Source organism: Entelurus aequoreus, linkage group LG25 (genome assembly GCF_033978785.1).
Source record: "Entelurus aequoreus isolate RoL-2023_Sb linkage group LG25, RoL_Eaeq_v1.1, whole genome shotgun sequence".
Taxonomy (NCBI): Eukaryota; Metazoa; Chordata; class Actinopteri; order Syngnathiformes; family Syngnathidae; genus Entelurus; species Entelurus aequoreus.
The window spans coordinates 32,287,003-32,404,366 of NC_084755.1; the positions used below are offsets into that span (position 1 = coordinate 32,287,003).

Below are 117,364 nucleotides of genomic sequence, written 5' to 3' on the forward strand. Positions count from 1 at the left end.
CGTGGTCTGCGGTTGTGAGGCCGGTTGGATGTCCTGCCAAATTCTCTGAAACGCCTTTGGAGACGGCTTATGGCAGAGAAATAAACATTCAATTCATGGGCAACAGCTCTGGTGGACATTCCAACTCAGTGTTTCCCACACATTCATTTATTTGTGGCGGCCCGCCACGAAATAATTACGTCCGCCACAAATAAAAAAAATAAAAATAAAAATAAAAATATATATATATATTTTTTTGTCCTGTCCAGCTTCTCAGGCAAATCATATAGTTGATGTAGATGCCCATATAGGCTGTTCAGATTTACTTTACAAAAGAGAAGTGTAGGATACTTCTCTTGTTGCCTTATTTGTATTTGACCACTACTGTTTTCTGTTTATTTGTTACTGACTGTGGCAGGACACCTCTGCCTCTGTTTCACTTTATGTTGCTGGTAAATAATATGGTTGTAGTAGTAGGCTAAAGTTAAATTATTTAGTATGCACTAATTAAAGGGGCAGAGCTTTAAGAGACATTTTAGCTTTTATATTTTATAAGATATATTTTTTGTAAGAACCACAATTAATAAATATATTTCAGTGAATAACTTATTGTTCAAATCTGTATATAAATATGTACATAAAGTGTTGTAATTATATTGTAAAATGGATGGATGGATGGATGGATGGATGGACGTTTAAAACAAAACTGTTATTATTAATCAGTAAGTATACATTTTTGGAGCCTTTTTAGAGAAAATCATATCATTGTAGTAAATTATGCAAATTACTCGATGATGTCGTGGTGACCACGCCCCCACCGCCACAGGTATCTTGGCAGTTTATGGGAAACACTGCAACTACACGCTCCCTCAAAACTTGCGACATCGGTGGCATTGTGCTCACTAACACAGATTTAGACAGATTTGTGAGCAATATTTGAGAGGAATATGTCTTTTGTGTATATCAGGGGTGTCCAAAATGCGGCCCGGGGGCCATTTGCAGCCCACAGGTAATTTTTTAACGGCCCCACGGCACATTCTAAAAATACGAAGAAAAAAAAATAAAAAACATAAAAAGTGGTATAAAAGAGCAAACAGGTGAAATGTAACAAGAAAATGTTGCATTATTTACTCAAATTTATAATAACACAAAGCTGCCATGCAGGCTGTTTCTTTCTTTAAAAAATAATAATGAATCAAAATCAATGTCATTATGAATTATTGACCTATTCAAGGCTCCATTTACTTTACATTAAATATTCCACTTTGAGATATTTTGGGGGGAAAATGTTGCATATTTTTTGGTTGCCATTTAAAAAACAAAGTTTTTTAAAGACGGGCCTAAAACGAACTAAAAAAAAACATAAACAACAATAAAACTTATAATTGTCGGATGTATCTGAAGTTGATCTTGAGACTATTGTGGTAAAAGTAAAAAAAAATGTTGGATTTATTTTTTTAAGCTTTATTGAGCAGTACCCTTTTGGATCCCCAATACTTTTAGTGGGACTTTTTTTTTTTTAAGTGTCATTGCTCAAAAAAATATGAATTAAAATCAATGTTGTTATGAGTTATTGGCCTTTTTAAGACTCCAATTATTATATAATCTCAAATATTCCACTTTAAAATTTTATTGGGGGAAAATATTGCATATTTTGTGTATATTTTCCATAAAAGAAACACGGTTTTCCTTGACAAAAATGGCACACAACTTAAATCTTTAAAAGCGTTATATTGACAGATAGACCTAATGTTGATCTAGAGATTTAAACCTTGAATAATAATAATAATAATAATAATAATAATAAATAATGACACATTTGTAATATTTTTTTGGACCAAAACCTTTTGGGCTCCCTGGGATCAAGTCTGAGTGGAGGCCTAAATGTATCTTTTTTATACATATATTGTGTTGGATTTTAAAATAAAAAATATCAAAATGGCCCCCGCTTGCTTTGATTTTTCAGTGTGCGGCCCTCAGTGGAAAAAGTTTGGACACCCCTGGTGTATATAGTAAAAGTGTTAGATCTTTGAGTTCAACTCATGAAAAATGGAAGAAAAAACAAAAGTGTTACATTTATATTTGTGTTCAGTGTACATACATACATAAATATATACCAAAATATCTTATTTGAAGTTAGTTTCTCAATTGAAAAAACTAGAATAGACAAAATGTTATTATTCATGCTAAAATTATGACTATGAAGTAAATTCAAGGACCACAACAAAAGTAAATAGTTCTTGAAACTAGGACATTTCTAGAAATAACATGTTTAATCTTGGCAATTGGCAAATAGTTTGCAGTGTATCCTCATCACCTATATGCCACAGTGCTTCTCCATTATTTTCTGTCTGGGATATTTGTTTGTTTACCTTTACAATACGTGCATTACATTATTGAGATGATCCAATAAATGACCAAAGTCGATGGATAGAATGAGCCGAGATGACATCTGCAACAACTTTTACTATTTATTATTATTTATTAAGTGAATTTGTAACATTTAAACAACAATGATAAGTCAGTGTGGTTGTAAATACACAAACATTTTTTGCATTTTTATGAATAGTAACATTGAAAACTGTAAACAGTTACTTGTTAAATGTGTGTTGTAGATATATATATATATATATATATATATATATATATATATATATATATATATATATATATATATATATATATATATATATATATATATATATATATATATATATATATATATGTACATACTTATATGTGTATATGTATTTATATGACATAACATTTTTATATACTATTATTATTATTAAACATACAGTAAGTAATAAGAGGGGTGGGAGTACATAAGTTTTTACTTCTTCTCACTCCTTTTCGGATATGTTTACATTAATGTTTATTTTCATTTCTTGTTTCTTTTGCTTTTTATTATTACTATTATTATTGTTTTTGTTATTCATTCTTGAATGGCTTTTTTGTTGTTGTTTTTTCAAAATTTGTTGTTTTTGTTTTGTCTACATATTCGAAATAAACATGAAAATGAAATGAAATGAATGAAAAATGAAAAGTGTAAACATTGGTCACTTGTTAGCTTTATTGATTTTTTTGTTGTTGTTTTGGACAAAATCTGTCACAATAAGGCCTGTATTGTAGCTTATCAGAAAGGATGAAAGTGCTTATTTGTATGTTCTTTCCCTGAATGTATAATATATCCAGAGGACAATATGAAAAATTAGAATAACTGAAAATAACTGTCAATTACTTTAATTTTGTTTTACTCTTATTTCACAGCATTTGTCTTGTTTTATATCAACATATAAACAAAAGATGATTCTGCCTGTATTTAGTGGCTGCAGTGAGCGTCTTGGACTCCATGCCACTGGACCCTGACCCGGATTTGCCAAGGATGGTGTGGTGACTGTCTGTGCACCAGTCTCCCCACGTTAAACAAAGTCACGCACAGGCATCCTCCATAAAGGGATACACTCCTACCAGGAGGATCGTCATACTCGTTCCGAGTGACCGCCGATAAAATGTTTATTAGTTCATTTTACCCATGGTAACCTACCTTTCTGGTTGAGTTCTCAGCCTTTTGCGGACCCCAAGTTGCTGCTCCGTGTTTGGCACGTATTTGCTCCCTCTATCCATGGTGATTTTAGCGTGTTTTCTGGAACATTAATGAATTCACACTGCTTCTATTCATGTGTCGAGCCAGAAAAAGCAACTACAGATGACTGGCATAAAACACCCTACGCATTTGTTTAGGGCCGCAACCACGAGGGGGGTCACATGATCATGGTCAGGGGGGCTTTTGTCAAGATTTGAAGATTTTATTTCTTTCAAGTTAAAGGCCTACTGAAATGATTTTTTTTTATTTAAACGGGGATAGCAGATCCATTCTATGTGTCATACTTGATCATTTCGCGATATTGCCATATTTTTGCTGAAATGATTTAGTAGAGAACAACGACGATAAACTTCGCAACTTTTGGTCGCTGATAAAAAAAAGCCTTGGTTGAAGGGCTCCTCACATTTCCCCATTGTTTACACCAGCAGCGAGAGCGATTCGGACCGAGAAAGCGACGATTACCCCATTAATTTGAGCGAGGATGAAAGATTCGTGGATGAGGTACGTGAGAGTGAAGGACTAGAGTGCAGTGCAGGACGTATCTTTTTTCGCTCTGACCGTAGCTTAGGTACAAGGGCTCATTGGATTCCACACTTTCTCCTTTTTCTATTGTGGATCACGGATTTGTATTTTAAACCACCTCGGATACTATATCCTCTTGAAAATGAGAGTCGAGAACGCGAAATGGACATTCACAGTGACTTTTATCTCCACGACAATACATCGGTGAAGCACTTTAGCTACGGAGCTAACGTGATAGCATCATGCTTAAATGCAGATAGAAACAAAAGAAATAAGCCCCTGACTGGAAGGATAGACAGCAGATCAACAATACTACTATCAGGAGACACCGAACCAAACACTGGACCTGTAACTACACGGTTAATGCTGTGCCGCCTGTCGAAGCCTAGCAATGCTGTTGCTAACGACGCCATTGAAGCTAACTTAGCTACGGGACCTCGTCAGAGCTATGATAAAAACATTAGCGCTCCACCTACGCCAGCCCTCATCTGCTCATCAACACCCGTGCTCACCTCCGTTCCAGCGATCGACGGCGCGACGAAGGACTTCACCCGATCATCGATGCGGTCGGCGGCTAGCGTCGGATAGCGCGTCTGCTATCCAACTCAAAGTCCTCCTGGTTGTGTTGCTGCAGCCAGCCGCTAATACACCTATCCCACCTACAGCTTTCTTCTTTGCAGTCTCCATTGTTCATTAAACAAATTGCAAAAGATTAACCAACACAGATGTCCAGAATACTGTGGAATTTTGCGATAAAAACAGAGCTTTTTTGTATTGGATTCAATGTGTCCGAATACTTCCACTTCAACCATTGACGTCACGCGCAAACGTCATCATACATAGACGTTTTCAACCGGAAGTTTCCCGGGAAATTTAAAATTGCACTTTATAAGTTAACCCGGCCGTATTGGCATGTGTTGCAATGTTAAGATTTCATCATTGATATATAAACTATCAGACTGCGTGGTCGGTAGTAGTGGCTTTCAGTAGGCCTTTAAGATGAAAGACAATTTCGCTGTTCAGGCACATTTATAATAACATTTAATATTTACGTATTTTGATCATTTCAAGCATACGCGGCACATTCATTTCAAAACCGGATCACAACGCTTACTACAGATCTTATGAGAGACAACAAACATAATAAAAACATCACTTACTGTACAAGATATGCTGTCAATAGGATGCCGACTGCTGGGATGTTCATATATTCCCATTTAGGTGAAGAATGACTCATAATTTTCATGACCAAGCGTCTTTTTGTGTCGTTCTGGTCATTTTCGGGTCCTAAATGGCTGTCAAAGTGTACCAACTTGTCGGAATACCTACTCAGACTTCTTCCGTCCAGATGAGAGGCATGATTTATGATCTGTAATAAACTTGCAGGGAAGCAAGGAAACAGCAGATGATGTCAAAATAGGGACACACGGCGCCGCTATAAATAGTTTGTCTGTGTTGGCTCTGATAATAACAATATCACTAATACTTGGGTAATAATCAACTCACAAAATGTGAACGGAGTATTGCTGGCACTTTTTCAATGGTTATTTATCAGATTTTATGGGCGGAATAGTGGAGCTCCCATCGGCTCTGCCGTAAGAGGACTTTTATTTACATTTATTCAATATCTAGAACGCATTTAAAAAATATAATTTGTCGTACTGTCTCTCATAATGATTGTGAACGTGTCCGTTTTTGTGATAGTATACGACAGGGGTCACCAACGCGGTGCCCGCGGGCACCAGGTAGCCCGTAAGGACCAGATGAGTAGCCCGCTGGCCTGTTCTAAAAATAGCTCAAATAGCAGCACTTACCAGTGAGCTGCCTCTATTTTTTAAATTGTATTTATTTACTAGCAAGCTAGTCTCGCTTTGCCCGACATTTTTAATTCTAAGAGAGACAAAACTCAAATAGAATTTGAAAATCCAAGAAAATATTTTAAAGACTTGGTCTTCACTTGTTTAAATAAATTCATTAATTTTTTTACTTTGCTTCTTATAACTTTCAGAAAGACAATTTTAGAGAAAAAATACAACCTTAAAATGATTTTAGGATTTTTAAACACATATACCTTTTTACCTTTTAAATTCCTTCCTCTTCTTTCCTGACAATTTAAATCAATGTTCAGGTAAATTTATTTTTGTTATTGTAAAGAATAATAAATACATTTTAATTTAATTCTTCATTTTAGCTTCTGTTTTTTCGACGAAGAATATTTGTGAAATATTTCTTCAAACTTATTATGATTAAAATTCAAAAAAATTATTCTGGCAAATCTAGAAAATCTGTAGAATCAAATTTAAATCTTATTTCAAAGTCTTTTGAATTTCTTTTAAAAATTTTGTTCTGGAAAATGTAGAAGAAATAATGATTTGTCTTTGTTAGAAATATAGCTTTGTCCAATTTATTATATATTCTAACAAAGTGCAGATTGGATTTTAACCTATTTAAAACATGTCATCAAAATTCTAAAATTAATCTTAGTCAGGAAAAATTACAAATGATGTTCCATAAATCCTTTTTTAAATTTTTTTCAAAAAGATTCAAATTAGCTAGTTTTTCTCTTCTTTTTTTCGGTTGAATTTTGAATTTTAAAGAGTCGAAATTGAAGATAAACTATGTTTCAAAATTTAATTGTAATTTTTTTCGTGTTTACTCCTCTTTTAAACCGTTCAATTAAGTGTAAATATCATTAATTATTAATAATAACATAGAGTTCAAGGTAAATTGAGCAAATTGGCTATTTCTGGCAATTTATTGAAGTGTTTTTAAACTGGTAGCCCTTCGCATTAATCAGTACCCAAGAAATAGCTCTTGGTTTCAAAAAGGTTGGTGACCCCTGGTATACGAAATGTGGATTGTTACTTTCTTGCCTTGATTGAAAAGATGTTGTTGGTGTCACATTTCTACCCAAATCAATGCTTTTGATCATCTGTACATTTCATGTTGTACTTATGACTGGGGACACATTTTCTGGGCGTGCATAAATATGCTGATACAATACGTATCCCTGTCTAACTTCATGTGCAATTCATGAAATGAGTCCAAAATCACAAGTTTTGTTGTAAATGATGCTGCATATGTACAGAATAAACCCCATGATGTGAGTACATACATTGAGGAAAATGAGTAAACTACATTATTAACATCCTGTAATTTGATTTTTACATTATTATTCATTTCATCTTCTGATAGATTAAAAATGAACACCAACGGGAGCATTTTAAAACTCTGCTAGACTCAAATCCACCGATGTGACTGATAAACATGATCACATCATTTATTCAGAAAGTATAAATAACCACAAACGGAGATAGAATACTTTTAACCGCAACATGTAAGTTTAAAATAAAACATTATGTTTGGCCCTAGTGTGTGAATGTTGTCTGTTTATGTGTGTTGGCCCTGAATGCAGCTGGGATAGGCTCCAACACCCCCGCGACCCCAAGAGGGACAAGTGGTAAAAAATGGATGGATGGATGGATTTGTACCTTAGTCTATTTTAAACAAAGAAAATCTGAAGTTGTTTTCTGTTTAAGTTATCATGCCATGATTTTACCAGTCCAGGCCACTTGGGAAAATATTTTCCTCCATGTGGACCCTGAGCTAAAATTAGTTTGACGCCCCTAAACGTGTATTTAGGGCACTGACATTAGGTTTAGGGTGAAAGGCCGAAATTGGGCCTCAAACAACATCTTGTTTAGGGCCACAAAAACCTTTATGTGGAGGGAAGTGAGTCAGCGCGTCTGCAGGAGCAAAGGTCACCGCCTCTGGCAATGATGCAGAGGGTGGAGCACCATCAGCTAGGGGCGGGGCATGTGTGGGACGGCGAGACACAGCTGGCAGGTGATTATAGAATTGCGCTCAGGTGGGCGATCCACGCACCTGACGTCCATCTCGGAGCCGGTCCCGGCGTGCACCGCCTCGCTGCTGGTCTGCCGGCCACGCCTCCTCGCCGCCATCTCGGAGTCGGCCCCTGCACGCCCCGCCTCGCTGCAGGTCTGCCGGCCCCGCCTCCTCACACCTTATTACAACCATTATCTTTTAAATCAGTGCACACTTAGTTCAGGAAACATTATGAATGTTTTTTTTAATCGCTGTGTGTGTTACTCAGCTCACGCTTTGAGTTTTGGGGCCCCGTGCGATTGAGTGTGACACCCCTTTAATAGAATCTATCTCGTACCCTGCCGAGGCTGACCCTACTGCGAAGTGTATTTGTGTAGCGGTTACTTCCTGGTTCATAGGGGATGACAAAGAGACTCGATAAGATTCTGGAGTAACCACAGTATGCCTCAGTAACTCAAACTGTAATTCCTGTACCAGCATCTTTTTCCAGAGCCTCACTTGGTTCATGCTTGGTCCATATGCTATCCCCGTGGAATTGTTTGCTTCTTGTGTCAAAATGTTTGCTTTGTTAAAGTATAATATCCTGAGGCCTAAGAATTCTGATCATACACATTTGGGAAGAACTAGAACAGAGTGTGACCCAGGGCTCTCTAGTCCAACATTAGTGTTATCTGATCTCAGAATGAGCCAAAGAGGCTCGGCCGGTTGGTCGAGGTAAGAGGCTTAAGGAGAGACACATCGAACACAGGTGAACAACCACACCCTCTAACGGGCTGGTAGTCGGGGACAGGTGATAGTTAGCTAGTCGCAAGCTGCCGTGTGGAAGAGGGTAGTATGGGACTTGAGCCAGGAAAGAGAAGCCTGATCTAGAGAGCAAACATCTCCTGGAACGGGAACACATGGGGTTGGAAGCCATGAATGAGGGCTGTGGCCTCGATCCAGGAGAGATGTGACAACTACAAAGCGGGATGGTGGTACCAGAGGCATCAGGTGCTGCCTGCTCTGACTAGCCGTTGGATTGGGGATAGATAGGCTTGAGATTGAGGCCTTGAGATGCTCCCAGAGCTTTAAAAAACTTTCCAGAGAAGAGAATAAAGGACCTGTATCGGACACCACATTGCAGAGCTCGCAGAACCAGGGGATCAGTGGTCTTCCGAGTGGTAGGGAGCTTGACCAATGAAGTGCGCCAGCTTCGAGAAACAAGGCACACTGGTCAGAATAATGGTATTCACCACAGAAAGAAGCAAGCCAATCAGTCTATGGATGTTCTCATTAACCCAGGTCATTTTATTCTCAGGGCATCTAACCAATGACAATTAGACTGTTCAGTTTGTCTTAGAAAAGTAATTATATTCTGACGCCTTCCTTCCTAGATTACAAATAGTTGGGAATTTGACACCAGTCTCTAGACTATATCTGACCAATCCAAGTCTATGAGCATTAACTGATTAGACTGCTCACAAGAGAGGCGAAACGTCTTCTAAGACAAACTGAACAGTCCAATTGCGATCGATTAAATGCCCCGAGAAGCCAGTAAGATCATAGGTGCGATGGGATGAGAAGTTGACAGACAAAAACAGCGACAAAAAGTCTTCGGTGCCGGCCGTATGAGGGGCCAGAAAAATGGCTGCAGATGGAAGGAAGTTGACGGGTTGACCGCAGGATGAAAAGCAATCCTTAAAACATGGACACAACCCAACATCTCTGGAACATATAGATAGTTTGAGCTCCCTCACAGTTGGGGACAGCCGAGACAAAGCATCCGGCATCTTGTTCCGGGATCCAGGGCAGTAGGTAAATTGAAAGTCTGTGGTCGCACTCCGCAAAGGTGGACTCGTTCAATGGGATGCATATTCTTCACAGTGTTGTTTTTATGACCACTGAAATCAATGCAACAACAAAAACCACCAGCACCAAAAGGGAAGGACAACAGATAAACATGTCCGACATCAAGTGGAGGATTAAATTGGTTTGGAAACATTGTTTAGTTTGTAAGAAGGGGATTTGACATTGGGGATCAAATCGAAGCAGCAATCATAGGGACGATAAAGAGGCAACGATTGCGCTCTATCCCTGCTAAACACCGGATAATTCTTGGGGACAAGAGTTAGTGCTTTAATTGGCAGGCGACAGGTCTTTAAGGGATTGGAGGCAAAAAAAATAACCGTCCATCCGGCTATTAAGGGTGTAACCCAATCAATATGGGGGATTATGTTGCTGCTACCAAGTTAAGCCTCGTGTGACAGGTGCGATCAAAGACGAAATGAACGGCTTTGCGATGATTACCAGACCAAAGAAGTAGGATGTCAGTTTGGTGAGTAATGTTTTATAAGAACTGGACATTTTTGCAGGTGTTTTTCGACCAATGGCATGGTCTCGCCAATCATTTCGATGGCCATTGTTGGGCCAGAAAACTTGGAATTTAGGGAAAACTAAATTCTTGGAATGGGACATTTTGTATGGGGTGAATCAGTTTAAAAATGTGGAAAAAGACATTTAGGGACAAAAAAGGATAGAATAATTATAATCACGACAAGTCTTAGTGCATTATAATTAGGGATTAGCTGCTTTTATAGGTACCCACCAAATTATGTCGGTTTTACAGAGTATCGATTCATGTAAAATCTTTCGATACCTTTGTTGCTTGTGACGTCAGGTCACGTCCGGTTGCGGACTAAACAATCAAACACAATCCCTCAAGCAGCACTCAGTGCGGACTCAGCCAAACTGCCTCTAGGTAATGTTACAATTTTCCATGCCAACAAAGAAACCCTGATAGAAAGCGCTCAAAAGTCAAGTAAGACTCCACTTTCCCAAAAGGCGCTAGCTTGATGCTAATTGGCTTTGCATATACATGGTACTGATTAGCATCAGCAATTTTACATAGTGATTTCGACACCTCCCAATATGGTAATGAAAACTACAACTAGGATACACCTTACTATTAGCAAATAAGTACAATGCTTACAGTACAACCACTTTTAGGGCACAACATTGTCATGATCTGTGGTCTGGATCATGTTTTTTGTTATTTTCTGTTAGTTTAAGACTCCATTAGTTCCTTTGTTTGTGCACCCTTGTTTGTTTTAGTTTCCATGGCGACCTATTATTTTCACCTGCCTCTGGTGTTCGGGACACACACCTGCTCTAATCAAGAGACCAGTATTTAAGCCTGTCTTTGCCTGTCAGTCGGCCTGGCGTCATTGCTTGTTTCATGCTTAGTTCATGCTGCTCGTTTTCATGTCCAATCCCAGGTTTTTGCTAGTTGTTCGATTCATGCCGCGTCCACGTAAGTGTTAGTTGTTTCATGCCACAGTAAGTCTTGTTTGTTCCATGCCATAGTCCAGGGGTCACCAATCTTTTTGAAACCAAGAGCTACTTCTTGGGTACTGATTAATACACACTTAAATAAATTGCCAGAAATAGCCAATTTGCTCAATTTACCTTTAACTCTATGTTATTATTATATTATATATATATTGTCATTTGTAAGTTACATGTAAGTGTGATTTAAACAAGAATAGCTAAATAAATAAATATATGTATATAAAAAAATGGGTATTTCTGTCTGTCATTCCGTCGTACATTTTTTTTCCTTTTACGGAAAGTTTTTTGTAGAGAATAAATGATGAAAAAAACACTTAATTGAACGGTTTAAAAGAGGAGAAAACACGAAAAAAATGAACATTTAATTTTGAAACATAGTTTATCTTCAATTTCGACTCTTTAAAATTCAAAATTCAACCGAAAAAAAGGAGAGAAAAACTAGCTAATTCGAATCTTTTTGAAAAAATTTAAAAAAGCATTTATGGAACATCATTAGTAATTTTTCCTGATTAAGATTAATTTTAGAATTTTGATGACATGTTTTAAATAGGTTAAAATCCAATCTGCACTTTGTTAGAATATATAACAAATTGGACCAAGGTGTATTTCTAACAAAGACAAATCATTATTTCTTCTACATTTTCCAGAACAAAAATTTTAAAATAAATTCAAAAGACTTTGAAATAAGATTTAAATTTCATTCTGCAGATTTTCTAGATTTGCCAGAAAAATTTCTTTGAATTTTAATCATAATAAGTTTGAAGAAATATTTCACAAATTTTCTTCGTCGAAAAAACAGAAGCTAAAATGAAGAATTAAATTAAAATGTATTTATTATTCTTTACAATAAAAAACATAAATTTACTTGAACATTGATTTAAATTGTCAGGAAAGAAGAGGAAGGAATTTAAAAGGTAAAAAGGTATATGTGTTTAAAAATCCTCAAATCCTTTTTAAGGTTGTATTTTTTCTTTAAAATTGTCTTTCTGAAAGTTATAAGCAGCAAAGTAAAACAATAAATGAATGTATTTAAACAAGTGAAGACCAAGTCTTTAAAAGTCTTTTCTTGGATTTTCAAATTCTATTTGAGTTTTGTCTCTCTTAGAATTAAAAATGTCGAGCAAAGCGAGACCAGCTTGCTAGTAAATAAATAAAATTAAAAAAATAGAGGCAGCTCACTGGTAAGTGCTGCTATTTGAGCTATTTTTAAAACAGGCCAGCGGGCTACTCATCTGGTCCTTACGGGCGACTTGGTGCCCGTGGGCACCGCGTTGGTGACCCCTGCCATAGTCCATGTTAAGTGTTTAGCTTCTATGTTTCCTGCTTTAAGTTGTTTTTGTTCGTTAGCTTCTCGTGTGAACGGCCCCCTTTCTTTTGTTTGGTTCCGGTCTTTGTCCTGTGTAGGATTCATTGAGAAAATAAATATGTTCCTACCTTCACACCTTGTCCGGAATAGTCCGATTGCTTCCCGGGAGAACAAACCTCGCAGTAAGCTGCGACCCCCCCAGTTATGACAAACATAAGGCTGTGTTTACACACACAAAAATACCAAAAGTTGTTACCGTTAAGTACCGGTATCGATTCCCAGATACTGGAAAATTGTTATTGTAACGGTTCAAATGTGAAAGGTAAACATAAACAATAAAAAACATGAATAATGCTCTTTAACATAGAATTGCAACATTACATTACGGCAGTTGACTGTTTGTTTGCAGCACTGAGAAGCCGAGTCTTTAGTGTGGCTTCACAATGCAAAACATTCAATGTAACGTAATGCCTTGTTGTTCTCGGAGCGCACGCTGCTGATTGCAGAAACTGATGGGTCGCTTCTTTGCGGTGGAGCAATCGCAATTTTGTATCGGACCTTATACTAGTATGTACAACAACCTTTTTTTTTTATACCAATTGTCCACTTGGACGGATCGCTCAATCAGGAAGTAAACAGCAGAATGTTTGTTTGTTTCTGTGCATCACTGCATTTAATTGCAATAATACATCTGGAAATAGACATAGTACTGTTTATATATATATATTTACACACGCACACACACTTATTGTCACTGGCTTGAACACAAAAACCTTGGACATCAAGCACTAAACACTCGTATTGCACAAAAGCGAGCAACCATTTTTATTACTTCTCAAGAGACAATACTACACACACTTTAGAGTAGTCCCTGTACAGCTTGGAAAGCTGCATAGATTTACTGTCTACTAAAAACGACTTCACGCACAGCTGCCAACACAATACACAGGACTACTGCAAATACCGCCTTCCAAGCTGTACACGGACTACTCTGAAGTATACTCATGATTATCTCTGCATTATTGTCTCTTACAAAGATAATTGAAATGTGGGTACTCACTTTTCAGTAACATCAGAAGAAAACAATTAAACAACACCAAATAGATCACACACACACACACACACACATGCACGCACACACACACACGCACACAACTATACACACTCATATGCATACATCCATTGGACACATGCAGCGTTTAGGCTCCCACACATGCACAAGCAGACACAAGCTCAACTTTCTAAAAGAACCATTAAGAATAAGTACTCATATTTTTTTGTTTAGCTCTTGTTGCATCTCCAACCCTAAAAGTGCTGATTTGTACTTCATTAAAACACTGACGATGCCAGAGCTGCACCAGCTTGACTAAACTGTACCGAACTGCACGAAAACAATCCAACACTCACTTCCACTATAACAGCAACCTGGGACAAATCATACTTAAATATATATGTATATATATATATATTTATATATACATATATATGTATATATATATTTATATATATGTATATGTATATATATAAATATATATATATAAATATATACATGTATATATATATACATGTATATATATATATATACACATGTATATATATATGTATATATACATATGTGTATATATGTACATATATACATATGTATGTATATACATATATATGTACACATATATAAATATATATGTACATATTTTTACACACATATACACACACACACACATATATATATATATATATATATATATATATATATATATATATATATATATATATATATATATATATATATATATATATATATATATATATATATATATATATATATATATATATATATATATATATATGTATATGCATATGTATAGGAAGGATCACTGATATCGTTCTCAATATACTGATTTTTAGTTATATATACTTTGTACGTTAGGCTTACTTTAAGCCGTGAAGAAATTACATACATTTAAAGGGTTTCCACATCCCGCATTATATGTACTGCCTTGTTGGAGTCATACTTAGTATAATTTTAATACAAATACAACACGTACTATACAAAAAGCTACAAACATATATAGCTGATTTTTTTCTCCGCACGATGCACATATACAGCACATTTTAATTTTTTTGTTTTTTTACAATCTTCTATTGCGATATCTTTACAGATATTTGAAAACAGTAGGTTCCAGAGATCTGTGAACACATATACCTTGGTGATGGAGAGGGTGACACATGAGCGCTGATATTGCCTACAGGAACATGCTGAGATAAGGGAGGGATTGTGCGGCGTTTCGAGACTTCTTCATTTCCTTTCGTCTTCGGCATTGCATCACTTTGGTGGCGCCTTGGCGATGAGATGGCTCAACTCTACTCGTAGAAGTTGCGGCCACTGCGTAACGCAAAAGGCACACAAAGGAAGACTTTGAGTTTCGTACAAAAAAAAAAAAAAAAACCTCAGCAGAGCACAGACAAAAAAGGGCAATTGTGGACGAATGAATAAGCGAGGCGATTGATTTGTTTGGCAAGGCGGCAAATACAAAGTGCTGCTTTTAGTCAATTGCAATTGCAATAAACCCAAATTAGTGCCATGTGTCTCCCTAGGACATAAAATGTGTGGGTAAAAGTCAGACCCGGCTGCCAAAACATATTTAAGGGGAGGCATCATATTTTTTTCAATTGATGCTCGTCGCGGTAGCACGCTTGTTAAATCTTTAATGCTGGCCCTTGTCCGTCCACAAATGATTACTACATGTAAGACAAACACTTATATTTGTGGTTATCATCATGTGTTTAAAATTATTTAGGCCTTTTATGATGTCTTAAAAAATTTAAAGAGTTGGCCATTTCTATGGTACCGTATTTTCCGCACTATAAGGCGCACCTAAAAACCTCCAATTTTCTCAAAAGCTGACAGTGCGCCTTATACACTACCGTTCAAAGGTTTGGGGTCACCCAAACAATTTTGTGGAATAGCCTTCATTTCTAAGAACAAGAATGGACTGTCGAGTTTCAGATGAAAGTTCTCTTTTTCTGGCCATTTTGAGCGTTTAATTGACCCCACAAATGTGATGCTCCAGAAACTCAATCTGCTCAAAGGAAGGTCAGTTTTGTAGCTTCTGTAACGAGCTAAACTGTTTTCAGATGTGTGAACATGATTGCACAAGGGTTTTCTAATCATCAATTAGCCTTCTGAGCCAATGAGCAAACACATTGTACCATTAGAACACTGGAGTGATAGTTGCTGGAAATGGGCCTCTATACACCTATGTAGATATTGCACCAAAAACCAGACATTTGCAGCTAGAATAGTCATTTACCACATTAGCAATGTATAGAGCAGGGGTCACCAACCTTTTTGAAACCAACAGCTACTTCTTGGGTACTGATTAATGCGAAGAGCTACCAGTTTGATACACACTTAAATAAATTGTCAGAAATAGCCAATTTGCTCAATTTACCTTTAACTCTATGTTATTATTAATAATTAACTATATTTACACTTAATTGAACGGTTTAAAAGAGGAGAAAACACGAAAAAAATTACAATTCAATTTTGAAACATAGTTTATCTTCAATTTCGACTCTTTATAATTCAAAATTCAACCGAAAAAAAGAAGAGAAAAACTTAAAAAAAGAATTTATGGAACATCATTAGTAATTTTTCCTGATTAAGATTAATTTTAGAATTTTGATGACATGTTTTAAATAGGATAAAATCCAATCTGCACTTTGTTAAAATATATAACAAATTGGACCAAGCTATATTTCTAACAAAGACAAATCATTATTTCTTCTAGATTTTCCAGAACAAAAATTTTAAAATAAATTCAAAAGACTTTGAAATAAGATTTAAATTTGATTCTACAGATTTTCTAGATTTGCCAGAATAATTCTTTTGAATTTTAATCATAATAAGTTTGAAGAAATATTTCACAAATATTCTTCGTCGAAAAAACAGAAGCTAAAATTAAGAATTAAATTAAAATGTATTTATTATTCTTTACAATAAAAAAAAAAAATACTTGAACATTGATTTAAATTGTCAGGAAAGAAGAGGAAGGAATTTAAAAGGTAAAAAGGTATATGTGTTTAAAAATCCTAAAATCATTTTTAAGGTCGTATTTTTTCTCTAAAATTATCTTTCTGAAAGTTATAAGAAGCAAAGTAAAAAAAATAATGAATTTATTTAAACAAGTGAAGACCAAGTCTTTAAAATATTTTCTTGGATTTTCAAATTCTATTTGAGTTTTGTCTCTCTTAGAATTAAAAATGTCGGGCAAAGCGAGACCAGCTTGCTAGTAAATAAAATTTAAAAAATAGAGGCAGCTCACTGGTAAGTGCTGCTATTTGAGCTATTTTTAGAACAGGCCAGTGGGCTACTCATCTGGTCCTTACGGGCTACCTGGTGCCCGCGGGCACCGCGTTGGTGACCCCTGGTATAGAGTGTATTTCTTTAAAGTTAAGACTAGTTTAAAGTTATCTTCATTGAAAAGTACAGTGCTTTTCCTTCAAAAATAAAGACATTTCAATATGACCCCAAACTTTTGAACGGTAGTGTATATGGATCAATATTGAGCCGCGACAGGTCTCGCAACTACGGGATGCATAACGTAACCCCAGCCTCTACTGTAGCGTCTATTCTATGCGCCTTATAATGCGGTGTGCCTTATACTGCCTTATACAGTATATGAACAAAGTTTTAGAATAGGCCATTCATTGAAGGTGCGCCTTATAATCCGGTGCGCCTTATAGTGCGGAAAATACGGTATTTGTCATGATCCGTGGTCCGCATCATGTTTTGTTATGTTCTGTTAGTTTTGGACTCCAAAAGTTCCTGTTTTTGTGCACCCTTGTTTGTTTTGGTTACCATGGTTATGTGTTATTTCCACCTGTCTCTGATTAGTGTTCGCCCGCTCACCTGCTGCCCGAGCACTAATCAGAGGCATTATTTAAGCCTGCCTTTGCCGGTCAGTCGGGCTGACGTCATTCCGTCACGGCGGGGTTTGTTCTCCCGAAATGCAGACGGACGACTCCGGACGAAAGCGTGAGATAGGAACATGATTTAACTATCCAAAACTCAAAGAGGTACAAACAAAAAGGAACACAAGGCGAAGGCACAACGCGCTGATCGCACTTGGAGCTAAAGCACTAAAACTTAGCGCAGGAAACAGAAGCTAACACTTAGCATGGACTATGGACAAGCAATACTCGGAAAACTGTGGCATGAAACTAACAAATTTACGTGGACCAGGCATGAAGCGAACAATGACGCCAGCCCGACTGACCGGCAAAGGCAGGCTTAAATAATGCCTCTGATTAGTGCTCGGGCAGCAGGTGAGCGGGCGAACACTAATCAGAGACAGGTGGAAATAATACATAACCATGGTAACTGAAACAAACAAGGGTGCACAAAAACAGGAACTATGGAGTCCAAAAGTAACAGAACATAACAAAACATGATCCGGACCACAGATCATGACAGTATTAATTGTAAAGGACTGCCTATTTCTAAAGAGCCATACATCTCATCCCTACAGGCAGAGCAAACTCACCAGTTTGTTTTATGAGAGTACCAAACTGTTGCTTTGGTGGTTTCTGCTCAATAGATTTATGTTGTTTATTGTTGTTTTTAAAGCTATTGTGGTGGTACAAATAGTTTTTGGAGTTGTTTACACAGTAACTAAATGCCTTTGCATTTATTATGGATTTTATGTACCGTATTTTTCGGAGTATAAGTCGCTCCGGAGTATAAGTCGCACCGGCCGAAAATGCATAATAAAGAAGGAAAAAAACATATATAAGTCGCATTTTTTGGGGAAATGTATTTGATAAAACCCAACACCAAGAATAGAAATTTGAAAGGCAATTTAAAATAAATAAAGAATAGTGAACAACAGGCTGAATAAGTGTACGTTATATGAGGCATAAATAACCAACTGAGAACGTGCCTGGTATGTTAACGTAACATGTTATGGTAAGAGTCATTCAAATAACTATAACATATAGAACATGCTATACGTTTACCAAACAATCTGTCACTCCTGATTGCTAAATCCCATGAAATCTTATACGTCTAGTCTCTTACGTGAATGAGCTAAATAATATGATTTGATATTTTACGGTAATGTGTTAATAATTTCACACATAAGTCGCTCCTGAGTATAAGTCGCACCCCCGGCCAAACTATGAAAAAAACTGTGACTTATAGTCCGAAAAATACGGTATGTTGTTTATGGTTGTTTTTAAAGCTATTGTGGTGGTACAAATAGTTTTTGGAGTTGTTTATACAATAATTAAATGCCGTTGCATTTATTATGGATTTTATGTAAGTTAATTTGTGTCTTATTTCCAAAAAACATTTTTTTGATACTGAATGTACGGGACTGATTTTTTTTTTAAATGATGCTGAAAATTTAATTTCATCAAAATTTGTGAGCAAAATTTGTATTAAAAAATGTAGTGCGTAAAAATTTAGTGTAAAAAAAAAAAATTCAGTGCGTTAAAATTTAGTGCAGAAATATTTGTTGCTTCAAAACTCAAGACCCGTTTCCGGTAAATTAAGACTGAAACAATCGATTTTGTCTCAGAACCAACCGATGAGGTGTAAAGTTCAACCGGTAGTAAGTATTAAGTTTTGAAGCAACAAATATTATATATTATAATTAGAGATGTCTGGATACCAATATTTTGGTACCGGTACCAAAATGTATTTCGATACTTTTCTAAATAAAGGGGACCACAAAAAATGGCATTATTGGCTTTATTTTAACAAAACATCTTAGGGTACATTAAACATATGTTTCTTATTGCAAGTGTGTCCTTAAATAAAATAGTGAACACACTAGACAACTTGTCTTTTAGTAGTAAGTAAGCAAACAAAGGCTCCTAATTAGTCTGCTGACGTATGCAGTAACATATTGTGTCATTTATCTACCTATTATTTTGTCAACATTATAAAGGACAAGTGGTAGAAAATAAATTGTTAATCCACGAGTTAATTTACTGTTAATATCTGCTTACTTTCTATTTCAACATGTTCTATCTACACTTCTGTTAAAATGTAATAATCACTTATTCTTCTGTTGTTTGGATACTTTACATTAGTTTTGGATGAGACCACAAATTTGGGTATCGATCCGATACCAAGTAGTTACAGGATCATACATTGGTCATAATTTAAGTCCTCATGTGTCCAGGGACATAGTTCCTGAGTTTATAAACATTAATATAAATTTAAAAAAAAAAAGAAAAAAGATTTTGTGATGCTAAAGAATATCGATGTAATCATAGTACCGTATTTTTCGGACTATAAGTCGCAGTTTTTTTCATAGTTTGGCCGGGGGTGCGATTTATACTCAGGAGCGACTTATGTGTGAAATTATTAACACATTACCGTAAAATATCAAATAATATTATTTAGCTCATTCACGTAAGAGACTAGACGTATAAGATTTCATGGGATTTAGCGATTAGGAGTGACAGATTGTTTGGTAAACGTATAGCATGTTCTATATGTTATAGTTATTTGAATGACTCTTACCATAATATGTTACGTTAACATACCAGGCACGTTCTCAGTTGGTTATTTATGCCTCATATAACGTACACTTATTAGCCTGTTGTTCACTATTCTTTATTTATTTTAAATTGCCTTTCAAATGTCTATTCTTGGTGTTGGCTTTTATCAAATACATTTCCCCAAAAAAATGTGACTTATACTCCAGTGCGACTTATATATGTTTTTTCCTTCTTTATTATGCATTTTCGGCCGGTGCGATTTATACTCCGGAGCGATTTATACTCCGGAGCGATTTATAATCCAAAAAATACGGTAATACCGGTATACCGTACAACCCTAATTATAATATATATTGCACTGAATTATTTTACAGTAAATTATTAGAAACTGAATTTTAAAACTGTATTTTAACAAACATACATTTTAGACACACAAATATTGCTCACATATTCTAATTCAATTAAATTGTCAGCATAATTTTAAATCAGGTCAGAATATTCAACTGCAAAAAATTCAGTTACATAAATTCAGTGTCCAAAAAAAAGCTTTTACATAATAAAGACACAAATTAACCTCTTTATGATTTTTGTTCACACTGAGAGTGAATTAATTATCAAATTTTTCACTGTGTATCAAATAGGTGAGACAAGGATAAACACACATATATTTTTGCTAGTACATACAGTATTTTCCTGAGAGCCAGCATCCTCTGCATTTGACTACTTATAAGAACAAAAAAAAAATAAAAGATGTCCCCTGCACAGGACGCTGGTTGTAAAAATGAACAGCACACAACACTACTCTACGGATAGAAACTACTCATTAACAACTCAAGGAATATTTTCTGAGCATTTGCTCATTTATGTGGACCTTACCCATGCACACAGCGAGCCGCTGACTGACAGCCTAAATTCGGATTTGATTGCCTTCATTCAACCTGGTGCAAAATAAATCGTACAGGTCAGTCATTGGTGAGGAGAGCCTACAAGACTTTGTGGGATTACTTTGTAGAAGTCTGCTAAACAATTAGTAGCAACACCCATATTAGTTGTTTGGGGTGGTTTTTATATATTGGACACAATGGCTGGTGGCCAGGAATGGAACCCAGAGCATCAGTACAAAGGTCTGCAACATGTACACAGAAAGTTGTCTGCCAACAATATGAATGTCGAGACAAACACATATGATGGCGGAAGGTATGGCGGGGAAGCAGTTAGATAAATTGATGGTGCTGAAGCATGATGATTAATTATTTTTTTTAGCATAAGTATACTTACGCCCCCTCATCCCGCAGCAGGGACAGGAACTTTGTCACTCTGTAATCTTGGTCCATCTGGAGGAGATAAAGTGAGGTATCATTAATACACTGTAAAAAGCAACTTTAGCAGGAATTGCATGTGAATGCTGAAAAGCCAAAGCCAAACTGAAATACTACCAGTTTGCACCATACTTGCCAACCCTCCCGATTTTCCCGGGAGACTCCCGAATTTCAGTGCCCCTCCCAAAAATCTCCCGGGGCAACCATTCTCCCGAATTTCTCCCGATTTCCACCCAGACAACAATATTGGGGGCGTGCCTTAAAGGTACTGCCTTTGCGTGCCGGCCCAGTCACATCATATCTACGGCTTTACACACACACACACACACACAAGTGAATGCAAGGCATACTTGATCAACAGCCATACAGGTCACACTGAGGGTTGCCGTATAAACAACTTTAACACTGTTACAAATATGCGCCACACTGTGAACCCACACCAAACAAGAATGAAACACATTTCGGGAGAACATCCGCACCGTAACACAACAGAACAAATACCCAGAACCCCTTGCAGCACTAACTCTTCCAGGACACTACAATATACATCCCCCTCCCCACCTCAAACACCCCCCCCCCCGCCCCCCACCTCAACATCCCCACTCCCCCCCAACCCCGCCCACCTCAACCTCTCCACCCCCATCTCCCGAATTCGGACGTCTCAAGGTTGGCAAGTATGGTTTGCACGCTATATTACTCTTGCGAAATGAGCTATAAAAGCTAGCATGAAACGACAGCATGGTAGCATGATAAAGTTAGCATGCCAACAGTATCAAAATATATGACTCTGAGGTGTTCACCTGCTATAATGGCCAAAAAAGCTCGCATAATAACGTTAGAATGCAAACAGTAAGCATGCGTCAAGTACCACGCGACACCTCCGCTCCGGACAGGCTAACCTCCTCCAACCTCCGAGGACAAAGCTACGGACCGGGCTTTCTGCTCCGCCACTCCCAGTCTGTGGAACGCTCTCCCTGACCACCTGAGGGCACCACAGACTGTGGATGCTTTTAAAAAAGGCTTAAAAACACTTATTTTTTTTTAAAAAAGCCTTTTTTTACATATATGCATACTGGTTCTAGCTATTAGGCTGTTCTAGTTTTTATTTTTATTATCTTTTTATTTATTTATTTTTTTAATACACTGTAGCACTTTGAGGTTGCTTACTCAATGTAAAGTGCTTTTTACAAATAAAATCTATTATTATTATTATTACCATAATAAATAACTCTGTGGTGTAACCCTGCAAAATCAGGCAAAAGAGCTAGCATGCTAATGTTTTTTTTTTTTTTTTTTACCATAAAAACAGCAGTACTGTTTTTACATTTACAGTAATATACACTACATTTTGAGGTGAAATTATTGCAACTTACCATATTTTTTTGGCATTTTAGTTTAAAAAAAAATCTACTAATAAAATGCATAAACAATTGTGTAATAATAGTATTCACTGTTAGAAGCGAACCTCTGGGCCAAACATAACTGCGATGTGTTCCTCAGTGAAAACAACTTTGACACCTCTGCCATACAGGAAACGAAAGCTAAATTCAGCTTCCTAACACAGCTCATAAGCAACTGGTCTGGCCAGAGAATATGAAGACATACCAAAAGGGATCAGTGCTGCCAACTTATAATATTTAGCGAGGATTTACAGTAGAACACTATAGATTATTATTTAAATGACCCGTCCTTAGTGATGACCACTTTTAGCCGATGCGTTTCCTTCAATTTTTCACAAAACCATTTACTATCTGGATGCCACATTTACCTGCAGTGACATCTCGATCAGCACCAGGAGCTTCTTGATGCCGATCCAAACTCGCTTGCCTTTGAGCTGCTGCGCAATGCTGGCCCGCTCTTTATCTGTGAAGCTCCCCAACAGCTGAAAAAAAAAAAGCATAATGTGCAGATTCAGTACAGAAGTGCCCATGAGAACCTGCAAGGTGAATACATCAATGTCTTTCAGTTCTTTATTATTTAAAAGGCAAGTTTGTTGTTGCTTGTGCTTGTATTGACTCTGCAGCTCTCACCCAGTTAGGAAGGGTCACGCATCGCCTGGTTTTGAGTGTTATACCTCTAAAGCGTCAACCAGCTGCTCCCCAGTGGAGATGTTAGGGACGTGGATGGTGGTGCTGAAGGCGTCCAACATCTCCATCTCCTGCAAGACGTCCTTCCTGCTGGTGGTGCCGATGATGAGCAGCTTCCGACCCTGCAGGAGGAATCAGTTACAGCGGAAGCCGTTTAGGTCGACAGCCTTACGCCATTGCTCGCACCTTTACTTTACTTGAGTACCTTGAAGGTAGAAAAGCGCTATACAAGTATAACCCATTTATTTGATGTTCAAACTCGTAAACTTAATTTTTTTTTTGCAAATAATAATTAACTTAGAATTTCATGGCTGCAACATGTGCAAAAGTAGTTGGGAAAGGGCTTGTTCACCACTGTGTTACATGGCCTTTCCTTTTAACAACACTCAGTAAACATTTGGGAACTGATGAGACACATTTTTGAAGCTTCTCAGGTGGAATTCTTTCCCATTCTTGCTTGATGTACAGCTTAAGTTGTTCAACAGTCCGGGGGTCTCCGTTGTGGTATTTTAGGCGCCACACATTTTCAATGGGAGACAGGTCTGGACTACAGGCAGGCCAGTCTAGTACCCGCACTCTTTTACTATGAAGCCACGTTGATGTAACTTGTGGCTTGGCATTGTCTTGCTGAAATAAGCAGGGGCGTCCATGGTAACGTTGCTTGGATGGCAACATATGTTGCTCCAAAACCTGTATGTACCTTTCAGCATTAATGGCGCCTTCTCAGATGTGTAAGTTACCCATGTCTTGGGCACTAATACACCCCCATACCATCACAGATGCTGGCTTTTCAACTTTGCGCCTATAACAATTCGGATGGTTCTTTTCCTCTTTGGTCCGGAGGACACGACGTCCACAGTTTCCAAAAACAATTTGAAATGTGGACTCGTCAGACCACAGAACACTTTTCCACTTTGTATCAGTCCATTTTAGATGAGCTCAGGGCCCAGCGAAGCCGACGGCGTTTCTGGGTGTTGTTGATAAACGGTTTTCGCCTTGCATAGGAGAGTTTTAACTTGCACTTACAGATGTAGCGACCAACTGTAGTTACTGACAGTGGGTTTCTGAAGTGTTCCTGAGCCCATGTGGTGATATCCTTTACACACTGTTGTCGCTTGTTGATGCAGTACAGCCTGAGGGATCGAAGGTCACAGACTTAGCTGCTTACGTGCAGTGATTTCTCCAGATTCTCTGAACCCTTTGATGATATTACGAACCGTAGATGGTGAAATCCCTAAATTCCTTGCAATAGCTGGTTGAGAAAGGTTTTTCTTAAACTGTTCAACAATTTGCTCACGCATTTGTTGACAAAGTGGTGACCCTCGCCCCATCCTTGTTTGTGAATGACTGAGCATTTCATGGAATCTACTTTTATACCCAATCATGGCACCCACCTGTTCTCAATTTGCCTGTTCACCTGTGGGATGTTCCAAATAAGTGTTTGATGAGCATTCCTCAACTATATCAGTATTTATTGCCACCTTTCCAACTTCTTTGTCACGTGTTGCTGGCATCAAATTCTAAAGTTAAAGGCCTACTGAAACCCACTACTACCGACCACGCAGTCTGATAGTTTATATATCATTGATGAAATCTTAACATTGCAACACATGCCAATACGGCCGGGTTAACTTATAAAGTGACATTTTAAATTTGCCGCTAAACTTCCGGTTCGAAACGCCTCTGAGGATGACGTATGCGCGTGACGTAGCCCGGGGAACAAGGGTATGCCTTCCACATTGAAGCCAATACGAAATAGCTGTTTTCATCTCATTCTGGGTGTATTCTGGACATCTGTGTTGGTGAATCTGTTGCAATTATGTTCATTGCATTATGGAGAAAGAAGCTGAGCAAGCAAAGAAGAAAGTTGTCGGTGCGAAGCGTCTATTTTGCGAGGGAAGTCAACAGCAACACGTACACAGCCGGCGCTTCTTTGTTTACATTCCCGGAAGATGCAGTCAAGATGGAAGAACTCGGATAACAGAGACTCTAACCAGGAGGACTTTTGACTTCGATACACAGACGCCTGTAGAGAACTGGGACAACACAGACTCTTACCAGGATTACTTTGATTTGGATGACAAAGACGCAGACGTGCTACCGTGAGTATGCAGCTTTGGCTTCTAAACATTTGATCGCTTGACCGTACGTGCGCGTCACGTACCGTAACTTTTTTTAAATATATAAGCTTTATGAACCTTGGGTTAGGTGAACGGTCTTTTGGGCTGAGTGATTGTGTGTGTTGATCAGGTGTTTGAATTGTATTGGCGTGTTCTATGGAGCTAGGAGCTAGCAGAGGAGCTAGGAGCTAGCATAACAAACACGTAGGTGTTTTTATGCAGGATTAATTTGTGGCATATTAAATATAAGCCTGGTTGTGTTGTGGCTAATAGAGTATATATATGTCTTGTGTTTATTTACTGTTTTAGTCATTCCCAGCTGAATACCAGGTACTGTGAGTATGCAGCTTTGGCTTCTAAACATTTGATCGCTTGACCGTACGTGCGCGTCACGTACGTAACTTTTTTTTAAATATATAAGCTTTATGAACCTTGGGTTAGGTGAACGGTCTTTTGGGCTGAGTGATTGTGTGTGTTGATCAGGTGTTTGAATTGTATTGGCGTGTTCTATGAAACTAGGAGCTAGCAGAGGAGCTAGGAGCTAGCATAACAAACACGTAGGTGTTTTTATGCAGGATTAATTTGTGGCATATTAAATATAAGCCTGGTTGTGTTGTGGCTAATAGAGTATGTATATGTCTTGTGTTTATTTACTGTTGTAGTCATTCCCAGCTGAATATCAGGTCACCCCCGGCTCTCACAGCATCTTCCCTATCTGAATAGCTTCAACTCCCCACTAGTCCTTCACTTGCACTTTACTCATCCACAAATCTTTCGTCCTCGCTCAAATTAATGGGGAAATTGTCGCTTTCTCGGTCCAAATCTCTCTCACTCCATGCGGCCATCATTGTAAACAATAGGGAACTTTGCGTATATGTTCAATTGACTACGTCACGCTACTTCCGGTAGGTGCAAGCCTTTTTTTTATCAGATACCAAAAGTTGCGATCTTTATCGTCGTTGTTCTATACTAAATCCTTTCAGCAAAAATATGGCAATATCGCGAAATGATCAAGTATGACACATAGAATAGATCTGCTATCCCCGTTTAAATAAAAAAAATTCATTTCAGTAGGCCTTTAACGATTATATGCAAAAAAAAAAATGTTTATCAGTTTGAACATCAAATATGTTGTCTTTGTAGCATATTCAACTGAATATGGGTTGAAAATGATTTGCAAATCATTGTATTCCATTTATATTTACATCTAACACAATTTCCCAACTCATATGGAAACAGGGTTTGTACTTTGTTGGCATGTTTTCCTCAGTGTGTGCAAAATTTAAATGGAGCATTTTGTTGGTAGCAGAACGGGGGACGAAAAAACGGCTGAAATGTCTAACCTCAAAGAAAGGAGGACCTTGTTGAGATTGGTGTCGACTAGCGATACTTTGGTGCAGGTTCCTAATTAGGAAGAATCTGGACTAACGATACAGCAACCATTTTTTTTGTGTTCCAGCTAACCGACATAATTATGACATTCAATTTAGCTGCCACTGCTACACAGTAAAATCAGCTTTGAGTGATGACAAATAAGGAAGCAACACCACACAAAGTTTGTAACACAACAATAGTTTCTCCTCAAAAGTTCCTCAAAGTCACGCACTCTCTGTGAGTTCGAATTGAACGCGCTTTACTCACGACCAGTCACGATCGTGTTTTATCAACCGTCGTCCTACCGATCCATTAATCCACAGGCCAATATTAATCCACTCAGCAGCCATTGTTATCTCACGAGATCCTTCGTGCCGTGAATGTCAATCAAGTGAAGAAAGTGACGTCATAGTGAAGATTGATGATCGCTTATTTTTTATGCCTGGCTGGCTATCGACTGACACACCTGCCGCGATCGACCGGTAGCTCGCGATTGACCTAGTGGGAACCCCTGCTGTAAACTATGCTTTTCTGCACCTTTGGCAGTGAATCTTTGATTCCATTCGATTCTTGGGGGTAACGATTCGATTCAGAATCCATTCTCGATTCAAAACGATTCTCGATTAAAAATCAATACTTTTTTTAATAACATTGGGTGCCAGTGCTATGATTTACTACATTCCTCTTTAAACTAGTTAAACAGCTCTGATATATTTCTATATTACTTAAAAGAAAACAAGTTTTGTTTAATAAAATTCTACCCAAACATTTAATAAAGTCATATATAAATAACGCAACAAGAAAAGTACCATCACGTCTCTTTTCTAAAGTAAATCTGTACAGCAGATATGATCATCTCCATTAACAATAGGATTTGCCTGAGTGGTTGGACAGGACATATTTTTTTAAAAAATAAATAAATAAATAAATAAAAAATAAAATAAAAAAATATATATATATATATAAAAATACATTTTAGATTTTAAAAAATGTATCAAGAATCTTTACAAATAACAATCAAGATTAATATGAAAATAAAAAAATGTTGACACCTCTACTGTGTAGTGTGCTTCATGTAAGTTGGTGACATCATTATTTCTGCTGGTCAGACAATAAACTGCAGGGAAAAGTCATGAGCTGAAGCTGAAGTACATTTAAATTTGATTGCAAAGGATTCACATATTAGTCATGAATTTCAGCGCACTTGACTGGCGTAGGCAATAGATGACTCACCTTGGGAGGTGCTTTCTTCAGGAGCACCAACAAGGCCTGCAGGACCAAGTTGGAGAAACGAGGGCCGATGGGGACGTAGTCGAGCAGACGTTCAATGTCATCAACAACCACGCAGCTCAACTGGGACTTGTAAGCATCATCGAAGACCTAAAATAGAAGAAAATACCTTTGGATTTCGACATTCCTGACCCATACTTTTTACTGCTTGATGATATTATATCTATTTAATGAGTGGATTTATTGACAGCGGGTGGTGTATAGATTTTCAAGTATTTATTTTATATATGTATATATATATATATATATATATGTAAATAATCCGTTCATGAATGAGTATATCTGTTCGGCCACCGTGTTCAATGGAGAAGTCTGATCTATAAAATGTGCAGGCAACATACCCCTTCCCCTTCGAGCTGTCCTGGATGAACTGAAATTATTTTTTCCAATCATTTTGGAACTTGCAAGCGTACTTCTTCTTCTTACTCGTCGTCGCCATGTCTCTTCTTCGTTCTTCTGCTTCGTCTCTGTTATGTTTTTGGACATTACTACTTGCCGTAGTTTTGAAGCAATGCATGATGGGAATCCGGATGTTGTGTGTCAGTGTATTAACGTGCCGGCTGGAATAAACACACGCTGAGAAATAGCTCCGCGCCTGCCTACTTTATGGGTTATAGATAAACCTATGGATAACGGAGACATATATAATAGTCTCCTTTTCAGGTGAGAGGGTACGCTAAAGGCAGTGCCTTAGAGGCATGCCCCCAATATGGCTGTCTGGGTGGAAATTGGGAGAAATTCAGGAGAATGGTTGCCCTGGGAGATTTTCGGGAGGGGCACTGAAATTTGAGAGTCTCCCGGGAAAATCGGGAGGGTTGGCAAGTATGTCAACAATGGAGGAGCGAGCTAGAACTGCATACGCATAATCCAGGCTTCAGAGACGGAACCCAAAACTGAAACTGGTTAAATGCAATGAAGATTAAAATCGAAAAATGCATACATGTTGGCATGTTTTTTGACACTGTAAACAGTTGCTATATATCCTGACAAGTTAGCTTTCATGCAGCACTAACCTTCTTGATGGCCTGGCACTTTGAGATCTCTGAGTGTCCGATCATCTTGTCCGGAGAACAGATCTTAATGAAGGGGAACTCTGAGTCCTCTGCAATCTGGGCTGCAAGAGCTGTCTTTCCACTGTGAGGCGGACCTAAAGACGTGTTTGTCAATTTCAATGATTGTAGCTAAGAAGTCCCATTTTAAACACAAATTTTGCTCGATGCAAATGCAATTGTATTTATTTTGTTGTATTGTCTTCTTTTGCCGCTACTGTTCCTTTAAATCCGAGACTCGTCTTTTAGTAAGCAGCAAGCTTAACGTGTTCACCATTAAAAGGATTTTGTTAAACCTGTGCCTACCCTCCAGTAAGACAGCCACCAGTGGTGTGCGATCGCTGTTCTTGGTCTGCTGAACCAGCAACTCTCCATCATCCAGGACGTGCGTAACTGGGTCACCCCATTTGATGATGCCGTTCATGATGTAGTTGGAGTAATCCTCCTGGTTTGTACCGAATGCCTGGCGGAAAACAAGGGGCATCATCCAGTCGCCGTTATAGAATTATATACGATAATATAAGTATACTTATACGCACAGGTTTAATGTCATTGTTGAGGGATCCCTTGAAGTCATCTCTTGTGACCTGCAGCTTCTCTGCCCTCTCCATGTCCACCTCGACTGTGGATGTAGCCTGGTCAAGGAGGACACGTTACTATTTAATATGCACACTTACTAGAAGAGACAGAAGAGACCACTGTAGACTACAACTCCAATAACAAATATACTTATTAATCAAAACAGGTTCTTCTGTATGAACTGATGTGTGTTTTGGGTGAACAGAATGAATCAAAAACAGGAGACTTTAAGGGTCTCTGGGGTCGAGAATCCCTTTGACATTTGCGAGCCGCTAGTTTTAGTATGTGATGCGAGCCAACAAAAAACAAGCTGTAACCAGAAATGGCCCCGGTCCCCACTTTGGACAACCGTTAAGTACTTTGTACACACTTTGTAAGGTGTAAGCAAGCCCTGTGGAGGTGGGAATCTTTGGACACCTCACGTTTCGATTCCGATTCTTGGGGTGACGATTCGATTCAGAATCGATTTTCGATTGAACATGATTCTTGTAATATATTATTTGGTATAAAAATTATGATAAAAACGTATTTGAAACAGGTTACAGCTTACAAAACTCCTCTTGGCTGCTCACGTACGACTTAAACGCTCAGTGTTGGCCTAAAAAAATTATTTTTAAAAATGTATTCTAAAATTGTATTTACAAAAATAATAGAATGTTAATCAATCTGATAAAATACAATAGAGGAACCCCAACTCCAACCCAATCCCAATTTTTTGAGCACCCATGAAGCCCATTATAGTCTTGTTTTCACTTTGTGTAATAGTTCGATCAAGAACCTTCAGTAAATTTGATTATTATTAAATGTAATTATTATTAATTATTGCAGCAATAAAACCTGAATTGAAATGGAATTAGGGCTGGGCGATATGGCCTTTTTTTAATATCTCAATATTTTTAGGCCATATCGCGATACACGATATATATCTCGATATTTTGCCTTAGCCTTGAATGAACACTTGATGCATATAATCACAGCAGTATGATGATTCTATGTGTCTACATTAAAACATTCTTCTTCATACTGCATTAATATATGCTACTTTTAAACTTTCATACAGAGAGGGAAATCACAACTAAATCAATTTAGCAAAAGTGTATTTATTAAACAGTTATTAAGCAGTGGCACAAACATTCATGTCATTTCCAAAACAGAAAGTGCAAGATTGTCAGAGATATTTTAAAACAAGCTATAAGTGCACTTTTGTGCATGATGTCACACAATATATTTCAATAAGTGTCACATAAAAATGAGCTGCATATCAAATAGTATATGTCCTACGGCAGGGGTCACCAACCTTTATGAAACCACGAGCTACTTCTTGGGTACTGATTAATGCGAAGAGCTACCAGTTTGATACACACTTAATTAAATTGCCAGAAATAGACAATTTGCTCAATTTACCTTTAACTCTATGTTATTATTAGTAATTCATGATATTTATCTTTGTGGAAACACTGATCATCTTAATGATTTCTCACAATAAATATATATGGAAACAGATAAATATCAAAATGCAACACTTTATTTTTATATTTTCTCTAAGTGCACATTTTTCAAATTGAACATTTTCAAATGATCACTTCTAAGACAGTCTTGTGAAATCACAATATCCCATTTTAACTAGCTAGCCACTAACATTTTTGAACAAATCATGAATTACTTTGCACCATGTTTGTACAAATAATAACTCATGTAAAATACAAAAGTCAACTCTCAAATTTTTAAATAAATCATGTCACACTTTGAACTGGACACCAAATCTGTTATCTGTTTCTTTGTCAGTTAGTGAAGACCAAGTCTTTAAAATATTTTCTTGGATTTTCAAATTCTATTTGAGTTTTGTCTCTCTTACAGTTAAAAATGTCGAGCAAAGCGAGACCAGCTTGCTAGTAAATAAATAACATTTAAAAAATAGAGGCAGCTCACTGGTAAGTGCTGCTATTTGAGCTATTTTTAGAACAGGCCAGCGGGCTACTCATGGTCCTTACGGGCTACCTGGTGCCCGCGGGCACCGCGTTGGTGACCCCTGTCCTATGGTGTTGATGTGGAAATAGTTGCTTCGGCATTTAATTGGTGTGGCACCGAACGGAGATGTTGACATGTAACGACATATTCCCGCTTGAAGCCAAACCACCGTCAGACGATGGAACCCGTGCTGTTTTTCTTGGGAATTAATTATTCCTCCATTTGTTACCAGATTCACACCTTCTTTCTCTCGTATTACCACTCAAACCACACCGTTAGCTGTTAGCATCACAGCTAACATTACTCACATGAGTTTGTGAGCTTGTTTTAAAGTCTCTGTGAGAAGGAGTGACAGGAAAGAGTGAGAAACGCATGCAGTTTAATGCCCCGCAGCTAAAAACAACTGTGTGAGAATGTATACTCAAATATCACGATTCACGATATCGTCATTTTCTATATCGCACAGAGACAAACCCGCGATATAGCGAGTATATCGATATATCGCCCAGCCCTAAATGGAATCATTAAAATTGTGCACCAAGAAATAAATACAAATGTGATTACTGCCAGACTGACCTTGATGTGTCGGTTCATGGCAGTGGACTGTGCGGCCCTGACCAGCCCCTCCAGCTCCGCACCACTGTAGTTCTTGGTTTCAGCTGCCAGCTCTGGTATGTTGACATCGCTAGCCAGCAGGTTGAAGTTTCTCATTTTGTTGGTGTGAATAGTAAGAATCTGCACGCGGCCTTTCTCGTCAGGGAGACCTGGGAGGAAGACGATGATGACAGAGGTGATTGGTAAGCGTGGGAGCGCCCATGGGTGAAATCACAGCTGACACTTGCCGCACACCGAAGCTACGTGATTAGCTACCATCACCCGCGGAAAAGATGAAGCCAGCAAAGCTAAACGTTGATTTCGGAGGTATTGACATTATGAAAAGTTCAAATGTGAGTGAGCTTTTCTGAGAAACCAGTGTTTCCCACACATTCATTTATTTGTGGCGGCCCGCCACGAAAGAATTACGTCCGCCACAAATTTAAAAAAAATAAAATAAAAAAAACTACCAAAAAAAAATAAAAAAAAATTTTAAATTTTTTTTTGGGTCCTCTCCAGCTTCTCAGGCAAATCATATAGTTGATGTAGATACCCATATCGGCTGTTCAGATTTACTTTACAAAAGAGAAGTGTAGGATGCTCCTCTTGTTGCCTTATTTGTATTTGACTTTATTAAATGTATTTATATTAGAAACACAACATGTGTATATAACAAAGGGTGCAGTCTGCAGGCAGTAGGAAACACATGGTTAAGTGTAGGGAGTAAAACTGATGGCAGTCTAAAGTTCAAGATTTTTGGAGCACTTTGTTCAGTGTATCAGATGTTTGATGAAGCTCTGTGTCTATCTACCACCACTACTGTTTTCTGTTTATTTGTTACTGACTGTGGCAGGACACCTCTGCCTCTGTTTCACTTTATGTTGCTGGTAAATAATATGGTTGTAGTAGTAGGCTAAAGTTAAATTATTTAGTATGCACTAATTAAAGGGGCAGAGCTTTATGAGACATTTTAGCTTTTATATTTTTTGTAAGAACCACAATTAATAAATATATTTCAGTGAATAACTTATTGTTCAAATCTGTGTATAAATATGTACATAAAGTGTTGTAATTATATTGTAAAATGGATGGATGGATGGATGGACGTTTAAAACAAAACTGTTATTATTAATAAGTAAGTATAATTTTTTTTAATCCTTTTTAGAGAAAATCATATCATTGTTGTAAATTATGCAAATTACTCGATGATGTCATGGTGACCACGCCCATGGCAACGCCCCCACCGCCACAGGTATCTTGGCAGTTTATGGGAAACACTGGAAACTCCATTTTACAAACTGAGATCAAAAAATGTCCACTGTAGAGGACACTGCTTCTCAAGAAGTAAAAGTTGAGAGAGACAGTGGATATTCCCACACAATTTTTTGCACTTAAAAAACAAAATGCATTTGTAGTAATAAATATGATTGCAACATTTTAGCATTATGTTTGTGTTCAATTACAGTAAGAGTGTTTATCCCCAACATTCCTGCCACTTCATTTTACACACTATGGCATTTTGGACATATATCACAATAATATTGTACCGTGGTCTTAATGCTGGGATAATATCGTACCGTGAGATTTTCATACTGTGACATCCCTAGTGTCCATTATTCTTTGCTATGATTTGCTTTACAAAAGGTGAGTTCTAATTAGCATGCATTCAGCAAACACATAATGTTAATTGTATCGCAGATATCGTGCTATTTCGAAAAGAAAAAAACACAGATTATGAGGTCAATATAAAAGGTCCTGCAACACTCACCAATTTCCATCTTGACTTCAAACCTGCCAGGCCTCATGAGGGCATCATCAATCAGGTCCGGCCTGTTGGTCATTCCTAGTAAGAATGGAACAAGTCGTGTTAGTAAAGAAGAGAAAAAGCAGCAAATTATGATAAGATTATGTGTTATGTTGTGTTAAAAATGATGTGTTTGTGTTGATCACACCGTGAGTGAGATAGTGGTTTGCGTTGATGACCCTCCATTTCTTTATGCAGTGTGGTTGCAGTGCTTTGTGAGTCTTTGCTAATCTGCTATCAACAAATCAAAGAGCGCTTTCTTAAGCACATTGAAGCCTCAAACCATTCCCTCAAGCTCGCAGCAATATTTGTGAGACACTGGGGCACCGGTGTCCTGCATGTACAAACCCCATTTCTATATGAGTTGGGAAATTGTGTTAGATGTAAATATAAACGGAATACAATGATTTGCAAATCATTTTCAACCCATATTCAGTTGAATATGCTACAAAGACAACATATTTGATGTTCAAACTGATAAACATTTTTTTGTGTGCAAATAATCATTAACTTTAGAATTTGATGCCAGCAACACGTGACAAAGAAGTTGGGAAAGATGGCATTAAATACTGATAAAGTTGAGGAATGCTCATCAAACACTTATTTGGAACATCCCACAGGTGAACAGGCAAATTGGAAACAGGTGGGTGCCATGATTGGGTATAAAAGTAGATTCCATGAAATGCTCAGTCATTCACAAACAAGGATGGGGCGAGGGTCACCACTTTGTCAACAAATGCGTGAGCAAATTGTTGAACAGTTTAAGAAAAACCTTTCTCAACCAGCTATTGCAAGGAATTTAGGGATTTCACCATCTACGCTCCGTAATATCATCAAAGGGTTCAGAGAATCTGGAGAAATCACTGCACGTAAGCAGCTAAGCCCGTGACCTTCGATCCCTCAGGCTGTACTGCATCAACAAGGGACATCAGTGTGTAAAGGATATCACCACATGGGCTCAGGTACACTTCAGAAACCCACTGTCAGTAACTACAGTTGGTCGCTACATCTGTAAGTGCAAGTTAAAACTCTCCTATGCAAGGCAAAAACCGTTTATCAACAACACCCAGAAACGCCGTCGGCTTCGCTGGGCCTGAGCTCATCTAAGATGGACTGATACAAAGTGGAAAAGTGTTCTGTGGTCTGACGAGTCCACATTTCAAATTGTTTTTGGAAACTGTGGACGTTGTGTCCTCCGGACCAAAGAGGAAAAGAACCATCCGGATTGTTATAGGCGCAAAGTTGAAAAGCCAGCATCTGTGATGGTATGGGGGTGTATTAGTGCCCAAGACATGGGTAACTTACACATCTGTGAAGGCACCATTAATGCTGAAAGGTACATACAGGTTTTGGAGCAACATATGTTGCCATCCAAGCAACGTTACCATGGACGCCCCTGCTTATTTCAGCAAGACAATGCCAAGCCACGTGTTACATCAACGTGGCTTCATAGTAAAAGAGTGCGGGTACTAGACTGGCCTGCCTGTAGTCCAGACCTGTCTCCCATTGAAAATGTGTGGCGCATTATGAAGCCTAAAATAGCACAAGGGAGACCCCCGGACTGTTGAACAACTTAAGCTGTACATCAAGCAAGAATGGGAAATAATTCCACCTGAGAAGCTTCAAAAATGTGTCTCCTCAGTTCCCAAACGTTTACTGAGTGTTGTTAAAAGGAAAGGCCATGTAACACAGTGGTGAACATGCCCTTTCCCAACTACTTTGGCACGTGTTGCAGCCATGAAATTCTAAGTTAATTATTATTTGCAAAAAAAAAGTTTATGAGTTTGAACATCAAATATCTTGTCTTTGTAGTGCATTCAATTGAATATGGGTTGAAAAGGATTTGCAAATCATTGTATTCCGTTCATATTTACATCTAACACAATTTCCCAACTCATATGGAAACGGGGTTTGTAGATGACGGCCATCTGACACGCATATCCTGTGTGCAAATGAAGGCGGCGCAATATGAATGTGAATTTTTCCCCCCCTCATCCTTGCCGCGCCCCCTAGGGAATTCCGAAGCGGGAAATTGCCCATGTGGACTTTAGCTAAAACCGCCACTGTGTGTCAACATTGGCTTATGCACACACGTTTTAGTAACAAGAAGAACAAAGAAAGAAGACTTGATGAGTTGGTGGATTTAACCCTTTGTGAACATTCGGTTGAATTATCTTCAAACATGACATACAAGTGACTAAGTTTTTGAAGGGTGTAAAAATATTTTGGATTTATTTATTTTTTTTTACTTATACTGCTAACATTTCTCAAACTTAAGTCCTAAAAAATAAAGTTATAGTGTATTTTTTTTAAATTCTGACCTTGAGGTAGGCCTTTTGATAAGATAATGTCACAGGTATAAATTTTTAAAATTGCTTATTTTCCAATTTATACTAATTGACAATTGTAAAACCATTAGATCAAAATGCATTCAAAGGGTTAAAAAACATTACAGGTTTGGTATTGTTTGTTTAGGCTGAAGTTAAGAATCAGAATCAGAATCAGAATCAGCTTTATTGTCATTACGCAGGGTAACGAGATTGAGGCCATTCCATACAGTGCGATGTGTGCATGCAAGAAAACAATGTGTAAATATATAAAAATATAAAAAAATATAGAAGTGCAAAGTGGGTGAAATGAATATATACATGAATATCTACATGAAAAAAAACAGGGTGGTTGGTGGAATGAGTTATTGCACCGAAGAGAAGGCAGTTATGGGGCAATCCGTTCAAGGTGATTATGGCCCTGGGGAAGAAGCTGTTCTTTAGCTTGTTTGTCTTGGGTGTAACGTTACGTGTATTTGCATTGAACCGTTTCGGTACAGGGGTTTCGGTTCGGTTCGGAGGTATACCGAACGAGTTTCCACACGGACATATTAAGTAGCGTACCGCACGTTGTGTAAACAATGCACACCAAGGCGCAACACACGGCATGCTAGCAACAAAGCGAAAGAGGTTTGCCGACATTGTTCAGCAGCAGTAGGGTATGCTTCTGACAACACGTCAAAGATGCTAACCCATTTGAAGCGTCACCACCCCCAAGTGAACATCGCTTCAACGAAGATAAAGACGAGCGTGGTGCAAACACCGCATTCAAGCAGCCTCTCCTCGGCGAGTCAGGCAGGGCTAAAGCAATAACAAATGTTTTTATAGCAGCAGATTTAAGACCATATTGCATTAAAAACTAGATTTTGACCCACTTGTTCTTTCTGCAGACAATGTGGATAAACTGATTTTTCTGGCAAAAAACATGAAGATTGAGTGAAAGTCACCAGGGTTAAAGGCTGGGGGGGGGAAAGAAAAGTTAATCTGAGGCTGAGTTGACTTGAAACTGTTTAATGTTGCACTTTTTATATGTAGAAGAAAAATTTTGTCATTTTATTTAATCTGAGCAACAACTTGAGGCAGTTGAATGTTGATTAACGTGGATCCCGATTTAAACAAGTTGAAAAACTTATTCGGGTGTTACCATTTAGTGGTCAATTGTACGGAATATGTACTGTACTGTGCAATCTACTAATAAAAGTCTCAATCAATCAATCAAAAAAAGCACTTTATATGTAGGTTTTGTTAAGAAACCATTTTGAGCCTTATCTTATTTAGTTTTTATTTGATATATGTTGACCACATTAAGCCTGGCAATGGACCCTGTGTGTATATGTATGTTATTATTATCCTTAGCATTCATGACTGCCTGCTGTTGCACTGATCAGCCTAGTGGTGGCTCACATCCATCACACACACAGCTATTTCTACTTTTGGGCAGAATTATTATAGTGTTCCCAATGTTAAAAGGATAAAGCCATTGTTTACAAAGTTGGTAAATAAATAACCCAAAAATGTATATTTTGTTGTTTTCTTACTGTACCGAAAATGAACCGAACCGTGAAGTCTAAACCGAGGTACAGGCCGAACCGAAATTGTTGTGTACCGTTACACCCTTAGCTGAAGTTGATTAAGATTTCAGCAAAGACAGAAATAAAAACATTTATACAAAATGTTTTTATACCTTTTGAAAAAAACCTGTTTGGCTTTGGGGTTTTGTCAAATAACTTCCAGTGTATCCTAAACCTGTACCAGAATTAGACATTGAAACTATAAATCTAACATAAAAAAACTTCTTGACAAAACCAATGGAGTAACACAACACAATTATGACCAAAAATACAGCAAAAACTTACTGAAAGACAAAAAAGTCTGTCTTTGTCCCGTGAGGGTTAAACGGCTTAATGACACGTTGAGGCATTTGACAAGATAAACTAAAATAAAAGGACTTGTCATGTACATAATGATGAGACTGTTTCGGTACTGTACATTGTCTTATCGCAAGGGTATTACTTACCAATGACCAGGATGTTATTAAGTTGCTCCACACCATCAATCTTGGACAGCAGCTGGTTGACCACCGTGTCGTGTACGCCTGTGCTGCTTGCGCCTGTGCCTCTCTGCTTGCAAATAGCATCCAGCTCATCAAAGATGATGATGTGAAGTCCGCTGTTGGCTCCCAGCTAGTTTTGGATATTGTCACAATAGTTAAATCCCATCGTTGTACAGTCTATTTTTCATATTGAAATAAAAAGCATAGTTACACACCCGCTTCTGCTCTTCCTCTGCATCAGCGAACAACTTGCGGATGTTGGCCTCGGACTCTCCCACGTACTTGTTGAGGATTTCTGGACCGTTGACGATCTTCGGCTCGCGGGCATTAAGCATTTTACCGATCTGCCTGGCCATGAGGGTTTTACCACATCCTGGAGGTCCGAAGAGAAGGATTCCCTTCACGTGCTTGCAACCTGGACAGAATCAAGGGTCAAAATCAAACCCAGAACCGGTGTACGATGTATGCCAGAAAGATAGAAAGACTGTCATTTCTCACCCATCTGCTCCACGATGTCTGGAGGGAAGACTCGAGAAGCAAAGGCTCTGCGGAAAATGTCAGAAAATTCCTTGTCCAGACCTCCAATTCCCATTTTCTCAAAGTTCCAATCTGGGTTGATGATTGACTGGCGTGCCTCCTTTGTCTTTGCCTTACCTTAAAAGTAATAAGAAAAATAAAAAAAAGGTAAAATAACTTAAACACCTATACATCTTTAAGAATACAGTGGAACCTCGATTTGCGAACACCTCTATTTGAGAACTTTTCGATTTACAAACTTTTGGGTGGAGCCTAGTGTGCATACTTGTCAACCTTGAGACCTCCGATTCCGGGAGGTGGGGGGTGGGGTGGGGCGTGGTCGGGGGTGGGGTGGGGTGTGGTTGGGGGCGGGGGGCGTGGTTAAGAGGGGAGGAGTATATTTATACCGGTAGCTAGAATTCACCAACTCGAGTATTTCATATATATATATATATATATATATATATATATATATATATATATATATATATATATATATATATATATATATATATAAATATATATATATATATATATATATATATATATATATATATATATATATATGAAATACTTGACTTTCAGTGAATTCTAGCTATATATATATATATTTATATTATTATACATATAAATGAAAGAAATACTTGAATTTCAGTGTTCCTGAGGCTATCCAGTAGATGGCAGTATTGTCCTGTTTAAGAGTGTCACAACATTGCTGTTTACGGCAGACGACCTGCTTTACGGTAGATGAAAACGTGACTGCTGTTGTTGTGTGCTGTTACCGCGCTGGGAGGACGTTAATGAAACTGCCTAACAATAAACCCACATAAGAAACCAAGAACTTGCCCTCCATCATTCTACAGTTATAACGTGATTGGGCAGGCACGCTGTTTATATTGTGGGAAAGCGGACGTGAAAAACGACTGTCGCCGCTGTCCCCACTCAGGTCCGCATGGAGCTGGAGGGGGCGTGGCCTCCAGCTCCGGCTGAATTCCGGGAGTTTATCGGGAGAAAATTTCTTACAGGAGGTTATCGGGAGAGGCGCTGAATTCCGGGAGTCTCCCGGTAAAACCGGGAGGGTTGGCAAGTATGCTAATGTGCCTCCAAGTGGGAACCATGTTCTGTGTACGAACGCTTTGTTCATTCAATTTATGAATTTATGTGAATGGGTGAATGTGGAAATACTGTCAAAGCGCTTTGAGTACCTTGAAGGTAGAAAAGCGCTATACAAGTATAACCCATTTATCATTTATTATCATTATGACCCGCCTGCAGGCAAAAAGCAGGGTGCAGCCTTTTTGGGGAGGCGGAGCACTCCACGTCACTTGCTCTTTTTATCTTTGTTATGAACAATATTATGTAAACTCGAAGTTATTATTATTTTTTTGGTTCTTTGTTGTTGCTATTTTTGTATTACAATATTTTATTATTTGATCATGTTGTACTGCATTTTAATCTTTTGTTTTGTGATTGTGTGATGTTTTTGCCTGGACCCCAGGAAGAATAGTCTCCACTGCGGTGTAGACTAATGGGGATCCTTAATAAACTAAACTAAACTAAACTTGCTGTGCATTGCAGTACACTACTAGTTACTACTCGGTGCTTCGGCGTGTGTGCCTTTTCTGTGTTTTTTCGCCATTTGACAAGTTTTGTCCATTTTGCTAACTCAATATGATTGCCAAAAAGACAACAGACCAGCGTGGAAAAGAGAGAATCGCTGTGGACTTTAAAACAAAAGACTATTTGCAAAGAGTACATTAATGTTTTATTTTATTTAACCAAGAAAAAAATACCATTGAGATTAAAAACCTCTTTTCCAAAGGAGTACTGGCCAAGAAGCAGCAAAGTTCAACATAAAATTACATTCACATTACACATTAAAATGACCGGATAGACATCAAGTAAAACCGATACAGACAACTGAGGCTACTTCAAATGCTCTCAGTTTAGATTTAAAAGCAATTAAGGATAAAAATTGGAAGAATCCAAGAATAAAGCAGAAAGTTTTAATTTTGATGAGACCAGACTTTTTCTGGAAAAACATGCCAAAGCAGACTTATATTCCCAGTGGAGGAGGCGGCACTCGTCTCTTTAAGGCAGGGGTGTCCAAAGTGCGGCCCGGGGGCCATTTGCGGCCCGCAGCTAATGATTTACCGGCCCGCCACACATTCTGCAAAAATTGCAAAATTGATAATATTGCAAAAATTAAAAAAAAACATTTTAAAAAAGTGAAATGAGGTGAAATCTAACAAAAAAAGTTGCAATGTTGACACAAAGCTGCCATGCAGGCTGTTTTTTTTCTTTTGTCTTTGTTTATTTTTCTTTTTTTTTGCCATTGCTAAAAAAAAAAAAAGACAAAAAATCTATGTTATAATGAATTATTACTTAAAAAATATCACTTTAAAATGTTTTGTGTGTAAAAAGTATTGCATATATTGTGTGGTTGCCATAAAAGAACATAAAAGTTTTATTTGACAAAAGAGCATAATACAAACAAAATAATAGTTCAAACGTAAAATCGACAGATATATCTGAAGTTGATCTCGTAATTTAAGTGTTAAAAGTAAAAAAAAAACTAATAAAAATGTATCACTTTATGAGTGGTGGACCTTTTGGATCCCAAATGTATTTAGCAGGATTTTATTTAACATTTCACGGTGATTACTCAAAAACATTAAATAATTAAAATCAATGGTGTCCTGCAATATTGATCTTTTAGGGCTCTAATTACTAAATACTGCATATTTCAGTTTTACTATAAAAAACAAAGTTGTCTTTGACAGAAAAGGCATAAAACCTTTTTTTTTTTTTTTTTACTTTATATCAACCTGAAGTTGATATAGAGATTTACTGTAAGCGTTAAATAAAAAATAATAATAATTTGACTTATTTTTTACATTTTAATGACTGAGACCCTTTATGGTCCCCGGGAGCCCTAAAGGTTAAAAAAAAAAAATCCATATATTTTGTTAAGGTTTGAAAATGAAAAATATCAAAATGGCCCCCGCATGCTTAAATTTTTCCGTGTACGGCCCTCAGTGGGAAAAGTTTGGACACCCCTGCTTTAAGCACACACACGGTTCCTCCCTCGCAATCCCTCCCTGCGTTCGTCAGCTCCTCTTTGCCGATATTAATGTAAGTGGATTTTACTTTTTTAAATGTTTATTATTGTAGAAGTACGGTTGTTAAAATTAAGGACTTTTGTGATTTCTGATGGTTTGTGAGGGCACCAAAGGGACTTATGTGAGTGTGTGTGTGTGTTGGCAGAGCAGCGCATACAGGACAAGTTAACTTGTTGTTGTTTTAGCTTGTTGTAAAGAGAAACTTGATCCATCACCTATTTGTTATGTTTGTTTGATATACAGCACTGTATAGCACTTTATATTGTGTTCAAAGTATATAAACCCTCACTAAAATATGGACTTTTGTGGAGGCTGGTATCCGTTATTCATATTTATCTTGTTTTTTATGGAGAAATATGCGTCACTATATGAACTTTTCGATTTAAAAAGCGTGTTCAAAACCCAACTAAGTTCTTAAATGGAGGTTCCACTGTTTATGATGCTCCAACATTACATTATTGAGATAAATGATTAAAGTCATAGTAGGATTCATTTATGAGAAAACAAAATCACACACATTTAACAGGCTCATTTTAACTTCAAAGACTTTAGTTATTATTTATCAGTATTAATTGTGTTTGTGTGAGTTCTAATCTTATGCACACAACGTGGTCTTGCTGCCATCTTCTGGCAGTAAGTAGTATAGCTATTCCAGTGTCCTAATTGTATCATAGTTATATAATTAGGACAGATAAACAGACGTCTTCATTTGAATGATGTATTTTTTTTCAAAGAAGGAACGTACCAACAAGTGTCAAGGATGAGCTCTCTGCCTTCTCAAAAATCACCTGGCTGTTACCCACAAGGAGCCCGACGTCAATCTGCCAAAGGAAGAAAAAAGGACACATTAGTCTTGACCACTTGAGGGCTCTTTGACCTCACAGATGCGGAAAATGCAGCCACAGAGACACTCAAAAATGCAGAGTTCAAACTATCTATGTGGTGAAAATCGGTGGAGTAAAACCAGATTTATGACCAATAATGTTTACCATGATTTTGTCATTGCGTCTTCACAATATTTTTCACTTGTGCTCTTTGGGCGCAGAAAGGCAGCTGATTTCAAAGTGAAAGTAAGCAGGCAATAAAACGTGACACCACCTTCCGATTGGTAGAGAAACGCTTATCATTAATTAAATAAAACATGAACAGTCGTTTGGTTGCAGAAGTAAACGTGGAAAGGTAAACCAACAGTGACATCAAGTGGACACATAAAGTACAGTATCAATAGTTTCAGCTTGTCACCTTATTCTCTGCGGAACATTGGCAGTGAGGATGGGCGATTTGGCTTAAAATCTGTATTGTGTTATATGTTGCATCCTCTTGTGATGATTATATATTTCATGATATATTATTTGGCATATAAATGATAATAGAACCATTTGAAACAGGTAACAAAGGCTTCTAATTTGGTTGCTGACAAATGCAGTTGTATTATTTTCTTAAAAGTACTACTTGCATAATTTTTTGTTAGTAGATGCTTACTTTGTGTTGTAACATGGTTCTATATACGCTTATGTTAAAATGTAATAAGCACTTCCCAGCAGGCACAAGACATTGAAACAACGTTGAGAAGATGTTCAATTCGGTCCTGACGTCGAGCAACTCAAACATAACAATGAAACAACATACTTTTTGACGACGTTTATTCAATGTTGTGTTCTGACGTGGATTTGACCATTGAATGTTGGTCATTTCCCAAGTAATATTCTACAAGACAAATACAACATTGAAACAACATGCTTTTTGACGACGTTTATTCAATGTCAGGTTGTGACGTTAATTTGATCATTTCAATAAAACTATTCATATTTGTTGTAATACACTTTTCCACCACTTGTGGCAGTAATGACAGTCTCAAACAAACTGAGGAAGTCTGGAGCAAAAGTCAGTGTCGGTTTTAAGGCTGAAACGACGCGTCGACGTAGTCGACGTCATCGGTTACGTAAATACGTCGACGCCGTTTTTATGCGTCGACGCGTCGCATATTTACGTCACACTACCGTCATGGCGGAGCGCAAAGCAGACGATGCGAGCGAGGGGGAAAAAGCACGCCAAAAGTCGTCAAAAGTATGGGAGTATTTCAATACACGGCCTAATAATGTTGTTGTATGCAAACTGTGTCGAGCAGAAATGGCCTATCATAGCAGCACAACGGCTATGAACAAACATTTGAAAAGAAAACCATCAACCATCAACTAGTCAATCGTCCGCGTGAGTATACGTTGTCATCATTACACAAAAACATGAATGTGTCATTTGTATCTGCTAGGGGTGTAACGGTACGTGTTTTGTATTGAACCGTTTCGGTACGGGGCTTTCGGTTCGGTACAGGGGTGTACCGAACGAGTTTCTAAGCTAAAGTCTTAACAAGCTGCTTTGCTCCTTCTGCTTCTGTTTCAGCACCCAGCATTGTCCCACCCACACAACCATCTGATTGGTACACACAAAGCGTTAACAGCCAATCAGCAGTGCGTATTCAGAGCGTTAACAGCCAATCAGCAGTGCGTATTCAGAGCGCATGTAGTCAGCGCTTCAGCGTGGAGCAGATAGGTGTTTAGCAGGTGAGCATCAGGCAGCGGACTCTCCCCAAATGATAATAAACACCTCCCAGTCAACTACTAGTAACATAACTATGAGCCCGTTGACCTTCTAGAAACTTAAACTGCAGCTCAGCTCACTCGCAGTCCTAGCTTGAGGTGAAGGCTAATTACCTCTCAGTTCCAGCCACATCGACCCCTTCTGAGCGCCTATTTTCAGCTGCTGGGAATATTGTAAACAAGAAAAGAACCAGCCTCACCCCAGAGCATGTAGACATGCTATAACCTTTCTTCATTACAACTGTTAGTCACTCACTGGAATGAGTAGAATTGGTTATGGTGTACTGTGTTGGACTGGATGTTTATTTTGCACATCTTAAAAGCAATACTTAATGTTTACAGTGCTCCAGAATATTTAGATTGGCACTTTTTTGTATTGGATGTTTATCTTTATTTTTGCACATTTTAGCAAATAAGCAATACTTTCACTTTTGTTGAAATGTTTACACTGTTGTAACGGAATATTTCGTTTTGCACTTTTTTGTATTGGATGTTTATCTTTATTTTTGCACATTTTAAAGCAAAATAAGCAATACTTTTACTTTTGAAATGCTTATACTATTGCAGAATATTAAGATTTGCACTGGATGTTTACTTTTATATTTGCACATTAAAAAGCAAATAAGCTACTTTTCATTTTGTTAAATGTTAAAAGTTTTAAATGTTTACATTGTTACATAATATTTTGTCATGTTGTTGTCAATGTTGACTGAGTGGCCATACTTTTTTTTTTTGTAAATAAAAGCCATGCCTTTTGAAAAAACTGGCCTACATTTATTTTTTCATCTTCATTTTAAATAAAAAAATAATCGGTAAAATGAAAAATAATCTATAGATTAATCGAAAAAAAAATAATCTATAGATTAACCGATTAATCGAAAAAAATAATCTATAGATTGATCAATAGAAAAATAATCGTTAGCTGCAGCCTTAGTCGGTTTCTTAAGCGCAAAAATTAAGACTAAAGTGGTGAAGCTGTATTTTTATTTACACTAAGAAACATATTCATTATTAATTTTGCTTATTTATTTTAGCACAACATAATTGTATGTACATTTATTTTTCATCTGTCCATTCTTTTGCAGTATATTAGGTTAGTATTTTATTTTTGTTATTAGCATGACCTAAGTCTCAGTTTTGTGTCAAATAAATAATCATTAGTGTGATTGACACATGCTTTCATATCATTTGACAAGGTTGTAAACCATTAACAGGTAAGATATAATTATTGAATACGATTAAAATCAAGAGTAAGATTACGAATTCAGTATCAATGTTTGAGTGGGCGCTGGGCCCCTTGGCAGTGGAAAAGTTCAAAGTTAAAGTTAAAGTACCAATGATTGTCACACACACACTAGGTGTGGTGAGATTATCCTTTGCATTTGACCAATTCACCTTGCCTCCTGGGAGGTGAGGGGAGCAGTGAATAATTTTTGGGTGATTTAACCCCCAATTCCAACCCTTGATGCTGAGTGCCAAGCAGGGAGGTAATGGGTCCCATTTTTATAGTCTTTGGTATGACTCGGCCGGGGTTTGAACTCACGACCTACCGATCTCAGGGCGGACACTCTAACCACTAGGCCACTGAGCAGAAAAGTTGTACCCAAGGTCTAAAAGGTTAAGAAGCCCTGGTCTATATCGGGCAACCTTAATTTGCGGCGCACTAATTTTGTCTTATCTACTCGTCTTTGTCCGGTTACGTATTTCACCAGGAAGGCCAAGTGTTCCCCAACAGGAAACTTTAATGACAGAAGTGGGTTTTTACTCAGCATGAGTCCTGCTAGCTAAAAGCCGACCTACTGTCATGATCCGTGGTCCGGATCATGTTTTTGTTATGTTCTGTTAGTTTTGGACTACTTTAGTTCCTGTTTATGCACCTCCTTTGTTTGTTACCATGGCTACTTATTATTTTCACCTGCCTCTGGTGTTCGGGACGCGCACCTGTTTCCAATCAGAGACGTTATTTAAGCCTGCCTTTGCCAGTCAGTCGGCCTGGCGTCGTCATGCCTTGCCAAGTAAGTCTTGTTTATTCCATGCCATAGTTTATGCTAGTTGTTCGCTTCATGCCTAAGTCTTATTTATTTCATGCCACAGTTTCGTGAGGTTTCATGTCCATAGTTCCATGTCTTTGCCTTATCTTCAAGTGCGAACGGCACGTCTTTTCCTTCGGCTAGTTTTCATTTTTTGGTGCTGTTTTGACTTCTCAAGAATAAACCATGCTCCTACCTGCAAGTCCTGTCCGGAGTAATCCATTTGCCTTCCTGGGAGAACGACCCCGCAGTAAGCTGCAACCCCGCCGTGTCACCTACACTATTTCCTTATGCAATGGCAAACTTTAACTCAATGTGTACCGTGGAGTAACTTGGTACTGTCCCTGTACCATACCAAAGGGCCTGTACCAACAAAGTGAGCTTACCAATATACATGACAGTACACCCTTGATAACTACTTATATACAAAAACTTGAACCCCCCGAGCCCTGCCGGTGGACATGTACCTTCTGTGGTTTCTTCCCAGAAGCTGCCTCCCCTTTCAGGAGGCTGGCGTCCATGGCCTCAATGTCTTTGACAACCAGTCCAAAGAGTTTGTCGCAGAAACTGAACACCAGCTGAAACAAACAAAAAAAGACTGTAAATCTAAACCCATGCCTCCTGTGTGTTTGTTGGCGGAAGCATGCAGTCGTCATTAAACGAGAACCAAACCTGCTGTGTGACAGAGAAGCTCTGGCTGTTGAACATCTGGATGAACTCGGCGGCCATCTTGTCGGAGTCATAAGGTGAAGAGTCGGTACTCTTCTTTTGCAGGAAGTCGATTTCGATTGTCATGGCGCCGATGCACTCCCTCAACTTGTCAAAGTTGTAGTTGGCCACTATGGACACACACACACGTATTATTATTTTAATATTAGCAAAACATTTTCAATGGGTATTTGTAATGTTGGCTGGTTGTAATGAACAGTTATGATGCACAGCTGGATGTACACAGTGTGCCTGTGAAAACCATTCTTCCAGGTCATTGTATTCTCAGGGCATTAAATCGATCACAACTGTTGAGGTTGTCTTAGAAGAGGTTTCTGTACAATTGATTGCACCCAAACGACTGTATCTACTGTATGTTAACATCTGCCGTTTCACATCAGAACTAAATTATTCATGCAGGAGCATGTTCATACCTTAGAGCGCAAGTGTCAAACTCAAAGCCAATTCTGACCCGCCACGTCATTTTATTGTGGACCACCACATCATTTTAATGTGGTGCATCGCTTATTTATAATGTGGCCCACCGCATCATTTCATCGTGTGGTCAGCTAAGTCACTTATGTGAGCAGCCACATCTTTTTAATGTGACCCGCCAAATCATTTTATGTGGCCCACCTTGTCATTTATGCGGTGTTGCGGGTTTGCTAAAAAAAATATGTATATATATATATATATATATATATATATATATATATATATATATATATATATATACCCATACAACCAAAGATGGCTCAGTCGCAGATTTCGAGTTGCTGATGTTTATTGCCTCAACTCAAGGACAGCAGTGGACCGGGTGCAAAAATAAATACAGTGCAAAAGTATTAAGTATTTACAAAATGCAGGAATGCAAACACCAGTTGCAGCTCAAAAATCACCACTCACTGTTTCATTATTCATTATTCTGCCCTCGCAACTCGTTTCCAGCGTGTGCAGCTAAACAGATAGTTAACAGCATGAAGAAACAGAAACTCTATTAATTTTGTTGAGGATCGATGCTCCTTCTCTTTATCCTTTTTCCTTCCTTACTTGTATTTCTTTACACGTATTCCTTCATTTAAACTGAAAATATAAACATAAAATAAACGTTACAAAACTATAACGTCAATCTTGTATTTTACATTTAAAAAAATAGAAGGTTTAGTGTTAATACTTTAGCAAAATAAATTTACAGACGCTTTTACACATATAGAAATTAAACTATATCCACATCAAACATTGCACACAATGTATGTGACTCATCACAATTAAACTTAAGGTGTAACGTTATTGCCCTCTACTGGTCAAATTTAGCGCTACATGTATTCGCCAGAGTTACTCCCAGACAAAAAACAAATTGCAATACAAAAAAACGAAATATCTTTATGCACAATATCTACTTACAAATGTTTGACCAAGTTTTGTGATGAAGCTTACACGTGTGGATTTCTATTGTTGTTGCTGCTTGTCTGGAAACTGTGTGCGTCGCTTAAAAGGTCCGACAGGAAACAATGACTCGAGCACTGGCTCGGGGGAAAATATTCATACTTTGTTGTCAAGTCGTTAAAAGTCATTTTCGTAATTTATTTTAATTTTTTTCAGGGTTGAATGAGTAGTCTTCTTCTACTCACCCCACTGCTACGTCATTGTGACACATGAACCCGAGTTTAAATGGTTTCATCAATTTGGGTGATGTTCGGCGGGCCCAATGAAAAGCTTTGGTTGGCCGGATTTGTGGCCTTCGGGCCGCCAGTTGAGTACCGTATTTTTCGGAGTATAAGTCGCACCGTAGTATAAATCGCACCTGCCGAAAATGCATAATAAAGAAGGAAAAAAAACATATATAAGTCGCACTGGAGTATAAGTCGCATTTTCTGGGGAAATTGATTTGATAAAACCCAACACCAAGAATATACATTTGAAAGGCAATTTAAAATAAATAAAGAATAGTGAACAACAGGCTGAATAAGTGTACGTTATATGAGGCATAAATAACCAACTGAGAACGTGCCTGCTATGTTAACGTAACATATTATGGTAAGAGTCATTCAAATAACTATAACATATAGAACATGGCTTACCAAACAATCTGTCACTCCTAATCGCTAAATCTGATGAAATCTTATACGTCTAGTGTCTTACGTGAATGATCTAAATAATATTATTTGATATTTTACGGTAGTGTGTTAATAATTTCACACATAAGTCGCTCCTGAGTATAAGTCGCACCCCAAACTATGAAAAAAACTGCGACTTATAGTCCGAAAAATACGGTATATATGGTAATATGGCCCTCTGAAGGCAGCAATGTGGCCCTCAAAACAAATGAGTTTGACACCCCTGTCTTAGAGGATAAATACTACACTATCCCTCTAGACTGAAGCTGTCCTATCTCGTCTTTGAACATGAACTGATAAAACCTGCTCAGATGAGAGGCGAAACGTCTTCTAAGACAACCTGAACACTCCAGTCCGATTCAAAGATCTGTGAATGTGCACAGTGTGCACAACTCAGTAAGTATTGGGAGACAGTCATGTGTTTTACTTGCATATATTCAAATATTTGTGTGGTGAACTGGATAATCGAAAAAAAAATACCTTCCACCTCCTGGCCAATGGAGAGACCGGCCCATTTTCGCTACAAGAAAGATAAAGGTAAGACTTAAAAGAACAGCTTTAGAACAATAGGTAGTCAATACTGCAAGGAACCTGTAAAGAATGATGGAATATACAGTATAAGGTTTACGATAAGACCCAAACCACTTAACAATTAAATCTTAAAAATGAACAGCAAATAATAAGTACAGCAGGTCCCAGGTGGTATTTGTAAATCCAAATAGTCTCCAAATAGTCTCGTCAGTTTCATTCTGTCTTCGTCACACATTTTGTAACAGATTACTAACTGAGGTACCACTGTATAATCATCTTTTTTTTTAGATCAGCTATGTAAGGTCCAGTTACTCCATAAAGGTGTATATGTTTGTGTGAGTACCTGTGGCAGGCTGAAAGCGATTGAACCTGGCGCCACTGTGTGGTGGGTCTTGACGGTAAACACAAATTTGTGGTTGGGTGTTGTCTTCACAGTCACATTTCTGGAGAGAAACAGCCATCTTTAGTTAATCAGCCCAGTGTTAATAACACACATCATGATTTAAGAGGGTGATTATTCCATTAAAAATCTTGCCATTAACCTCTTTAACCACAGCTGTCACAAGTGCGAGCCGGCAGCATAACCGAAACAGAAACAAAAACAGAAAGTAGCCATTGCTTACACATTTACATTTACGTTTACTTGAGTTTTATATGGATGCATATTTTCATTTTTAAATGTTTCTGTTATCATACCGTTTACATATAGGGTCTGATCTACTACGATCCAAATACCACAAGCTAAAACAGCATGTGCAAACTACAAACTACAAAATTAGCCGGCATGTTGTGTTGATTTACTAAGACTGTGTACGACTGATAACAAGTTCAAAAGTGGCGCAGACCGTCCTATTTAAATGTGTTTTTTTATGAGTACTAAGCGACTTCCCAATAGAAACACTCATTTCCCTCCACATTCATTATCACCTTTTCATGCTCTCCGAACCTGTGTGCAATATTGTTGAACGAGCAGCACACATCTACTATATGTAACACCTTTTCTGCAATAGGGAATCACAATCTATAGATAACAGAAACTAGTTTTAGTGCATTGATGCTCTGCAGGGAAGTAAATGGTGGACCATCACTACACTGCAGCGTATTTATTTGTTTGATATGATCCAAATACAAGAAAAAGCATATTGAAAGACGTTTTTTTTTAAAATAGAGGATATATTATGATCATTTTTTTCCTAAATGAAAAAAAGAACGGCATTAAAAAAAAAAACGCCAGCAGACATCAAAATGCATTTATTGAATGTGTTTTAATCAGCTTATTGTCATGTCTGTGTGATCATGTTTTTGTTTTGGCCATGTGTTGTTTGTTTTTTGGACTCTTTTTAGTTCCTGGTTGCGCTTCCTTGTTTGTTTGTTTCCATAGCAACTCAGTTTTCACCTGTCCTGTCACGCACCTGTTTCACGTTTTGAGTCACGCACCTGTTTTCACTGATCATGTCACTATTTAAATATGTCATTTTCTGTTGGTCTTGCTGGCGACATCACATTCATGCTCCACATTTATGCTCTGCACACTTTTTCATCACGCTTCTTCATGCCATGTTCACAGTTCCTTGTCAAGTAAGTTTTTGTTTAATGTCTATAGTTCTCCGCCTTTGTGCGCGCCTTTTGTTTTCATAGTCAAGTTTTTTACCTCCGCTGTGAGCGCCTTTTGTTTGTACTTTTTTTGAGTTAGAATTAAAAATGTATTTAAATTCACGTCTCGCACGCGCCAATTTTCCGTTGCCTTCTGGGAGAATAAACCACGCCAAGGACCCAGTCCTGACACTTCTACAAGTCATCCAGCAGCTACGGTAAAATTCCGGACTATAAGCCGCTAACATTTTTGACAATGAAAGCATGATCATAACAATTCCCATTTTGTGTTATTAATGTGTGCAACTGGTATCTAAACATGCAAGTGTAGCTCCTCTTCTGAATGCAAGTGCTCTTAAAGCAGGAATACAAATTATTTATTTCTACAAAATACAAAATCTGGCGAGACACCAACACACAAGAGGCAATTTTTTTAAAATTGTCATTAAATGGTGTTTGTCCTTTTTGTGATGAACTGTTTAAAAAAGCATAATGTTTAAAGGCCTACTGAAATGAGATTTTCATATTTAAACGGGGATAGCCGATCCATTCTATGTGTCATACTTGATGATTTCGCGATATTGCCATATTTTTGCTGAAAGGATTTAGTAGAGAACATCGACGATAAAGTTCGCAACTTTTGGTCGCTGATAAAAAAAAGCCTTGCCTATACCGGAAGTAGCGTGACGTCACAGGTTGAAGAGCTCCTCACATTTGCACATTGTTTACACCAGCAGCGAGAGCGATTCGGAACGATAAAGCGACGATTGCCCCATTAATTTGAGCGAGGATGAAAGATTTGTGGATGAGGAAAGTGACACTGAAGGATTAGAGTGCAGTGCAGGACATATCTTTATTCACTCTGACCGTAACTTAGGTACAAGGGCTCATTGGATTCCACACTTTCTCCTTTTTCTATTGTGGATCACGGATTTGTATTTTAAACCACCTCGGATACTATATCCTCTTGAAAATGAGAGTCGAGAACGCGAAATGGACATTCACAGTGACTTTTATGTCCACGACAATACATCGGTGAAGCACTTTAGCTTCGGAGCTAACGTGATAGCATCGTGCTTAACTGCGGATAGAAACAGAAGAAACATGCCCCTGACTGGAAGGATAGACCGAAGATCAACAATACTGTTATTACTTCTACTATCAGGAGACACTGAACCAAACCCTGGACCTGTAACCACACGGTTAATGCTGTCCAGCCTGGCGAAGCCTAGCAATGCTGTTGCTAACGACGCCATTGAAGGTAACTTAGCTACGGGACCTCGACAGAGCTATGCTAAAAACATTAGCTCTCTACCTACGCTAGCCCTCATCTGCTCATCACCACCCGTGCTCACCTGCGTTCCAGCGATCGACGGCGCGACGGACTTCACCCGATCATCGGTGCGGTCGGCGGCTAGCGTCGGATAGCGCGTCTGCTATCCAACTCAAAGTCCTCCTGGTTGTGTTGCTGTAGCCAGCCGCTAATACACCGATCCCACCTACAGCTTTCTTCTTTGCTGTCTCCATTGTTCATTACACAAATTGCAAAAGATTCACCAACACAGATGTCCAGAATACTGTGGAATTTTGCGATGAAAACAGACGACTTAAGCTGGCCACCGTGCTATTCCAAAATGTCTGCTTCAACCCGTGACGTCACGCGCAAACGTCATCATACCGAGACGTTTTCAGCCGGATATTTCCCGGGAAATTTAAAATTGCACTTTATAAGTTAACCCGGCCGTATTGGCATGTGTTGCAATGTTAAGATTTCATCATTGATGTATAAACTATCAGACTGCGTGGTCGGGTTTCAGTAGGCCTTTAAAACATATTAATTGTCCGTTCATGGGGTTAAAACTTGAAAATTGTCTGTCTATGGTACACTTATTAATGATGAAAAATGATATCCATCACGATTACGTTTGCAATAACTATGAACGATGTGATTAATCGCTATTAAATATTTTAATCGTTTGACAGCCCTGATATATACACAGGCATATATACATATATACACGCTTTGATTTTCGGCTGAAACCAGGGATCTTGGGCTCGCAAAGGTTGGTGACCTGTAAAATGTCCATCCCTAAATTCAAGCTTTTCCTATCACTTTACCCATGTTATCTTTCTGCATGCACCTTTTGTCTTCATTATCACCAAACTACAACATGATAACACTGAAACCCTACATCAGTCTCATATCAGCTAGCTAACAACAAAAAATGGGTGGTGTCTGGTGTGACTTGGCACTGAAAGACAGAGGTGAGACTAGCGACGTAATAATAATGATGATGACTCACTGTCCGGACTGCAGATCCTTCTCGCTGACCACGGCACAATTTGTAAGTGACAGCTCATCTGTCGGGCATCGCGCTGCTTGCATGGTCTGCAAAAAGAGAGGGACAGGGGGGCGGGCGGAGAGAAGGGTAGTATTAGCAGATATCCGAAAAGCCGACAAGAGATTGTATGATATTGTCATCATGATGGACAGATTTAGATTTAGATGCAGATGAGAGATTAGAGTCCACATTGTGCCGGGCACAGGTCCACAACCAATGAAATGTAGCATCGAACCACAAGTGCAAATGGAATGTTTACAATAAGGTGAAAATGTAATAATAGGGCGGAACCCTTTATGTCGACAACACATCTACGTTGACAACTCATCACAATTAAGTCGCCATTCATCGTCAACCCGTTTTAGCCTCAATGCAAAAATGTAAGAGCCAAAGGTGTTATTTCTATGAAAAATGTGTCTATTTTTGTCGACATGTGTTGTTAACTTCATTATTTACGCTAAGCAGCGTTATTATCATCCATTCTCCTAATGCAGTGGTTCTTAACCTGGGTTCGATTGAACCTTAGGGGTTCAGGGAGGTGGGCTCAGGGGTTCGGCGGAGGTCAAGACACACCCGACTCATCGTGTAAATAAAAACTTCTCCCTATCGGCGTATTACGGATACGGCAACAGCAGAAGTCACACTGATTTGCAGGTGTGTAATTTGTTGTGAGTTTATGCACTGCGTTGGTTTTGTTCTTTGAACAAGGTGATGTTCATGCGCGGTTCATTTTGTGCACCAGTAAAAAAACATGCTAACACTTTAGTATGAGGAACATATTCACCATTAATTAGTAACATGCAAATTAGTAACATATTGGCTCTTAACTAGTCATTATTAAGTACTTATTAATGCCTTATTCGGCATGGCCTTATTATAACCCTAACCCTCTAACCCTGGCCCTAACCCTCTAACCCTAACCCTAACCCTAACCCTAACCAAATAACTCTAAATTAAGTCTTTGTTACTTAGAATATGTTCCCCATACTAAAGTGTTACCAAAAACATAAGTTTGCCTTGAATTTGAAAAAAAAAAACCATTTTATTTTTCACTAAAGAAGGGTTCGGTGAATGCGCATATGAAAATGGTGAGGTTCGGTACGTCCAACAAGGTTAAGAACCACTGTCCTAATGTCTCTTGTGAAAGCCACAAGTAAATGTGCGAGCAATGGGTAGTTTTGATTTCAATTTGTGTTACGCCGACAACTGCTTAACATCGGTCAGCCGGTTGCACTGACTTGTATTGTAATATATGTGATTAGAAGTTAGTCAACAAAATGGATCTACTAAAGCAGGGGTGCCCAAACTTTTTGACTTGGGGGCCACATTGGGCTAAAAAAATTTGGTCGAGGGCCAAAAGCCGATTGCATGTAAAGTAATATATACATACGATATACAGCGATTAGGAGAGACAGATTTTTTGGTAAACGTATAGCATGTTCTATATGTTATAGTTATTTGAATGACTCTTACCATAATATGTTACGTTAAAATAGCAGGCACGTTCTCAGTTGGTTATTTATGCCTCATATAACGTACACTTATTCAGCCTGTTGTTCACTATTCTTTATTTATTTTAAATTGCCTTTCAAATGTCTATTCTTGGTGTTGGGTTTTATCAAATAAATTTCCCCAAAAAATGCGATTTATACTCCAGTGCGACTTATATATGTTTTTTTCCTTCTTTATTATGCATTTTCGGCCGGTGCGACTTATACTCCGGAGCGACTTATAGTCCGAAAAATACGGTAATTTAAAAGTGTGTAACAAATAAAATATATTTTTTATTATTTATCATTTCTGGCAGGCGTTGTAGCGTCCTACTCTGTTCAGCGATCCTTGAACCCTCCGCAAAAAACCTGTTGCCTCGTATTCCTAAGAGTATAGAACGACCACAACTTGTAGATCTAATGTGCACAACTGAATGGCTTAGTTGCTCACACAGTAAGGTCTTAATAACAGTTTAGATTAGGGTATGTCCTTTTTTAATGTGGAAAGAAGTTAATGTCTGTTGTGTTAATGTTAGCATTTAAGTTAGTGAGAAGTGCACTGAGTTTGGTAGGTTGTGAGTTCAAACCCCGGCCGAGTCATATCAAAGACTATAAAAATGGCACCCATTACCTCCCTGCTTGGCACTCAGCATCAAGGGTTGGAATTGGGGGTTAAATCACCAAAATGATTCCCGGGCGCGGCCACCGCTGCTGCTCACTGCTCCCCTCACCTCCCAGGGGGTGATCAAGGGTGATGGGTCAAACGCAGAGAATAATTTCGCCACACCTAGTGTGTGTGTGACAATCATTGGCACTTTCACTTAATTTATTGATCTCGGTTTTTCTATTATTTTTATTTAAAACGGTAATACTAACTGTCGGGTGTTTTACCGCGGTGATCATTAATACCATTCATTGTTACATCCCTAGTGCAAACTGGCACAGTTCAGTACACATGATAGCTTTAATTATAGTTGCATCTTCTCCTCCCATTATTGTGGGTGTTTTGATGATCAGCATATATTTTGCATATTAATAAAGTGTCACGGCGGGGTCTTTGCAGCTTACTGCGAGGTTTGTTCTCCCGGGATGCAAACGGACTATTCCGGACAAGGCCTGCAGGTAGGAACATATTTATTAATCTTCTCAAAACTCAAAGTACTACAAAAAACGGAAAACAAGGCGAAGGCACAACGCGCTGATCGTACTTGGAGCTAAACTAACACTTAGCATAAACTATAACAAGGAAAACTTACTAGCTGTGGCATGAACAAACAAAAACGTACGTATAGAAGGCATGAAGCGAACACTTGGCATAAACTTGGAATCAGACATGAACCGAACAATGACGCCAGGCCGACTGACTGGCAAAGGCAGGCATAAATAGTGTCTCTTGATTAGAGCCAGGTGAGTGTCCCGAACAACAGAGGCAGGTGAAAATCATAAGTAACCATGGTGACTAAACTCAGGAGGTGCACAAACAGGAACTATGGAGTCCAAATTATTCTGCTCACTTAACAGGCACAATCCACTTGTCACACGTTTAGTAGATAAGATTTGCAGGTGCTATTAAGTTTGCACGTGTTTTGGTACACGCAAAACTTTAGTAAACCAGGCCCTTAGTATGTTATCCACAACATGCCCACTAGTAGTAATTACAATTTTAGAGTTTGCAAATGTTATTTAGCGTCTGTTATTTGGGATTTTAGTCGATCAGACCCTAAGTGTAGTAAAGTGTACTATCTTACAATCAAGGATGTCAACATTTTCATGACTGTGGATGTCAGTTTGTGTTTTATTGCAGTATTTTTTTACATTACCTTTCATTTTAATGAATGAAATGGAAAGCCTTTGCAGCAGAGTTGCATCCAGCGCGTTGATTAAATGCACTTGATAAAAAACAAAAAAAGTCAAAGGCAAGCCTCAGCTGAGAAGGGAAATTCCAATGAAAATCACTGCAGCCTGACTGCATGACATTGTAACCATGGCAACTGCATTCAGCAATCCGACAGCGCTTCAGATAATACATCAGGTTTACTGCTGGCAGATTCATCAGAGTCCATCACAGGCAAATTGCTTGACAGTACCATATTTTTCGGAGTATAAGTCGCACTGGAGTATAAGTCGCATTTTTTGGGGAAATTTATTTGATAAAACCCAACACCAAGAATAGACATTTGAAAAGCAATTTAAAATAAATAAAGAATAGTGAACAACAGGCTGAATAAGTGTACATTATATGAGGCATAAATAACCAACTGAGAACGTACCTGGTATGTTAACGTAACATATTATGGTAAGAGTCATTCAAATAACTATAACATATAGAACATGCTATACGTTTACCAAACAATCTGTCACGCCTAATCGCTAAATCCCATGAAATCTTTTACGTCTAGTCTCTTACGTGAATGAGCTAAATAATATTATTTGATATTTTACGGTAATGTGTTAAGAATTTCACACATAAGTCGCTCCTGAGTATAAGTCGCACCCCCGGCCAAACTATGAAAAAAACTGCGACTTATAGTCCTAAAAATACGGTATATGTTTCAGTGAAGCATTACAGCAGCAACAAACAACAACCAATTGAAAACAGTGAAAAAATATATAATTCTAATTCTACAAAGTTAAACAATGAAGTACAAAAAAAGTAGTATTTTAGTTTGTAAAAATCTAAGCATTTCAGCACTCAGTTCAGGATCTTCAACTATTTTGTTTGCCAACATTCCCAAAATCATAAAAACAAAGCATTCAATGTATTTTTCCAGTCATCCGGCATGATTATTCTCACTATATATCACTATGACAACAGAATGCAGTGCATGGTATGCTGCATGCATGCTAAGAATCAGAAAATCAGAATTGCTTGGCATGATTTGAACAAGTGTGCCAAACTCTGTTGACAAATGCAGCATTCAGGTGTCAAATAATCAGTGAAGGGCATCCGAAAAGGCAACAGAAGCAGAAGAAAGAGATGACAGGCTGTTTTCAGTATTATGTGGAATTGTCACAACAGTGCATGGTATGCTGCTTGGTAGGGATGATACTCGAAACCTATTTTACCGGTTGTTTGATAAGAAAAGAACCGAGTCCTCGGACTCGAATCCCTTTTTGAGAACCGGTAACCCTATATCGAGACCACTATAGTAAAGAAAAAGAGTTGGTTCTTTATTCGAATCCCTGGGACCAATCCCGTCCCAACCACAAATGCTCCGTGTGGCATCACAAGAAATGACGTCACGTAGCTCAGTCATTAGGCGCAGATAGGGAAAGCAGGAAAAACAATGGACCGGAAAAAGCGCTCCAAGGTGTAATAAAGTTCAAAACAAAAGGTATAATCCAATGAATAACTTTACTGAGAGATTTGAGCAGGGTACAAACACATGACCAACACTTTTATGACCAACCGGAAACATAGCAACCAGGCTAGCAACGCACCTCCTTTACGGCAGCTGTCGCAACGTTCTTAAAGCAACCGCAGCACATACATATATGACATCTCCCTTTTTTAACTTTTGTTTTTCTTTCCTTGTAAACAAACAAAATCACACTGTATATGTGTTGTCTGTCTAATTATAAATAATGCAGATGAGGCGTGTTGGCTGAGTTCTTGACGTTTACTTTCACAGCGTGCTCATAACCTCATTCTTAGCTGCCGGTTGGCGACATGCAACAACACTTTTCGGGGCTACCGCGCATGCTCGTCACTCCTGTTGCATGATGGGTAGTGTAGTTGTTATATTCCCTAGCTCATAACATCTCATCTTTCCCCCTATAAAGAAATAATGTTAACTCAATAAAGTGTATTTCTTTTTTTAGCTTTAACTTTTCATTTTTTAGCATTGTAACCACATTTGCAAACAACTTTTCTCTTCATAGAATTGTCTTTCAATAAAGAAATAAAGTGCAAAAATGTCAAAGCATCATAACAAACAGTTATGTCAAATAACAGCAGAAGTGCACTTTTTGGAAAGCTGTATTATTTTCAGTTTTGTGCCCAAGGGACTGATTTTATTTAACACTATATTATTATGTATACACTTATAGTGACAGGTTGTGTTTGTGTTACTGTATATATTTGTTTTTCTGAAACATCCCACTTAATATACTTTGGGTAACAACAGTTAATATTTATTTTTTTTTTATTTTTTTTTTAGGGGGGTAACAGTCAATATTTATTTATTTATTAGATTTTATTGTTTTCTTATATAATAAAAGTGAGCTTTTGTTAAACCAAATATTGTGTGTTTTTTTTCCATATACAACAACCTATCTGGACTTGATAAGAGAATCGATAAGGAATCGGTTCGATAAGAGGATTCGATAATAGGCTCGAACTCGCTAATTTCTTATCAAACATCATCCCTACTGCTTGGTGCTAGGCATTAGAAAAGGTGGAACATTGGCCAACGTTTTTGGAATAGGTGGAAAGAAAGAGATGGCAGCAACAAAGACATACATTGTGGGGAAAAAGTGGTTTTCTTTAACATTATGTATCAATTGTCAATTTCCGCTCAAATTAAACAGTACTTGAAAACACTGCTAAATCTTGCTATTGCAGTGTGACATTCCCTGTGTTCTGTATTGCCGGCTGACAAGTGGCTAGCAGCTAATTATGTGTCTCTATACACAGTGTGGAGCAACACCTCGAAGCTAATAATAAACACTTGCATTCTGGCAAAAAAAAACAAAAAACTGCATTTCTTGATATTTTAGCTATCATCTTCAAGTATTATATCACTGGAGGACGAGGCTAAACATGTAAGAGCAAACCAAGAGCAGGCATGCTAATAGCTAAGCTAACCGCTAAGCTTGCTTGAAACAACACCAAGAAATAAATGCTTTGTAAAGGTTTAAGAAGTGTAGATAGAACCACGTTACAGCAGAAAGTAAACAGTTATTAACAAGAAATCAACAAGTAGATTAATAAGAAGTAGCGGGAGGATAAAATAACAACAACTGTTGGTGTGTCAGCATTGTTGACACGTAAGAGGGTGGATAGATCCACAAATTGGTGGTGTTTACTAGGGCTGTCCGATAATATCGGACTGCCGATATTATCGGCTGACAAATGCTTTAAAAAGTAATATCGGAAATTATCGGTATCGGTTTCATAATTATCGGTATCGGTTTCAAAGAGTAAAATGTATGACTTTTTAAAAACGCCGCTGTGTACACGTACATAGGGAGAGATACAGTGCACCAATAAACCTTAAAGGCACTTATTTTGCGTGCCGGCCCAGTCACATAATATACGGCTTTTCACACACACAAGTGAATGCAAGGCATGATGGATCAACAGCCATACAGGTCACACTGAGGGTAGCCGTATAAACAACTTTAACACTGTTACAAATATGCGCCACACTGTGAACCCACACCAAACAAGAATGACAAACACATTTTGGGAGAACAACCGCACCGTTACACAACATAACAAATACCCAGAACCCCTTGCAGCACTAACTCTTCCGGGATGCTACAATGTACACCCCCCGCTTGTTACATTGTTTAATGCATCAAGCGGGGCATCACAACAAAATTAGGCATAATAATGTGTTAATTCCACGACTGTATATATCGGTATCGGTTGATATCTGTATCGGTAATTAAGAGTTGGACAATATCGGAATATCAGATATCGGTAGAAAAGCCATTATCGGACATCTCTAGTGTTTACTGTTGATGGATGGATCTTTATTGCCATTGCACAAGCACAACGAAATGTAATTTTCAGCATAAACCCGTTCAAGATTAGACAAACATTGTACAGGATTACAGAACGGGAACGCTGATGAGTCACCAATTACGGCACACCATAAAACTTGGGGAAAAAAGTAGACGCTGGGTCTGACGCTGAGTAAAAAAAAGTAGATCTCAGACTGGAGTGACAAAAAAACTCCATAGCAAAGCACATATAAATATTAAGACATACAACTCGAGACTTGCAACGAGGAGTGAGGGGGCAGGCATCCGGCCTGAAGCTGCCAGCCACTAGGGGCGCTGCTCAGTTTCCATCATACAACGTGGGGTGAAGCGTTGAAAGCGTGGGATGGGGGGGGGAGTCAACAACAACAGGTGTGTGTCTACGATAGACAGGGAAGGAGTTTGTTGCGTCTTCACTGCACTGTCCTTCGTGAGAGTCTCGCAGTAGAGACCTTGCCAAGTCGCTTGCAGCCAGGGAAAACAATCCAGATTAGAATGTTTGTGTTTGAGCAAGCGAAAATACATTTAAATTAAATTAAAATAATTAAATGAGTAGCTGATTATCGTTTTTGCTTTTGTTTAGTTATTGTGTACTATTGACTTTGTTTTTCTCAAACAATTGTATTTGATAAAGAGAATAAGGAACTAACTTAAAAATGCTGATATTCATTAACTGTCAATAGTACTCACCATAAATATATTGACCAATTTACAGTTAATACATGTGATCAGTATTGGTAATGGTATCGACCGATCTTACTCATAGATAAAAGGTATTGGAATCAGTAGGGCTGGAGGATTATGCCAATAATAATAATCACGATTATTTTGATGAACACTGTAATCACGATTAATTAAACCATTATTAAATAATTTGAAAACATGAGTATTTATTGTAACTGAACTTTAAATATAGTTTTTAAAAAATGCATATAAATTAGTAACGAATAAACCACAACAAGTAGAATAATAATAATAATAATAATAATAATAATAATAATAATAATAATAATAATAGTAATAACAATACATTTAAATAATCAGTTTTTCCGTTTTAACTGTTTTTAATTAAAAAAAATTTACCCGTTGCACTTATTTTACCACCATAAAGTGTGTGCTATTTGTGTAAAATAAAATGTAATAAGATGTTTGTTAATTAAATGCAATAATCCTCACATTTACTGGTGCAATACATTTTTACCGCTTTGTCCCTTTTGGGGTCGCGGGGGTGGCTGGCACCTATCCCAGCTGCATTCCTAGCAGATTTATTTCCTATTGGTGAATTTATGACTTATTCAAAATATTATTCATAATAATGAAGCATTTAAAAAATATATTCTGTTCCACTTGCATGTCGGAAAATTCAGTAAAAATAAAAATGTATTTTTTTTGGACAAAATCTGATTTTTTTCCTTTTTTTAAGTAACATTGTAAGTAAGCACTGGTAACGATTAAAATGAACCGATTTGGTAAGTTTAAATGACTATCCTGTATTCTTGAAAAATTGTTGATGTTTTTATAACAACTTTAGAGCCTGACACCAGAAAAACCAACAAGCAAAAAATGCTGCAGTGCTGGCACAATTCCACATGTCTCCCGAGTATTTATGGCATCTGGAGCCGGTCGGCTCATTTTCAGAACAATACTTTTATATTTCCATGCATGTAGTATTTCTAGTTAAAGTCATTTCCCGGTTAAAATACAGTCTCTTCTTCTACGCTTAAAATTGCGAGCACTGCAGCTGTAGTCCTGTTAGAAACCTGCCTCACAAAACCTCCTATTTTTTAATTATGTATGCGACAAACCATAAACTTCAATATTCACCAACCAACGCTAGGAGAATATGACTGTGACCAATCGCACGGTTTCTCTGACATCCTGCAGCTTTTTGCCTTGAAAGTAAGGGTTGCCTCCCTGCTGCAGTCTGGCGACGATGTTGTACTGCTACCGCACAGCCATTTGTTTCCATGACATGATGTGGCGCACACTGGTCAATAGATGCAAATGAACACAATCAAACACTTCAGCGATACTGCGTCCAGAAAACTGACAAAGCACCCCACTTAAATATAAAATATGGTGGAGTGGGGAAGGGCCGGAAATGGATCAACTTTTGTTTTTTTATTGAAACTTTGATTTAAGGCTGCAGCTAACGATTATTTTTCTATCGATTAATCTATAGATTATTTTTTTCGATTAATGGGTTAATCTATAGATTATTTTTTCGATTAATCTATAGATTATTTTTCCTTTTACCGATTATTTTTTTTATTCAAAATGAAGATGAAAAAATAAATGTAGGCCAGTTTTTTCGAAAGGCATGGCTTTTATTTACAAAAAAAAAAGAAGTATGGCCACTCAGTCAACACTGACAACAACATGAGCAGGGAAATGGTGATTACTTTATATTAACCATATCAATTTTGAAGTACCGTATTTTTCGGACTATAATCCTTTCATTTTCTCAAAAATCGACAGTGCGCCTAATGTACAGATTCATTTTGGTTGTGCTTACCGACCTCGAAGCAATTTTAGTTGGTACATGGTGTAATGACAAGTTTGACCAGTAAATGGCAGTCACACATAAGAGATATGTGTGGACTGCAGGTTGACGCTGGAAAGGACAGGTTATTAGGTTATTACTAACCGTCTGGACTTTTATCGCAAATTATCATTATAACTTTTATTGTTACATCCCTCGTTTATTAACAAGTAAAAAGTCAAAGTCGGTCATGGCATGTTGGTCAATTTTTAGGGCATTACGGCAAATGACTAGGGCGGTCGCGGCTTTTCAGGGTGGTCCAGGGTGTACCCCGCCTTCCGCCCGTGTGCAGCTGGGATAGGCTTCAGCACCCCCCGCGACCCCATAAGGGACAAGCGGTAGAAAATGGATGGATGGTAGGAGTGCCAGATTCATTTTCAGGCGCAAAAAATACGTAAAGAGAACAAATTAGTAAAAACGGGACGCTGTGGGTCCTTTAAACGAGCACTTTTTGGTAAGAAGAACACTTTAGACCTGGACCTAATGAGTTGGTCTACATAGATGGTTGTCGAAATAAACAGGTCTTACTTAAGCGGGTTTCGCTGTACAACCTACATTTTCAGAGATTTTTGAAAACAAGAATGAAGTGCACAAGTTTGAATTTATTTCAGATTTCCTCTGTTTTAAAATTGTTCGAAATTATACGTACAGTCGTGGTCAAAAGTTTACATACACTTGTAAAGAACATAATGTCATGGCTGTCTTGAATTTCTAATAATTTCCACAACTCTTATTTTTTTGTGATGTAGTGATTGGAGCACATACTTGTTGGTCACAAAAAACATTCATGAAGTTTGGTTCTTTTATGAATTTATTATGAGTCTACTAAAAATGTGAGCAAATCTGCTGGGTCAAAAGTATACATACAGCAATGTTAATATTTGCTTACATGTCCCTTGGCAAGTTTCACTGCAATAAGGCGCTTTTGGTAGCCATCCACAAGCTTCTGGTTCAATTTTTGACCACTCCTCTTGACAAAATTGGTGCAGTTCAGCTAAATTTGTTGGTTTTCTGACATGGACTTGTTTCTTCAGCATTGTCCACACGTTTAAGTCAGGACTTTGGGAAGGCCATTCTAAAACCTTCATTCTAGCCTGATTTAGCCATTCCTTTACCACTTTTGACATGTGTTTGGGGTCATTGTCCTGTTGGAACACCCAACTGCGCCCAAGACCCAACCTCCGGGCTGATGATTTTAGGTTGTCCTGAAGAATTTGGAGGTAATCCTCGTTTTTTATTGTCCCATTTACTCTCTGTAAAGCAGGGGTGTCCAAACTTTTTCCACTGAGGGCCGCACACGGAAAATTTAAAGCATGCGGGGGCCATTTTGATATTTTTCATTTTCAAACCATAACAAAATATATGGATTTTGGTTATTTTTACCTTTAGGGCTCCCGGGGACCATAAAGGGTCTAAGTCATTAAAATGTAAAAAAAACAAGTCGAATTGTTATATATATATATATATATATATATATTTTTAACGCTTACAGTAAATCTCTACAGTATATGAACTTCAGGTTGAAATAAACTTAAAAAAAAAAAAAAAAAAGGTTTTATGCCTTTTTTGTCAAAGACAACTTAGTTTTTTATAATAAAACTGAAATATGCAGTATTTCCCCCACTGCCCAAAACATTTAAAAAGCAATGTTTGATGTGAAGTAATTAGAGCCTTAAAAAGATCAATAATGCAGGACACCATTCATTGTTATTTTTGAGTAATCACAGTGAAAAGACAAATAAAATCCCATTAAATATATTTGGGACCCAAAATGTGTCCCATTCATAAAGTGATACATTTTATTAGGTTTTTTTTACTTTCAACACTTAAGTTACGAGATCAACTTCAGATATATCTGTCGATTTTACGTTTGAACTATTATTTTGTTTGTTTTTATGCTCTTGTGTCAAAGAAAACATTGATGTTTTTGTATGGCAACCACACAATATTTTCCACATAAAACATTTTAAAGTTAAATATTTGAAATAATTGGAGCCTTGAATAGGTCAATAATTCATTATAACATTGAGGTATTTTTTTTCTTTTTTTTTGAGAAATGGCAAAAAAAAGAAAAATAAAGAAAAAAAACAGCCTGCATTGCAGCTTTGTGTCAACATTGCATTTTTTTCTAGTCAGATTTCACCTCATTCCACTTTTTTTAATGTTTCTTTTAATTTTTGCAATAGCATTTCCAGAACGTGTGGCGGGCCGGTAAACTATTAGCTGGGGGCCGCAAAGGTCCCCCGGGCCGCACTTTGGACACCCCTGCTGCAAAGCACCAGTTCCATTGGCAGCAAAACAGGCCCAGAGCATAATACTATCACCACCATGCTTGACAGTAGGCCTTGTTTTCCTGGGATTAAAGGCCTCAACTTTTCTCCTCCATATTGTGGCTAATCAGCTCAATTTTTGTTTCATCTGACCATAGAACTTTCCTCCAGAAGGTCTTATCTTTGTCCATGTTCTTTACAAGTGTATGTAAACTTTTGACCACGACTGTACATGTTCAAATAGTGTATACAGTAAATACACCCCTTGCCTATACTTGCTTAATTGTCCTTCAGCAAGGTTCCCCTTTTTGAAGCCATCAACACGCTTCTGATTCTAAGAGAAACTTATTGACACAATTTCCGATCCAATTTGATGTCATCCATTACTGAAAAGTTTTTGATGACACGCCAACTTAAAGGCCTACTGAAATGAATTTTTTTTATTTAAACGGGAATAGCAGATCCATTCTATGTGTCATACTTTATCATTTCGCGATATTGCCATATTTTTGCTGAAAGGATTTAGTAGAGAAAATCGACGATAAAGTTCGCAACTTTTGCTCGCTGATAAAAAAAAGCCTTGCCTGTACCGGAAGTAGCGTGACGTCACAGGAGCTAGTATTCCTCACAATTCCCCGTTGTTTACAATGGAGCGAGAGAGATTCGGAGCGACAAAGCGACGATTACCCCATTAATTTGAGCGAGGATGAAAGATTCGTAGATGAGGAACGTTACAGTGAAGGACTTGAGAGGCAGTGATGGACGTATCTTTTTTCGCTCTGACCGTAACTTAGGTACAAGCTGGCTCATTGGATTCCACACTCTCTCCTTTTTCTATTGTGGATCACGGATTTGTATTTTAAACCACCTCGGATACTATATCCTCTTGAAAATGAGAGTCGAGCACGCGAAATGGACATTTAAAGTGACTTTTATCTCCACGACAATACATCGGTGACACACTTAGCTACTGAGCTAACGTGATAGCATCGTTCTCAAATGAAGATAGAAACAAAAGAAATAAACCCCTGACTGGAAGGATAGACAGAAGATCAACAATACTATTAAACCATGTACATGTAACTACACGGTTAAAAATTCTCAGCCTGGTAAGGCTTAACAATGCTGTTGCTAACGACGCTAAGGCTAATTTAGCAACTTAGCAACCGGACCTCACAGAACTATGATAAAAACATTAGCGCTCCACCTACGCCAGCCAGCCCTCATCTTCCCATCAACACCCGTGCTCACCTGCGTTCCAGCGATCGACGGCGCGACGAAGGACTTAATCCGTGGGTTTGGCGGCAAGCATCGGCTAGGCGTAGTAAGTAGTCCTTGTTGTGTTGCTGTAAGTATTGTACTTAGCCGCTAATACACCAATCGATCCCACCTACAACGTTCTTCTTTGCAACCTCCATTGTTCATTAAACAAATTGCAAAAAATTCACCAACACAGATGTCCAGAACACTGTGGAATTTTGTCGAAGAAAACAAGAGGTTTTTGTATCGGGTCCGATGGGGTCCAACCACTTCCGTGGATTTTGTGACGTCACGCGCATAAATCATATCCAAAGGAGTTTTTCAACCGGAAGTGTGGCGGGAATTTTAAAATTGCACTTTATACTGTAAGTTAACTGGGCCGTATTGGCATGTGTTTCAATGTTAAGATTTCATCATTGATATATAAACTATCAGACTGCGTGGTCGGTAGTAGTGGCTTTCAGTAGGCCTTTAATCAAAACGGTAATCAAGGAATGCCGAACAATAGATTTAGCTCTCATCCTCAGGGACAACAAATGGTGTGTGCGCAGGAGAAAGCCCTGGAGGCTAAATAATGAATGCTAATGAGGATGCGTTTCCCCCTCCTTGTGTATGCACTCAGTGACTAGGCTGCAGTGGGACCAAAACATCATCTATATTTCCACCAAGTGATCCCCGCCTGCAAACGGTGGCGCACATCCTCTACGCAAGCAGCCCTCAAGTCCGACAGCAATTAGCGGGCTGTCAGGCGGGAATTGCAAATATTTTCCACGAGGAACCACAGCAAAGAAGATGGCACCTCGTTTTAATAGTTGAACTGTTGTGTAGCCATACATACCTTGAAAAATATTACCACCTTGTGGCGCCAGCGTAGGCAAGCAGAGAGGAGGGACAGAAGACAGTTTTTGAGACGGAGGAGGACTTGAGGTGGAGCCGCCGAGCCAATGGGGCAGTGATAGGTATGGCCTTATCGTACATGAGTAAAGGGATGGGGATCAAGTGCATGATGGCCAGAAATGAGGGTATTTCACACTGAATCCTGACACTGGATTCTTAACAAATACACACGTCATGTAGTTTTCTTTTTGGTAGCTTTTGGCTTATTCGCCTGACAAATTTAAAAATGTAGTAACAGGTAATACCCCAAATCTGGTATATAATGACAAAGTGTCATGCAAGTGGAATTTCTCTGCTCAGATTAGAGACAGAGAGTACCAACAGTCTTAATGTGGCATGAACACAAGGAATTAGATGATTCTGTTCTCAAATGAGTTCAGGTTAATCATGCATGAGAGGGAAATGCACAATCTGTTTTCCACATTCAGATGCTGGTGGATGGGGAGTAGTTCTCACATATTCTGGTTATTGTCCTGTTGTGCTATTAAGACTGTTAGAACTTGATTTGTTGGTGTAATTAGTTGGGCATGCTGAGACATTGAAGACATAAAAGGTAATTTAAAAAATGTCGGGGGAAAAATATGATGGTCGACAGGGGCAAATGATCCCAATACAGAAAAAAATCCAAAACTAAATCACACAAGCACCATAAAACACATGCAACGAGAAAATGTATCCATGGAAACATTATTAAAGACATTGAATATCATAGAATAATAATCTATTTCACCCTGTAGTGACCAGACTTACCAAATAAAAAACCCAAATGTAAACAAGAAATTCACAATATGTTTTTGCTACCACTGTCTAGCCTAGTCCCTATTGCCCACTACTGCCACCCGCTGTTAAAACAGAAAAATAAATGTCACTACTTTGTCAAAATTGAAGAAATAAACACTGTATGGCTGGGTTGGGGAACTTTATCTAGCAGATAAATCTTACTCTTAAAATGTTGGTTACTGTACTTTTATTGAAAATTGCTTAATTGTTTAAAATGTGAGCAGAAAGTGTTTCCTCCTGCTGATTCAACCTAACGTGTTGGTTGCACTTTATTCAAATAAGATGTGAATGCATTGGCCATTGATTGTTGTTGTTTACTTGTTTGTTTGTGTCCATAATTCATGTATAAATAATTCACTTACAATAAATAATAGGAATGTAGGAAACTTCTCCTGCAGTGTCCAGTATTTAGTATTTATTTCAATCTCACACTGCTTGATTATTATTATTTTTGCTAAACAGTTACTGAATCGATTTCAACTCACTGAATCGTTTCGGAACGTATCGTTCTAAAAAAAAAATATATTGTCCTTAAATCGTATCTGCAACAATAAATATCTAATCGAATTGAATCAATGTAAAAACGAATTGTTACACCCCTTCTACGATTACATTAGTGCTTAATTTGGTCTAAAAAATGATGCTGACAATAATATTGTTTATCAACAATAATTTGTGGGACAATACATCATCCAGCAAAATGTGTGATCGGTCCAGTCTTTGAAGAATGTGCAACTAACCAATTCGAAAACCATGTCACAAAACCGTAATAAGATCCGAACCGGGGATTTTGTGAACAGTCCTGTGACTCGAGATAATCTTTTTTAAAAAAAGAGACTAGCAACAACTTTGAACTAGCAACATTTTCTGGACACTTTTGGAGACTGTAATTAAAGCCAGATCTGAACGATGGATTTTGGGAACAGTCCCATCCCTAATATTTAGCTAGCATTCGGACCCTTTGAGATAATCTTTTTAAAAAAAGAGACTAGCAACAACTTTGAACTAGCAACATTTTCTGGACACTTTTGGAGACTGTAATGAAAGCAAAATCTGAACGATGGATTTTGGGAACAGTCCCATCCCTAATATTTAGCTAGCATTCAGACCCTTCGACGTTGTTTTTTGAAAAAGCGACGAGCAACAACTTTGAACTAGCGTCATTTTCTGGACTCTTTTGGAGATTCTGTAATAAAGGCATGTATTTCTCTTCTCAACGAGCAGCGGGGCAGTGGGCGCCTCTTCTGAACTAAAACCATTTACAAGCGACAGAAGACGGTTCATTTGTCATTTCAAACATTTGTTTTGGTTTTCATGTTCAAATGGCACCCCAGCACTTGACATGGTCAAAGTGTTTTGTAGTTTACATTAAATGTTTAACATAATGTACTTTCACTTTCACTGAATTCCGTCTGATGTTGCTTCTTGATGTCTTCGGTATTTGAATCAAATTTAATCTCTACGTTAAAGGCCTACTGAAACCCACTACTACCGACCACGCAGTCTGATAGTTTATATATCAATGATGAAATCTTAACATTGCAACACATGCCAATACGGCCAGGTTAACTTATAAAGTGCAATTTTAAATTTCCCGGCAAACTTCCGGCTGAAAACGTTTCCATATGATGACGTTTGCGCGTGACGTCAGCAGTGGAAGCGGAAGTATTCGGAGCCCATTGAATCCAATACAAAAAGCTCTGTTTTCATTTCAAAATTCCACAGTATTCTGGACATCTGTGTTGGTGAATCTTTTGCAATTTGTTTAATGAACAATGGAGACTGCAAAGAAGAAAGCTGTAGGTGCGATCGGTGTATTAGCGGCGGACTACAGCAACACAACCAGGAGCACTTTGAGGATAGCAGACGCGCTAGTCGAACGACCTCACCTTGACTTCCTCCGTCTCTGGGCCGCCAACCGCATCGGTGATCGGGGTGAAGTTCTTCGTCGTACCGTCGATCGCTGGAACGCAGGTGAGCAAGGGTCGTGATGAGCAGATGAGAACTGGCGTAGGTGCAGAGCTAATGTATTTAGCATAGCTCTGTCGAGGTTCCGTAGCTAAGTTAGCTTCAATGCCGTCGTTAGCAACAGCATTATTAAGCTTCGCCAAGCTGGAAAGCATTAACCGTTTATTTACATGTCCAGAGTTTGGTAGTATTGTTGATCTTTTGTCTATCCTTCCAGTCAGGGACTTATTTGTTTTGTTTCTATATGCAGTAAAGCCCGATGCTATCACGTTAGCTCAGTAGCTAAAGAGCTTCATCGATGTATTGTCGTGGAGATAAAAGTCACTGTGAATGTCCATTTCGCGATCTCGACTCTCATTTTCAAGAGGATATAGTATCCGAGGTGGTTTAAAATACAAATCCGTGATCCACAATAGAAAAAAGAGAGAGTGTGAAATCCAATGAACCCTTGTACCTAAGTTACGGTCAGAGCGAAAAAAGATACGTTCTGCACTGCACGCTAGTCCTTCACTTTCACGTTCCTCATCCACGAATCTTTCATCCTCGCTCAAATTAATGGGGTAATCGTCGCTTTCTCGGTCCGAATCTCTCTCGCTGCTGGTGTAAACAATAGGAAAATATGAGCAGTCCTTCCTCCGGTGTCGTCACGCTACTTCCGGTAGGGGCAAGGCTTTTTTTTTATCAGAGACCAAAAGTTGCGAACTTTATCGTCGATGTTCTCTACTAAATCCTTTCAGCAAAAATATGGCAATATCGCGAAATGATCAAGTATGACACATAGAATGGATCTGCTATCCCCGTTTAAATTTAAAAAATTCATTTCAGTGGGCCCTTAAGACTGTGTAGAGCTGCAAAGCGGACACTCCCAGCACATGCCCTTGTTCATCCAAACAGGCCACATTTGCAAGCATCTCATTGAATTATTCATCGAGTGTTTTCCTCTGGGGGGAATCCACTTAGGTGTCTGCACCAGCTATCAATACTGCAGTATCAGAGGGCTTGGGATTGAGTAAGATATACAGAAACAGAAAGGGTGGTTCTATTTTGAGTCTGGTGAATAGTATGGAAACATGAGCAACACCTTAAGTTGATTTATTGTGCATTTGGTGCATTATTAGACATGTTTTGGTTTAAAAGATCATCGCTGGAGCCGACAATAACAAACGGAAATCCACCACTCCTAATGGGCGCCAAAGAACACGACTCCAGTGGTTTTAATGCGCAGAAGGGGGAGTAACACAGCACTTTGGAAGGGTACTTACTGTGTGCTACTGTATGTAGGCTTTTGGTAAAGTTGTGAATGAACACAAGCAACTGTGTAAATATTTAATGGTTCAATGTGTAAACATGCGGCTTATAGACTTGTGCGGCCGATATATGTACAAAAAAAAAAAGTGATCTGATGGAGCTTGAGAGGTGCTGCAAAAAGGAATGGGAGAAATTTCCCAAAGATAGGTGTGCCAAGCTTGTGGCATCGTATTAAAACATAATTGAGGCTGTAATTGCTGCCAAAGGTGCATCAACACATATTGAGCAAAGGCTGTGATAAATTTGCTAAATAAAAATAACAATTTTAAATCACATTGTCATAATGGGGAAGAGTCTGTCGAATTTCTGAAGACAACTGTATTTATTCCATTTTGGAATAAGGTTATAACATAACAATGTGGGAAAAGTGAAGAGCAGTGAATACTTTCCGGTAGCGCTGTATCTATTAATGTGACGTGACCGTGTCTGAATTACTGTGAGGGAAAGAAGAAGCGCCCATATTTTATAAGTTTGTTTTAGTTGAATTGTTGAGGCTCTGCTGAGGTTGATATGACCCGTATCATTCTCTAATTCACATTAAAGCAGCACACCAAGTCAAAGCAACCTGACTGATAAACTGAAATGATGAGCGACTCCTTAAATGTCAATCGTTTTGGAATACTATTAACCGTGTGATATATAAGGCCTTATTACTACTGCAAATATATACCGTATTTCCTTGAATTGGCGCAGGGAATATAGTATTCGCACGTCTAGAATTACTGCCGGGTCAAACTCGTTTCTCAAAATAATTAACGCATGCTTGGCCTTATCGCCGGTTTATTATTGAAGCCGGATCAAATTCGTTTCGCAAAATATTAATTTTATTATCGCATGTCTATAATTTTCACCGGGTCAAACTCGTTTCGCAAAATATTTAGCATATGTCTAGAACTTCCACCGGGTCAAATTCGTTACGTCACGAGTGACGCATCTGTCCTCATTTTCAAAATGGAGGAAGCTGCTTTCAGTAGTTTACAATCGCACAAAGGAAAAAAGATAAAGAGCTATTCAGTAGGATTTAAGGTCCAAGCTATTGAATACCAGTACAGTATGCTAAAGAGAACAGTAAGCAGCTATGTTTTATTAATATACCGTAGCTGCGTGTGTGAAATACTGTATAAGGCATTAAATGACTCCCGCCTCCTGGTGGTAGAGGGCGCTGCCGCGCTAGTGATCCTTCTTGCGACTTCCGGTACTGCAGAAGAAGTGAACACACGCAGCAAGAGATTTTTTTTCTTCTAACATGGAGGATTACATACCGGTATCTAAAATAAAACAGTTTTCTAAACTGGACTTTCAATTGAAGCAGGAGGTAATAATTAAAGGAATATCTCCATCGAGACAGAGACTTTTAAAACGGAAAAAAGAAAATAATGAAGACTTCTATAAACAAGTTATCGATGCTTTTGGTCAGAAGGAGCTGCAAATGGACTCCATTTATAAGTACAGGTAAGACCATAATAACGTTTTTTTTAATTAAATGTGCTTTTCATGATGGTATGCTTACATCACACTCAAAGCGCACGTCTAAATTTTATGGATTCCTCTTGGTAAACGCCGGAGTGAGAAGAGGTTTTAAAATAATTACCGCATGCACGGCCATCACGCCGGTTTCCGGTAAACGCAGGAGTGACAGGAGGTTTTAAATTAATTAACGCCCCTGCGGCTATTCAAGGAAATACGGTATGTATATATATCAATATATGTATATATTAATATATGCATATTTATAAGTTAGGGCACAGCAGGAAAACACAAAGGGCCTGATTTGCGCGTAATAAAACATGTGTGATTTGTTTTAGCTACTTCTAAATCACTAATCCTCGCCACCATGGCAACAAATAAACTACATTTCTTACAAGTATCATCCCGGCAAGACGAGAAATTGGCTAAACATACTTCACTACACACAGTAGGAAGATACAATAGCTAACTGTTAAAGCTAGCGAGTGTTCCTGAAACAAATGGGTGGATCTATACAAATATCGACTGTAACGATACCAAGCAAATACAAGAGCTGTATATAGTCGATGCTACAATGACTATCAGTGTTGGGACATTACTTTGTAACGCGTTACAGTAACGCCGTTACTTTCGGCGGTAAATAGTAATCTAACGCTTTATTTTTTTATATTCAGTAACTCAGTTACCGTTACTACATGATGCGTTACTGCGTTATTTTACGTTATTTTTTATGTAGTATCGGCTAGAAACTGAGAAGATCTGAGTGTGTTTTATTGGAGTGCTGCAGAAGAGGCGACAGAGAAGAGGCGCGCTCTTTGTGTGTGTACGTGGGAGGGGGCGTGTCTGTGTTTACTAACAAGACGTCATGGCGAAGCCCGAAGACGAGTTTCTTAACATGGAGATATTCTCACTACTTTTCTTTTGTCGACCACAAAGAAAAGAACATTTTAGTTAAATGTAAGATGTGTCTTCGATCAAAGATCCTATCCTAGCAATTCAAATCTGCTGAAACAGCTACAAAAGCAACATGCTTCGACGAAGCTAGTAGAGAGAGACACACTTCACCTCCTAAGCAACAGCGACTGGATTTTAACGAGGCACTGCTAGCCAGGACAACATTGATAGAGCCATTGCAGCACTGAAGGTACACACTCTGTCAATTCTCTTATATACTCTTTCATTCTAGACTTCTAGAGTGTTTTATTATCACATCACTCTAAATGTATAGTCTATAAAGTTCAGAAACATATAGAGGGATGCTAGTGGGCTAGTGGGCCAGGCCAATCCTTCCTTATCTCTAAACTAAAACTGGGGAAATGTGTAGAGTGTTCTGGGCTTCAGAGATGATTTTATTTCAGAATTCCTTGAGAGAAAAAAACGCCTGGTTAGGCTTTGTGTATGTAGTGTGTGCCTTCCTTGGTTTACAGCTATGTTGTTATTATGCTGTTTGTTACTTATGTATGTTATGTTGCAGCTATTTAAAATAGTTTTGTCAATTTGTTCTGGCCTGAAACAAATTGGCCCTTTGAAACATATATTTGTCTTTGTGTGTTGTATGTAGACCACATTGCTTAGCAGAGTTCAGTGATGCCAATGCATGTCAAGTTGATCAACAGATTGTATTATTCTCCAGTGCAATAACAGTACTGAAATGAAGGCTAAAAGGGCATTAAAAGGGACCTTAAAAAAAATAATAATAATAATAAAAAAATATATATATCTATATATATATATATATATATATATATATATATATATATATATATATATATATATATATATATATATATATATATATATATATATATATATATATATATATATATATATATATATTTTAGCTCATTACAGAAGCTAAGTAGTTACTTTTCACAGTAACGCATTACTTTTTGGTGTAAGTAACTGAGTTAGTAACTGAGTTACTTTTGAAATAAAGTAACTAGTAACTGTAACTAATTACTGGTTTTCAGTAACTAACCCAACACTGATGACTATATTGATATTATTTATTTTCACAAAATATTTTGTCTTTTTTTTATTGTTTATGAACTTGGGAAATACGTCCCTGGACAGAGGAGAACTTTGATTATGACTGCACTACTTGGCAGCAACCAGCAGAGGTGCTACTGATTCGTGAGCTTTCACTTGCATTGTGCTTTTCAAACTTCAAGGTACTTAAAAATGCTCTCAGGCACAATTTGGAATTATCAACAAGAAATATTCTTCCCAATAGAAAACTGGCATCAAACATGGAGAAAGATTGAAAATCTTTACCGTATTGAACCCGAAGACATGAGACTATCGAACAAACATGAGTTGTCTGATATTCCGGGATGACTTATACAGGAAAATGACCTTCCCCAAGAAAGTCAGAGCTTTTCTACTAGTCACACACACACATCTACCAGTCACACACACAAACACACACACACACACACACATCAGTGACCTAGAAAGAAGCAACTGTGGCTGAAATGTTAGCAAACAAAAATGGAGAAGTTATGATTTTCCAGATAAAGTAAACAGTGACACTGAACAACAAAAATCATATTAGTTGTTTGAGGGTGGAGTTGTGGTTGTTAAATGCAGCCTGGAGCTTTCTGCAAACAGCCTCAAACATCAGCAAATCTTTTCTTGGCCATAAAAGAGCGAGTGGGTGGTCAAACAGACACTGGAGCTGAGGAAGAAGATAACACTATTGAGCAGTAGAAATTTATGAGGCCAGCAACCCACTGACTGTTCAGGGGAGAAAACAATAACACATTAAAAAGTGCATAGATTTACTGAATCATTGTAGATTAAAGTGCAGCACCATTCTGCAAAAAATGTAAATCATGATTTTCTTGCTTGGATTTGATATCACGATTCACTGGGACGATTTTTTTCACGTGCACACATTTGCTCTTTTTTTAATAAAGAAAGGCCACTGTTTTAATAATAAAAAATATATATTTTAGGGCTGCAACAACTAATCGATTAAAATCGATTATAAAAATAGTTGGCGATTAATTTAGACATCGATTCGTTGGATCTATGCTATGCGCATGCGCAGAGGCTTTTTTTAATTTATTTTTTAATGAACCTTTATCTATAAACTGCAACATGTACAAACAGCTGAGAAACAATAATCAAAATAAGTATGGTGCCAGTATGCTGTTTTTTTTTCAATAAAATACTGGAAAGGATAGAAATGTAGTTTGTATCTTTTATCCGATCATTAATTGATTAATCGAAGTAATAATCGACAGATTAATCAACTATCAAATTAATCGTTAGTTGCAGCCCTAATATATTTATACAATATAATTATAATATAATACAAATATATGATTTTAATTATATAATTACAATTAAATGAAGGTCATCCGCTATTGTTCTATTTTGCATCCTCTTCTACTGATGTTTTCCCCAAGATGCTGAAAGAGCAAGTGGAAACACAGGCAACGGAGATGGAGTCCGGAAAGGGCAATTCCTTTACATCTAATTTTTGATCATAACCCTGTCAGGTTTGAAGAAATCATGGACCAGGGTGACAAAAACATGCAATTACGTAATCAGAATAATAGTTTTACATGCCTTTAGCCAGACTGTCTATAAGTGGCAATGGGCTTTAGTTCTGTGCAGGGTTTCCCTTACAGGTGGCGCACCGCCATGGCAATATAAAAGCTGCCACACTCTAAACCTTCAGGTTTTTAACATGAAAACAAATGTAAGTTACATATTGTTTAACATATATATATATATATATATATATGTTCAGTTCGGAGGTGTACCGAAGGAGTACACATGCTAGCAGCGACCGGGCTAGGACAACATGTAAAAGCCAGAGCTGGAAGACCCTCCTGCCTCGTTAAGAGCTCCCGTTTGGGAACACTTTGGCTGCGCGATACAACAATGGAGGACGGAGGTTTGCCGACATTGTTCAGCAGCTGCTTCTGACAACAGGTCAAACATGTGTTGAACCTTTCCTGCTTCCGGCTCCCAGACCGTAGTCGAGGAGCGCAGGGGAGACACTCCTCCAGGGCCGATGTATTCTCGGGGGAAACACCCTTCACTCTACCCGGCAGTGGGTCTCCACAGCTCCGGACTCCAGGGTAAATGACGAGTCCGGCGATTAGTTGCAAATCGTGGCTTTATTGAGGTCTTGCACACAGCCAATCCAACAAAACACTAGCCACTCCCCGCACTCACGCTACCGCTCCCTCACCTCGCTCGCCCACACACTCACCTCACATGCTGTCACATATTAAAGGGCCACACACACACATACGCTACTCTCATAACACATGCTAACCCATTTGAAGCGTCACCACAGTATTGAAGCAGCCTCTCCTCGGCGAGTCAGGCAGAGCTAAAGCAATAACAAATGTTTTTATAGCAGCAGATATAAGTCCATATTGCATTAGAAACTAGATTTTGACCCACTTTTATGATGGTAGAACAATGAGCCCATATATCCTCTTACTGCCAAGTTAGCCAGGCTGGGGGGAACAGAAAAGTTAATCTGAGGCTGAGTTGACTTGAAACTGTTTAATGTTGCACGTTTTATATGTAGAAGAAAAGCTTTGTCATTTTATTTAATCTGAGCAACAACTTGAGGCAGTTTATGTTGATTAACGTGGACCCAGACTTAAACAACTTGAAAAACTTATTGGGGTGTTACCATTTAGTGGTCTGTACAGAATATGTACTGTACTGTGCAATCTACTAATAAAAGTCTCAATCAATCAATCAATCAATCAAAAAAAGCACTTTATATGTAGAAAGGTTTTGTTAAGAAACCATTCTGAGCTTTATCTCATTTAGTTTTTATTTTATATATGTTGACCACATTAACCCTGGCAATGGACCCTGTGTGTATTTGTATGTTATGCCATTTTTTACAAATTTGGTAAATAAATAACCAAAAAATTTATATTTTGTTGTATATATATATATATATATATACATATATATACATATATATATATATATATATATATATATATATATATATATATATATATATATATATATATATATATATATATATATATATAACTTGTTGGAAGCATATCCATATTTAAGTTTTACTTCTTTCTAAACTCCTATATTCATATAAAGAATAGCTAGTATTCTTCCTTCTTTTGAGTCTCATAGTAAGGTGTTGGCCTTCTAGATTGGAATGTGTCAGAGTAGAGATAACTCGGAGTAGTCTAAACAAAGAGAGTGGGGGTGAGGGACAGACGGAAGATCACGGGACTTCCGGGGGGTTTGAGCTAGACCGAGCTAGACCGATTTGGACCGGGCTAAGGAACGCTTGGGTGTTGGGTTGGTCTCAGGTTTGTCCTCTAAGCTTTGAGAATAAACTACAAAATACCAACTATTGCCTGGAGATTGAATATAAACATCAGCGTATTGCCATAAAAAGAATCTGGGAGAGACTAGCAATTTGAATTCCCCATTGGAGGAATGCTGGTCGACGCAACAATATATATATATATATATATATATATATATATATATATATATATATATATATATATATATATATATATATATATATATATATATATATATATATATCCATCCATTTTCTACCGCTTATTCCCTTCGGGGTCGCTGGAGCCTATCTCAGCTACAATCGGGCGGAAGGCGGGGTACACCCTGGACAAGTCGCCACCTCATCGCAGGGCCAACACAGATAGACAGACAACATTCACACACTAGGGCCAATTTAGTGTTGCCATATATATATATATATACACTACCGTTCAAAAGTTTGGGGTCACCCAAACAATTTTGTGGAATAGCCTTCATTTCTAAGAACAAGAATAGACTGTCGAGTTTCAGATGAAAGTTCTCTTTTTCTGGCCATTTTGAGCCTTTAATTGACCCCACAAATGTGATGCTCCAGAAACTCAATCTGCTCAAAGGAAGGTCCGTTTTGTAGCTTCTGTAACGAGCTAAACTGTTTTCAGATGTGTGAACATGATTGCACAAGGGTTTTCTAATCATCAATTAGCCTTCTGAGCCAATGAGCAAACACATTGTACCATTAGAACACTGGAGTGATAGTTGCTGGAAATGGGCCTCTATACACCTATGTAGATATTGCACCAAAAACCAGACATTTGCAGCTAGAATAGTCATTTACCACATTAGCAATGTATAGAGTGTATTTCTATAAAGTTAAGACTAATTTAAAGTTATCTTCATTGAAAAGTACAGTGCTTTTCCTTAAAAAATAAGGACATTTCAATGTGACCCCATATACATAGATACACACACACACATATATATATATATATATATATATATATATATATATATATATATATATATATATATATATATATATATATATATATATATATATATATATATATATATATATATATATATATATATATATATATATATATATATATATATATATATATATATGTATATATATACATATATATATACATACTGGCAGACCACTATGTAGATAGTGGCCTGCCAGTTGCCACTATCTACTTCAGGAGTCTCAGAAGCCATTTTGTTTTCCCTTCAATGAGGAAATCCAACATGTGTTGTTGTGCTCAATGCCTCCTGATCAATCTTTTCTATAAAAGTTTCCCAAAATGGAAAAGACCTAGAGGTTGAATGAGAGAGTTGTTGTCCGTAGCCGCACTGACCCAACACTGGCTGACATACTGTCTCTGGGCAATGAGTTGTGCAGACACGCACTTGTGATCCACTTAACAAAGCCCTTGCTGCTGGCGGAAGCAAAGGACCACAAGATGGAGCCACTTTTGGAAACAGTTTTTCCAGTCATTGATAAATGCACATTAGTAAAAACAGTACCAAAAGTACATTTATTAACTCCACCAGGGATGCCCAATTTTGGCCTGTCGTGTCATTTTGTTTGGCCCGCCAAGTGGTGGCTACCAAATTTAAAACATATTTGCACTGACCTCTTTCAAGCTGCACAATAATTGATGGCTTTCATTCACAAGGCTTTAACAAGTCCAAAAAGTTAGTAGATTTTACTCTAAAAACCTGACAGCTCAGTTGCCACAAATGTACTGTAATATCAACAGTGGTACCATTTATCCATTAACAGTGATGCACTGTACAAACAGGGAACGTACCGTATTTTTCGGACAGTCGCAGTTTTCTTCATAGTTTGGCCGGGGGTGCGACTTATACTCAGGAGCGACTTATGTGTGAAATTATTAACACATTACCGTACAATATCAAATAATATTATTTAGCTCATTCACGTAAGAGACTAGATGTATAAGATTTCATGGGATTTAGCGATTAGGAGTGACAGATTGTTTGGTAAACGTATAGCACATACTTGCCAACCCTCCCGTTTTTAGCGGGAGAATCCCGGTATTCAGCGCCTCTCCCGACAACCTCCCGGCAGAGATTTTCTCCCGACAAACTCCCGGTATTCAGCCGGAGCTGGAAGCCACGCCCCCTCCAGCTCAATGCGGACCTGAGACTGAGTGGGGACAGCGTGTTCTCACGTCCGCTTTCCCACAATATAAACAGCTTGCCTGCCCAATGACGTCATAACATCTAGGGCTTTTAGAGAGTAGAGTGCACAACTGCGCACACAACAAGGAGACGAAGCAGAAGAACGAGGAAATTACAAACATGGCGACGCCGTCGACGAGCAAGATGAAGAAATACGCTTGCAAGTTCCAAAACGAATGGAAACAAGAATTTCAGTTCATCCAGGACAGTTCGAAGGGGAAGGTGTATGTTGCCTGTAAATTTTGTAGAACAGACTTCTCCATTGAACACGGTGGCCGAAATGATATACTCATCATGAACGGAGAAGTTAAACAGGACAATACTGCCATCTAGTGGATAGCCACCGGAACACTGATATTCAAGTATTTATTTTATTTATATGTAAATAAAATAAATATATATATATATATATATATATATATATATATATATATATATATATATATATATATATATATAGCTAGAATTCACTGAAAGTCAAGTATTTCATATATATATATGTATATATATATATATATATATATATACATATATATATATATATATATATATGAAATATATATGAAATACTTGAGTTGGTGAATTCTATCTGTAAATAACCACGCCCCCAACCACGCCCCCCGCCCCCAACCAACCCCCATCCCCCCACCCCCGACCCCCTACCCCACACCTCCCGATATTGGAGGTCTCAAGGTTGGCAAGTATGGTATAGCATGTTCTATATGTTATAGTTATTTGAATGACTCTTACCATAATATGTTACGTTAACATACCAGGCACGTTCTCAGTTGGTTATTTATGCCTCATATAACGTACACTTATTCAGCCTGTTGTTCCATCCATCCATCCATTTTCTACCGCTTATTCCCTTCGGGGTCGCGGGGGGCGCTGGAGCCTATCTCAGCTATATTCTTTATTTATTTTAAATTGCCTTTGAAATGTCTATTCTTGGTGTTGGGTTTTATCAAATACATTTTCCCAAAAAATGCGACTTATACTCCAGTGCGACTTATATATGTTTTTTTCCTTCTTTATTATGCATTTTCGGCCGGTGCGACTTATAATCCGGAGCGATTTATACTCCGAAAAATGCGGTAGATTTAGCAGCCCATTCGCCAGAGTTTTGCAGTGAAAATAACAGTGGTACTGTTTTTCAATTTATAGTTATGCACTGTAAAAACAAAATGGCCATTAATTTTACGGTGAAAACTGAAAGCTCAGTCACTAGATTTTTAACGTTAAAACAACAGTGGTACCGTTTTTCAATTTGCAGTAATTTGGTGTAAAAACCACCGCACATTTTATTGTAAAATTCTGGTTATTAACTTGCAGATTTTTTTTTCTGAAAATCTATAGATTTTTATTTTTTTTTACAGGCTAACTAGTTACGGTTGAATTTAAGAACCCCTGCTCTACGGTAAAGTTGTGACTATTTGACGCTCTATGGAAAGGGATAATCTTGGTCGTCATGCTTCGCCCTCATCCTGTAATGAAAACTTAAAACACTTCGAAATTTAGCATCTTCCATATGTCGTATTTGTCTGGGTGAAGTTTAAAAGAGATCAGATGAAAGGGTTATAGAGCAACACCTGGAAATGGCCAAAATCTGCACAAAATTACCTTTTTGAATGTTTTGAGGTTCTAAATGTACATAACACATGCAGAGTTGTATGTTAACTGAATAAGGCACACAGTTTGCATGGTAATCTCTACAACTTCATATTCATATAAGGCGGTATGAGGCTAAATTCCTCACTCATGGTGCTGTTGCATAGTAAAAATCACTGCACCCCTGTACTTTCACATATACATACTGGTGAACATGGGGTCATTTCTATTGAATTATGTTGATTGACATTCTCCTCAATAGGAATGTATAGTCTGTGTCTTGTTTTTTGTTTTTGTAAATGTTTTTTTTCCTTTACATTGTATCTTTCAAACGTAGCTGCCTGTAAAATATACGTCAGATACTGTCGGAATTTACCTTTGGATAGGGAAATTATTAATCTCAGTCAGTTCAAGCAAAATAGTAAGGCTGCAACTATTAATCAATTAAAACAAATTAGGGAAAAAAAATTCCATTTATATTCTGTTGCTTTGATTCATAATTTTTAACGGGTGTAATAAAATGTTATAAAATCCGGACAGCATAGGGTGCCCTGAACTTTAAATACGCGAACATAGTTTCCAGACAGCTGCTGCAATTGTTGACAATGTGCATTTATTCGGGGGGAAAAAAAGAGAGTTATGGCGAACAGAAAAATAGATAAAAACTATTTTCCCTAAAATTTCAAGTTCCGCCTTAAAACTGAAACTTTTATTAGATATATCCTTTTTTAAACTAGCTCATCTGTCGCTTCTCTGCTTTATCCTGCCTCTCCCAGTGGCCACGTATAATTTCCGGAGAGGTACCAGTCTGGATGCGGTGCTAGCTGGCCTGAGGGTGGACCACTCTTCCATGCACAGCTGTGGACGTCTCAGCGTAGTTGACCTGGCTGAGCCCAGAAGAAGATCCCCTTATGACTATCTGTTGGCTTCCTGATGGACTGGATTCCCACATTGCCTATTAAATATATATTATCTATTGATTTATAAATCCAATAAAAAAACATTCATGAAGTTTGGTTCTTTTATGAATTTATTATGGGTCTACTAAAAATGTGACCAAATCCGCCGGGTCAAAAGTATACATACAGCAATGTTAATATTTGGTTACATGTCCCTTGGCAAGTTTCACTGCAATAAGGCGCTTTTGGTAGCCATCCACAAGCTTCTGCTTGAATTTTTGACCACTCTTTTTGACAAAATTGGTGCAGTTCAGCTAAATGTGTTGGTTTTCTGACATGGACTTGTTTCTTCAGCATTGTCCACACGTTTAAGTCAGGACTTTGGGAAGGCCATTCTAAAACCTTCATTCTAGCCTGATTTAGTCATTCCTTTACCACTGTTGACGTGTGTTTGGGGTCATTGTCCTGTTGGAACACCCAACTGCGCCCAAGACCCAACCTCCGGGCTGATGACTTTAGGTTGTCTTGAAGAATTTGGAGGTAATCCTCCTTTTTCATTGTCCCATTTACTTTCTGTAAGACACCAGTTCCATTGGCAGCAAAACAGGCCAAGAGCATAATACTACCACCACCATGCTTGACGGTAGGATTGGTGTTTCTGGGATTAAAGGCCTCACTTTTGTCCTCCAAACATATTGCTGGGTATTGTGGCCAAACGGCTTAATTTTTGTTTCATCTGACCACAAAACTTTCCTCCAGAAGGTCTTATCTTTGTCCATGTGATCAGCAGCAAACTTTAGACGACCCTTAAGGTGTCGCTTCTGGAGCAAGGGCTTCCTTCTTGCATGGTATTCTCTCAGTCCATGGCGATGCAAAACATGCTTGACTGTGGACACTGACACCTGTGTTCCAGCAGCTTCCAATTCATTGCAGACCTGCTTTTTGGTGGTTCTCGGTTGACTCTTGATCATCCTGACCAATTTTCTCTCAGCTGCAGGGGATAGCTTGCGTTTTCTTCCTGATTGTGGCAGTGACAAAACTGTGCCATGCACTTTATACTTACGAACACTTGTCTGCACAGTTGCTTTTGGGACCTTAAGCTGCTTTGAAATGGCTCCAAGTGACTTTCCTGACTTGTTCAAGTCAATGATTAGTTTTTTCAGATCTGTGCTGAGTTCCTTTGACTTTCCTATTGTCGCGTTTGTAACCGAGTCTAATGACTGCGTCACATGAGCCCTATTTGAATGGGCTCAGAAAAGTCAACACTCACATGAAGTTAAGAGACCATGCCATGAAGCTAATTTGATTTGATTGTAACTTTTCTGCATCACCAAAATTGATAATGTATGTTACTGTATGTATACTTTTGACCCAGCAGATTTGGTCACATTTTCAGTAGACCCATAATAAATTCATAAAAGAACCAAACTTCATGAATATTTTTTGTGACCAACAAGTATGTGGTCCAATCACTCCATCACAAAAAAACTGTATATACAGTAAGTGAGTGCCTGATAGCTTTTGACAAATTATTGAACAAAAAATAAAATCTTACAGCCTGATAGTAATAATTGTTTTTAAAACTAATATTTATTTAACTAGTTAGTGCACACAGTACCTTTTACAGGTTTTTTCTTTTGGCATAATTCAGTCACGGCAACAATAATTCAGCCTGCCTCCATTGTAGCACTAAATAATTTAAATATTCACCCTCCTGCAAAAAGCAAGTGCCCTTTACAAGATGGATCGCTTGATTTAAAAATGTTAGTAATGCTGCCATCGTGCCAGTCTGTAAACATGTTTTTGGCACTAAGTTTGCCTAGCAACAGCTCATGCTGGACAAATAAGACTGAAGGATGAAAGTGTGTGTCAGCAGTGCCTTGGAGCTTTTTTGACTCATATTGGATGACCATCACATCTCTCTCCACACATGATAGAGCAGCTGTGTATTGTGTAAAACTGATATGGTGATATGAAAGGGGAAGGATTGGATAGATAGATAGATAGATAGGTAGATAGGTAGGTAGGTAGGTAGGTAGGTAGGTAGGTAGATAGATAGATAGATAGATAGATAGATAGATAGATAGATAGATAGATAGATAGATAGATAGATAGATAGATAGATAGATAGATAGATAGATAGATAGATAGATAGATAGATAGATAGATAGATAGATAGATAGATAGATAGATAGATAGATAGATAGATAGATAGATAGATAGATAGATAGATAGATAGATAGATAGATAGATAGATAGATAGATAGATAGATAGATAGATAGATAGATAGATAGATAGATAGATAGATAGATAGATAGATAGATAGATAGATAGATAGATAGATAGATAGATAGATAGATAGATAGATAGATAGATAGATAGATAGATAGATAGATAGATAGATAGATAGATAGATAGATAGATAGATAGATAGATAGATAGATAGATAGATAGATAGATAGATAGATAGATAGATAGATAGATAGATAGATAGATAGATAGATAGATAGATAGATAGATAGATAGATAGATAGATAGATAGATAGATAGATAGATAGATAGATAGATAGATAGATAGATAGATAGATAGATAGATAGATAGATAGATAGATAGATAGATAGATAGATAGATAGATAGATAGATAGATAGATAGATAGATAGATAGATAGATAGATAGATAGATAGATAGATAGATAGATAGATAGATAGATAGATAGATAGATAGATAGATAGATAGATAGATAGATAGATAGATAGATAGATAGATAGATAGATAGATAGATAGATAGATAGATAGATAGATAGATAGATAGATAGATAGATAGATAGATAGATAGAACTTTATTGATTCCTTCAGGAGAGTTCCCTTAGGAAAATTAAATAAGATTACCGGTAGATTAGATAAGATTATGCTTCTTCCTACTCCTTTTTGGATATTGTTACGGATGGGTTTGCGCAGCGTGCTGCGCGGTTTGTTCTCCCGGGATGCAAGCGGACGACTCCGGACATGACTTGCAGGTAGGAACATCATTTAATCTTGAAAATCAACGAAGCACCAAAAAACAGAAAAAACAGACGAAGGAAAAAAGTGCAGATCGCACTGGATGCTAGCTTAGCACTTCACCATGACTAGAGACAGGAATACCCACGTATCAGTAGCGTGAAGCAAACAAAGAAGCCAGGACGAGTGACCAGCAAAGGCAGGCTTAAATAGTCTCTTGATTACAAACAGGTGAGTGTCCCGAACAACAGAGGCAGGTGAAAATCATAAGTAACCATGGTGACTAAACAAACTCAAGGGTGCACAACAACAGGAACTAAGGGAGTCCAAAACTAACAGGAAACACAAAACCTGATCCGGACCACGGATCATGACAGATATGTTTGGACAGCTCACAAAATGTTTTACCTGTATTGTGCATTGTAAGGATGGGCGATATGGCCTAAAATCTATATAGTGCTTTATACTGCAGCCCCCTTTGATAACTAAGCTACTCCTGGCTTATCTCGGTGTGTAACATACCATATTTTCCAGACTATAGAGCGCACCAGGATATAAACTGCACCCACTGGATTTTAGAATTGTATTTTTTTCCATGTATTAGCTGCACCGGACTATAAGCCGCAGATATATACGTTGTGAATAGAGTTATTTACGCAAAAATTAATTGTTTCCAAACGGTGTCTGTAACACGACAGTAAAACGGCTGGTCAAACAAAACAGAAGTCATCGTCATTGACCCACTAGCTGCGCAAGCTAGCTCTCCAATCAGCTAAACAGACTCCATAACTTCACGGTGAACGTTTTGGTGAATTTACTGAGGAATTTGTGAAACTGTAACAATACAGAAATAATGTTGTTGTGAGTTAATAATACTAACACAGACACTTGTAAACGTATTAACATATTAGCTAATGCTAACGGCGTGAGCTTCATTACATTACGATAGCACGTGCAAATTTGCATGTTTTAGTTATACTGTAAAACTTACTGACGTTGCTTGGAGCGATGAATGAAGAATCCATACATTAGAAACACTAAGGACGGCTAGAACACTGAACTGCACGGCGGTTGAAGAAAAAAATAAATCACTATTGAAAAATGGAAGGACACTGCAGTGGGCGAACGTGTCCACAAGATGGCACCATACTACAAACAAAAAGTGTTTTTGCTAGTTTTTTTTTTAATTTATAAAATAATTTGTATTATCGCCGTTAGCGAAGAATCATCAATCAGAATCAATAATTAACCGCTCCGGGTTCAAAGTTTGGGGAAAAAAAGTGTTGGCCTATAGTCCGGAATTTACGGTATCTAGCCTCGTCCTCCAGTGACAATGTTAGATGATTATGATACATAAGACACTAACAAATGCAGTTAGTTTGTTGTTATGAAGGTGATTATGATTAATTTAGGGGAGCGGCTCCACACTGTGTATGGAGATAAATAATTAGCTGCTGGCCGCTTGTCAGTCAGAGAGGATATGCTTCATTAAAAGCGGCATTAATCGACAATAGCCAATGTTGGGACTAACGTGTTACTGTAACGCCGTTACCTTCGGCGGTAAATAGTAATCTAACGTGTTCTTTTTTATATTCAGTAACTCGGTTACCGTTACTACATGATGCGTTACTGCGTTATTTTACGTTATTTTTTATGTAGTATCGGCTAGAAACTGAGAAGATCTGAGTGTGTTTTATTGGAGCGCTGCGAAAGAGGCGACAAGGAAGAGGCGCGCCGCGCGCTGTGTGTGTGTATGTGTCTGTGTGGGAGGGGGCGTGTCTGCGTTTACTAACAAGACATGGCAAAGCCCAAAGCCGAGTTTCTTAACATGGAGATATTCTCTTTTGTAGACCACAAAGAAAATACAATTTTAGTTAAATGTAAGTTGTGTCTTGCATCAAAGATCCTATCCTAGCAATTAAAATCTGCTGAAAGAGCTACAAAAGCAACATGCTTCGACAAAGCTAGTAAAGAGAGACACACTTCACCTCCTAAGCAACAGCGGTTGGATTTTAACGAGGCACTGCGCACTGAAGGTACACACTCTGTCAATTCTCTTATATACTCTTTCATTCTAGACTTCTAGAGTGTTTGATTATCACATCACTCTAAATGTATAGACTATAAAGTTCACAAACATAAAGAGGGATGCTAGTGGGCCTGGCCAATCTTTCCTCATCTCTAAACTAAAACTGAGGAAACGTGTAGAGTGTTCTGGGCTTCAGACATGATTTTATTTCAGAATTCCTCGAGAGAGAAAAACGCCTGGTTAGGCTTTGTGTATGTAGTGTGTGCCTTCCTTGGTTTACAGCTATGTGGTTATTATGCTGTTTGTTACTTATGTATGTTATGTTGCAGCTATTTCAGAATCAGAATCAGAATCAGAATAGTTTTATTGCCATTGTTTGAGAACGGGTTCACAAACTAGGAATTTTTCTTGGTGCAAACGTGCGACATAAAACACATATAACACATATTTGGTATAAAAAGAGCTGTGACTGAGCTATCAGATAGACTTAGAAGGGATTCAAGGAATTCAAGGAGCTGCTGTTAGGAGTTATTGTTCATTTGCCTGATGGCCGAGGGGAAAAAACTGTTCAGGTGGCGGGAGGTGTGGGTCTGGATGGAGCGTAGTCTCCTGCCTGAGGGGAGAGGGGAGAATATTGTGTGTCCAGGGTGAGAAGAGTCAGCTGTGATCCGACCCACACGCCTCCTGGTCCTGGAGGAGAACAAGTCCTGGAGGGATGGGAGCTTGCAGCCAATCACCTTCTCAGCAGCACGTACAATGCGCTGCAGTCTATTCTTATCCTGGACTGTGGCGCCGGGGAACCACACTGTGATGGAGGAGGTCAGGATGGACTCTATGATGGCTGAGTAAAACTGCACCAGCATCTCGGTCGGCACCTTAAGTTTCCTCAGCTGCCGCAGGAAGTACATCCTCTGCTGGGCCTTCTTGATGAGGTCCAGGGTGATGGTGGTGCCCAAGAAACGGAAGGAGTCCACAATGGGGACGGGGGTGGGAGAGTCAGTCAGGGTGAGGGGGCATGGTGGGGCTGTGACTTTCCTGAAGTCCATGATCATCTCCACTGTTTTCTGGGCGTTCAGCCGGTCCACCTCTCTCCTGTAGGCGGACTCATCGCCATTCGAGATGAGCCCGATGAGGGTGGTGTCATCCGCAAACTTGAGCAGTTTTACGGATTGGTGACTGGAGGTGCAGCAGTTTGCATACAGGGAGAAGAGCCAGGGGGAGAGTACACAGCCCTGAGGAGTACCAGTGTTTGTGGTTCGACTGTCCGAGACAATCTTCCCCAGCCGTATGTGCTGTCTTCGGTCTGTCAGGAAGTCATTAATCCAACTGCAGAGGGAGTCGGGCACGCTGAGCTGGTAGAGCTTGTCTCGTAGCAGTCCAGGGAGGATGGTGTTGAAGGCAGAGCTGAAGTCCACAAACAGGATCCTAGCGTAGGTTCCTGGGGAGTCCAGATGCTCCAGGATGAAGTGGAGGGCCAGGTTCACTGCATCATCCACAGACCTGTTGGATCTGTAGGCGAACTGCAGTGGGTCCAGGAGGGGGGCGGTGATGTCCTTGAGGTGGGGCAGGACCAAGCGCTCAAAGGACTTCATGACCACAGACGTCAGCGCGACCGGCCTGTAGTCATTTAGTCCTGTGATCCGTGCTTTCTTGGGGACAGGGACAATGGTAGAGGTCTTAAAGCAGGACGGCACGCGGCACAGCTCCAGAGAGGTGTTAAAAATGTCAGTGAAGACAGGAGCCAGCTGGTCCACACAGTGTCTGAGAGTGGAGGGGGCCTTCCGCGTATTCAGCTTCAAGAACTGCCGGCGTACATCCTCTTCTTTAATGGAGAGGGTCTTTACAGTCTTATGATGTTTTTGGAGTCCTGTGATGTCATTGGAGTCCTTTAGTCCTTTAACTCCTTTAATGATGTGCTGGCATTGGTGGGGAGGGTGATGGTGGGGGGAGCACGGCTTTGATGAGCTGAAGGCCGTTCATGACGACAGTAGTGTGTGTTGAGGCGAGAGTCCGGTCATTCAGGGCCTGGGGGGTTTTGGGCTTATAGTTCGTAAGGGCCCTTAGACCTCTCCAAACTGCCGCAGAATCATTGGAGCGGAACTGTTCCTGTAGACGGTTAGAGTACACAGATTTAGCTTTCTCCACTTCCCTGGTGAAGTGGTGCTTCGCTTCTCTGTATGTACTTCGGTCCCCGCTTCTCCACGCAGCCTCCTTCTTCTTGCGCAGCTGTCGGAGCTTGAGTGTGAACCAGGGCTTGTCGTTGTTATAACAAACCCTGGTGCGCGTTGGAATGATGCGCGCCTCATTGAACTGTATGTATGAGGTCACAGTGTCCGTATACTCGTCCAGATTGTTCGTGGCCGCTCCAATTGCCTCCCAGTCTGTCGTTTCCCAACAAGCACGCAACTCGTCCACAGACTCGGCGGTGAAATACTTAATGTTCCTCATAACAGGTTTAGCCAGTTTCAGTCTCTGTCTGTATGAAGGGATTAAGTGCACCATCACGTGATCTGATAGTCCAAGAGCAGCGCGCGGGACTGCATGAAAGGCCTTGCTCAATGTAGTGTAGCAGTGATCCAGCGTGTTCTCCTCTCTGGTCGGGCATTTAATAAACTGTCTATACTTTGGTAATTCCTGGCTCAAATTTCCCTTGTTAAAGTCACCAAGCACGATAACAAGAGAGTCAGGAAAAGACCGTTCCACATCAAAGATCTGTCCTGCGAGCGCCCGCTGAGCGTCACGCAGGACAAACAAACAAAACAGAGCGCACGAGAGCACCGAGGCAGCCTTCATCGGCGCCATGATGATGACGTATATATATATTTAAAATAGTTTTGTCAATTTGTTCTGGCCTGAAACAAATTGGCCCTTTGAAACATATCTTTGTCTTTGTGTGTTGTATGTAGACCACATTGCTTAGCAGAGTTCAGTGATGCAAATGCATGTCAAGTTGATCAACACATTGTATTATTCTCCAGTGCAATAACAGTACTGAAATGAAGGCTAAAAGGGCATTAAAGGGGGCCTTAAAAAAATAATTATATATATATAAGTAACTAAATAGTTACATTTCACAGTAACGCATTACTTTTTGGTGTAAGTAACTTAATTAGTAACTGAGTTACTTTTGAAATAAAGTAACTAGTAACTGTAACTAGTTACTGGTTTTCAGTAACTAACCCAACACTGGCAATAGCCGATCACATACTTTTTCACAAAAATCAGTCGATATCATTTGGCACATCGCTAGTTTTTACTGTTTATATTGTGCGTACCTTAGTTTTTGTACACCCTACATTTCGTATGATTCGATTTTCAACGAAAATGTTTGCCATAATTTTGCTCTGGTTTGTGTATACAATTTCGTTTACAGTTATTGTACGGCCAAGCATTACACAAACTAGTTGTTTCTGCATAAAAATATATAATTATTCTCAAAAAAATGTTCTATGTTAATATTTCAGGTGTCTGGAATGAATTAATTGGATTTACATTACACAGCAAAGGATGAAAAAACCGAGGTACTTTACTCAGAAATGTGCCAATAAACTGCATGTTTTGAAAGTTATTCTGTAACTTGCACCATTAGTTTTTATTACAAGTCATGATGGTGACAACTACAAATGTATGGCCTTCAAAAATGTGTATGAGCGGAGCTCCTGTGGGTGCTGAGTCACAGGCAAGAGGTCGAATTGCTCAGACGCAAAAAAATTGCTTCTGTTTTAATCTTGTTGCCGTCTGCAGGGAGAAGGAGAATTCTCCCAGCTTCATAATAAAAATGTAAGCCTGTTATTTCAACAGGTCTACATTTAGAAGGATGTTCACACATTAGGTGTGATGATTGCAATAATCTATCACATAAGAACATTACAGGTATTAATGAATTACATGTTAGGGATGGAACGAAAAACAGTATAATGATAAACTGCCGTAAAAATGAAATTAAAATCATAATAAAGCCATGATTGATCACACTTTGATAAAGTCATAGACCGGTGACACTGCTTATTTACCGGAGAAGCAAGCTAACACTAGCTAGCATTAATGCTAACTTGAATACAAGAGACATTAACCTCTTTCCCCATCAAGAAACACCATTCCCTTGTATTAACACATTACTATCTGAGCAATTAAAGGCCTACTGAAAGCCACTACTACCGACCACGCAGTATGATAGTTTATATATCAATGATGAAATCTTAACATTGCAACACATGCCAATACGACCGGGTCAACTTATAAAGTGCAATTTTAAATTTCCCGGCAAACTTCCGGCTGAAAACGTTTCGATATGATGACGTTTGCGTGTGACGTCAACGGTTGAAGCGGAAGTATTCGGAGCCCATTGAATCCAATACAAAAAGCTCTGTTTTCATCTCAACATTCCACAGTATTCTGGACATCTGTGTTGGTGAATCTTTTGCAATTTGTTTAATGAACAATGGAGACTGCAAAAAAGAAAGTTGTAGGTGGGATCGGTGTATTAGCGGCGGACTACAGCAACACAACCAGGAGGACTTTGAGGATAGCAGACGCGCTAGCCAAACGACCTCACCTTGACTTCCCCCGTCTCCGGGCCACCGACCGCATCGGTGATCGGGTGAAGTCCTTCGTCGTACCGTCGATCGCTGGAACGCAGGTGAGCACGGGTCGTGATGAGCAGATGAGAGCTGGCGTAGGTGCAGAGCTAATGTTTTTAGCATAGCTCTGTCGAGGTCCCGTAGCTAAGTTAGCTTCAATGGCATCGTTAGCAACAGCATTGCTAAGCTTCGCCAAGCTGGAAAGCATTAACCGTGTAGTTACATGTCCACAGTTTGGTAGTATTGTTGATCTTCTGTCTATCCTTCCAGTCAGGGACTTATTTGTTTTGTTTCTATCTGCATTTAAGCACGATGCTATCACGTTAGCTCAGTAGCTAAAGTGCTTCACCGATGTATTGTCGTGGAGATAAAAGTCACTGTGAATGTCCATTTCGCGTTCTCGACTCTCATTTTCAAGAGGATATAGTATCTGAGGTGGTTTAAAATACAAATCCGTGATCCACAATAGAAAAAGGAGAGAGTGTGGAATCCAATGAGCCCTTGTACCTAAGTTACGGTCAGAGCGAAAAAAGATACGTTCTGCACTGCACGCTAGTCCTTCACTTTCACGTTCCTCATACACGAATCTTTCATCCTCGCTCAAATTAATGGGGTAATCGTCGCTTTCTCGGTCCGAATCTCTCTCGCTGCTGGTGTAAACAATAGGAAAATGGGAGCAGCCCTTCCTCCGGTGTCGTCACGCTACTTCCGGTAGGGGCAAGGCTTTTTTTTATCAGAGACCAAAAGTTGCGAACTTTATCGTCGTTGTTCTATACTAAATCCTTTCAGCAAAAATATGGCAATATCGCAAAATGATCAAGTATGACACATAGAATGGATCTGCTATCCACGTTTAAATAAAAACAATTCATTTCAGTAGGCCTTTAAGGCTGCATTCACACTGTCGGATGTCCAATTCACAAAAAATGTGATGTCCAATGTGAATGCAATCTGACCCACATGCGACATGACGTCATGACGTCGCACGCACTGCAGTGTTTACGGAAGTAAAAATAACTTGAGCTGTAGTCGGTCTCAGTACTGGCGCATTTGTGGCAATTTCAAGGATTTTGTGCAATGAAAGTCAACATTTTCTGAACACGAGTATTTTGGCTCTCGCAGTTTTATGGGGTAATTTGCTTCAATGTCTGCTTAAAAAGCATGTCTGTGGGCGAGCAGTCAGAGACAAAAGTGGTGGAACTTTCTAGCAAGTTGCTAAAACATTTTTACCTGTTTTCTGCTTTGTTGTCAACTATTTATTTTAGTCTATTTAGGCAAATAATTATGTCACTTATCGCTTTTGTTACGGCGGGGTCGCATGTTAATGCGTGGATCGTTTCCCCAAGATGCAGACGGAACTCCGGAATCAGCGTGCAGGTAGGAAAATTATTTATTGTCCATAAATCAGTCAGGAATACACAAAATGCAGGAAGCTATGGCGAAGCTTAGAACAGGAATCAAAAAGGTAAACGAACATAACTGTTGTGCGAAGCAAACAAGACATCCAGACTGAGTGTGGCAAAAAGTAGAGCAAATAGCTCTCTGATTAGTTCATGATTGTTCATGATTAGTGCCTGGGAGCAGGTGAGCATCCCGAACACTAATCAGAGGCAGGTGAAAATAATCAGCACCCATGGCAAACAAGAAAACACAAACCCAGGGGTGTAAGTTTACGTTGATCAATACCCGGTTGTACCAACGGAATTCGGTCGGTGACTATTAAAGTACCAAATTCGGTACCCATCCCTACTTACAAGGACTAGCAAAAAATGCTACACTGCACACCATAAGAGGATACAATAATGCTAATGCTAAAGCTAGAGCTATTGTATGTCAAAAGGGGTGGGAAGATCGATACAAATATCAGGAGTAACCCTACCAAGTGGAGTATCAGTATATGGTCAATACTACAGTGATAAAATAAATATTTTTCATAATTCACAAACCGTTTTTTGTCGCTTTTGATAGGGAAATGAGTCACTGGACAAAAACAGCAAAAACCAAAGGATTTAAATAAGAGCCAATAGTAGTAATGACTTTATTCAGCTCAAAATATTGCATGCAATAAAAAGGAATAAGGAAATGATTTGAGTATTTAAATGATAATGTTAAATTACCACCCTGTGTATTTGTCTGATTATATTTGTGATCAAAAATTGAACAACCAAATGATCCTGAAAATTTGAATGATCAGCATTGTTATGGCCAATACTGCCCCATAACTACTTGGCATTAGATCCCTACTCAAATGTGTACAGTATTGAAACAACATATGAATCATTATTAGATAGAACCATGTTACAACCAAAAGTAACCAGCTATTAACAGTGAATCATCAATTAGAATAATAATAGTATCCCAGAAGGCATAAGACGTTGATACAACGTTGATTATGATGACCAAATTTCAATGGTCAAATCAACGTCAGAACCCAACATTGATTAAATGTCGTCGAAAAGCATGTTGTACCAACGTTATGTTTGAGTTGCTCAATGTCAGGACCTAATTCAACAAGTTCTCAACGTTGTTCTAATGTCTCGTGCCTGCTGGGTTTGAGAAAACCATAGAACAGGAAATTACTCAATATGTTCCTGCATACCTGAACAGCCAAATTAGGAGCCTATGTAACTCGTTTTGAAATGGTTTTATTATCATTTATATGCCATATAATATATCGTAGGGCTGGGTGATATGGACGAAAAAGTATATCTCGATATATTTTTACTTAAACTTGATATTCGATATATATCTCGACATATTTTTTGGTGAAAGTATACATACAAAGATATTCATTTTTCAGCAATACTCAGTGAAATTGAAGTGGATGACAACTGTACTGTAAACAGTCACTGGCACTTTTATTACCTCAGTTAGTCAAGATGGGTATTAACAGCACAGAAAAGAAACTGTTTAAGTAGTACAGAATTACCTAACATAGATAAAATACAAAAATATTCTTTCTTCGTAAAATAAATAACATAGCTGTGCAAATAATACAAAATGTATCAAACTCGGATAAAAAAAATACATTTGCAGGCAGGCACTTTGTGATTTCCATTCCATTCCTCCCGCCCTATCTTGCCTCTGATTGGCCTGTCCGTAATGTTTTGCTCTAATCTTAACCAATCGTGACTCATCATAGTAAACAACCAACCAATCATGGATGTTCTAACACTTGCAAGCACGTCTTGGAAGGAAGAAGGGGTTTAGTAGCCGGGAGCGGGGGAGAACAAGGAACACAACAAAATAACAAATAAGCAGTGTTTGGTCATTTTAACGTGAAATAAATTATATGGATGTTACAATATTTTCTTAATTCATACCTTGTTTAAAAATATATCGATATATCTTACAAATTCGATATATCGCCCAGCCCTAATATATCGTGATATACCGTATATCGTTATCGCAAGAGGCTGCGCTATTTATCGCGATATAGATGTAGGCCAGGGGTGTCAAACGTACGGCCCGAGGGCCGGATCATGCCCGCGAACAGGTTTTATCCGGCCCGCGGGATGAGTTTGCTAAATATAAAAATTAACCTGAAAATTTTGAATGAAAGAAACAGCTGTTCTAAAAGTGTCCACTGGATGTCGCAATAGCAATTCTTTGTATCTTTGCAGATGATGCTACATATGTACAAAGTAAACCACATGATGTTCATGAGTACATGAGACATGAGTACATCAGTGGAGGAAAATGATCAAACTAGATAAATAACATCCTGTAATTTCCATCCATTCATCCATCCATTTTCTACCGCTTATCCCTTTCGGGGTCGCGGAGGGTGCTGGAGCCTATCTCAGCTGCAATCGGGTGGAAGGCGGGGTACACCCTGGACAAGTCGCCACCTCATCACAGGGTTAAAAGTAGAGGTATTAAAAATAAACATACAGATAATCACATGTACATCACAGTACGTTAATTTTTATTACCTATACTTGTCACATTGTCATTATGGGGTATTGTGTGCAGAATTTTGAGGACAAAAACATAGGCTGCAACATAAGAAAATGTGAATACTTTCCGGATGCTGTATCTTCATTGCCCGTCTCTCATTATTATCATTATTATTATTGTTATTATTATTATCATTACTATTATTATTGCCTCTCATCATTAATAAGTACACGCTTCTTGTCTTGTGAGCACTTTTGAAGATCCACCTCCAGACGAGTCCAAGCACCATGCTGGTGACTTACAGCGTAACTGGAGCAGGAGTTTAGCTTACGGCGGCCGAGAACCGGGGAGTACAACCAGTATCTGCTGTCTGCATACTGAGGACCACGGCACACATGAGGACCACGGACATGGAATTTGATTTTGATATAATTTTTTTATCTTGATAGATTGAAAATGAACACCAATGAGTTGACTGATGAACATTATCATATCATTTATTCCGAAAATATAAATAAGGACAAATAAAGATAGAATACTATTAACCACAACATGTAAGTGTAAAAAAAACAACAACAACATTATGATTTGTACAATTTCAGAATGCGCTTGTTCTATTTTTAAACAAAGAAAACAATCTGAAGTTGTCTCTATTTTTAAGTCATCGTGCCGTGATTTTACCAGTCCGGCCCACTTGGGAGTAGATTTTTCACCACGTGGCCCCATACTTGCCAACCTTGAGACCTTCGAATTCGGGAGATTGGGGGGGGGGGGTTGAGGTGGGCGGGGTTTGGTGGTAGCGGGGGTGTATATTGTAGCCCGGAAGAGTTAGGGATGCAAGGGATTCTGGGTATTTGTTCTGTTGTGTTTATGTTGTGTTACGGTGCGGATGTTCTCCCGAAATGTGTTTGTCATTCTTGTTTGGTGTGGGTTCACAGTGTGGCGCATATTTGTAACAGTGTTAAAGTTGTTTATACGGTCACCCTCAGTGTGACCTGTACGGCTGTTGATCAAGTATGTCTTGCAGTCACTAACGTGTGTCTGCAGATTCCGCATACAACATGTGACTGAGCCGGCACGCTGTTTGTATGGTGAAAAAGCGGACGCGTCGACAGGTTGTATAGGACGCCAAAGGCAGAGCCATCACGGCACGCCCTTAACATTGTTGTCCGGGTGAAAATCGGGACAAATTCGGGAGAATGGTTGCCTCAGGAGATTTTCGGGAGGGGCACTGAAATTCCGGAGTCTCCCGGAAAAATCGGGAAGGTTGGCAAGTATGCGTGGCCCCCGATCTAAAATGAGTTTGACACCCCTAATGTAGGCCATGTTGCATCCCTATTTGATACTGCAGTGCAGTTGGAAAATGAGAGGGAAACACATTTCAAGCCTCCAGTTCACTTTATGAATGAGACAGCAAAAAGGTGTGACAAATATATATATATATATATATATATATATATATATATATATATATATATATATATATATATATATATATATATATATATATATATATATATATATATATATATATATATATATATATATATATATATATATATATATATATATATATATATATATATATATATATATATATATATATATACCGTATTTTTCGGACTATAAGTCGCAGTTTTTTTCATAGTTTGGCCGGGGGTGCGACTTATACTCAGGAGCGACTTATGTGTGAAATTATTAACCCATTACCGTAAAATATCAAATAATAATATTTAGCTCATTCACGTAAGAGACTAGACGTATAAGATTTCATGGGATTTAGCGATCAGGAGTGACAGATTGTTTGGTAAACGTATAGCATGTTCTATATGTTATAGTTATTTGAATGACTCTTACCATAATATGTTACGTTAACATACCAGGCACGTTCTCAGTTGGTTATTTATGCCTCATATAACGTACACTTATTCAGCCTGTTGTTCACTATTCTTTATTTATTTTAAATTGCCTTTCAAATGTCTATTCTTGGTGTTGGGTTTTATCAAATAAATTTCCCCAAAAAATGCGATTTATACTCCAGTGCGACTTATATATGTTTTTTTTCCTTCTTTATTATGCATTTTCGACCGGTGCGACTTATACTCCGGAGCGACTTATACTCCGAAAAATACAGTAAGTGTAAAAAAAAACAACAACATTAATATTTGTACAATTTCAGAATGCGCTTGTTCTATTTTTAAACAAAGAAAACAATCTAAAGTTGTCTTTATTTTTAAGTCATCGTGCTGTGATTTTACCAGTCCGGCCCGCTTGGGAGTGGATTTTTCTCCACGTGGCCCCCCGATCTAAAATGAGTTTGACACCCCCGATGTAGGCCATATTGCCCATCCCTATTTGATACTGCAGTGCAGTTGGAAAATGAGAGGGAAACACATTTCAAGCCTCCAATTCACTTTATGAATGAGACAGCAAAATATATATATATATATATATATATATATATATATATATATATATATATATATATATATATATATATATATATATATATATATATATATATATATATATATATAAATATATATATATATTTATTTATATATATATATATATGTGTGTGTATATATATAATATATATATATATATATATATATATATATATATATATATATATATATATATATATATGTATGTATATATATATATATATATATATATATATATATATATATATATATATATATATATATATATATATATATATATATATATATATGTGTGTGTGTGTTTATATATATATATATGTGTGTGTGTGTTTATATATATATATATGAATTATTTTTTATTTTTACTTACAGTACAACCAACATGATTCCATTACAGCAAGATATCATGTTACCTGGCATCACATACAGTAAGGTAAACAGAGAGAAATAATATAAAAAGACAAAGGATGCGTACTGAACATGTTCTAACCACAAAGTGCCACCGTATGTCTTTTACCTCACAATGAACCCGCACGCTATTCTGTCAGATGCTAGCGGGAGTTTATTACCGGGTGAGCCGCCGCAGCGTCGGCTCAAGGGCAAGCAGCTCCCAGGATTAAGCAGCTTGATGGAGCTCCCTCCGGTCGCTGGAAACAACCTCGCCCGTGTTTAGGCACACTGGCGCGGCCGCGGGCGTCGACTCATGTCGGATGAAATAAAAACACGAACACGGGCGACGACGCACACGCTCGTCCGACATTTTGCCGTCTATTTGACCACGGATACGAACGAAGAAAGCGTGTTCCGCAACGCGATATAACAGTGTAATAGTACGAATGATAATTCAGGTGTTTATGATGCTCTTACCCGGGCCGCCATCTTCGCGGTGGTGGTGGATTAGAGATGTAGTGACGGCGAAGAAGAGGGGCAAGTGAGCTAAGGGGGCGGGACAACCGATGGCTTTTATTAAGACCAGCGCACCTCGCTCTGATTGGCTGGTTCAACCGGAAGTACACTCGCTAGGACGCGCCTTAAATTATTATATTCGTTGAAAACATCTTTTTAAGTGATTTAGGTAGCCATATTTGTGTTTTTGTATTTTTTTTAAATTTTCTTTTCATATTTTATTATTATTATTATTATTATTATTATTATTTATTCAAATGTAATACTCTATCTGTATTTGCGTTTGTTTTCTTTCCTTGACATGTTTTGCGGATGTCGTGATTTGCTCAACCTGATGTGTAGATTGTTGGTTATGTTGAAAGTGCCTTGACTTTTGTGTGCATTATTAAATGTATGTTGTTGTTCAATTAAAAAAAAAAAAAAAAAAAAAAAAAGCTCTGTGTGACGTGCCAATACGGTCGCGTGTGTGCTTCAAAAGCATGTCCAAACAGTAATAATAATAATAATAACAATAATAGATTTTATTTGTAAAAAGCACTTTACATTGAGTAAACAACCTCAAAGTGCTACAGTGTATTAAAAAAAAAAAAAAAAAAGATAATAAAAAATAAATACAAATAAAAACTAGAACAGCCAAATAGCTAAAACTAGTATGCATATATCAAAAAAAAAAAAAAGGCTTTTTTAAAAAGAAAGGTTTTTAAGCCTTTTTTTAAAAGCATCCACAGTCTGTGGTGCCCTCAGGTGGTCAGGGAGAGCATTCCACAGACTGGGAGCGGCGGAGCAGAAAGCCCGGTCTCCCATTGTTCGTAGCTTTGTCCTCGGAGGTTGGAGGAGGTTAGCCTGTCCGGAGCGGAGGTGTCGTGTGGAGGATTTGGGGGTGAGTAGTTCTTTGAGGTAGAGGGGGGGCATTTCCATGGAGGCACTGGTGGGTTAGTAGGGAGACTTTGAATTCAATCCTGAGTGGAACAGGAAGCCAGTGAAGGGATTTGAGAGTTGGTGTGATATGGTCATATTTCCACACTCTCATCAGGGTCCTAGCAGCATAATAATAAATAAATGAAATAAACACGGATTAATGTTGATCGCAATTCCTAACGTTACTATTACATTGTCAAGACATCACGCCTGATTTAGGCAGACTATGTTGAGAAGTGTGTTTAGGACTGTAGTAGTAGTGTTATACACTATATTGCCAAAAGTATTTGGCCACCTGCCTTGACTCACATATGAACTTGAAGTGCCGTCCCATTCCTAACCCATAGCGTTCAATATGATGTCGGTCCACCTTTTGCAGCTATTACAGCTTCAACTCTTCTGGGAAGGCTGTCCACAAGGTTGCGGAGTGTGTTTATAGGAATTTTCCACCATTCTTCCAAAAGCGCATTGGTGAGGTCACACGCTTATGTTGGTGGAGAAGGCCTGGCTCTCAGTATCCGTTATAATTCATCCAAAAGGTGTTCTATCGGGTTGGGGTCAGGACTCTGTGCAGGCCTTCTAACTTTAATTCAACAATATAATCATTTGTGGTTTTTATTTCAAACCTGCAAGCTACATGGAGTATAAACGACTCTACAGTGTGTCGGTTCAATTTTAATGTGTGATTATTAACATTTACATTTGTGGAAAAACATGCAGGGACTATACAAAAAACATATGTTAAAAAACGTCTACTCAACCAAAAATATCACGACCTCCCTGCAGTACCTCTGGGGCCACGGACCCCTAGGTGAAGACCTCTGGGCTTTTTTATTATAGTGATCAGGTCGTGATGATTTTGTCGCCCCCTGTTGTCCAATGTTGTCCCTGCATCAGCACCATGGACAGCAACACAATACCATGATACACACACAGTGTACTGTATCTCTCACCCTAGATTCATATGAAATATATTTCAGTATTAATGCTTGATATACATATAAATATGTATATATACACTACCGTTCAAAAGTTTGGGGTCACCCAAATAATATTGTGGAATAGCCTTCATTTCTAAAAACAAGAATAGACTGTCGAGTTTCAGATGAAAGTTCTCTTTTTCTGGCCATTTTGAGCGTTTAGTTGACCCCACAAATGTGATGCTCCAGAAACTCAATCTGCTCAAAGGAAGGTCAGTTTTGTAACTTCTGTAACGAGCTAAACTGTTTTCAGATGTGTGAACATGATTGCACAAGGGTTTTCTAATCATCAATTAGCCTTCTGAGCCAATGAGCAAACACATTGTACCATTAGAACACTGGAGTGATAGTTGCTGGAAATGGGCCTCTATACACCTATGTAGATATTGCACCAAAAACCAGACATTTGCAGCTAGAATAGTCATTTACCACATTAGCAATGTATAGAGTGTATTTCTTTAAAGTTAAGACTAGTTTAAAGTTATCTTCATTGAAAAATAAGGACATTTTAATGTGACCCCAAACTTTTGAACGGTAGTGTATATATATTATATATATATATATATATATATATATATATATATATATATATATATATATATATATATATATATATATATATATATATATATATATATATATATATATATATATATATATATATATATAAATATATATGTGTATATATATATATATATATATATATATATATATATATATATATATATATATATACAGTATATATATATATATATATATATATATATATATATATATATATATATATATATATATATATATGTATACATATATATATATATATATATATATATATATATATATATATATATATATATATATATATATATATATATATATATTTATATATATATATACAGTATATATATATATATAATATATATATATTTATATATATATATATATATATATATATATATAATATATATATATATATTTATATATATATATACTGTATGTATATATATATATATATATATATATATATATATATATATATATATATATATATATATATATATATATATATATATATGAATGGAGTTGTGCAGACCCTCGACCCCTGACCAGTTGTAACAGAGTGGGCTTGAAATTGTAAAAGGCTGCAGAATATGAACATGTGGGCCAAGAGGGGAAGAATGCAGATTTACCCTGTACATAACTTGAAATTTGTGCAGTATTTTACTACATAAAAACGTACTTACCTGAACGTAGCAGAGTAATTGGTTCTGTGACAGAGCCCTTTACTCAAAACACTTTTAAATGAATTGAAATCAATTCAATTGGTCACATCAGAGTCAGAATCAGAATCAGAAATACTTTATTAATCCCTGAGGGGAAATTAAAATTTTCAGCACAACCCCATTCAAGATCAGACAAACATTACACATGTATAATTCCTTTTGAAAGGAAAAAAACTAACTTTTAGATAAGAAATATTGTTTGAAAAGAAATACAATAGAAGGTACTACAAAAAACTACAGTAGTTTTATGAATATTGTACAACATTTACCTTGGAGAGTGGATTTCTATGGTTTCTCCTTCCAGCTGCATCTCTGGAAAACACACCACTAGCAGCGTTTCCATATTTTCATGGATAAATGTCAGCTCTTAAAATATTATGTAAACATTTCCGACTGGCGTTGGACTCATTCTGCTTCAGTGGGGTGAGATATATTACAATTCAGGAGGGAAATGAGAGTGGAAATGTGCGCCGCCGCCAACTTAATAGCTGGCATACACAGAAGTGTTTGATTTTAACGATGTAAAAAAGATCGAGATAAGGACACGACGTTCACTTTTTCGCCAATGCATTTAATGCTTCATATTAGGGTTGTACGGTATACTGGTACTAGTATAATATCACGGTACTAATGAATCAAAAATGGTACTATACTCATCGGCGTCACAATGTAAACAAATGCCATGGGTGGATCTACACCTGACATCCACTGTAATGATACCAAGTACAAGAGTGTATCTAGTCGATACTACTATGATTACATCCATATTTGTTATCGTCACAAAATCTTTTTTCGTATTTAAAAAAAATTCTTATTATATTCTTAAACTCAGGAAATATGTCCCTGGACACATCAGGACTTAAATTATGACCAATGTATGATCCTTTAACGACTTGGTATCGGATCGGTACCTAAATGTGTGGTATCATCCAAAATTAATGTAAAGTATCAAACAACAGAAGAATAAGTGATTATTACATTTTAACAGAAATGTAGATAGAACATGTTAAAAGAGAAAGTAAGCAGATATTAACAGTAAACGAACAAGTGGGTTAATAATACATTTTTACAGCTTGTCCTTTATTATTTTGACAAAATAATAGAATGATAAATGACACAATATGTTACTGCATACGCCAGCAGACAAATTAGGAGCCTTTTTTTGTTTACTTACTAATAAAAGACAAGTTGTCTAGTATGTTCACTATTTTATTTAAGGACAAAATTGCAATAAGAAACATATGTTTAATGTACCATAAGATTTTTTGTCAAAATAAAGCCAATAATGCCATTTTTTGTGGTCCCCTTTATTTAGAAAAGTATCGAATGTATCAAAATACATTTTGGTACTGCTACCAAAATATTGGTATCAGGACAACCCTACTTCATATCCATAATAATAACATGTCTATTCATTTTTCAAGGTGATCATACACCAATTGCTGTCATGCAGTCGGGTGGTTGCGGCACAAATGGCACTGGTGGAGGAAGGACTTGCCTTTGTGTCACCTGGCTGTTACCAAAAGTAGATCTCCTGCGTTGTAATAATACATTGAGTAATCAAACAATTGTCAAAGTCTTTATCCATGTTTCATGAGACATATAATATTGGCTGCATGTCTGATAGTTGTTTGTGTGCCATGTTGTTCCAGACCACAGCAAACGTTACGCAGCTTGCAAAGATTGTAATAAATCCATTAGAAGAAGACAGCCTGTTGTTTCCTTTAACTTGGACCCACACGTCTATACCTTTGGCCATTCTAAGACAGTCTTTTCCAAGAGTTATCTCACCCTCTGAGAAGTTTTACTAATGTGTTCCAATGTTGTAAAAATGTGTAGAATAAATATTACATTTCAACATTTCTGTCAACGAAGATTTGCGTCAGCCTGTGACACACAGTCATGTTGATAGTAGGCTAATATAGCTAATTAGCTGCTTACATCACGTGTTGCCATCATTATAACACTTATAGAAGGCTTTTCGTTGTTTGCGGCTCCAGACAGATTACCTTTTTGTATTTGTGGTCCAATGTGGCTCTTTCAACATTTTGGGTTGCCGACCTCTGGCCTAAGAGAAACGTGCGGAACTATAATAATAACAGTTGAAGTATTGTCACGGCCCGGGCGCACTCCAGTGCAATCAATCTGCAATCATTCAGCACTCAACACACCTGTCGCTGATGAGTTCCCAGGGCTTCTTAAGCCAGGGCAAACCTCCATTCCGGGCCAGAACGTAGTTCCCTGTTCCGTACAGTAAACCGAAACGTCTAGCTCTATGCACACTCTCTCTCTCCGCGTTTCCCCACCTCTGTGCTCATTGTGTGTCGTCTTGTGTCGCGTTCCCGCAGTCCCTCTTTGCTCCCCGGATTCAAGATGTGTGTCTTGTCTTCCTGGATTCCCTCTAGTTTTCTTGCTGCCTTCCTCTATCTCGACCTCTTGCCTGGACACGGACTCTGACGCCTCGCTCCTGCCCTTGACCTCACGCCTGCCCACGGACCTCCGAGCTTGCCTTGCCCTTCCTGGACTTCCGCCTCTCACTCAACACGCACCTTCAACAACTCCCGGTAACACTCACCATATACTCACGTCACATAGTCGCACACCATACATATTTTGGATTACAAACCCTGTTTCCATATGAGTTTGGAAATTGTGTTAGATGTAAATATAAACGGAATACAATGATTTGCAAATCATTTTCAACCCATATTCAGTTGAATATGCTACAAAGACAACATATTTGATGTTCAAACTGATAAAAAAAAAAATTTTTTGCAAATAATCATTACCTTTAGAATTTGATACCAGCAACACGTGACAAAGAAGTTGGGAAAGGTGGCAATAAATACTGATAAAGTTGAGGAATGCTCATCAAACACTTATTTGGAACATCCCACAGGTGAACAGGCTAATTGGGAACAGGTGGGTGCCATGATTGGGTATAAAAGTAGATTCCATGAAATGCTCAGTCATTCACAAACAAGGATGGGGCGAGGGTCACCACTTTGTCAACAAATGCGTGAGCAAATTGTTGAACAGTTTAAGAAAAACCTTTCTCAACCAGCTATTGCAAGGAATTTAGGGATTTCACCATCTACGCTCCGTAATATCATCAAAGGGTTCAGAGAATGTGGAGAAATCACTGCACGTAAGCAGCTAAGCCCGTGACCTTCCATCCCTCAGGCTGTACTGCATCAACAAGCGACATCAGTGTGTAAAGGATATCACCACATGGGCTCAGGAACACTTCAGAAAACCCACTGTCAGTAACTACAGTTGGTCGCTACATCTGTGTGCAAGTTAAAACTCTCCTATGCAAGGCGAAAACCGTTTATCAACAACACCCAGAAACGCCGTCGGCTTCGCTGGGCCTGAGCTCATCTAAGATGGACTGATACAAAGTGGAAAAGTGTTCTGTGGTCTGACGAGTCCACATTTCAAATTGTTTTTGGAAACTGTGGACGTCGTGTCCTCCGGACCAAAGAGGAAAAGAACCATCCGGATTGTTATAGGCGCAAAGTTGAAAAGCCAGCATCTGTGATGGTATGGGGGTGTATTAGTGCCCAAGACATGGGTAACTTACACATCTGTGAAGGCGCCATTAATGCTGAAAGGTACAAACCCCGTTTCCATATGAATTGGGAAATTGTGTTAGATGTAAATATAATCGGAATACAATGATTTGCAAATCCTTTTCAACCCATATTCAATTGAATGCACTACAAAGACAAGATATTGGATGTTCAAGCTCATAAACTTTATTTTTACACGCCTCATTTCTTATTGTATATAATAAAATAATAGAGCTAAACTACGTTCCTTGCATCTGTGCCACCCCCCCCCCCCCCCGTACTGTAACAAGTATGAGGAATAATAATAATATGGGATGCTTGCATTGCAGCAGGCCCATAATAATAATAATAGATTTTATTTGTATTGCACTTTACACACATACATGTACAACAAATCTCAAAGTGCTACTTTTTTCTCAATCAACTACCATTCAAACACAGACATTAGTTAAGTGGTAAAAAAAATGTTGTCATGTAAATTTGGAGCCAAGCTATTTCGACATAAATGGAGTGCTTACCCAAATAAACCAGAAAAAACGTCATATAGTTTGTCCCAATTTAAATACAAAGGAGATTATTTGTCAATAGAAATGAGAGTCTGGACCACTTTGCTTGTAAATGTTTTTTATACAAAGTACCTGTAAGAGCTGATCCACTTTCTTGCATACATATTCATACGTCCACATAGTAACAGACTGCAGCATCAGTATTCTATCAACACTAGAAGATGTAGATTCCCACAAAGTTACACAGTATGACTCACAAATGAAGAAAAAGAAGAGAAAAAACAGAACATGACGCTAGAATAATTATATTACACGATATTTTTTGTCTTGTACGTGTGGCAAGATAAAATATGGCACATAGTTGATGATTCGGAAGGAGTCAAAGTTCACAGTTCCTTGTCATATTCCCTCATCGCCAGGCAGGCGGGGTCAGTTTTGTGGAGAGTTCCAGTAACATTCGTCACCTGCGCTTCTTCCTTCAAAATCCGCATGCCACAAAAGCAGTCCGAAAGCTGTGAGCTCGTGTGACGAAGAGCTCGGACGGCGCGTGGAAACTCACAATTCGCCTGTCCGGATATATAAAAACACTGGAGAATTCATTGAAGACAGAAGATAAACCATAAATATTATGTGATGCGGCTTGTATGAGAACCGTGAGTACCCGGTAGATTCTAGCGGATTAAAACCTAATACCGACTGTGGAGTCGTGCTCTTAAGAGTAATTAGGTTCCGTCGCCGAACGGTTGGCATTGACAAGCACAAATGATGATGAAAGTGTTCGATCACATCGGTAAGCTACAGCAAATCCTTTGCTCATTTCCACGGCGGGAAAAAAAAATATTTGTAGTTTTGTTCGCGTTATACAGCTCGTCTTTAAGCTTGCATTCTGTTGGTCTACAAAGCATATATGCTGGCGTACATGAAATGGTCATCATCTATGAGCGTTGTTCACACTTAAATGTCATTAAAAGGACCATGTTGTATAAAAAAATACTGATTCCGGTTTTAAATCCCAACTTTCAATTCCGACCAATTCCGACTTTGTATGTTTAAGTGTAATATCACATTAGCAGCTGTCCGTTTGGAGAAACGCTACTATTTGTCTCGTCAATAATCCGCCATGGAGTCATTCCTCGTATGCATAACGTGTATCGTGAGGTCCGATTCTGGATGTGGGCTACATGGTCACATACCACCAGAACACAGAACTAGACCTAAAACATCAAGTACGATAAGTCGGCTTGGCATTCTCTGGTGATTTTTATCGTCTGATTCCGCGTGCGGTGCGGAACTATCGAACCATTGACGAGTTGAATGCTCCAAATGAGGCTTTTTTTAATCACATTTTTCGGAATAATCCAATTAAATCAATGCTGTACTAAAATGAAAAAGGTCACAGTGGAGTTAAAAGGTGGTAATTATTTTCCTTTACAGCAGGGGTGTTCAAACTAGGACTTTGTAGCTGCTATTGTATCACCATTTGGCAGACAATTTAGCTATTTCACGCCATTTACCTTTTAATTATGCTCTACACTAGCATATGCGCAGCATTTACCTATATGGCCCAATGCAAACAGCCTTCCCTAGTCATGGTGCAAAAAAAATAAAAATAAACCCAACTAACACACAATGTCAGCAGACATGGTCACTGAACTTTGTAGATAGCGTATAAAATAAAATAAAACATCCTTTCACATAAAATATTCAAAATTACACCCGTTTTAAATCCATTACAAATAATTATGGGAAAAATACAAAACACTTTAAACACTTATCCATGTTTGGCACACTTTAGCTGCTTGCTATTTCTGATTGATTACAAAATGTTAAGTAGGTCGTCACAGAAGTAAACAAGGTAGGAGTCGAACTTTTCACATACTCTTAATATCCAATTATATATGTATCCATTATATGAAAATTATATGTACACATATATATGTATAGGATACATATATATATATATGGGAGTATACATATATATGTATATATATATATATGTATACATACATATATATATATATATATATATATACTGTATATATATGCATATATATATATATATATATATATATATATATATATATATATATATATATATATATATATATATATATATATATATATATATATGTATATATATACAGTATATATATATATATATATATATAAATATATATATACTGTATATATATACTGTATATATATATATATATATATATATATATATATATATATATATATATATATATATATATATATATATATATATATATATATATATATGTGTGTGTGTATGTATATGTTTCTTTACATGCTTTCGGCCCTCGACCACATTTTTTCAGCCCAATGCGGCCCCCAAGTCATAAAGTTTGGACAGCCCTGCTTTAAAGTATCTTTAAATGGGTTGATACAGTGGAGCCCTTTTATGTCGACGCCCCTATTTCGACATAACCGAAATCAAAATGATCCATTAATGCAACCTTCGCCAGAGACATCGGGACAACAGATGATTACAGATTAATTTTTGAACTTCGGCAGTTGATTGACCTGGTTTTCCTCGATTGGGTCAACTTTTAGCGAAATGGAAGAAACGGAATTAAGCTTTGTCTCTGTGGGTGGAGGGGGGCAGAAAAACAAGCAAAGGCAGAATTTGGAGGTGCGTAACATAAACAGAGGTTAACAAAGTAGGAATGATCCGGATTTTCTGTTGATTTTGTCATGATCCGTGGCCGGATCATGTTTTGTTTAGTTATGTTCTGTTAGTTTGTGGACTCCCTGAGTTCCTGTTTTGTGCACTTCTGGGTTTGTTTTGGTTACCATGGGTACTAATTGGTTTCACCTGTATCTGATTAGTGTTCGGAACGTTCACCTGCTGCCGAGCACTAATCAGAGAGCTATTTAATCACCTCTCTCGCCACACTCGTCCTGGCTTCTTTCTATTACGTTGGGGTCGCATCTTTATGCGGGGTCGTTCATGCCAGATGCAGAACGGACAACTCCGGACGAAAGCGTGAAGGTAGGAGATGATTTATTTCTCATAAATCATACACCGTAGATACCAGCAGACAAAAACAAGAATAAACATAAAAGCGGGCCGATAGCATGGGAAGCTATGGCAAAGCTTAGCACAGGAACAAGAATCAAGAATCACAGGAATAACCGACGTAATTTGTTGCATGGAGCAAACAAAGAAGCCAGGACGAGTGTGGCGAGCGAGGTGAATAAATAGCTCTCTGATTAGTGCTCGGTGGCAGGTGAACGTGCCGAACACTAATAAGAGGCAGGTGGAAACCAATTAGTACCCATGGTAACCAAAACAAACCCAGAAGTGCAGAAAACAGGAACTAAGGCAGTCCAAAACTAACAGAACATAACTAAACAAAACATGATCCGATCTCCTCCAACGTCCAAGGACAAAGCTACGGACAATGGGAGACCGGGCTTTCTGCTCCGCCGCGCCCAGTCTGTGGAACGCTCTCCCTGACCACCTGAGGGCACCACAGACTGTGGATGCTTTTAAAAAAGGCTTAAAAACCCTTCTTTTAAAAAAAGCCTTTTTTTTTAGATATACTGTATGCATACCAGTTCTAGCTATTAGGCTGTTCTACCGTATTTTTCGGACTATATGTCGCAGTTTTTTTCATGGTTTGGCCGGGTGTGCGACTTATACTCAGGAGCGACTTATGTGTGAAATTATTAACACATTACCGTAAAATATCAAATAATATTATTAAGCTCATTCACGTAAGAGACTAGACGTATAACATTTCATGGGATTTAGCGATTAGGAGTGACAGATTGTTTGGTAAACGTATAGCATGTTCTATATGTTATAGTTATTTGAATGACTCTTACCATAATATGTTACGTTAACATACCAGGCACGTTCTCAGTTGGTTATTTATGCCTCATATAACGTACACTTATTCAGCCTGTTGTTCACTATTCTTTATTTATTTTAAATTGCCTTTCAAATGTCTATTCTTGGTGTTGGCTTTTATCAAATAAATTTCCCCCAAAAATGCGACTTATACTCCAGTGCGACTTATATATGTGTTTTTCCTTCTTTGTTATGCATTTTCGGCCGGTGCGACTTATACTACGGAGCGATTTATACTCCGAAAAATACGGTATGTGTCGACACAAGCAGACCCATTTTCGTAGAAACAAACTCTATGGTACGCGGTACCGACTTACGAGGGTTCCACTGTATTTCTCTTGTATTGTATCATAGCTTCATATTAATTTAACGATGTAATCTGTAACTTGTACTATTCTGTCATTGCCACGGAAACAAGATGGCCCTTATTGTCAATGCAAGCGCAGCGCTTTGCCCTTGTTGACGTGTGCGCAAAAACTGTAACCTTGCAGCGGGATGTCATGAGCCCGAAGCAGCATGCCTGTCAAATATATAAAGCACACGTGCAAACATTTGCTGAATGAGCGAAGGTGAGACGTGCATGTGAGGAGCATGGACTGTATAAAAAGGGCAGACGAAGCCGGCCAAGATGGCCACCTTACTAGTAACTTTCACCGACAAACGTCACTTCTCGTCTCACCAACACCTTTTTCGGACACTTCCGACGCGACTGTGCCTCACAAAGCGAGAAAGGCATAAATGGGGAACTAAACCACGCCATTCATCTTTTGGGACCAACTCCAAGCGCTCTGAATGGGCTAAAAAAAAAATATACAAAGTCCACGTTTTCTCCCGTATTCCATATTGTTCATATAATGCATTTTATCAGCAATCAACCATAGCCCTCGCTTGTCATACAAACGCCATTTTGTGCAAAGAGATGTCACATCTCTAATGATTTCCTTTCTTCTGTACTTTCACACTTTTCTATAAAGTTCTACGTTTTCGTTCTTGTTGTCGTTCCCGACAGCACCGTGTTAGATTCAGGGCAGGGGTGTCCAAACTGTTGCCACTAAGGGGCCACTTGTACACAAGTATTCACATTAAAACTCACGGGATTGCGTACCACTGTAACCCTTTGAGGTGAACTGACCATAGCAATAGCAAAATAATGTATATGTGCACTTAATATAAGAAGGTGTCAATGTGGATGTTGTACTTGCATTGTAAATATTGTATATACTGCATCGGCTCGGAATAAACAATTAAAAAACAAACAACAACAAGAAAAAACATACTCAAATACGCTAAATCGTCAGTTTGGCAGCTTGAGGGCTCTAGTGCACAGTGTCCAGCAGGCACAAGACATTGATGCAACGTTGATTTTACATACATGTTCTTTGAAATTGACTTTGAAACAACGTTGCAAAATAGATGTATTTGAGACGACGTTGGGTCCACGTTGTTGGTTGGGAAATGACCAAATTTCAATGGTCAAATCAACGTCAGAACCCGACATTGATTAAACGTCAAAAAGCATGTTGTTTCAACGTTGTATTTGTGTTATAGAATATTGGTTTGGAAATGACCAAATTTCAATGGTCAAATCAACGTCAGAACCCGACATTGAATAAACGTCGTCAAAAAGCATGTTGTTTCAACATTACATTTGTGTTGTAGAGTATTGGTTGGTATATGACCAAAATTCAATGGTCAAATCAACGTCAGAACCCGACATTGAATAAACGTTGTCAAAAAGCATGTTGTTTCAACGTTGTATTTGTGTTGTAGAATATTGGTTGGGAAATGACCAACATTCAATGGTCAAATCAATGTCAGAACCCAACATTGTTTAAACGTCAAAAAGCATGTTTTTTCAACGTTGTTTTTGTGTTGTTGAAAATTGGTTGGGATATGACCAAAATTCAATGGTCAAATCAACATCACAACCTGACATTGAATAAACGTCATCAAAAAGCATGTTGTTTCAACGTTGTATTAGTGTTGTAGAATTTTGGTTGGGAAATGACCAAATTGCAACGGTAAAATCAACGTCAGAGCCCAACATTGATTAAACGTCGCCAAAAAGCATGTTGTTTCAACGTTGTATTCGTGTTCTAGAATTTTGTTTGGTAAAATGACCAAAATTCAACGGTCAAATCAATGTCACAACGTTGTATTAGTGTTGTAGAATTTTGGTTGGGAAATGACCAAATTTCAATGCTCAAATCAACGTCAGAACCCGACATTGATTAAACGTTGTCAAAAAGCATGTTGTTTCAACGTTGTATTTGTGTTGTAGAATTTTGGTTGGTAAAATGACTACATTTCAATGGTAAAATCAACGTCAGAACCCAACATTGATTAAACGTCGCCAAAAAGCATGTTGTTTTAACATTGTATTTGTGTTGTAGAATTTTGGTTGGGAAATGACCATAATTCAAAGGTCAAATCAACGTCAGAACCCAACATTGATTAAACGTCGTCAAAAAGCATGTTGTTTCAACGTTGTATTCGTGTTGTAGAATTTTGGTTGGTAAAATGACCAAAATTCAAAGGTCAAATCAACGTCAGAAACCAACATTGATTAAACGTTGTCAAAAAGCATGTTGTTTCAACGTTGTATTTGTGTTGTAGAATATTGTTTGGGAAATGACCAAATTTCAATGGTCAAATCAACGTCAGAACCCGACATTGAATAAATGTTGTCAAAAAGCATGTTGTTTCAACGTTGTATTTGTGTTGTAGAATTTTGGTTGGGAAATGACCAAATTGCAACGGTAAAATCAACGTCAGAGCCCAACATTGATTAAACGTCGCCAAAAAGCATGTTGTTTCAACGTTGTATTCGTGTTCTAGAATTTTGGCTGGTAAAATGACCAAAATTCAACGGTCAAATCAATGTCACAACGTTGTATTAGTGTTGTAGAATTTTGGTTGGGAAAATGACCAAATTTCAACGGTCAAATCAACGTCAGAACCCAACATTGATTAAACGTCGCCAAAAAGCATGTTGTTTCAACGTTGTATTTGTGTTGTAGAATATTGGTTGGGAAATGACCAACATTCAATGGTCAAATCAACGTCACAACCCAACATTGTTTAAACGTCAAAAAGCATGTTTTTTCAACGTTTTTTTTGTGTTGTAGAAAATTGGTTGGGAAATGACCAAAATTCAATGGTCAAATCAACGTCAGAACCCAACATTGATTAAACGTCGCCAAAAAACATGTTGTTTCAACGTTGTATTTGTGTTGTAGAATATTGGTTGGGAAATGACCAAATTTCAACGGTAAAATCAACGTCAGAACCCAACATTGATTAAACGTCGTCAAAAAACATGTTGTTTCAACGTTGTATTCGTGTTCTAGAATTTTGGTTGGTAAAATGACCAAAATTCAACGGTCAAATCAATGTCACAATGTTGTATTAGTGTTGTAGAATTTTGGTTGGGAAATGACCAAATTTCAATGGTCAAATCAACGTCAAAACCCGACATTGAATAAACGTCGTCAAAAAGCATGTTGTTTTAACGTTGTATTTGTGTTGTAGAATATTGGTTGGGAAATGACCAAATTTCAACGGTAAAATCAACGTCAGAACCCGACATTGATTAAACGTCATAAAAAGCATGTTGTTTCAACGTTATGTTTGAGTTGCTCAACGTCAGGACCTACTTCAACAAGTTCTCAACGTTGTTTCAATGTCTTGTGCTTGCTGGGATTAGTTGGCATAGCGAATGCCAATATGTTGTTTCAACGTTGTATTTGTGTTGTACAATTTTGGTTGGGAAACGACCAAATTTCAATGGTCAAATCAACGTCACAACCTGACATTGAATAAACGTAAACAAGCATGTTGTTTCAACGTTGTATTTGCGTCGTAAAATTTTGGTTGGGGAAATTACTAAGTTTCAATGGTCAAATCAACGTCACAACCCAACATTGATTAAACGTTATCAAAAAGTGATATAATAATAATAATACAAATAATCAAATATTTGTACTGTAAAATGAACATTTTGGTATAAGCCATTTCTGTGTGACGTTCTAATGTAAGTAATGTAAATAAAACAGCTAAAAGCCCCCAGGCCTAACTTTGGACACCCACGACCTTAGGAGAAAGTGCAGGAGAATGGGGAGCTATTATATAAATCCCCATGAAGGGTATATACGCACTGCAGGGGTCAGTATTGCATTTTTGTTACGTTTTTGTAAACATTTCACTGCTGGGCCTGTTTGTTGACAATACAGTGGAAACCGTTTATGCCGACGCCCCTCGGACGTAAGCGGTTGTCGACATAATCGAGAAACAGAAATGAACCATTCCTCACACGTCTACTGTAGAAGAATGGGTGATACGAAATAATTTACGGCAGTTTGTTGACATGGTTTTCTTCCTTATGTGCATATTTTTATTTGATATGATATTTTATACTCTTAAAGGCCTACTGAAAGCCACTACTACCGACCACGCAGTCTGATAGTTTATACATCAATGATGAAATATTAACATTGCAACACATGCCAATACGGCCGGGTTAACTTATAAAGTGCAATTTTAAATTTCGCCAGCAAACTTACGGCTGAAAACGTTTTGATATGATGACGTATGCGCGTGACGTCAACGGTTGAAGCGGAAGTATTCGGACACCATTGAATCCAAACAAAAAGCTCTGTTTTCATCTCAAAATTCCACAGTATTCTGGACATCTGTTTGCAATTTGTTTGATGAACAATGAAGACTGCAAAGAAGAAAGCTGTAGGTGGGATCGGTGTATTAGCGGCTGGCTGCAGCAACACAACCAGGAGGACTTTGACTTGGATAGCAGACGCGCTAGCCGACGCTAGCCGCCAACCGCATTGATGATCGGGTGAAGTCCTTCGTCGCTCCGTCGATCGCTGGAATGCAGGTGAGCACGGGTGTTGATGAGCAGATGAGGGCTGGCTGGCGTAGGTGCAGAGCTAATGTTTTTAGCATAGCTCTGTGAGGTCCCGTTGCTAAGTCAGCGTCAATGGCGTCGTTAGCAACAGCATTGTTAAGCTTCGCCAAGCTGGAAAGCATTAACCGTTTATTTACATGTTCATGGTTTAATAGTATTGTTGATTTTCTGTCTATCCTTCCAGTCAGGGTTTTATTTCTTTTGTTTCTATCTGCAGTTAAGCCCGATGCTATCACGTTAGCTCCGTAGCTAAAGTGCTTCACCGATGTATTGTCGTGGAAATAAAAGTCACTGTGACTGTCCATTTCGCGTTCTCGACTCTCATTTTCGAGAGGATATAGTATCCGAGGTGGTTTAAAATACAAATCCGTGATCCACAATAGAAAAAGGAGAGAGTGTGGAATCCAATGAGCCAGCTTGTACCTAAGTTACGGTCAGAGCGAAAAAAGATGCGTCCTGCACTGCACTCTAGTCCTTCACTCTCACATTCCTCATCCACGAATCTTTCAT

The 117,364-nt window shown here is 38.1% G+C and overlaps 2 protein-coding genes across 4 annotated transcripts in view; both read right to left on the minus strand.

Annotated features, from left to right (window-relative positions):
• LOC133642332 (uncharacterized) overlaps positions 1 to 456 on the minus strand; it is a 2,452-nt gene extending 1,996 nt beyond the window's left edge. The window contains exon 1 of the mRNA XM_062036458.1: positions 1 to 456. This exon is cut by the window's left edge and continues 92 nt beyond it. The gene's annotated coding sequence lies outside the window, so the exon portion shown is untranslated.
• Positions 457 to 14,433: 13,977 nt separating this feature from the next.
• LOC133642170 (vesicle-fusing ATPase) lies at positions 14,434 to 100,822 on the minus strand. Of its 3 annotated transcripts, none has more exons than XM_062036234.1 (21): positions 100,756 to 100,822; positions 54,181 to 54,266; positions 50,628 to 50,727; positions 50,234 to 50,273; positions 47,601 to 47,767; positions 47,396 to 47,506; positions 43,047 to 43,122; positions 39,162 to 39,317; positions 38,879 to 39,078; positions 38,628 to 38,793; positions 34,248 to 34,322; positions 32,462 to 32,649; positions 29,878 to 29,973; positions 29,645 to 29,801; positions 29,303 to 29,436; positions 28,233 to 28,379; positions 23,493 to 23,627; positions 23,187 to 23,300; positions 21,378 to 21,433; positions 20,976 to 21,037; positions 14,434 to 14,970 (listed from the first exon to the last, which is right to left on the minus strand). In XM_062036234.1, exons 1-20 carry the CDS (start codon positions 100,765 to 100,767, stop codon positions 21,007 to 21,009), a joined length of 2,247 nt encoding a protein of 748 aa, XP_061892218.1. In that variant the 5' UTR covers positions 100,768 to 100,822; the 3' UTR covers positions 14,434 to 14,970; positions 20,976 to 21,006. The 3 variants fall into 3 exon arrangements, with proteins under 3 accessions (XP_061892218.1, XP_061892221.1, XP_061892220.1); XM_062036237.1 differs by lacking the exon at positions 100,756 to 100,822 and adding an exon at positions 68,329 to 68,342; XM_062036236.1 differs by lacking the exon at positions 20,976 to 21,037.
• Positions 100,823 to 117,364: the final 16,542 nt, after the last annotated feature.

Coding starts and splice junctions, on each gene's coding strand:
- LOC133642170 (XM_062036234.1), bottom strand. Junction 34,323..38,627: donor TAATAACATCCTGGTCATTG/GTAAGTAATACC, acceptor CATTCTTACTAG/GAATGACCAACAGGCCGGAC. Junction 21,434..23,186: donor TGATCGAGATGTCACTGCAG/GTAAATGTGGCA, acceptor TATCTCCTCCAG/ATGGACCAAGATTACAGAGT.